This window comes from Neomonachus schauinslandi, chromosome 10 (genome assembly GCF_002201575.2).
Source record: "Neomonachus schauinslandi chromosome 10, ASM220157v2, whole genome shotgun sequence".
Lineage (NCBI taxonomy): Eukaryota > Metazoa > Chordata > Mammalia > Carnivora > Phocidae > Neomonachus > Neomonachus schauinslandi.
Window position 1 is genome coordinate 59797882 of NC_058412.1, and position 118983 is coordinate 59916864.

Sequence of the window (118983 nt, forward strand, 5' to 3'; positions counted from 1 at the left end):
AATATTTCATAATAAAACACTGGGGGGAAAGGTTGAATAAAATATCTTTTTTAAAAAAATCCCTAAGTGTGCTTGATTTAAACCTTGATTAGCAATTCATGGACAGTAGAGTTTAACTAAAACAAAACAAAAACAAAAAAAAAACCTGGTTAAAAAGAACTGTAATTTCAGGGCGCCTGGGTGGCTCAGTTGGTTGGGCGACTGCCTTCGGCTCAGGTCATGATCCTGGAGTCCCGGGATCGAGTCCCGCATCGGGCTCCCTGCTCGGCAGGGAGTCTGCTTCTCCCTCTGACCCTCCTCCCTCTCATGCTCTCTGTATCTCATTCTCTCTGTCTCAAATAAATAAATAAAATCTTTAAAAAAAATAAATAAATAAATAAATAAATAAATAAATAAAAAGAACTGTAATTTCATTCTAGTCCTACGCAATACTTGCTTTATTCTTCTGTGAGTGAATGTCCATGCTACAAACAATGAAGGCTGAGTATATTTAATTTTTACTAATGTAAACAAATGAAACTTAAAAACAAGTTAATCTGACATTATAGGATAACCATAATCATTGTCATTGAGTCATGTGATTATTAGTTATAAATGGTGGGACATTCTATCAACAATTATAATTAGTATTATTTCTATTTGTTTGAAGCAATTTTTTTGGATTGTTCTTTTCTTTTTCCTTGTCTTCAGAAAAAACATGACAATTGACCAATAAGATTTAATCCTTACACATCCAAACACACCCTGCCACTCAAATATAAAAAGCCAAAGCACCTACACACACACACACACACACACACACACTCACTCCTGCACAGTGGAGGCTCTTCTTGCTTTGTTACCTGGCTCCCCACCCACTACATCCTCCTCTAGTTCAATCCAGGAGCCCTTGAATAACATATCCAGCTACCAAGGGTGTCCAAGATGTTCAGGCAATAGAATCACCAAGAAAAAAAGGCTCTAGGGGTGCCTGAGTGGCTCAGTTGGTTGGGTCCAACTCTTGATTTCATCTCCGTTCATGATCTCAGTGAGGAGTCTGCTTCTCTCCTTCTCCCTCTGGGCCTATTCCCCGCCCCCCCACCATGCATACTCTCTCTAAAATACATAAATAAGGGGCACCGGGGTGGCTCAGTCGGTTAAGCATCTGCCCTTGGCTCAGGTCATGATCTTGGGGTCCTGGGACTGAGCCCTGCACGGAGCTTCCTGCTCAGCGGGGAGTCTGCTTCTCCCTCTCCCTCTACCCCCTGCCCACTTATACACACACTCTCTCTTAAATAAATAAATAAAATCTTAAAAAAAAAAAAAAAGGCTCTAGATGGCATCCCAAATAGATGTAGTTCTGATATGTGATGAGTCAATAAATATGGCATGGTCCCCATCCTCAAGGAATTTATGGTCTGGTGAGGGATACTAGCAGTCAAACAGATAACTTTAATATCACTTACTGAGAGCCAAAGCAGAGGGGAGCCATGGAGGGTCAGAGGAAGAAGACATAATAGCTGTTACTGTGTACAGTTGGCCATTGAACAGCACAGGTTTGAACTGTGCAAGTCCACTTATACCCAGACTTTTTTTGGTACAGTACTGTAAATATATTTGATCTTCCTTATGGTTTTCTTAGTAATATTTTCTTCTCTCTAGCTTACTTTATTGTAAAAATACAGTATATAATACATATACAAAATATGTGTTAATAGACTGTTTACGTGGGGCGCCTGGGTGGCTCAGTCGTTAAGCATCTGCCTTTGGCTCAGGTCATGATCCCAGGGTCCTGGAATGGAGCCCCACATCGGGCTCCCTGCTCCACAGGAAGCCTGCTTCTCCCTCTCCCACTCCCCCCACTTGTGTTCTCTCTCTCACTGTGTCTGTCTCTGTCAAATAAATAAATACAATCTTTAAAAAAAAAATAGACTGCTTACGTTATCAGTAAGGTTTGTGGTCAAGAGTAGACTATTAGTACTTAAGTTTTTGGGGAGTCGAAAGTTATACAAGTATTTTTGACTGTGGGGGATCAGTACCCTTAACCCTCACATTTTCAAGGGTCAATTTAATTTTAGTTTAATAAAATGCAGTTTAATAATTGTAAAACACTTCCTTGAGCCCAGCTGAAAATAGATTTTACAGGGGCGCCTGGGTGGCTCAGTCGTTGAGCGTCTGCCTTTGGCTCAGGTCGTGATCCCAGGGTCCTGGGATCGAGCCCCACGAAGGGCTCCCTGCTCCGCGGGAAGCCTGCTTCTCCCTCTCCCACTCCCCCTGCTTGTGTTCCCTCTCTCACTGTGTCTCTGTCAAATAAATAAATAAAATCTTAAAAATAAATAAATACATACATACATACATACAAACAAAAACTAACTGAAAAATATTTAAAAACCCATCTTGGGGCACCCAGGACTGTGTCCCACAGCTTTACTCGGTTCTGGTGCCCTCCGATTGGAGGTGGCTCAGGGCTTGGTCCCACTTGAGCCGGAAAAAAAAAAAAAAAGAAAAGAAAGAAAATAGATTTTACAGAGGTTTATTGTTCTCCACTTATATGCCCAGCACATCATCACTTTTCATACCACACAATTTGAGATGTATGTTAGGAATAGGGTATTTTATTACAATTTGTTTGGACCTCAGTAGAAAACAGTCTAAAAAACAGGCAAGGGTGCTGTTTTTTTCCTTCAATTCCAAAAAGATTCATTTAAAATTTCTAAAATATTTCTAAAATATTTATTGTGGGGGCACCTGGCTGGCTCAGTCGGTTAGGCGTCTGCCTCCAGCTCAGGTCTTGATCCCGGGATCCGGGATCATGCCCCCTGGGCTCCCCCAATCAATGGGGAGTCTGCTTCTCCCTCTCCCTCTGCACCCCCCCATGCTATCTCACTCACTCTCTCAAATAAATAAATAAAACCTTTAAAAATATTTAAAAATAATAAATAAATAAATAAAATATTTATTGTGGCCTGCAACATGCTGGCACCTGCTAGCTAATCAAAAATATTGTTCATATCAAATACTTAAAAATTTGTATGTATATTTCAAATGTGATACTCATTTATAATATACATGATATTCTTATAAATTCCCTTGGAATAGCTGTCAGAGTGCATTCCATTCCAGAAAAAAAGTAGACTCATCAAAAACTGTGGCAGTAAGAAAAAATTTGAAGCTCAAATTACACTACTACTAAATCTAATCCCATTCCTGATAAAATATTTTTTAATGTTAATGTTTAAGGTGAAACGTGTTATTTACCAGAAATAAAAATTCTATTTAATGCACCATGCTTTTTAAGAACACTCATGTGCTACCTCCACCCCATTCCCACAACCTTGGTTTACTTACATGTATTAATAAAACCAATCTAATTAATTAATTAAGACCAAAGGGAAGTCCACGACTGGCATATGACTTTTTTTCTTTTTTCAAATAGAAAAAGGCTTTTGTAGACAGAGTTTTTTCCTTCGGTAGAGGAAAAGGTGCGAAACGAAGGGGCCGGTATGACAGGTTAAAGGCCTTCGGCATAACAGAGGGTGGGAGATTATTAAATAGTCATCCTAGGAGAGAAGCCTTGGCCCAGGCTTCCTGACCACAATGAGAATCGAGGCAGTTGGCTTTCACCGTGAAGGAGAAAATAAAATCACACCTGAAGCCCAGGACGAATAGATCAAAGCCCTGCAAAATCTTCGGCGCAGAGGCTCACTTCGAGGGGGGTCCTCAGGGTTCCCCAGCCTGTGGTGTCCCCGCCTCCCCCATGGGGCAGAAACTCTCCAGGCGCGGAGCGGGTGGGGAGCGGACAAAGGCGCCGGGCAGCGGGACGAGGCGGAGGGAAGATGCGGGCAGAGACACCGGGCGCGGCCTGGCGGGCAGACGCCGGGGTTCCCTCAGCTGGTGCGTGGGCGGGACGGGCGGCGGGGACCTGGGGCTGGCAGGGCCTGAGAAGTGCAGGCTGCGCGCAGGGACGTTCGGGGGCGTTTGGGCTGGCGGGACCCCGGGCCCGCACCGGCGGGGAAGGAGGCCGCGGCGGGAAGCCGCTGCCTGCCAGCCGTACCGTCCCTTGCCGCACTTCCCGCCCCCCACCGGCACCCGAGGGCCCTCGGCGTCTCGCTCACCTGCCCAGGGCCACCGTGGCCCTCGCTGCGCCTCCGTCACCTGCAGCGGCCGGCACAGCCAGCGCTCGCGCCATGAAGCTCCGGCGACCCGTCCCGCAAGCCCTGCCACTGCGCCCACACACACCGCCCCACCCGCTCGCAGGGTAGCGCCGATCCCCACGCCGCCTCACCAATCACAGGCCAGCGCCGCAGCGGCGGAGCCAATGAGCAACGAGCTCCTGCAGGACTGGGACGGGTGGCCAGACAAGCCGCTGAGGCTAGCGGCCGCTGCGCCTTGCCTTTGCCTTCCCCTTCCCCCTCTCGCTTTCACTCCCAGGCTTGTCGCAGTGCAGTGTCCCCACCCTCCCAGCGTCTTGTCTCTTAGCAACCAGATCCTCCCGGCCGGATCTTGAGTGACCAACTTTGAATCCAGAAAAAATGGACACATGGGAGAGAAAAGAACTCGGATAAAGAATGAATGAAATAGTTGGCGCTGTAGATCACTTTAGTATACCTGTTTAGGTTAGGTAGAATGCGAACGTTGTATCATCTGAGGGACACCAAAAATATCTTGGTTGAGGCGTTGTCCTTATCAGGAAGCATCTCCTGAAAAATGTAAATAGCTCTGGGTTACAAAATCAGTTTTCATTGACATTAATAAGTTCCGCACGTGTGTTATTGTGGTGATTACTATCACTGGGAACCTAGTAAGATATATAAGGTTCAGTCTTGTATGGTAAATACTACGTGCCAATTACTTTTATTTCCACTTGCAATGTATCTGTTCTGAGAACCAAAACTCAATGTTAGAAAGGCCAGTAAAAGGGCGCCTGGGTGGCTCAGTTAGGCGTCCGACTCCTGGTTTCTGCTCAGATTGTAATCTCAGGGTCCTGAGATCAAGCCCCTCTGGAGCTCCTTGCTCAGCAGGGAGTCTGCTGGAGATTTTTTCCCTCTCTATCTGCTCCTTCCCCCGCTCTCTCTCTAAAATAAATCTTTTAAAAAAGAGAAAAGGACAGGGGTGCTTGAGGCACTCGGTTGAGCATCTAACTCTTGATTTTGGCTGGGGTAGTGATCTTAGAGTTGTGAGGTTGAGTCCTGGGGCTGGCTCCCTGCTAGGTGGGGAGGCTGCTTGAGATTCTCTCCCTCTCCCTTTGCTCCCCCAACCTCCCCCCCCTTGCTTCCTCTCTCTCAAATAATAAATAAATAAATAAAAATCTTTTTTTGAAAAGAGAAAGTAAAGCCCTATCAAATGAATAATTACTATAATGAGATCTGATGATTAAGTGGCTAACTATATGTCAGGAGTTTTTTCTAATTATATCACCTCTGACTTTCTACAAATCATTTACTATTTTTGTTCCACAGAGACATTGAAGTTGGGCAAGCTCTGTATTTAGGTAAATTCTTAAAGAGAAGCTACTTCCCCTCTACTTCTTTTCTTTCTTCTAGGGTTGAACTCAGTTGTGATGGTGGTGAGCCAGTTTAAACCATGAGGATTAGGACTCATGTGACTGCAGATCAAGAACATAGAAAGAACCTTGGCCCTGAATTACCCTGTGAAGTGAAGCAGCCTAACAGGCCCTAGATTGCTTGTCTATCTCTGGACTGTTATATGAGGAAAAAAAGTGTTTATTTTTCTTTAGCTACTGGTTTTTTTTTTTTTTTTTTTTTTGGTCTGTTACAGCTTAGTGTAGTCCCTAAAAGGGAAAACTTGACCCTGAAAGTGGTGTGCTACAATAACAAAGATCTAAGCTATGCATGCCATCGGCAGGTATAAGCATATTGCAGGCTAGAAGGCTGGTGACTCTTTCCACATGTATTGGGAAGTGTCACTTATGTTAACTTGGAAGGCAGATTATCAAGCTTGTAGCTCTGAGGAAAGGAGTTTAGAAAAGGTCAGAATGTGTTTGTGTTGGCTGACAGTCCTTGCTTTTAGCAAGGTTCAATAAAAAGAAGTCAGTTAATAATCAACCAGTTTGCAAGCAGAGCTAGAGAATAGAGCTCTACTACTGGACCCCATTCATTTGCTCTTGCTGTTGATCCACATACTATTATGCCATCTCTGAGGGATCAATTCAGGTACTTAATGTTTGAAGCTTTTCTTTATCACTTCTGTCTTTTCTAGAACAATATCCCTTTACAGAATGACAGAGCAAAAGAGAATCCTTGAAAGATGGACTTCTGCAGGGCACCTGGGTGGCTCAGTTGGTTAAGCGACTGCCTTTGGCTCAGGTCATGATCCTGGAGTCCCTGGATCGAGTCCCGCATCGGGCTCCCTGCTCGGCAGGGAGTCTGCTTCTCCCTCTGACCCTCCCCCCTCCCATGTGCTCTCTCTCAAATAAATAAATAAAATCTTAAAAAGAAAGATGGACTTCTTCAATCTTTTTATTCCAAAGTCAGAGAAAGTTTAAGTGACTTGTCCAAGGTCAAAGAGCCAATTCATTAGGTTCAGTGACCTTTGCCCAAGGAAGAATCTTTGGCATTGTACAGATGTTCCTTCCTGACGCCTTTTTATGCAGAATGGATAATTTTATCTAAGACTTCTATCTACTTCCCCCTGTTCACCAAGTCTAACCCTTTTATGTTCATAAGCTTATCTATCCCTCTATTAGTTTTAGTACAGACTAGGTTGCTTTAATAGAGACCCTAAATACATTGGTTTAAACACAGTTAAAGGGGGTGCCTGGGTGGCTCAGTCCTTAAGCATCTGCCTTGGGCTCAGGTCATGATCCGAGGGTCCTAGGATTGAGCCCCGCATTGGGCTCCCTGCTTAGTGGGAAGCCTGCTTCTCACTCCCCCTGCTTGTGTTCCCTCCTCGATATGTCTCTCTCTGTTAAATAAATAAATAAAATCTTTAAAAAAAACCCCACACAATTAAAGTTTACTTCTCTCTCAAATTACAGTAAAGGTGGGTGTTCCAGAGCCGGCATGGCTGCTTTGCCATTCTTGACACACAACTTCCATTTCTGAGTCTGAAATGGCTGCAGAGGAAATGTGGGACAGTAGGGTAAGGCAGTCAAATTCTCCATGGGGGGTAGGAAGGAGACAGGTTAAGACAACCTCTAAAATTGGTTGGGGCACCTGGGTGGCTCAGTCGTTAAGCATCTGCCTTCGGCTCAGGTCATGATCCTGGGGTCCTGGGATCGAGCCCCTCATCGGGCTCCCTCCTCTGCGGGAAGCCTGCTTCTCCCTCTCCCATTCCCCCTGCTTGTGTTCCCTCTCTCGCTGTGTCTGTCAAATAAATAAAAATCTTAAAAAAAAATTTTTTTTAAAAAGGACCACCTCTAAAATTGGTAAGAAATAGCAGGATGAGCACATTATTTAGAAATAAGGTAAAACAGGGGTGCCTGGGTGGCTCAGCTGGTTAAATGTCTGCCTTCAGCTCAGGTCATGATCTCGGGGTCCTAGGATCGAGCCCCATGTCCAGCTCCCTGCTCAGCGGGGAGTCTGCTTCTCCCTCTCCCTTTGCCCCTCCCCCCCCCACTTGTGCTCACTCTTTCTCAAATAAAACAAAAAAAGAAGGTAAAAACAGAGTAGCAAATAAGTTAAATGTGATTGCTTCTGGGATCAGGAGTTGGGAGGGACTACTTTATTCCCCCTCCTTTTTTTAAATTACAATTTGATATTTTAAAACCAAGAAATTTTACTATTTTTATAGTTAAAAATATAAATGAATGGATAGGACATATATAGTAAGTAAGGAAAAATAGTAACTTCGAACAAGTTATTTATTCAACTAGCCAAGTTATCAAATATAAAAAATTAACCATAACAATCTAGAATAAAAATTTCAAGTGATACCAACATTGGTGAAGGAAGAGGGGCAGGGGACCAATAGGGAGAAGTGTTTGGAGGAGAAAGCAGGGAGGATGACAGTGTGCCAACCATCCTGTGTTGTTGTAAGACTCCAATATTGATAACTTTAAACACTGGTAGAGAAAAATAAACATCATTAGGGGTTAGAAGTAACCACAACAAGAATAAAAACAGAATGTGTAGCTTTCAAACCTCAAGAAGAGGCAGTGTGCCTTCCCGTCCCAGATGTCTTTTGTGTCAACAGTGTTTGGACAGAACAGACCCAGGGACTCCCCTTCTACCAGCCTCCGACCCCCTTCCAACCTCTTTTCCAATGACAACCTTCGGAGCCATCTTCTCAGCCATCCTCTGCCTCCAGGACAAGCCAACACGCTATTTTGAGTTTAGCTCCTCATTACCGATCAACCGCGAGCTCCTAGATTCCTCAGAATTATTCCACTGAGGTGGAGGCCGCCGTCACCCGCGTGGTCAGCATGCATCTGCAGGTCTCCTACACCTGCTTCTCTCCAGGTTTCTATGTTGACCTCGACGATGTGGCTCTGGAGGGCGTGGGCCACTTCTTCTGCATGTTGGCTGAGGAGAAGCACAAGGGGGATGAGCGTCTCTTGAAGATGCAAAATCAGCGAGGAGGCTGTGCTTTCTCGCAGGATGTGCAGAAGCGGTCCCAAGAGGAGTGTTGGAAAACCCTGGACACCACGGACGCCGCCCCGGTTCTGGAGAGGAACCCGAACCAGGCAGGTCTGGATCTGCACACCCTGGGTTCTGCCCACACAGGCCCCCATCTCTGTGACTTGCTGGAGAACCACAATGAGAAAGTAATCAAGAAGATGTGCCGCCACCTAACTCACCTCCACAGCCCGGCTGGCCCCCAGGCTGGGCTGGGCAGGATCTCTTGGAGAGGCTCACCCTCGAACACGATGAGGGGCCCAGCAGCCTTTGAGGGGCCCCTCTGGCATCCCTCCCACCCAGGTGCCAGGGCTGGTACCAGCCTCTCCCTGAAGCCACGAGGCAGCTTTTTAGCCACACTGGAGCCCTCTCCCAAGCCTGGACCAAATGGAAACAATAAAGTTTTTGCAGCAAAAATAAAAATAAAAAACTGAAGAAGAAAATTTGATTATTAAAAAACAAAACCAAACCAAAAGCATGGTAAATACTAAACTTGTAGTAAGGTGGCAGAAATATATGAAATAAAAACATAAAACCATGAGAAGCTATCAAATGGAGATTTTAAATATGTTCCACCTAGAAACAGCAAAGAGACCAAAAAAAAAAAAAAAGCAACTATAAAGATGAATTTAAAATACAAGTGCAGGGGCACCTGGCTGGCTTAGTTGGTAAAGCATGCTACTCTTGATCTCTTGGTTTTAGGTTCTAGCCCCAGGTTGGGTGTAGAGATTACTTAAAAAATAGTAAGTTCAATCTAACACACTGTTCAATCTAACATAATTCCCTCTTCCATGTTTCCACATGGAAGTATTTCTCCAGAACGACACTCTGGTGCTTATTTTTTCCTACTTTCCCTCCCTCTCTAACTGCTTCTCAGGGGAGGAGTGTTAGCTGATTAGTGAGTTTGGAAGATTTGTACACATGTAGTTTTCTACCCCCTCTCCACTCTCACTAGATCACTTACTTACGGTGAAGGTGCTTTCTGATGTTTTCCTGAACATTCTGTAAGTTAGGTAGGTTACTCTGAGACTGGATGGACAGTTGAATTCAGGGAAATATTAACAAATCCTGTGCCAGGGCCTCCAAACTAGCTTTAAGATAAAGTTTGTAAACAACAAGTCTCACCTGCCTACTCAAGGTCTTCAATCAGCTGTTTAGTCTCTTATTTTTAGTAAGCTCTATGCCCAGCATGGGGCTTGAACTCATGACCCCAATTATCAAGAGTCACATACTCTACTACTAAGACATCCACGCACCCCCAGTCTCTTATTCTTAAACATAAGCAGGCAACCAAAGTTCAGCAGAAACCTGAGGAAAATATTCATCATGAAAGACAAAGATACACAATATGGGGGGGTGGGGGTGGGGGGGAAGACTATGTAGGAAAACGGAAACCTCGAAACAAAGAGAACCACCAGTTCAGACTCATGCAGAATGACTCAAGAGAAATGTAAAGTGATACCTTCTTTACAGCATATTTTAAATCTGATCAAGCCTGGGTGAACCTGGCCTAGATTATTAGCTGTACTTGGTTGGCTAAACCATGTGCTGACGAACTCCTTGCTCTTATACTTCAAGCCCTGTTCCCTGATCATTTGAGAACACACAAGTGTTCTGCTTTGATCTACCCCTGAGAGCTTAAGTAAAAGCAGGAAAAAAAAAAAAAAAAAAGCAGGGAACTTAAAAGCAGAAAAGCCTAAGCAGCCCACTCCCCCAGACTGTGTTACAGGCAGATAATTCAGTTCTAATAGCTAGTGCTTTTCAAAATACACTAACTGTGGATAACCCTAAGTTTCCCAAGATTTGCTCAGGACCTTGCCCAGTGACTTCTACAGAAAAGGTTCTTGTAATTCTCAGAGAAACTGGAGCCTATGATCCAGGGCCTCTTTTCAGCTTATTTTCTCCTGGGACACCTCATCAAACAGTAGCAATAGTGCCTTCTATATAGAGCTAGGTTTCTGCATGCTACTACCTCACTTTTATATTATCTTTCACATTCCTTTATATGTATATTTTTGATAAATTATTTCATACAAGCCCCCCCCCATATCAAGCAGGAATGCAAGAATGGTTTGGTATCAGAAAATCAATGTTCTTCATCATACTATTACTAAAGGTGAAAAATCAAGACAATCTAAACAAATGTAGATTTAAATTAGCATTAAAAGGGAACAAAAAAAGATTTTATTTATTTGAGAAAGAGAGAGCAGAGGGAGAGGGAGAAGCATGTTCCCTACTGAGCAGAGAGCCCGACATGGGGCTCCATCCCAGGACCCTCAGATCATGACCTGAGCCAAAGGCAGACACTTAACCGACTGAGCCACCCAGGCGTCCCAAAGGGAGCTTCTTTTGATAAAAGACTAGCATAAAACTCACAGGAAACACATTTAATAGAGCAACTTTAGACTCTGAAGTAGAAAAAATAGAAATGCCTGCTACCACAACCAGTGTCAAAGACAGACTGGCAACCTGGTCAAAACAAAGAGAATGAGAAGTACAAGGATTGAAAAGGAAGAGATAAGACTGTCATTATTTGCATTTACATAGAAAACCCAAGAGAATTGATATTAGAAATAATAAACCTTCATCAAAACTACAAATACAAGATCAACACACCAAGTTCAATATATTTCTTTGTACTAGAAATAAGAGGACACGATTTTCAATGGCAACAAAATTTACAAAGTCCCTAAGAACTAGCCAACACAAGAGACAAATTATCAACAAACACGCATACACATAATGTCCTGAATAAATGGAGAGTGAAATTTTGTTCACAAATGGGATGATCTGACCTTATGTCAATTCTCTCTAAATTAACCTATAAATTCAATGTAATTCTAATAAAAAGCTCAGTAGCTTTTTTAAAAAAGGGAATTTGATAAACTGATACTATCACTTAAACAGAGTAAGTAAAAATCCACAAATAGCTAAGGTAATTTTCACAAAGTAGGACAAAATAGATTCACCTACCAGATATTAGGACATATTACAAAGTAATGTTAATTAGGACTGTTGTACTGGGAAAGGAAATGATACATGTATCAATAGAACAGAGAGCCTCAAAATCTCGTTTATGGGAACTTGGTATGTAATGAAATGGGGAAAATATGAATTATTAGGGAGATGGTTAGAAAAATGGACTACATTCCTACTCTGCATGCCCAGCAGACATTCACACTTACAGGACCCAAAAGGATATAACTTGGTACCAAGGTCGCTTAGCTTGGCAGAAGTATATACCACAGTTAAACATACCATATAGAGGAAGGCATTCTCCTTAGGTAAGCCTCATGTGCCACAGGAACCACTATCTTGTAAAAATCCCTGACAGTAGGTTCCAGGTCTCTGCAATGAGGAACAAGCTCAGTTACCAGTACTACCTTACTCAGTGAAGTCTTAAAGTCTATACCTTTTCTTTGTACAATATAAAAATGTTGCCGAGTAAGCAGGGGACATTTCATATTTACTAACTCAATAGATTTCCAAGGAAATTGTGCTAAGGAGAAGGTAAAACCAAGATCATTTTCCCATACATAGAAAGAAGGGGTTTTGTTAACCCTTTTCCTTTAATGACTAGCTGGAAAAAGTTGGATCCATACCACATACTGTATCAAAAAGTAAATCCCAATTAAATTAAAGACCTAAATGTAAATGGTGATAAAAGAAGACCTAAAAAGCACAACTGGGAAAATTAAAGATTTCTATTCCATGAAGGACACCAAAGACAAGAATTAACAAATAACAAGACTAAATTATTTACAACACCTGAACCTGACAAGAGTATTGTTTAAAATGTATAAAAATTTTTTTTACTACATAATCAGCAGGAAAGATAAAAACCTAATAGAAAAAAAGGGCAAATTTTAAGTATTTTTCACAGAATGGAAAACCAGAATGACTAAAAGCATATGCCTAGCCTCATTAGTAATCAGACAATGCAGATTAAGACAAAACAGTTTCACCCATATCAGATTAACAAAAATCAGAAAATGTAGGTGCTGCTGAAGATGTAGATAAAATGAAACCTTCATGTCTTGCTGGTCCAAGTGTAAAGTGGTACAACCATTCCTGAGAAAAAATCAGCATTACTTACAGAAATTAAATATGCATATACCCCAAACTCAAGCCATTCTACTCTAGGACATATATCCCATAGAAACTACAGGGCAGGTTCCTAGGAAGACACGTACAAGTTTGTAGAAGGTGGAACAGCTGGGAACAACTTGAGTATCTATGACTAGAGGAAAAGATCAGCCATGGTATGTGAATGGAATAAAATAATATGTACCAGTCAGGAGCATGTTATATATGGTAACATGAATAGGTCTTAAAACTTAATATTTTATGAAAGTTAGGAGCAAAATAAGATTTATACCACAGTATCATTTATATAGAAAACATGTAAAATATATAGTTTTTCAAGGAAATATATCCAAAATTTGGAAAATGGCTTGGAAGGATAAACATTAAATACAGTAGGGAATAAGGAGTATGGATTTGCAGGCAGGAGAGGAATAAAAACTAGTAAGGTGAAATGAAACAGAACAAAAGTGTAGCCTTTCTAGACCAATGATATGGGTGTCATAAGTAAAGAGTATGACCAATGACTGACTCAATTCTGAACACCTGAGATCCTTACAAACCAAAACACTTATTTTAGATGAGCAGAAACACTGTTAATAATGTTTAGATTAAACATTATTTCTTTAAATGTGAAAAACTATTCATGGGGCATATGGTAAGTATTCCACAGAATTTATGCATTTGCTGAGTTTAAAAGAAACAGTTCATTCTCCCAAATAAGATAAGCTAAATAAAAAACTGATATGAAAGAACATTTCAAGGTAATGCTGAAAAAAAATTTCTTGTGTTGAATAAATATTCCAATGTGTTTTTCTATGTTAGGCCATTCTCTCGTATTCAGCAAAATAATTTTAAATTACATTTTGGGCAAAGTTATAAGTACAAGCAAATTTTGATTTTTAATTAAGTATATGTAATTCTGAAATTCTAGGTGGATATAAATCCTTTGTGATATTTCTACAGGATGTAAGGAGTTTCAATATACACACAAAAATTTACAAAACATATATACCTGCTGTAACATCATACTTTTGATTTTGCTTTACATTTTTTTTTAATAAAGATTTTTTAATAAAGAGAGGGAGAGCACAAGCAGGTGGAGTGGCAGGCAGAGGGAGAGGGAAAAGCAGGCTCCCCACTGAGGAAGGAGCCCAACGCAAGGCTGGATCCCAGGACCCTGGGATCATGACCTGAGCCAAAGGCAGTCGCTTAACTGACTGAGCCACCCAGGTGCCCCTCTGATTTTGCTTTACATTTTTTAAGAGCACTCTCTCATGAGGCAGATGTAGCAGCTATCCCCAATGCTGTCAATGAGGAAACGAAAAAATAATGTGAGTTAAATCTTATAGTAAGTTCATAGTGGTATTCAGACTAATATCTAGATTTCCCAAAACCTAGATTTGTGGTCTTGTTTTTATTTATAACCCTCTAGGTAATTTTTATGTAAATGTAAATCTGATATTTTTCTTTAAATCACAAGGAAATGGAACAAACTGGTTTGCAGTAGTTAATATACACGATGAGAAAAAGACACTTTTTATAATTCCAATCCTGCAAAAAGAGTTAACAGTTTATCTTCAAAAAAAGTCAGCCAAGTTTAATGTATTTTTATTTGTCCACTAAAAGTAACTTCACAACCTATTAAAAATGAAATTTTAACTGAAGAATAATTTCTTTTTTCCATTAAAGCATAAGATAAAGGACAGCTGTATTCAAGTAAATGTGTAATTATGACATAATGACAGACTAAATCAAGTACCCAAATAAATGTTAAAACATGAAAATTTATAGTCCTCTTACCTTTTCCTTTCTAAACTGATAAAATACAATCAGAAAAAAAATTTACGTGACACCTGTTTTCTTATTGTAACTTGTGATTTATTGTTCTATTTAACTGAAAATGTTTTGGTTTCAGTTAGTAATTTCTGTAAAGTAGTACTTAAATGAGTTCCTAAAAATAACAATGTTAGAGCTGTGAACATTATATTTAATCTCATCTAAAAAATTATACTAAAACTGCCATGATAAAAAAGGCTACAAAATTTCTCTTATTCTAAATTCCTTTTCCAGAATTCTAATAGAAAAGGAATTTTCAGACACAAATAGTTACCAGTCAGATAATGTATATTGCAATTTAGTATACTTAGCCGAAAAACAAACATCCTAAGAAAAGTGAAATTGTTTTTGTCATTCATTCTGTGCTATACTCTTCTTATGCACCTTTAATAGTAGTCACAAATTCTATCCTGGAGACTCACCTTTTCTAACCTAAATAGTGCTGACTCAACATTTCACCCCCACTTCACTTCTATCAATCAATTTGGATGTCTCAACATCAAATTTAATAATCTGTTTATCGAGAATTGTTTCAAGGACAAAATTTCCACAAATTACTCTAACACACAAAAAAGCAGAACTTCTAATTGTAGAACACAAATGTAAAATAATATACAAGAAACTTTATCTCAACTTGAAGACTAAATAATATCTGGGTGTTAAAAAAATAGGCCTAAGATAAATAAATTTTACTCTCATATAATTTTTTTTTCTGCATGGGGTCAATATTTGTATTCTAAATTATATGTTACTTATGCTGTCATTTCAAAAGAGAGGTTCCCAAAAAGCCCAAAATTCTATGCTGAATATATATTTGGTTCTTATATGTTTTTGTGTGAACTGTTCTAGAATTACTTATTTGATGAACATAAAGTCTACAAGAAGAAGAAAATAATCAAAATCTTTTATCAAATAATTCCAGGTTTTGAACAGTATCTGTAAATGTATTCTTGTATACCTGTAGTCCTAATATTATTTTGTAGTATGATCACAGCAAGTAGATGGATTTTCCAATTTTGTGGGGAAATATTCAGTGTACTAAAATTTAACTGCATTTAAAGTCATTTTTTAAACACAAAACAAGTCATATAGTATTATCATATCTTAAATGGCAATTCAGAATTTTATTTATAGTCTCAGTAGTAAAAACTAAACCTAAAAGAAGTGTGTATCCAATGTGACACATTTTCAATGTTTAAAGAACAGCCTGAATATGGAATTTAAAAAGAAATTATACTAGGGAAAAGCAGAGAATCCATGAAAAGATTTAAATCATTACCGCTAGAACTGATTATATTGTTATGTGCAAACTCAAAGGATTTGAGTCTTGGCTGGAGAAAAAAAAAGTAAATCTTTCATATATTCTGATTTATCCAGGTTGAAAACTAGTTATATTGTAAAGGGATAAAAAGTTCTATGATCCTCAGAAGAAATGGAAATAATCTGTAAGAAAGATAAATTTCAGCCTTTTTACTAGCAGGAAAAACTATAAGGGCTAAATATCACTCTAGAATAATCTCCTTCAGAATAGTTCTAGTGACCCTTCCAAGATAAATTTTAAAAAATACAATAAAAGGTAACAGTATCAGTTGTTGGTAGGTTAAAAACATATTACTGTCTAAAGCAAACCCAAGACTGGATATAACACAGATCAGAAAATTTTTATTATTCAGTTTAAAGTTGTAAAAAAAAAAAAAAAAGTGGCCTTCTGCCTGTTCTCATATTTATATCTTATCACTCAATTTCTGGGAGGATTCCAAATCAATTAAGCTCTAACTTTAAAAAGCATTAAAGACCCTTACTGTAGCAAACAGTGTATTCTACAGTTCATCAATCTTACTTTCAATAAAACATAGGATTTTAAATAAGATGAAAATGATAGCAGTCTCCATAATCTTAAAATTTAGGTGAAACAAATATCCTCATGGTCCAATAACTTGTAAAATGTAACCAGGTCACTAGATCAACACACTAGTGTACATTTAATAATTTCTAGCAGCAAAACACCTGGAATAGCCATTAACAGATGTGTTCATTGGACTGTAGATTAATTGCTTTGTAAGAAGTAATTTTTAAGAAGTATAGTTCAATTGCAGGCAAACATAAAAGATATCAAAGATCTTGTTTATCTCCACCTTTCCCAGTGGAATCAGGTGCAACTGGAACCTTATTAGTTTCAACAAAAACAGATTCAAAGGCAGCTTCCTGTTCATCCAAAGAATCAGCAGCCGTGGCTCCTTTAGTTAGTGTTGTGTTGGTAAAAGATTGTTGCTGCTTGGAAATTTTGCTGGATTCCACTGCTTTTCTACCTCTTCTTTTACCAAGAATTTTGACATAATTAGCAGGTATAAGTCCTGTTGTTTGACCATCAAGACTAGCCAGAAGCCAACCACGCACTTTGGGTTGCTGTTCTGATGGAAGAAAAGACAGCCTCGTAATTATAACACACTTTGGAGTCCAACAAAATATTGATAATAAAATATTAAGTAAAATCCGTTACACTTACATACTAAAATACATAAACAAATAGTATATATATTCAAAATCAAATGATGAGTAGGCTTAACAGTTCTAGGGTCCTTTCTTATATACTTTTTATTTTATACTTACTAAATATATTTTCAACCTTGAAGAACATGAAGTTTATATCAGTTGCTCTATATAGAGTAAGGAGATTCGGTTCTCCCAAAAGCTAAATTAACATCAGTGTTTTTCATATTTTAAATAGAAATTTAAGAAATGAATTTCTCATTCTCAGTAGAAGTTAGAAGCAAGCATAGAAAATATATACCTTTATACAAGCCAAATTTCTTTATATACTTTTGGCCAAAATATAAAATTCATTCTATGTGATTGTGATGAACAATCCTTTTTTTTGTTTTTTTTTAAGTAGGCTCCATGTTGACATAGAGCCCAATGTGGGGCTTGAACTCTGAGAACAATAGAGAAAAAAAATAAAACACTTAAAATCAACTATGTCTGTGACTGATTTTTGTTCTAAATGCTCAAACATACTTTATGTGAGCAATGGAGAAAAGCAAACAAGCAAAGCTAAAGTGTTTAAGAGGCATCAATAGTGGAAGAATAATTTGAGATATAAAATTTTCCTGAAATATTATAATGTAATTGAAAGAAACCACACTTGATCTTTTTTATACTTTATTTAGATAAATTAAAACTAATTATCTGAAAGTGCTATTTGCACTAGAAGAAAAATATGAATACTTAGAAGCCTAGGTTTTGTGTATGAGGGATGAGGCAGAGATTTAGCAAATTTGATCCAAATTTTTCAGTTACTTATACAATAAACAAATATTGTGAACATTGAAGGTATTTTTTCCCTATATAAAGAATGACTAAAACTAAAGGCTCAAGTTTCCATTAATCGATCACATGGAAAACAGCCAAAGTGGTTACAAGTACAGGTTTTGAAGTGGGACAAACCTAGGTTTATAGTCTAGCTCCATCATATCTTAGCTTTGTGATCCTGGACAATTTAGTCATTCTGAGTCTCAGTTTTCTCATAAGTAAAATAGGGACAGTATAATAAAAGTATCCACATCATACCATTATTATAAGGGTTAAAATGCAAGATGTAAACTGTAGTGCCCTGTACTATAAAGGACAGCTGTTATTGTCATTAGTATCTTTACCAACGAAATGTTACTTTTCCTAGGAAAGCTGAATCCCCACAAACACACAAAAATCTTTTTTCCCCCCAAATCCATTAAAAATTCTGATCATTACTGGGGAAAGCTAAAGGGAAAAGGCCATTTTGCCTGGGGCCATTAAAAACTATTAGTGACCTGGTCCAAAAATAAACCTGAGATGTGTATAAATTTTTTTGATGAGGTTCTTTAATACTTCATGACAGTAATTCCTAAAATATTCATGTTGGAGTTTCTGAAGTAAACACTATTCAAATAAAAAAGAAAGCAATCAAAGACTGAGAGAGATACTTACATGACACTGGATAATTTCTTTGGGTTGTCAGATTTATTACATATAGTGCTTACTTCATGTTTTTGTGTGGGGATTAACAGAGTTTGGAATTCAAGCTTTGAGTTTAGAAGAGACTTAGAAGAGATATAAACAAAATCTTTCCTCATCTCAGTGAAATATTATTAGAACAACCCTGTTGGGCATTTCTCTCCCACAGGCCCAGATTTGGAAGTTCTAGACTGACACGAAAGAGAAACCCTAGCAACTACTTCTGAGTTAACTAACAATGACCAAGATCCTTTGTTGCAGTTTTTAATACTCCATTTACAAATTCAAAAAATTCACGGAAAATTCCAATTTATTCATGTTTTATTACCTTTGAGAGCTAAGTTTAGCATATCACCAGCACGGAAAGAAATTTCTTCTTCAGATACAGCAGCAAAATCATATTCTGCTCTAGCAACTACATGGTCATCGTCACCACTTGCCCAGTTTGTATTGTCTATAAACCAAATTAAGAATTAAGATTAAGGATTAGGGTTTACAGTTCACTGGCTATGGTTTATAAACTGCATAAATTTATTTGCCAAGAGAAAAGTACCCCCCCAAAGTAAATTCTATAATTAACACGATATAAAATCTAACAATATGTCCACTAGGATATCTATTATGAACTTTCTCTTTTTCTTCAAGCTCAAAATTACAATTACCTGTGTATTGTTTTACCCACTTCCCTGACAATAAGTTTTAGAAAGATAAGGGAATTATGTCCTATGTATCTTTGTATCCTCTACAGCATCAAGTTTAGTATCTTGTAAACAGTAGTCAGGCAGTGTGTACTGTTATATTAAACAAACAATAAATAAATCAATAAGCCTATTTTTGCTACATATTCATTGTCCAGTTTTTAAGTTCTTAATTGAAAATATAACTGGATCAAAATATTAAATACAAATGAGTATGAAGAATGCTAATATAACAAATCTATGCTTGAAATTTGAGATTGTTATATGGTTTTTTAACCCATTCTCTTACTCTTACCTGTTACTTCATCATTATGGGTAGATAGCAGTTTCCAGATGAGGTAAGGACCACCAAGGATAACAGCAAAGAACAAGAATATTGGCCAAGATTTTGCTGAGTTAGCTGCTCTGTCCTCAGCACTAAGGCAAGAAACAGTTCCTTCACTTTCTGCCCATAGGTCCTCATTCTCAGAGCCTCTTCTTAAACCTATCATCCACTGCAATCGTCTGTAAAGATACCTTATAGTCCTAACTAATGCAAAAGCTGAAAAAACCTTTGTGAAATGTATTTTTAACCGGGAAAAGTGATTTGCTACATCCAATACAGCCCTGAAACTGTTATAGACAGCTGAAAAGGTAGCATCCATCATCATACTGACGGAGGCAAATGCATGCACAATACTTTCAATGGACTGAAATGCACCTCTGCTGCTTTCTTCAGCTTGCTGAACAAATCTACTAGGTGGCAGATCATCTACACGGAGGCGGTTATAGCCCAACCCATTATATCCATAACTATAAGGGCTATAGCTTCCATAAAACGAATTTCCATAGGCACCATATCCTGAAGAAAATGAACTGTAAGCAGGTCTGAAAGTATTCACACTGCTGCTTCCTGTCTGCTGTGATGGCCTTGGAAGAATGGGTGGGGGCACTCTGGTAAGCGTTGGTTGTCCAGGTCTTGTCAATAAAGTAGGACCCAAATCAGCAGACCTAAAACCAAATAAAGATTCAAAATAGTAACTTAAGCACATAAATTCAATTCAAATAACTATTAAACACCTCTTACATATCTAGTGTTAACAACAGATCTACTGACGATGTGGTAAGAATAAGGAATAGTCTCTAATATCCAGATGCTTAGAATCTCAGTCTTAAAACAAAATGAACAAGTAAAATAGCTGACTAAACTCTGCTATTTTCTTGTTTACTTACGCTGGCATTATTAGAAGTATCTTTAATCTATTTTCTCATAGGTACAACGATGTATCTGTCTATCCTTGCACCTAAATGGCACTACCTTAATTACTATAGTTTTATAATAGGTCTTAGTATCCAATAAAACAAGTCCTCCTACAATGTTCTTCAACTTCAGGAGTGTTTTGGCTATCTGACACTTTGAATTTCCACATACATTTTAGTATCAGAGCTTGAAGTTCCACACCCTCTCCCCCCAAAAATCCTACTGAGATTGTTTGGGATTACACTGAATCTGTAGGTTGAGATAAACTACAGCTTTATAAAAGTGAGAGTTTCAACTCACATTTATTAGGTTTCTTAAAGATTTTTCTCAATAATGGTTATTTTTATTTATTTTTTTAAAGATTTTATTTATTTATTTGCCAAACAGAGAGAGTGAGAGAGGGAACACAAGCAGGAGGAGTGGGAGAGGGAGAAGCAGGCTTCCCACAGAGCAGGGAGCCTGATGCGGGGCTCGATCCCAGGACCCTGGGATCATGACCTGAGCTGAAGGCAGATGCTTAACGACTGAGCCACCCAGGCACCCCTCAATAATGGTTTTTAAAAATAACTTTATTGAGAATCTATAATGTTTTATAGTTTCCATGTGGCAGGTTTTCTCTAAGTTTATTCATATATACTTGATATTTTTTGATGCTATTGTAAATGGTGTCTTCTAGAATTTCACTTTGATACTGTTATGTAGAAATGATAGATTTTTAAAAAAATATAGTGCTTGTATCCAGCAATCTTGTTTTTGATTCTATTGCATTTTCAAAAATCTTAAGGATTTGCAGTCATATTGTATGTGAATAATGGTAGGTTTATTTCTTCTTTTTTCAATTCTTACAGCTCTGATTATTAAGCTATTATACCTCAGACGTGCTGTACAATCTTGAATAGAAGTAACAGGCATCCTTGTCTCATTCCTGATCTCAAAGGGAAAGTTCTCAACATGTCACCATTATTATGTTTGCTGCAGGGTTGCTGTAAATTTAGTAGTTCCTTTTCCATTTCTATTTGCTAAGAGTTTTTAGCATGAATGAACACTGAATTTTATTCTCAGCATCAAGATTAAGATTTTAATTATGAATTCAATTTCTTTAGTATCATGCCACTTAAAACAAGGTCTGTGGACCAGTGCTAATCACAAGTCGTATGTACTGATCTAAAGTACAACAAATGATGTGCTCGCTTCGGCAGCACATATACTAAAGTACAACAAATGAGACTGTTAAGTAACATGACATTGCTATATTTTTACTGTATGTTATAAAAGTATTGGCTATCAGCACAAATATTTTGAGAAGGACTGCTATAGGACTATTTTTTTTTTTAAAGATTTTATTTATTTCAGAGAGAGAGTGTGAGAGAGAGCACGAGAGGGGGTGTGAGGGACTGAGGGAGAAACAGCCTCCCCGCTGACTAGGGAGCCCGATACGGGACTCGATCCAGGGACTCCAGGATCATGACCTGAGCCGAAGGCAGATGCTTAACCGACTCAGCCACCCAAGCGCCCCATCTTCTCTATTTGTAAATTACACCTTGCTTCATCCCCTAAATTTCTTCCATTCCTTTCTGTATTTTCTGTACTTCTGTCTCTTTGTGCAAAAATATGTTGGATATTTTCTTCCTATCCTTCAAGTCACTGCTATTCAAGGGCCAATCCATCACAAAATAAGTATCTTGTGCCATAATGTAAATCAATGAATTCTTAATGCTAATTAAACTAAATAGTGTGCTCAGTGTCAACGCTGCTTTACATCCCGGATGAAGTTTCCTTATCTTGTGGACTGTTATTACACAGTTTGAAACACAGCCAGTCTGTACTCTCGGTAGTTACAGGACACACTTAGAACACTGCTCTAAATCACTAGTTCTCTCTGTAGCAATGTCTAATCTGTGGTTAAACCCAATGAGTTCTTAATTTTGGTTATTGTAGTTTTTGTTCTAGATATTCCTTTTCCTTTTAATACTTTCCAAATATCTGCCAAAATTCCTTTGTTTTCTTCTATTGCCATCAACGTATTAAACAATATTAACTTAAAAGTCTCTTTGGTAACTCCATTTTCTGGAGTCCCTACGAATCTGTTTTCTCATCTGTTGTTTTACTTAGTTTCCATTTATGTTATCTAATGTCCTTCTGGGTCCTGCTGTTTGGTTTTGCTTATGCATCTGCATCAGACATACATGAAGAACTGTAGCAATAATTTGAGACCCTGGATGATGCTCTCTTCCTCCAGATGTATTTCATTCTGGATACTGGTTTCTTAACTATCCTCTAGCTTACTTCAGGCAGGCTGCTAAGGCTATTATCAATCCATGATATCCTTAATCTAATTTCAGGAACTGAGATGATTTGAAGCTGGGCTTATATTCCTGTTAAGGGCCTGTTTGCTTCTTTTATACCCTCATATCTAGGTGTATCTTTTCAGGGTCATAACACAAGTTGTAGGTAATTTATCAGCACCTCCAGACCACTAGACTCTAACCATCCTCCAAGGGTCTGTCAAAAGTGCTCTTCAACTGGCTTCTCATCATCCAAACTGCTTCTTTTGGAATCAGCAGCAGCTTCTATGGGAACCCACTCTCACCATTGTGGATTTCCACCTTTCTCTAGATCTGGGCTCCATAAATCTTTACCTTCTTAGCTGTTTGTATTTGCTTTCTTTCTCTCACTCTCTAGTCTTTTAAAAATTCTTGAACCCAGGGCTCCTGGGTGGCTCAGTCAGTTAAGTGTCTGCCTTCAGATTAGGTCATGAACCCAGGGTCCTGGGATAGGACCCCATATCGTAGGGCTCCCTGCTCAGTGGGGAGCATGCTTCTCCCTCTCCCCCTGCCCCTCCCCACAATCATGCTTACACACACATATGCTGTCTCTCTCTCTCAAATAAATAAAATCTTAAAAAAAAAATTCTTGAACCATTGAAAGTAACTTGTAGACTTGATACATTTTTAAAAAAGATTTTATTTATTTATTTGTCAGAGAAACAGAGAGAGCACAAGCACGGGGAGCAGCAGGGAGAGGGAGTAGCAGGCTCCCCGCTGAGCAGGGAGGCCCACATGGGACTTGATCCCAGGACCCTGGGATCATGACCTGAGCCGAAGGCAGATGCTTAACCGACTATGCTACCCAGGCGTCCCTAGACTTGATATATTACTACTAAATACAGTATCCTAAGAACAAAGATATTTCATACAAAACCATACCTTTTTCCCATCTCTAAAAATTAACAATTCCATCATTATCCAATTGATATTCAACAGATAAAAATTACCATCAAATGTCTTTAAATAGCTTTAATAAGATAAAATTCATATACCATGAACTCAGCTATTTAAAGAATAAAGAGCTATTTAAAGTATAAAAATCAATGGGTTTTTTGTATATTCATATAGGTGTACAACTATCAACCTATGTAATTCCAGAACATTTTCATCATCCCAGAAAGAAATCCCATATTCATTAGCAATCACTACCTATTTCCTGCTCTATTCCCAATCCTAGGCAACGACTAATCTAATTTCTATCTCTATGGGTTTGTCTATTCTAGATACCTCATGTATAGTCAACTCTTGTTATTTTCAATAGTCATCCTATAAAGTTGCTGTGAACATTGAATTAGCAAATATGGAATCACTGCTCCTAAGGGAACAAGGCACTTCAGCACTATGCTTAGGGGCCATTTTAAAACAGCAAAATCACCAACTAAAATATGAAAAATGTGGCATCCATTAAACAGTGAAAAGGACACCTGTTTATAACATAAAGCTGAAACAAAAAGCCAGAGTGTTGGGACGCTGGGGTGGCTCAGTCGGTTAAGCGTCTACCTTTGGCTCAGGTCATGATCCCAGGGTCCTGGGATCGAGTCCCGCATTGGGCTCCTTGCTCAGTGGGGAGCCTGCTTCTCCCTCTGCCTGCCGCTCCCCCTGCTTGTGCACTTTCACTTTCTCTCTCTCTCCCCCTCTCTCTGACAAATAAATAAAATCTTAAAAAAAAAAAGCCAGAGTGTTGCTTTGTTCAACCTCAGCTGAGAGAAGACTCAGATCTTTTGCCACTCTATGCATGTCCGTGAATGACCATGAAAGTGCCATGAGTATTGATTTTGGGGTTACAATAAATTTTAGTGAGTAGGAAAATTTGCAAATTCAGCATCTGCAAATAATGAGAATCTATTGTAAATGAATCATACAATATGCAGTATTTTGTGATTGGCTACTTTCACCTTATATGTTTTGAAGGTTCATCCATATTGTAGCATTTATCAGTATTTCATTCCTTTTTATTGCTGAATTATGTTTATCCATCCGTCAGTTGATGGACATTTGCATTGTGTCCACTTTTTGGCTATTATGACTAATGTTATTATCAACATTTATATACAAGTTTCTGTGTGGATATATTTCATATCTCTTGGGTATATATACCTAGGCATGGAGTTGCTGGATCATACAGTAACTATGCTTAACCTTCTGTGGAACTGCCAGATTGTTTTCCAAAGCAACTGTGCCATTTTATATTCCTAGCAGCAGTGCATGAATGTTCCAATTTCTCCACATCTTTGCCAGCACTTGTTATTATTTATTTTTTTCATTTTAGCCATCCTAGTGGGTATGAAGTAGTATCTCACTGTGGTATTGTTTTGCATTTCCCTGATAGTTGATGATGTTGAGTATCCTTTCATGCGCTTATTGGCCAGTTTTAGATCTTCTCTGGAGAAATGCCTATTTGAAAAATTAGGTTATTTGCTTTTTTATCATTGAGTTGTAAGAGTCAAATGTCTTTTAGGGGGCGCCTGGGTGGCTCAGTCGTTAAGCATCTGCCTTCGGCTCGGGTCATGATCCCGGAGTCCTGGGATTGAGTCCCACATCGGGCTCCCTGCTTGGTGGGGAGCCCGCTTCTCCCTCTCCCTCTGCTGCTCCCCCTGCTTGTGCTTTCTCTCACTCTCTCTCCCATTCTCTATCAAATAAATAAATAAAATCTTTTAAAAAAAAAGTCTTTTACAATGGACTCTGAAAAACAAACTGAGGGTTCTAGAGGGGAGGGGGGGAGGATGGGTTAGCCTGGTGATGGGTATTAAAAAGGGCACGTTCTGCATGGAGCACTGGGTGTTATGCACAAACAATGAATCATGGAACACTACATCTAAAACTAATGATGTAATGTACGGGGATTAACATAACAATAAAAAAATAAAAAAAAAAGTCTTTTAGGCTGTTGTGGTTTTTTTGAACAAAAATTCAATTAAGGTTCACACACTGCATTTGGTTGTTTCCTCATCTCTTCTAAATTAGAATTATCTGTTTCTTTTAAATGTCCTTGACTTTTTGTAGAGCCAGTTTTGTTTTATTTGCTTATTTATTTACTTATTTATTTTTAAAGATCATTTATTTATTTATTTGATGGGGAGAGAGAGAACGCACAAGCGGGGGAGCGGCAGGCAGAGGGAGAGGGAGAAGCAGGCTTCCCGCTGAGCAGGGAGCCCGATGCACGGCTCAATCTCAGGACCCTGGGATCATGACCTGAGCCGAAGGCAGATGCTTCACCGACTGAGTGACCCAGGCGCCTGAGCCAGTTTGTTTTAAAATGTCTTACATTCTGGATCTGTGTTTCTCCAAAATGTTGTTTGTTTTTTTTAGAGAAAGCACATGGCGTGGAGAGAGAAAGAGGTAAAGAATCTCAAGCAGACTCCCAGCTGAGCATGGAGTCCATCATGGAGCTCAATCTCACAACCCTGAGGTTATGACCTGAGCCGAAATCAAGAGCTGGATGCCTAACTGAGCCACCCAGGAGACCCCAAAATGTTGTTTAAATATCTCTCTCTATATATTTCCAGTTGAATTAAACATTGCATTTAAAGGTTTAATTAGAATCAGGTTAACATTTTTGGGAAGAATAATTCATGGGTTATATTTACTTCATATCCTATCACATCACAAAAAGTGGAACCAAACTTTAAAAAGGGTCAGTTGACTAACAAATAGTGTAGCATTTTCTGGTTTTCATAAAGTAGCTCTGCTCTAAAGTAGGAGCAATAATAGATAAAACAAAGAGAACAAACAGGCATATCTAGATTTATGGAACAGAAACTAAACAGAAAGAAAAAACTTATTATAAGGGTGAAGCTATGGGCCTACTCAATTCTGGATCTGAAATCAGGCTGTGACAGCCAGGACTTATGCTTCTAGGAAATAATAAGAACTAATAGTGCTCCACTCAAATGGAACTAGTTTCGGGCGCCTGGGTGGCTCAGTCCGTTACGTGTCTGCCTTCGGCTCAGGTCATGATCCCAGAGTCCTGGGATCGAGCCCCACATCAGGCTCCTTGCTCAGCAGGGAGCCTGTTTCTCCTCTCCCTCTGCCTGCCGTTCCCCCTGCCTGTGCTCTCTCTCTAATAAGTAAATAAAAATCTTAAAAAAAAAAAAAAAAACAACTCACTGGTTCTCTTAAAAACAAAACAAAACAAATGGAACTAGTTCATTGTTGAAGCTGTGGGTTGGAATGCAATACACTGACTTCTAAAAAGAGATTATAAAATTTACTGACAATAGTTTAAGATTTTTAGAAAGTTACAAAACTAAGAAGGGTAGGACACTGATTAACATCTCAAGTGCAGGAAATGAAACAAGTTAACAACTGACTCACTGACTTGGTGACTTAATCTTTGATATCCTTAATCTAAGCCACCATTTTTATACAGGTTCGTACATGGTAGGGTGGATACTGAAGGAGCAGGAAGAGGCAAGAGAAACCTACTAGACAGAGAGAGGTAAATGTAGAAGGGAAAGGAAACAACTCAAAAACTCAAAAAGGAAACAGAACCTATTCAAAACAAACATATCAAGAAGATACACAAGAAGAGGGGCGCCTGGGTAGCTCAGTCGTTAAGCGTCTGCCTTCGGCTCAGGTCATGATCCCAGGGTCCTGGGATCGAGCCCCATGTTGGGCTCCCTGTTCTGTGGGAAGCCTGCTTCTCCCTCTCGCACTCCTTCTGCTTGTGTTCCCTCTCTTGCTGTGTCTCCCTCTGTCAAATAAATAAGTAAAATCTTTAAAAAAAGAAGATACACAAGAAGAAATAAAAACACTAAGAAACCAAACTAACAAAAATCAACAATTAGAATGAAAATTCAGCTTCTTGGGAAGATGGTGGAGGAGCAGGGGATCCTAGTTTCATCTGGTCCATGGAATTCAGCTAGATAGCTATCAGATCATTCTGAATACCTGCAAACTCAACCAGAGATCTAAGAAAAGAATTGCTGTAATTCTACAAATAGAAAAGTGACCACTTTTTGCAAGGCAGGAGATGCAGAGAAGTGAATTAGGGTGATATATTGGAAGATAAACTGCAGGGGAAGGGAGCCTCCATAAGTCAGCTAAGGGAAAGTGATACAGCAGCAAAACATAAAATTGGAACTTTTAGAAATCTGCTCTGGCGGGGGGATGTCCCTGCCTTAAAAGGTGCTCAGGTGGTTAAGGTGGGTGGAATCCTAGGTGGGACAGTGTGGTCTCAGGATCCCCGGGGTCACAGAAAGAACAGGGGTGCCTGAGTGCAGCAGAGTTCCCAAGCGTCGGAGCAGGGAAGCCAGCTGCAAACAGCGAGCCCAGGAGAGGGCTTTCAGCTTGGTGTTGCCATAAACTTCGAACCATGGCAATGTCCAAGCAGGGGCCCAGAAAAAGGCAGAACCCCAGCGTGACCCCCATCCATGTCCTGGGAGGAGCGGTGTGGGTGCTCGCCGCAGGAGTCTGTAAAGTTTAGAGACTCTAAACAGGGTCGCGTGCCTGAGATAAAAACACTCGGTCACAGGCTGGGTGAACACAGTGCAGAAACAAGCCAGGGAGACAAGAGTGACTGACTGCTTTTCTGTGAGGAATCACTGAAGATTGGGGAGCATGAATTTTCAGATCCGGGGCTGGAGATCTGGGCGCAGCCATTTTCATCCTCTAAAGTGTTATGGAAAGCCTTCAGGGAAAAAAAGCCACATAGAACAATCCAAAGCTGCTTACACTGAGCCCTGGCCGCCTGGAAAGGGGGTGTGTGATTCTGCTGGGGCAAAGACACCTGAGAGTCAGTGCAACAGGCTCCTCCCCCAGAAGACCAGCAGGAACATTCACTAATACCAAGTCTACTGATCACACGGAACTGCAAAACTCCAGTGCTAGGGGAAAACAGCATATAGAATTGAGGATTTTTTTCTCATGATTCTTTAGTCTGGCAGTTTAAATTTTTTTCTTTTTTCTTTCTTCCCTTTTCTTTTTCTTTTTTTTTTTTTTAAATGTTTTATTTATTTATTCATGAGAGTCAGAGAGAGAGAGAGAGAGAGAGAGAGAGAGGCAGAGGCAGAGGGAGAAGCAGGCTCCCCGCCTAGCAGGGAGCCCGATGAGGGACTCAATCCCAGGACCCTGGGATCATGACCTGAGCCGAAGGCAGACACTTAACCATCTGAGCCACCCAGGCACCCCCTTTCTTCCCTTTTCAAGTAGTTTCTTATTTTATCAACTCTTTTTTTAAGTCTTTTAAAATTTTTTTTTACATTTACTATATATAGTATATTATATATACTATATACATAGTATATGTCTATTCTAATATAGAATATTAGAATAATTGGGGTTCCAGAGGAAAGGAGAGAGAGGGAGAGAGAGACAGAGAGAGAGAGAGAGAGAGAGGCAGAAGGTATATTTGAGCAGATTATAGCTGAAAACTTCCCTAATCTGGGGAAGGAAACAGGTATTTGAGTCCAGGAGGCACAGAGAACCCCCCTCAAAATCAATAAAAATAGGTCAACACCTCAACATATAATAGGGAAGCTTGCAAATTTCAGAGACAAAGAGAAAATCCTGAAAGCAGATTGGGACAAGAAGTCCTCAACCTACAGTGGTAGAAACATAAGGCTGGCAGCAGACCTATCCACAGAGACCTGGCAGGCCAGAAAGGACTGGCATGATATATTCAGGGTGCTAAATGAGAAAAATATGCAGCCAAGAATACATTACCCAGCAAAGCTGTCATTCAGAATAGAAGGAGAGATAAAGAGCTTACAGGACAAACAGAAACTAAAAGAATTTGTGATCACTAAACCAGCCTGCAAAAATTATTAAAGGGGATCCTTTAAGTGAAGAGAAAGCCTAAAAGCAACAAAGACCAGAAAGGAACAGAGACAATATACAGAAACAGTGACTTTACAGGTAATACAATGGCACTAAGTTCATATCTTACAATAGTTACTCTGAACGTAAATGGGCTAAATGCCCCAATCAAAAGATACAGGGTATCAGACAGGATAAAAAAAGCAAGAACCCTCGATATGGCTGTCTACAAGAGACTCAATTTAGACCCAAAGGCACCTCCAGAATGAAAGGGGGGGACGCCTGGGTAGGTCAGTTGGTTAAGTCGCTGCCTTTGGCTCAGGTCATGATCTCAGGGTTCTGGGATCAAGCCCCACGTCAGGGTCCCTGCGCAGTGGAGAGTCTGCTGGTCACTCTCCCTCTGCTGCTCCTCCACTTGTGCTCTCTTGCTCACATACTCTCTCAAATAAATAAAATCTTAAAAAAAAAAAAAAAGAAAGTGAGGGGGTGGAGAACCATTTATCATGCCAATGGACACCAAAAGGAAGCTGGGGTAGCCATCCTTATATCAAACAAAATAGATTTTAAACCAAAGACTGTAATAAGAGATGAAGAGGGACACTATATCATAATTAAAGGGTCTATCCAACAAGAAGTTCTAAAAATTATAAATATTTATGCCCCTAACACGGGAGCAGCCAATTATACAAACCAATTAATAACAAAATTAAAGAAAGACATTGATAATAATACACTAATAGTAGGGGGCTTTAACACCCCACTCATTGCAATGGACATATCATCTAAGCAGAAGATCAACAAGGAAACAAGGGCTTTGAATGACACACTGGACCAGATGGACTTCACAGATATTTCATCCTAAAGCAACAGAATACACATTCTTCTCGAGTGCATATGGAACATTCTTCAAAATAGATCTCATACAAGGTCACAAATCAGGTCTCAACTGGTACCAAAAGACTAGAATTATTCCCTGCATATTTTCATACCACAATGTTTTAAAACTTGAACTGAGTCACAAGAGAAAATTTGGAAGGAAAACAAATGCATGGAGGTTAAAGAGCATCCTACTAAAAACTGAATGGGTCAACCAGGAAATTAAGAATTTAAAAAATTCATGGAAACAAATGAAAACGAAAACACAACTGTTCAAAACCTTTGGGATGCAGCAAAGGCAGTCCTAAGAGGGAAGCATATAGCAATACAAGCCTTTCTTAAGAAACAAGAAAAGTCTCAGGGCGCCTGGGTGGCTCAGCCGTTAAGTGTCTGCCTTCGGCTCAGGTCATGATCCCAGGGTCCTGGGATTGAGCACCGCATCGGGCTCCCTGCTCGGTGGGAAGCCTGCTTCTCCCTCCCCCGCTCCCTCTGCTTGTATTCCCTCTCTTGCGGTGTCTCTCTCTGTCAAACAAATAAATAAAATCTTTAAAAAAAAAAAAAGAAACAAGAAAAGTCTCACATACATAACCTAATCTTATACCTAAAGGAGCTAGAGAAAGAACAGCAAATGAAGCCTAAATCCAACAGGAGAGGAAAAATAATAAAGATCAGAGCAGAAATCAATGATAGAGAGATTAAAAACAAAAACAGGGGAACAGATCAAGGAAACTAGGAACCAGTTCTTTGAATTAATAAGACTGATAAACCGTGGCCAGACTTATCAAAAAGAAAACAGAAAGGACCCAAATAAAATCATGAATGAAAGAGGAGAGAGCAAAACCAACATCAAAGAAATACAATTATAAGAACATATTATGAGCAACTATATGCCAACAAATAAGGCAATCTGGAAGAAATGGATGCATTCCTAAAAATGTATAAACTATAAAAACTGAAACAGGAAGAAATAGAAAACCTGAACAGACCCATATCCAGCAAGGAAACTGAAGCAGTAATCAAAAACCACCCACAAACAAGAGTCCATGGCTAGATGACTTCCCAGGGGATTTCTACCAAACATTTAAAGAAGAATTAATACCTATATTTCTGAAGCTGTTTCAAAAAATAGAAATGGAAGGAAAACTTCCAAACTGGTTCTATGAGGCCAGCATTACCTTGATCTCAAAACCTGACAAAGACCCCACCAAAAAGGAGAATTACAGACCAATATCCCTGATGAACATGGATGCAAAAATTCTCAACAAGATACTAGCCAATAGGACCCAACAGTACATTAAAAAAGGATTATTCACCACGACCAAGTGGGATTTATTCCTGGGCTGCAGGGGTGGTTCAACATCTGCAAATCAATCAAGGTGATACACTACGTTAATAAAAGAAAGGACAAGAACCATATGATCCTCTCAATAGATGCAGAAAAAGCATTTGACAAAATACAGCATCGTTTCTTGATTAAAACTCTCCACAGTGTAGGGATAGAGGGAACATACCCCAATATCATAAAAGCCATATATGAAAAGCCCACAGCGAATATCGTTTTCAATGAGGAAAAACTGAGAGCTTTTTCCCTAAGGTCAGGAACATGACAGGGAGGTCTACTCTCGCCACTGTTGTTCAACATAGTACTAGAAGTCCTAACCTCAGCAATCAGACAACAAAAAGAAATAAAAGGTGTCCAAATAAGCAAAGAAGTCAAACTCTCACTCTTCGCAGATGACATGATACTCTATGTGGAAAACCCAAAAGACTCCACCCCAAAATTGCTAGAACTCATACAGGAATTCAGCAAAGTGGCAGGATATAAATCAATGTACAGAAATCAGCTGCATTTCTATATGATAACGAGACAGAAGAAAGAAATTAAGGAATCGATCCCATTTATAACTGCACCAAAACCCAGAAAATACAGAAGAATAAACCTAACCAAAGAGGTAAAGGATCTGTACTCTGAAAACTATAACTCATGAAAGGAGTTGAGGAAGACACAAAGAAATGGAAAAACGTTCCATGCTCATGCACTGGGAGAACAAATATTGTGAAAATGTCTATGCTTCCCAGAGCAATCTACATATTCAATGCAATCCCCATCAAAATTCCATCAACTTTTTTCACAGAGCTGGAACAAATAATCCTAAAATTTGTATGGAATCAGAAAAGACCCTGAATAACCAAAGGAATGTTGTAAAAGAAAACCAAAGCTGGAGGTATCAAAATTTCAGACTTCAAACTCTATTACAAAGCTGTAATCATCAAGACAGTATGGTACTGGCACAAAAACAGACACATAGGTCAATGGAATAGAATAGAGAACCCAGATATGGACCCTCAACTCTGTGGTCAACTAATCTTCAACAAAGCAGGAAAGACTATCCAATGGAAAAAAGACAGTCTTCCACAAATGGTGCTGGGAAAATTGGGACAGCCATATGCAGAAGAATGAAACTGGACCATTTTCTTACACCATACACAAAAATAAATTCAAAATGGATGAAAGACCTAAATGTGAGATAGGAATCCATCAAAATACTAGAGGAGAACACAGGCAGAAAGCTCTGTGACCTTGGTCGCAGCAACTTTTTGCTAGACACATCTCCAAAGGCAAGGGAAACAAAGGCAAAAATGAACTATTGGGAATTCATCAAGATAAAAAGCTTTTGCACAGCAAAGGAATCAGTTGACAAAACCAAAGACATCCTACAGAATGGGGGAAGATATTTGCAAATGTTTTATCAGATAAAGGATTAGTATCCAAAATGTATAAAGAACTTATCAAACTCAACACCCAAAAAACAAATAATCCAGTCAAGAAATGGGCATTAGACATGAACAGATATTTCTCCAAAGAAGACATACAAATGGCTAACAGACACATGAAAAAAATGCTCAACATCACTCAGCATCAGGGAAATACAAATCAAAACCACAATGAGATACCACCCCACACCAGTCAGGACGGCTAAAATTAACAAGTCAGGAAACACAGATGTTGGTGAGGATGCGGAGAAAAGGGAACCCTCTCACAGTGCTGGTGGGAATGCAAGCTGGTACGGTCACTCTGGAAAACAGTATGGCGGTTCCTCAAAAAGTTGAAAATACTACGGTGAGCACTGTGAATTGTGTAAGACTGATGAATCACAGACCTGTACCTCTGAAACAAATAATACATCATATGTTAAAAAAAAAGATAGTAAGAAGGGAAAAATGAAGGGGGAGACGAACCATGAGAGACTATGGACTCTGAGAAACAAACTGAGGGTTTTGGGTGGGGGGGGGTGGGGGGATGGGTTAGCCCGGTGTTGGGTATTAAGGAGGGCATGTATTGCATGGAGCACTGGGTGTTATACGCAAACAATGAATCATGGAACACTACATCAAAAACTAATGATCTAATGTATGGTGACTAACATAAAAAAAAAAAAGAAAAAAAAAGTTGAAAATAGAGCTACCCTATGACCCAGCAATTGCACTACTAGGTATTCACCCCAAAGATACAAATGTAGTAATCCAAAGGGGCACCTGCACCCCAATGTTAATAGCAGCAATGTCCACAATAGCCAAACTATGGAAAGATCCTAGATGTCCACTGACAGATGAATGGATAACAAAGATGTAGTGTATGTGTACACACACACACACACACACACACACACACACACACACACACAAATGGAATATTACGCAGCCATCAAAAAATGAAATCTTGCCATTTGCAATGACATGGATGGAACTAGAGGGTATTATTCTAAGTGAAATAAGTCAATCAGAGAAAGCCAATTATCATATGATTTCACTTATATGTGGAATTTAAGAAACGAAGCAGAGGAGCATAGAGGAAAGGAGGGAAAAATAAGATGAAATCAGAGAGGGAGACAAGCCCTAAGAGACTCTTAACCACACGAAATAAACTGAGGATTGCTGGAGGGGAGGGGGTGGGGTATGGGGTAACTGGGTGATGGGATTAAGGAGGGCACGGGATGTAATGGGCACTGCGTGTCATATAAGACTGATGAATCACTGAACCCTACCCATATTAACTATATGTTAATTAACTGAATATCAATTTAAAAAAAGAATGAAAATTCATTCAAGGAAAAACAAATTTTATATAACAGCTAAGCATTAAAATAGTCAAAGAGCTCAATGAAGCAATATCATCTATGAAATAAAAACTGAAATGAAATAAAAACATGTAAATATGAAAAAATCCATTACAAATCTTAGACATGATTCTCCCAGCCACAGGGATTGTCTTGCAACTATAAGGGAAGAAAATTAGTTGTTGTACACTAAGGAACACAGTGGAAAATACAGAACTCGGGGAATTCCACTTCAAGTAATGGCATTCTAGGTCATCAGACTAATCCTCCCACTAAAAAAAAACCCTAGGCGCCTGGGTGACTCAGTCATTAAGCGTCTGCCTTAGGCTCAGGTCCTGATCCCAGGGTCCTGGGATCGAGTCCCGCGTCAGGCTCCCCGCTCGGCGAAGAGTCTGCTTCTCCCTCTCCCTCTGCGCCTACCCCCTGCTCATGCTCTCTGTCTCTGTCTCTCTCTCTCAAGTAAATAAATAAAATCTTTAAAAAAAAAAACCAAAAACTAGAAAGGCTAAAAAAATATAACACTACCTGTTTAAAACATGAGAGAACAAGGCATTGAGGAATTAAGAAGTTAATATCCAGGAGAAAGAGAAAACTCAGAGTCCATTTTGAGAAGTTTCTCAAGGGACAAGGGTCAGTCTGGAAGAGATGGCTGAAGGACAAGAAGCTGTGCAGAGCTTTCAATAGACTCACTGTACTAAGGAGACAAAAACTAGAGTTCAGAACCCCTAAAGAGGAGGGCCAACGTAAAACCCCACACTTCAGACTGGGACCTTAAGGGGCCATATACTAGGAATAAGGGTGAAATGGTATACAAGAAATAGGCTAGCCCTGGCAGGAACTAAAACCACAGCTTCAAACTGGCTCAATTCTTGACTGGATTAAAATGATCCTACACTGCTAGTGGCATAAGGTGCCTGTCAAAGGTAAAACTCTCAAGAGGAAGATAGCATCCTAGGCCTCAAACTGCCTTAAATTATCTATATACAATGTCCAGCTCTCATTAAAAAATAATTTGGCCTATATGAACACTAAACTATATGTCAAAAAAAAAAAAAATAGAACAACATCAGATAATACAAAGACATCCATAGGGGTCCAGATAATGGAGTTATTAGGAAGAGACTTTAAACAACTATGACTAAAATATTCAAGGAAAAAAGACAAGACTGAGATTTTTCAGCAGAGAATAGAAACTGTAAAGCAGGACCAAATGGATATTCTAAAACTAAAAAATTAAAATTACCAAAACTATGAATTTAATGACTGGTTCAATACCAGATTAGACACTCTGAAAGAAAAACATCAGTGAACCAGAAGAGAATTCAGAAGAAAATACCTAGAATGAAGCATGAATAACAAAAGAATACATGCAGAAAGGAGTTTAGGGTATGGGCTGTACAGTGAAATAAAGAGCATATATGCAGTTGGAGTCAAAGGGGTGAAAAGATGATGGGCATAAGCAGTATTTGAAGAGATAATGGCTGAGACTTTTCTGATGTAGTGTGTGTTAATTAATGAATGACATTAAGTCAGATGCAAGTATCTCTATGAATGCCACCGCAAATAACACAAACAAAGCCATTCACACTGAAGCCCAACAAAGTATAATCGCTGAAAACCAAAAACAAAGAGAAAAATCTTTAAAGCCACCAGAGGAAAAAAGAGATTTCTTTCAAAGAAGCAAGAATACAACAGAAACGGCCCAAACTCTCGGAAAGTTTACAGAAAATAAAAAGGAAGCCAGGAAAAATGTAGGTCCCTTAAAGACAACGTTGAGTTAGCAGATCCTTAGACTCTCTAGACTTCCTGTTAACAAGAAATGTCTTTATAGTCCAAAGTGTAGTAAGTCATACATTGTTACTTGTAGCAGAAACTACTCCTGATACAATGTTTAATAGGACTCCGGGAAGAAGAGATGGGAAAGAATAGTGTTTAAACAATAAAGATATACTTAGCGAAAATTTTCCTGAATTAAAGAAAGATTGACTCCTTAGAGTGAACATTATAGGTACTGAGCGTGAACACTGTAGCTACTGAGCAGGAGGAAAAAATATACATGTCTGTATATTCATACCTGAATAGAGCATAATAAAGTTGCAGGGGACCAAGGTATCAGGTAAAATCTTAAAGGCTACTAAGGAAAAAATAGTCTACCTATAGAGGAATGAAAATTAGACTCAACAGAAAAATTTCTGTAGTTATACAACCTGGATATAAAGCCAAAAAAGTATAGTACAAAGAAAGAAAATTACAGGCTAATTTCACCTAAAATATATATGCAAAGGTCTTAAAATATTAGAACAGAATTCAACATTATATTTTACAAAATAATCACAATTAAGCAGTTCACCCAGAAATTTACTCATGATTCAACATTAGAAAGTTAACTGATAAACCACATTTTCAAATTAATTATCTCAATAAATGCATAAAAGTCATTCATAAAATTTATACTCCTTCATAATAAAAATCTGAGCAAGGTAAGGAGATAGAAGTTCAAAAGGAAAGCTATTAAAAACAGAAAAGCAAACATCATACTTAATAGTGAGATTTGAGAAGCATTCTGATGAAAGTCATGAGCAATACAAGGATGTTGGTTATCTATGCTGGCTTATTTGTAAGTGATAGGACTGTCAGCATGGAACACAAGAGAAATTTCAACTAAACTACCAGAACAAATTAAGTCTAACTTATGCTAGATATAAAAGATGGAGAAGTACTTCATGGAGATAGTTATAAAACATTATTTAAGGCAAAAAAAGGTCCAAATTCTCATAAAGTTCCAATAAAAATCCCAGTCTTTTTTATAAAGGGTAAATATAACAAAGGCAATTTCGAAGAACAGCAATGTGTGGAGGCTGTTGACATACCAGGTATCAAAACTTATTAAAAAGACAGTGTGGGGGTGCCTAGGTGGCTCAGTCGGTCGAGTCCAACTCTTGATTTCAGCTCAGGTCATGATCTCAGGGTTGTAAGCAGGGGTCCCTCAGCAGGGATTCTGCTTGAGATTCTCTCCTTCCCCTTCTGCCTCTCCTCCTACTTGTTCTCTCTAAAATAAATAAATACAATCTTAAAAAAAAAAGACGAGTGGTGCTAGCATAAGAACAGAAAGACCAGTAGAACATATGGGAAAGTCCTCCAAACAGAACCACATATTTAAGAAAACTTAACAGGATGTAGATAGCATTATAAACTAGTACAGAATAGATAAATTAATGGTACTGGGATACTTATCCCCATGGGGGGAAAATATATATTCTCTATTTTGCATTGATTTTGTACAAGAGAGTCAGTTCCAGGTGGGTTAAAGGTATGAATGTGAAATGCCGAACATTTAAAAAAATAAGAGAGAGAAAAATTTTCTTGATCTGAGGCAGAAAGGGTTTCTTAACCAAGACCTAAAAAAACGAACAATAAAATATGAAAATTTTGGCTATATTTAAATTAAAAGTATCTGTACAACAAAAATGAACATGAATATAAATAAAGAAGACAAGCCACAGACTGAAAGAAATTGAAAACATACAAACAAAAATAGAATTAGTATGAATAAAGGACTCTTAACAAGTTAATAACCAAACCTAAAGCCAATAAAAAAGTGGGCAAAAGATATCAACAGAAAACATTCAAATGGCTAATTTAACATTCAAAAAGATGCTCAATCTTATTACTAACCAGAGAAGTGCAAATTAAAAATTAAATATCATTTCACATCCATTAGATTGGCAAATTCAGAACTAAAAAATAATATCATCAAGTGTTAGAAAGAATGTAGAGAAACAGAACACCTTGCCAGTGAAAATGTAAAAACTGGTATAAAAAACCACTTTGGGGAGCAACTTGGTAATAGTACTTAAAGCTAAGCCTACCCACCACCAAGCAATTCCACTTCCAACAACACATTATTAGAAAACCCCCTGGAGGGGCACCTGGGTGGCTCAGTCGTTAAGCGTCTGCCTTCGGCTCAGGTCATGGTCCCAGGGTCCTGGGATAGAGCCCCACATTGGGCTCCACACTCAGCAGAGAGCCTGCTTCTCCCTCTCCCACTCCCCCTACTTGTGTTCCCTCTCTCACTGTGTCTCTCTCTGTCAAATAAATAAATAAATAAAATCTTTTAAAAAAAAAAAAAGAAAGAAAGAAAAGAAAACCCCCTGGAAATGTGGACAAGGAGAAAGGCACAAGAACGGTCACTGCAGGGGTGCCTGGGTGGCTCAGGTCATGATCCTGGGGTCCTGGGATCAGGCCCAGAATTGGGCTCCCTGCTCTGCCAGGAGTCTGTTTCACCCTCTCCTTCCCTTCCTCTCCCCTGCTGCTGCTGCTGCTCTCTCTCTCTCTCAAATAATCTTAAAAAAAAAAAAAAGAGAATGGTCACTGCAGCAGTTTAATACATAATTAATACTTTAATACCTATAACAGAATAGTTTGTTTTTTTTTTTTAAAGATTTTATTTATTTATTTGAGAGAGAATGAGAGACAGAGAGCACGAGAGGGAAGAGGGCAGAGGGAGAAGCAGACCCCCCGCTGAGCAGGGAGCCCGATGCGGGACTCCATCCCAGGACTCCAGGATCATGACCTGAGCCGAGAGCCACCCAGGCGCCCGAATAGTTTTTTTTTTTTAATTCATTCAAGACACAGAGATAGAGAGAGAGAGAGCATGAGCAGGGGGAGAAGCAGACTCCCTGCTTAGCAGGGAGCCCGATGCGGGGCTCTATCCCAGGACCCTGGGATCATGACCTGAGCCGAAGGCAGACGCTTAACCATCTGAGCCACCCAGGCGCTCCAACAGAACAGTTTTTTATACAATAGAATATCCTACAGCAAATAAAATGAACTACAGCTATATGTATGAACAAGATAAACCTCAAAATCAATAATATGTAATGGAAAAACATTTTGCAAAATGATACATAGTTTGAACATATTTATATAAAATCTAAAAACACACTAAGCACTATATATACAGACATATATATATATATAACACACAAACCTAAGTACTAAGGTATAAAATAAAGTATAAAAACATAATTGGGTACACTGAACACCAAATAGGGACAGTAGTTATAGCAGGAAAGAAGAATGGGAGGCTTAACTGTTTCTGTAATTTTTATTTTTAAAAAAATCTGAAAAAAATGAGGCAAATCTGGAAAAAAATTTTTTTTTTAAAGATTTTATTTCTCTCTCTCTGAAAGAGCGCAGAGAGAGAGAGAGAGAGAGCACCAGTGGGGTGAGGGGCAGAGGGAGAAGCAGACTCCCCGTTGAGCAGGGAGCCCGATGCGGCTGGATCCCTGAACTCCGGGATCATTACTCGAGCGGAAGGCAGACGCTTAACTGACTGAGCCGCTCAGGGGCCCCTGGAAAAATTTTCTTAAAGTTAAGGGTGAACACACAAGTATTCATTGTCTTACACTCAACCAGTCTCTACGTGTTTAAAATTCACAATGAAAAAAAGTGGGAAAATGGTTACTTTTACATAAACAGAACTTTAAAAAGATGCCAGAGTAGGGGCGCCTGGGTGGCTCAGTTGGTTAAGCGACTGCCTTCGGCTCAGGTCATGATCCTGGAGTCCCGGAATCGAGTCCCGCATCGGGCTCCCTGCTCGGCAGGGAGTCTGCTTCTCCCTCTGACCCTCCTCCCTCTCATGCTCTCTGTCTCTCATTCTCTCTCTCTCAAATAAATAAATAAAATCTTTAAAAAAAAAAAAAAAGATGCCAGAGTATAAAACCTGTCTTCCAAATAGCTGTCAAAAAATTTTTTAAAAAGTCAAACCACTCGTAAAAAAGGTAGCAGGAAGTGTCGCCCAGCTTAACAGTATACTTAAAGCTTATTACTTGTTATGTATCTATCACTATTAAATTAAGTTGCTAATGTGTTCAAGCATCTTGACATTTAAATAAGGATTACAAGATTTTATAACATAGCAGAAATACATTCCAGTATATTGGAGACTTTTATGTATTAGGTAAACCTACTACGGTAGGTGATCTGCCATTCGAATCTCATCATCTAAATTCAGATGTCCAGATCCACCCAACATGAAACACACAAGGCTGTGAAACTCTTCTTTCATTGTATTTTAGCCTTTTCCCCATTAAACACTCATTAAAAACAAATAAAAAACCACACAGGCCTTAGAAAAGTGACACGCTATTTTGCACACAAAGGCCATCCATTGGCCTTGGACTTAGAACTCCCGCTTGGAAGTTGCTTCTCCAAATCCTTATCCAAAACATTGCTGAGTTATGCTGAAAAACAACGCAAAGTGTATAGGCTTGGGTTCCAGTTGTGTAAAAGCGACCTTTTGTGCTTTCACCAACTTCTCGAGAGGTTGTTAAAAGCTTTGGGGAGACTTTGCTCCCTGTCCAGCCGGGGCTGGGCAAGTGCCAGCTACTCTCATCTGCGAAAGACCGAAAGTCTAAGGCTTTTAAGAGGGTCAAGCAGTTCTGTCACGGTGTTCCGCTAACAGAAAGGAGCAGGAAGCCGCCCCCTTTCTCCAGGGGCTCCCTGGAGAGTATCCGTACCGAGAGCCGTAGAGTCAGAAACAGCTGTCTGACATCGAAATTCCCCACACTGGCGTCCTTCCCCTACCTTGAACCCCTCAACGTTGAGGGCTGGTTGAGAGGGGGAGGGGACACCTCAGCGCAACAACGGCCTCAACCGTCTCCCGCCAAGTCCCCACTCCGGCCCACCAAACCCGCGGCCAGAAGAATCCCACACTCACTGGAAAGTAGGGCCAGGTCCTGGTCCTGGCCCGGCCCCAGGAATTCGGCGGGTCTCCCACGGTTTCGGGGGAGGAGGTGGCTGGGAAGCCATCGCCTCCGCCTCCGCTCGGCTCTTCGTTGGCGCTGGGACTCCTCAGGCCCGGGTACACTAGCACCTCACGCGCCAGGCAGAATGGGCAGAACACCGAGTCCTCCACCCCGCCCACCCCTGCAGTTAGGACGTGCTTGTGGTACTTTGCCAGCTGGGACCTGAGGAAAGGAAGACGCCGCTAATCCACCGGGGTGGGGAATACTCTCTTTTTATTTGCCTTAGCAAGAATTTCCATTCTAAACCTGAGGGTGAGGGCTCATCGATATTTCTGGCAGCGGCTAGGACGCCCTAGACGTCGGAGTCCCACGGAGGCCTCTCTGGGACTAGTCGGGCTCTGGCCGGGAGTTCAATCCCACGCACTTGTATCCCAGCGTGGGTGGCGGTGGGATGAAGGGTTGTGGCGGCGCGACAGGCAGTTTTTTTGGTTTCTCCACAAACAAGAAGCGGAGAGAGTTCACTCAGCCCTTGCGAGAGGGCCTGGTACTTTCGTTCTAAAGCTTTCGTTTCCTCGGGGAACAGAATTGCTACACGCAGTAGGTGCGTTATCTTTAGTCTTCCCTGTTCCCTCTGGGGGGCTAGAAGGGGTTAAACCTCAGGCTCCGGCGTCGCGGTAGAAGGTGAGGCAGGAAGGTCTAAGGGGTGGGGGTGCGACTTGGGCGCAGGAGAGGTGTGGATGGAGGGGATAGTTTCCTTCCTGCTGGAGCGGCCTTGTTAGCAAGGAGGGGTAAGCGGGAAGTTTCTTGGACCTGACTGAAGGAGGGGAAGGGCTTTCTTGGCCAAAGACTGGAGGTTAGGCCTTGGATGAATTTCCAAGAGTCTAGATTCTACAATTGAGTATAACGGTAGCACAATAAAGTTGTGAGGGTCGCCTTTGAAAAATCCGCACACTCCCCCACCCCCGTGAGACAATGACACACGGCTGTATGGAAATGAGTGTTGAAAGATCACGGGATGTGAGACAGTCTGGCCATTTTGGTGTTTTTTCACATGCCCCGCTCCTTCTCTATTTGCAACGAATGGTTTCTCTAAGTCCAAGAGGTGAAAAGAAAGTCCATCGTCTCCTCCAGTTATCATTGGTTCGTGGAGAAGGGACTCAAACCCCGTAAAGATCCGACACGTGGGAAGGGATTCTGTTGCGATGACTAGTTCCAATTCTTTATGTAAAAGAAGCACTTAAACGAAAATCTTAACGAAGGCAACCGACAATGAAAACCTTACAGTATGGGATGCATTTCTCAGGGCTTGCTTTCAAGGATAATAAACCTCATATGGAACAACTGATTTCTGATGACTTCTGAAATCCTTTCAGTGCTGTACGTCAAGATGAAACAACCAAATTTGAGACAGAACGCGTTTCCTCCTTTTAATGTTAACTTGTTTGCGAAGTCTCTTGATTGTTGCTAAAGGAAAATAATCTCGAGGGTTTGGAAGACCATGCCGTTACTGACACATACACACTGAAGAGGGTTTTTGTTTTTTTAAGACCTCTTCAAATTACTCAGGACAGGAGGTTTCCTAATTCTCAACAGGTTTGGGAACTTCTCAGAGCCAAGAGATTGTGATATGTCATTTATTGACTTTGCATAATACCTTTATTCTTTGTGTACCTATTGGAGAAGTAAACATTCAGTCTTTGAACCAAAGGAAAGAAAGCATCCATTTTCTTCAATTAAAAAAAAATTTTTTTTTTATTTAAGTGTACTTACACAATGTTACATTACTTTCAGGTGTAAAACATGGTGATTCAACTTCTGTATATGATATTCTGTGCCCACCACAAATGTAGCTACCATCTGTTACCACCCTATAACCTATTACAAATCATTGCCCTTTATTCTGGTAACTTATTCCATAATTGGAACTGTATTTCTCACTCCTCTTCCCTCTGGCAACCATCAGTTTCTTCGTTTTTAAAATTCCACTTACGGGTGAAATCATATGGTATTCGTCTTTCTCAGTTTGACTTATTTCATTTAGAATAATAACCTGTTCAGTCCATCCATGTTGTTGCAAATGGAGGGATCTTATCCTTAGAAAGCATCCATTTTAATAATAGTATTTAACTTCATCCCCAGGGAAAGCTTTGATACGTGTTCTTTCAAGAACTTACTCGTGTACTTATTTACCCAGAGGGTTTGTTTCTCTTTCTGAGTTAAAGGTTAATTCTGAATTAAATGAAATCTTTGGTCTTAAGTAATGGAAAGGTGGAGAAAAGATAGAGTGAGACAGAAATAATTTCTCTGGGAGGGGATTGCAGTCAGGGATATACCTTAAATGCTGAGAATCAACCCCTCACTGAATCCCAACCCTTTCTCAGAATCAAACTAGCAGATTAATGGCCTGGCAGAAGGAATTCAGATCATTTGTATATAATGATGACCACACAGAGCTTCTCTATATACAAGGTGTTCTCCACATAATTCTGTGTCCTTTTGTGAAAATGCCCTTGAGCCCAAATTTACTTAGGTTACCCTAAATCAGAGCTTTAATCCTGTGTCTCAAAGTTCTCACTGGTGTATCCAGGCAAAGTCTTATTTTCTTCTTTCTCTTCCTGTTTGCCAGCTCCCATACTGTATTTACCTGAATTGAAACTCAGCAGGAGGCAATCTGTCTTTTGTAGTCCTAGCTGCTAAACTGATTTTTATGGTGAAGGGTTTTGTGGAAGTATATACCTGCCTTCCTCATTATTTTGTGTCAAGGAAATTCTCTCAATAAGTGGCCACAAACATTTAGAAATTTGCAAGTTAGGAGTGGGTTTTAAAGGGTTGGAAAGCACAAGCTAATTCTAAGAATCACATCTTCACAGTAAGGAGTTGGTAAGAGCTCCACCCTCCCACAAATTTTAAGCAAGTTCATTTGAATTGTGAAACTGCATGAATTAAAAAGCACCAGTTTTTTATCTGTATGACCACCATACCACAACATTGCCATGCAATCATTATTTTATAAAATATTGTTAGTTCCTCATTTTAAAGTAATGTGAGCTGATTTATTAATCAGAAGATCTGTTTTTGCAAAACAGAATAATTAGGTAATTTAATTTTCGTACACCTCCTTCCTGGCAACAGGAAAGTTATATCGGATTTTACTCCATTCTCTAATTTGTTTCTAAGGGCATTTATTCAAATTGTGAAAAGTAACAGCTTGTTTTAGATGATAATTACTCTAAATTATTTTGCATTTAATTTGTGGGGGTTTTTCTGGTGGGGGGAGGTTTTACTTGTGCATGAAAGGAGCAGATTCTTCTCATTTTGCTAATAGTTGGTTTCATTTAGTTATTTTGTCAAAGTATAATCGATGTCCTTAGATCTACTGATCAATTTGTTTTAAATACTTGACTGCTTAACTATCATTGAGGCTAGTAAAATATATAGACTGATCTGATTATTTTTTCCTGGCAAACTCATTTTTAATTTCTAATAGGAAAAGTTTATTGAATTTACTACTTTCTGTTCTCAAACAACACTGAATGGTACAAAATAACAAAACATCACTCTGTATTCTTTGTTTTTATTACCCTCCTCAGAGACAACCATTCTTGATTATTTTTATTTTTATTTATTTTTATTGATATACTTTCATCATAAGCCAGAATGCTACACTAAATTCCTTGATAATTAGAAACTTTTACCTGGCCCATCTAATAAATGTCTTTCAAGTTTATGTTTCAATATGCATATAATGAAAAGGATATTATTGGAGAGTACAAAATAATGTTTTCAAATAAAAGTTAGTTTTTATCCCTAAAGGTGATGACATATTTCTCTGTGAAAGTAAAACACAAAAGATGTTCATTACTTTTACTTTTTCTTTCTTTCTAGTTATAATTATTCAATATGTTTCCACTGACTGAGGAAAACAAGCATGTGGCCCAGTTGTTGCTCAGTACTGGTACCTGTCCAAGATGTATTTACAGATTCTGTGGTGTGGATTTTCATGCACCTTACAAACTTCCCTACAAGGTACTTTCATTTTGTTTCTAAAGAAAGTTCTCTATTCTAAAATGAATACCTGTACATTTGAGGGCAAGTATCTGTCCATAACTCTTCATTAAATTAAAAAAACTATAATAAAATAATTACTGATAATGGTAAATTTGGAATTTCGTTTTAGTACCATAAAACTGTAAGTTCCTTCTTAAGTGATTATATCTAACATTTAATGTAGTGGGATCTTTGTGGAGCAAATCCCTGGTGTATTTAATGTTTGTATATACCTCTCCTAAAGAGAACACAGATATCACAAAATAGTACTTCTAACCAGATATTAGTAAGATGTGACAGGAGGAGGATGACAGTCCTGAGATCTTCTATTAAGGGGAGGCATTGTGGATTTGGCTGCCTTTTTTCTTTTTCTGTTTTCTTTATTACGATTTGTACTTACAAATAGGTATTTGCAACCCTCCAGAAGTAAATGCTTATCATCATCATTATTTACTGCTATTAATAATAGCAAAAATAATATACAGGGATCTTTGACATTTATGGTAATATACAGAGAGCTTTGACTAACAGAATACTTTCACAAAAAATGTGTAACATATTTTGTGAAGTATACTTGATTCCAATAGTGACATTCTTTTTAGAGACAGTAATTATACATATGTAAATATATACCTATATAAACACTATGTATACACACATGCACACTCAGTTTCTTATAATTTTTAAAAATGCTCAGGAGTTAGCAGTATCAATCATTTTTCCTATGTATTATTTGTTTCTATTATTTTGGAAATAATTATATCTAATATTCATATAACATTTTTATATGTCAAGCTCTCATCTAATCCTAATAATAACCTATTAGGTAAGTACATACTATGATTGTCTCTATTTTCAGATGAAGAAACTGAGGCACAGAGAGGTTAAACAACCTGCCCAAAGTTACACAGCTATTAAGTGAGCAAGCTAGGATATGAACTGTCTGTCTGAATCCAAAGCCTAGAATTTGGAGCTAGAAGACATGGATTTGAATCCCAGTTCCAGCTTCAGTTTTCTCCTCTCTAAATGGGAATGATGATAACATCCACCTCACAGGATTTTAAGGGACAATTTCTAATAAAGTATGTGAAAACACTTTGAAAATGGTACATATGCTATGATGATTAATATATATGTGTATATTCATTTATACACACTATGACTATGAGGTAATCATACTGGTTTTGTGTAATTCTCCTTACACATTTTTCAGACACATTATATGATTCTATTATTCTGTGCATTTGTTTTCTATTTAAAATATGTTTTAAGATTTAAAATATATATTATATAAAGAGACTTAGTGTTGCCAAGTTTTATTTGTATCATTTTATGTAAAAACACATGAAAATATTTGAAGACAATTTTTTTTGTAAATGTACCTAAATTTTTATCTTTGTAGTCATCTAACTATGTATGTACACATACATATACATGTACTATGTTATACTGAAATTATAGAACTTAGGTAATAAACATATTTGTGTGTGTCATGATATACCTATATGTGTATGTGTGTATTAGTATTTCTGTTAAAGATGAAATAGAGTTGCTGTCCTAATAAAATGAATTATATTTGTTCGAGTGAAAGATTTTTTTCTTTAGAGTCAGTAAATTGTAATCTGAGTAGTAAATTTTAAAAGGATATCTATTCAGCAACTGAATAATAAAATCTATCTAATTTAGACAAAACAGAAAAAGTCCTCTGAGTATTTAGATGGGTGAAATGTCTGAAATATGAGAATGGTTTCAAAAGAATGCAACTTTTAACATTTTAGTACAAAGGGTGACAGAAATGAGGCAAACCAGAATGTAATAGAGGGCTTCTTTTTAATTAATGCATATAAATGGTTTTTGTAATTACTGTGCCAATTTTCAGGATTGCCAGCAACTGTTTACCTTTGTTTAGTAACTTGAAATTATTTTTACTTAATAGATGTATAATTTCTAATTTTTCAGATTTCATATTAATATTATACAGATGTTTTAGATTGTGAGATTATTAAATAACCTAGCAAGGATGGAAATTCAGTTTGTATTTCTATTTACTGATAATTAGAATTGAAGTTTGTTCTTACTAAAATTAGCAAGTGAATGACCCTCACAACATAACTACAAACCAAATTACAGGCATACCTCATTGATATTGTGGGTTTGGTTCCAGACCACCATAATAAAGCGAATACCATGATGAAGTGAGTCAAAGTAATTTTTTGGTTTCCCAGTGCAGATGAAACTTATATACTGTAGTCTATTTTATAATAGCATTGTGTCTAAAAAATGTGCATACTTAATTAAAAAATAATTTATTGCTAGAAAGTGCTAACCATCATCTGAGCTTTCAGTGAGTCATGATCCCTAATCACAGATCACTATCACAAGTATAATAATGAAAAAGTTTCAAAAATTGTGAGAATTACTAAAATGTGACACACAGACACAAAGTGAACAAATGCTATTGGAAAAATGGTGCTGATAGACTTGCTCGATATAAGGTTGCCGCAAACCTTCAATTTATAAAGATGCAGTATCTGCAAAGCACAATAAACTGAAGCACAGTAAAACGAGTTATGCCTGTAATAAATTTGTTAATGGAATCTTCTGCCTCAAATTTAGGACTTTAGCTTCACTAATATATGAAACTCTTTTGGAAAAATATTCACACATATATTGTGGGAGTTAGGTAATTCTCTTTCAAATTCCCCAGAAAGCCAATGCTGGCTAATAAAATTAATCAATTGCTCCAAAATTGATATAAATCAACATTGTATAAGTCTGCAATATATCATAATTTCACTCCTGTTTTCATCTTAACCTTAAGGGCATTATAAAAGGGTTATTACTTTTTTCAAATTAACTTTCCAGGAGTTGCTCAATGAACTACAGAAATTTCTGGAAACTGAAAAAGATGAATTAATTTTGGAAGTTCCAAACCCACCTCCTAAGAAAATTCGACTACAAGAACTAGAAGATGGGATTGATGGGATTGATAATTTGAGTCAAAATGGAGAGGGAAGGATCTCCGTTATTGAAGATGGTAGCATTGCTTCCAAGAACTCAAATTTAAATGTGTGCAATGTATGTCTAGGAATTCTTCAAGAATTCTGTGAAAAAGAGTTCATTAAAAAGGTAAATAATCTATTTTTTATTATATGTGCAATTATGTAGAAATTTTTGGTCTTAAAGCCTAGAATTCTTGTATCTAAAGTAACAGTACCATTCATTTCAACTTGTTTTACACCAGTGGATCATTAAAACATTTCTTAATTAAAAAATAAACAAGCCTACTATTCTCAAATTACTTTTTTATTAACAAGATAACTGAAAATTAATGAAGTAGGTGTCCATGTATTTCAGTTATGAATGCTACTCAAATGAAGAAAAATATAGTGGTTTTTCCCTCTGCTGTTTAACATAGCTAACTAGGGAGTTAGAGAAAAGCTCTTAGTCATACCTTTTAGTGTCTTGAAAAGACAAGTGTTACAGTTTTATGGAAGATACATGATTGAATGTGGGATTGCCTTTTGTTTCCAGCTGTCAAGAGTGCCAAATTTGGCTTTATTTTGTTTAAAAATCTTAACCTATGAGGTGATCTAAGAGAAAATTATTTTGACATTCAACAGATTGTTCTGCAAGTGAGTCCTGGCTGTGTTGGCATCTCGTGATATCAGTCTTCAGGGTCTTAGTTAGCAAATGCTTGCTTTTGGGATGCTTATGAGAATTCCCAGAGGTGAAAGTTTAGAAGTGTAGTGCCATCTCCTGGACCAAAAACCCATGTTATGAAGATTAGTGTGAAATTTTCAGGGGCGCCTGGGTGGCTCAGATGGTTAAGTGTCTGCCTTCAGCTCAGGTCATGATCCCAGGGTCCTGGGATCGAGCCGCATTGGGCTCCCTGCTCAGCGGAAAGCCTGCTTCTCCTTCTCTGACTCCCCCTGATTGTTTTCCATTTCTTGCTGTGTCTCTCTCTGTCAAGTAAATAAATAAAATAAATAAATTTAAAAATAAATAAATAAGTAAAATTTTCAGCAATGCAATGGAATTTATATATATAAATGCTGTTTTATGTAATAAAAAATGCTTTTATGTAATACTTTTTTAGGTGTGCCAAAAAGTTGAGGCCTCTGGGTTTGAATTTACCAACTTGGTATTTTCAGTCTCCTTTCCACCACAGCTATCTGTAAGAGAGGTAAGGTCATTTAAATGCATAAAACTATATGTGAAATGCATGCTAGAAATATCTCAAAAAATGGAGACTTAAAATTTTCTGTACCACATTGTATTTTCCATTTTTTTGTGTACTTATTGAATGATAGATGACTGAAAGCATGGCACTATTATAGCTGCTTAATAATGTTGAATGAATGGTGAGAAAAGGAATTATTTAGTTTATCATAGGACTGGGTTTTTTGTTTGTTTGTTTTAGTTTTTAATACTTGTTGTGTCAGCAGGATTGAGAATATCACATGGTTCATTCTTCTATGGGAAGTTATGTAATAAAAGCGTAGTGCCTTTGGGCATGAAAATCCCAAAGGTCAGGAGTCCTCTAAAGGAATTGAAAGGTAGAGATTTCAGAGAATTTCTCTTATTTTCAACATGTAAAGTGACTAGTTTAAGTCACTTTTTGAAGACTTAGTGAAGAAAACAGTGCTCCTTATGCCATTGAAAAGACTGTCTTTTTTTTTTTAAAGGTCCTCATTCTATAGCATATATTCATTAAGCTTTAGATCTGTATGAGGCATGTTGGTCAGAGAAAGAGATTGACCAGAACTTCAGAGATGTTTTGGGGTAGATGTATGCATGTTATAATGGTCCAGGTATAGGGTCATTTCAGTTATGATGAACATTCTTATTTTCTGGAGTGAAATACAAAAAGATGGCACCCCTTTTAGTCAACAGGAAAAGGGAAAGAAATAGCCTCATGTTTATTTGAACTTTTTTCCTTTGTTAAGTGAAAAAAATAATAGTAGTCATTACTGTAACATTCTTATGTGTCAAAACGGACATGAATACATAAAACTGTCCTATAGGGAAAATGACCTTTGTAATTTCAAATTACAACAATGAGTTCTAAACATATCCATTTATGTGTGTAAGGTGTCTTTTCCCTAAGGATCTGAAAGCATCACTAGAACATTATATCTCATACCATCACCTTCTTTGGGTGAGCAAAATATGTTGGAGCAAATAATAATGTTTATTAGCCCCCAAAAGGCTGAAGATTGATTTAAAGACCTTTTGAAGCTGGATGAATGATAGAAAAGAGCTGGGAAGTGAAAAAGAGTAGAATGGTTTTAAGTAATATCTCTGTCCATGGTAAGATGATGAAACAGATAGAAAAAAGGGATCATGATGATGTACGGTTTATAAACACATAAAGTCATTTTCTAGTCAATCATCAAAGCATTTCTCATTGATAGGTCATTTTCAGGGTCCGATTTTGGTAGCAAGAAACAGACTTCTGAAAGCTAAGTGGCTCAAAAAGTTGCAGTGTTTAGAAGAAATAAGAAGCATATTTTCTAAGTGTGGTTATTATCTTACCACCAAACTCTTCCTCTGAGTTTATATTTTGACATTAAAATTTCTGTTTTCCATTTTTATCACTTAAATGATGATTTTAACATATCCATTTAATATTTATTGAATACTTATGAAGTGTTTATATTCCATGTTAGAAATAGAAAATGCTATTTAAAAAAAAATAGAATTATAAACTCTACTTCTTGTAACTGATTTTAACCCCTAAACTATTTAACAGAAATATGTGACTATTCCAGTTATTGGGGAAGTAATACATTGCCACAGTATAGTGTGTTAAGTGACTCATTGTTTTCCTTTGTATTGAGTAATATATTTTTACTCATTCATTTCTTAAGTATAATAATTATTCAAAAAGTACACAATGTTACACACCGTATACAATTTTCAGAACCCAGATTTCTTTAGCAAATTGTGTTTATGGTTCACTTTGCAATTTTTTTCCATTATTATGTTTTATTACTTTGTTTTGGTTTTTTTAAGATTTTTTATTTATTTGATGGAGAGAGAGAGAATTTGTGTTTCTAACAAGCTCATGGTGAGGTTGGTACTGCTACAAAGGTGCACACTTTGAGAACCGCTGTCCTAAAGGATAATGGCAGAAGTAATCTAGTCTGATAATAAACTGATAACTTTTTAAAAATTTATACTCCTGATAGGAAGAGAGAAACAGGCATAATTAAATGTATCCTATACTTTTTTTTTAGAATAAAAATTCAGTTTATTCATCTGTTTATGACACAGTACACAAGAGGCGAAGTGTTTCATATCATAGATTTCACTTCCAACTCTTTGGTATGTTTCTTTGGCTAAAAGGAGATTAGACATGAGAGGCAGGCAATGCTTAGGCAACTGAAATAAGGATGGGGAGGGGCGATGCTAATCTCATCCTTGCAGGGCTATTTTCTAGAACTGTTAGCTGGAAACAAAGGAGCACCACTCCTGGATGCTCATGCTGTCATGGGCCTCAGTCATCCCCACCACACAGGTACAGCAGTGCTTTCTGGCAGTCACCCTCATGTCTTGCTGGATGCAGTAGTACAGGGACTTGCTGTACTTTCTCTTGAATTCAGACCTAATTTTCAACATGTCCTCTTCACTGCAAGAGATCATGATAGATCATGATTCTTTTTTTTTTTTAAGATTTTATTTATTTATTTGACAGAGAGAGGCACAGCGAGAGAGGGAACACAAGCAGGGGGAGTGGGAGAGGGAGAAGTAGGCTTCCCGCTGAGCAGGGAGCCCGACATGGGGCTCGATCCCAGGACCCTGGGATCATGACCTGAGCCGAAGGCAGATGCTTAACGACTGAGCCACCCAGGCGTCCCGATGGATCATGATTCTAAACAGGACTTTATTGCGAGTCCCCTTGCCTTTCATGGAGTCGTACAGTTGGTCAGCAAAATACAGGGGCTTGTTCTGAATGCTCTGGACCCGGTTCAGGAAAGCATTTCCTAGGTCTCCTTTGACCTCCTTGGTGCTCTCCAGTATGTCATAAGGGCTGTAGCTCTTGTACCTTTCAAATACTTTCTGGAGGTGACACACACTCTGCTTGGTCATGATGCTGATCCACTTGGGCACATCAGTTCCTTTCCTCTTCACTCCAGCATCATAGACATCCCAGGCATCTTAGTCAATCAGTTCATAATCAATGACAGAGCCATCCTCTGCTCTTCTGCCATTTGCAAGGGCAACCATCAGCTTGCGGAAGTCACCAGATGTGTCAGAAATGATGTCCTTCTCCAGATTAGTCTTGTACATTTCCTTGTAGACTCTGTTAATTTCCTGATGCTCTTGGTTGCTCCTTGAGCAGATGATCTCAGTGAGGGAGTCTTTATCAGTACTCAGCCCCTTCATGGAGGCTTTCAGCTCAGAAGCATCATACAGAGCAGGTCCCCTGTGACTGGGCCCCAAATCACATTCTTTAGGTGGCTGGACAAGGCTGACGTCAGTGCTGATACAAGTTCTTTTTAGATCCTTCTCTGGTAGGCGAAGGCAATATCCTGTCTCTGTTCATTGCTGTGGTTGGTCAAAATGTTGATAATGGTGACCTCATCCACCCCTTTGGTCATTTCAGTGATGGCCATTTCAATGTTCAGAGCATCATACTCAACATCAAAAATCATGTACGCTTTGACCAAACTGTATGCACTTGGCGTGGAGTGATCACCCTCCAAGGTGGGCCTGCAGAGAATTTCGTGAACAGTAAACAGTTTGAAGCTGGGCCAGGCACCAAGAGCTGCAAGCACCCCAGTTGTGGAGCCTTTATCCTTCATTTTTGATAGGTTGATGTCAAACAGTGCAAAGAAAAAGCAGTCAGAGAAAAATGGCAGAGGAATCTAGGCTGGAAGATAAATTAAAAGGGTTGGGAGGTTCAGAGAAAGTGCAATTCAGACTTTATTTAAAACCAAATTACCCCAACTGATAAAAGAAAGTTTAAGGATCAAAATACATCCCAATGAAGAAGAAATCGGGGCATCTCTTTCTCTCTGTGTTTACATAAACATTTGTATTTATATATTTATATGTGTTTATTTGACTTTTTATTTTGAAAAATTTAAAAAGTAGTAAGACTAGCCAAATGAGCCCCTGTGTATGTATCATCCAGCTCTAATTGTAATTTTTTTGCCAAACTGAAATCAGTTTCCAAAAAAAGATACACAAAAGTCAGAGTAATGCAAATGTAAGAAGGAGGCTTAGCTCTGTAATAGCAACTGGAAAATAAAATCTCAAATGAGTAGAGGCTTGTAAGAATTGCTAAGGAAGACGGGCATACTTCAAGTTATGCATATAGCAAAAGATGAAAAAGGGGATGTATTTGGAACTGATATTGTTGATGGATGATACAGAGAGAGTGGAAGTTAGAAAATCTTACTTTGCTTCTGTCCTTTCTGTCAAGGAAAATGATCCTCAACCTAAATGGGTAGACTGATCATTGATTGGTGAGGGAGAGTGAAAGCTCTGCATGGTGAAGCTTCTCTAAATGGGTTCAGGTATTCGGGACTGAATGAATGACATTCCAGGATGGATTCAGAAAGAACTTGCAGTTGTTGATGATCTTTGAGAGCTTTTAAAGGATAGCAGATTTTCCAAATGACTGGAGACAGAGAAGGCAGTTTCAATTTTCTAAAGGTGGTTTTGTTAACTACCAACTGGTGAGCTTGACCCTAAAACCCTGGCAAGGTTCTAGATCAGGAGCTAAAGAGTACATTGTAGGCACTGAGGAACACTTGGTCAACACACTGAACAGATTCATTAAGAACAAATTATTTCTGCATCATTTTTTCCTTTTATAGGCTAGCAGGACTGGTAGAGCAGGGAAGTAGGGTAAAGCACCAGTGTGACTGGAATTCAGCTAGTCATTTGAGCAGGTTTCTTTCGTATGATAACTTTCTGAAAGTGGCAAGAAACATGAGCAGAATGTGAAGACAATTGTGTGGGTTGTACCTGGCTGGCCATACCCAAACGGAACTGATTAATAACTGATTTCAAACTGGACAGTGTTTCTCCAAGTGTACTCTGCAGATCTGAAACTCACTTGGAGAAAAGTGTTGAAAGCAAATTGCTGAGCCTTGTCTTAAACCTCCTAAATCAGAATCTCTAGATATGGGGCACAGAGTTAAAGTACACATTGAAATTCAAGAATGATGGAACTTCAGAGAGATTTCTGATGTCCTGCAAGACTCTTCATACCTTGTCTTGTTCATGATTTCTATCAGTGATGATATAATGGGAACACTCACAACAGGTGTCATGACACAGAGTTAAGAATATAGCAGATAGATTGAGTATTAGAATTGAGATCCAAAAGATCTCACGAATAAGGAAAATCTAACAATGAAATTTAACAGGAGTAAACATAAGTTCTTATACCTAGGTTTAGAAAAACAACTTCCAAGTAAAGGATGAAGGAAGAATGGCTTAAAAGCTGTGTTTATAGACAAGGTTTGGGTGTTTTAGTTAATAGCCCAGTAAGAATTAGGGGAGTGATGTGGATAAGCACTTTGGACTTTAGTCCAGATAGTAGAAGTACAGTATCTAGAAAGATGAAGGTGATGGTCATCCTCTTTTGCCCAGTGTTGGCCATTCATGGAGTGCCATATTCAGCTGGAGCATACTACTTTAGGAGGAACAAGGACAAATGGAAAGGTGTTTTGTGGTAGTCCACATCCTAATCCTTGAAACTTGGGAATGTGTACCTTACGTGAAAAAAGGGGATTTTGTGGATGTAATTAAGATTAAGGATCCTGGGGCGCCTGGGTGGCTCAGTCGGTTAAGCAGCTGCCTTTGGCTCAGGTCATGATCCTGGGATCCTGGGATTGAGCCCCATGTCTGGCTTCCTGCTCAGCAGAGAGCCTGCTTCTCCCTCTCCCTCTGCCTGCCACTCTGCCTACTTGTGCTCTCTCTCTGTGTCAAATAAATAAATAAAATCTTAAAAAAAAAAATATTAAGGATGCTGAGATGGAGAAAGTATCCTGAATTATCTGAGTCAGCTCAGTCCAATTATATGAGTCCTTAAAAGCATCTTTCTTCTGAGGTCAAGGTCAGAGGAAGATGTGACTGTGAAAGAATGGTCAGATGCAATGTTGCTCACTTTGAAGACGGTAGAAGGGAACTAGGAATATGGGTGGCCTCTAGAAGCTAGAAAAGGCAAGGAAATGGAGTCTCCTAGCCTAGATGCTCCAGAAAGGAATGCACCCCTGTTGACACCTTGATATTAGCCCAATGAGACCCATGTTGGACTTCTGATCTAAAGTACTGTAAGACAATAAATTTGTGTGTGTGTGTTTTAAGGTTTTATTTGTTTATTTGAGAGAGAGAGAATGAGTGGGGCGGGGGCAGAGGGAGAAGCAGACTCCCTGTTGAGCAGGGAGCCAGATGCAGAGCTAGATCCCAGGACCCTAGGGATCATGACCTGAGCTGAAGGCAGATGCTTAACCGGCTGAGCCACCCAGGCGCCCCATGAATTTGCTCTTCTTAAATATTTGAGGGTTTTTCTGCTGCAGAGATGGAATCAGGAGGGAAATAATTTTCAGCTATAAGGAATTAATGCAGAACAGAATAGACTGTTTTCAGGGATGGTGTTTTCTATCACCAGAATATTTAAGCCAAAGCTGGGTAACTACCTGACAGAGATATATAGAAGGAAGGTGTGCACCATTTGGTTGGTTAGACTAGACTTTGTTCAGCCTTTTCAACTCTAAGATCCTATATAGTTTTAAGAAAAATATTTATTACATTTGTTATTTTTTGTTACCTTATATTCATAATTGAGTCTTCTAACCTTCTATACCACATTAAATTAGTGCCACACTAAAATTATTATAGAACGAATGACCCAGATTTATGCTAATATTAGGCTAAACTTACATTTATAGGAAAAAAAACATTCAGTTAAGTTCTATTAAAAGTAAACCCTTTAAAGTCCTGCTGTTTTTTTAGGTTTATCCTTACTAGTATGGTCCAGTAGAGGGCAATATTGTACTATCAGTTTCACTTTTTGGTAGTGTGTGGAAACAGTTTGCTCACTTTATTGACTTTAAATGGATATAGTGTCTCTTAAATGTTACTTTGGTTGTGTGAAACACCTACTTCTTAATATGCAACTTGATTCAGTTGGAGTTTTGTTTGTCAAATCAAAACTTTTCCCTTTCATTTTTATACTTGTAGCATCTCCATGCTTTGCCCTAAGTACTATAAATTATACACAGCCCTAGAAATCTAACCAAAAATAAAAGCAGTACCATTTCTGTGGTAGCAGTTTATATTTATAAAATTTTTTCTTAAATTCTGACAAATAGGTATTCAGAAGACTGGATTTTTCCTTAAATCTGTGGGTTCTTAACCAATTTGGGATCATCATCTCGTTAAGAATCTAAAGAAAGCAACTGAATCCCTTTTCTAAAAATGCATACGTTCATAATTTTGCTTGTACTTATAGAGCCTCTTAAACTCCCAGCCATTAATCTAAGATCTTTCTTAATTGGATTATGAACACCACCCCCTTCTATAATCCCTCACCCATAATTGATTGAATCACGTACTTTTTCTAAAGGGCAATGTTTTTTCTAATTATGTTGAAATCATAGAACAGAATTTGTTGAAATCACTTTGACTTCAAGTATAGAGACTACACTTTCAAGTTCATATTATATGTGCAGGCTCATTCATTAACCTGACTGACTTTAGCATGTGTATTTTTAGCTTTTTGTTCATTTTCTGTGACTTCTCAAATTCTTATTTTGTATGACAAGCACCTTGCCTAAATCACTTTTTGTTCTCTCTCAAAGCAACTCAAGGTTCACTTTGACCAACAAACTTTTTCTGAGCTTACTAAGGAGTTTTCAGAATTTGTAGTCCTGTTTTTCATTAGGTTAGTTGGTTAGACCTTGCTTCAATCTCTGTGTGGTCCACTAAATCATTCAGAACATGTTTTTATAAGGTTGCTGAATGAGGCACTGAAAAACATGCAAAATTATAGAGATCACTGTCTCTGCCCCTCAAGTATCTTTCAATGGACTCTTCATGGATGGGTTGGGGGGATAGTAACCTTGCTATGTTTTGGATATACAGGCTACAACTTTAAAAACCCTTCATAGGACATGAAGCAACTTAAACCTATCTTCCTTATAAAAAGTAACTCCCAAAGCATATCCCTGTGAGCACACCACCAGTGTATAAAGGTATGCATCATTAGATCTGTAGGAGAATCCTAGATTCTGTAGGAGACCTTGGTGATTTAGAACAGGGCCCTCAGCTTTTTAATGGTACTCACTGAAGAATGATGATAATGTATATGGCTGTGATTTGTCAGAGCTCTGAGCATGCCCCACCCTCAGTGTAAATCCATTCAGAATCTCTGATGGAGAATCCAGGAGTTCTCCACTTTGTGTATAAGGTGATCCCCTTTTAATCTCTGACAGTTCAATGAATCCCTTATATCTGTGATTTAGAAAGAAGATATGCCTGGATGATTTTTTTCAGCCTCAGATTGGAACTACTTCATTAATCATCTCACTCATCCTCATTTGAAGAGGAGAAAACCAAAGCTTGTGTAATGTGGCATGTCGGAATTTGGGTGTGCCTCCCTGATTTATGCTCTTTTTCTGTTTTTAGACCATACCATCTTTCTTTTCTTTCTTTTTTTTTTTAAGATTTTATTTATTTATTTGAGAGAGAGAGAAAGAACACAAGCAGGGAGGATGGGCAGAGGGCGAGGGAGAAGCAGACTCCCCACTGAGCAGGGAGCCTGACTCGGGACTCAATCCCAGGACCCCAGGATCATAACCCAAGTCGAAGGCAGAAGCTTACCTGACTGAGCCACCCAGGTGCCCCTAGACCATAACGTCTTTTCATCTTGTATACTCAAGATGCTGCATCAGGAGAAACATGGGACTAGACGTGGTAGTACGTTCTGGATTCTGTTACTCAATATATAGTTGGGACATGTGTTCAAGGGAGAAAGGAAGAGTGACAAAGGAAAAGTGACATAGTCAAAGTCTATACAGAACCCCAGTCCTGATTAGAATGGGTGAATCAGATGTCCAGCTGTCAAGGAGTCACAGCAGGTATTGAAGAGGCCTAATAACCCATTATTAGGAGTGCAGGCACAGGAGAGCCCAACATAAAAAACAGAACCTAATCCTGAGGTCATTGCAGCATGCAGCAAAGAGGAGTGAATCCTGTTCCTGGGAATGAGGTGCCATGGTGAAGCGGGACTACAAACAAGGCTAATTATAAAGCCCACCACAGAAATATAATGTAGGATTGAATTCAGGAACGCAGTTGGCGGGTATTCAGACTTATGTTTAAATACTTGAATATGCATATGTTTACTTCCTACCTTTGTTTTTTCCTTGGCCTGAACTAGCTAAGTATACATGGAGGAGGTAGCAAGAAAGAAGAGGTTGCTGGGGCTGATCAACCCATGTGGGTAGTTGAGAGGTAGCAAGGTACAGTAAGAACATGAGGCAGCCTTAAAATTTTAAGTTTATTGTTTTAATTTGTATGGTATCATTCTTGTGAATTGTCACACTTTTGCATCTTTAAAATTTACAATAAGAATACAAGGAATAAGAAATACAATAAAGAATAGAAGACAAAGCAATTCGTTTTTCTTTAAAACTCAGTTTCCCCATCAGATGCAATATATTATCCCATTGCTACTTATCAACTACTGAGTTCCTTATCAAAGTTTTTTCTCATTAATTTTAGGGCTTTGTGGCCTAGTAAACTAAGTTTCAGAAAAAGGGAACTTCTAATTTTAGGCTCTGCCTATTTCAGATTTGGGTTTCTCTTGTTAAATAGAGAAGTCACGTCAACTGTTCTTTTTTTCTGATATCACCACCATGTTTTAGACTTAGTAATTCTAACCTACTAAGTTATGATTATTTTTTATATAATTTGATATATATTTTTGATATATGTAATATATAATTTAATCATCATAACCCCTTGAAGTAGGTGGTATTATTATCCTATTATGCAGATGATGAAATTGCAACTCAAGGTCACATTGCTAATAACAGACCTAGGATTTGAACACTCATCTGCCCAACTCTAAGGTTTATGCTATTGATTATTACTATACCCTACTGCCTACATTGTGAATTGATAAGATTTCAAAAGTGGGTTGCTGTGTTTATAGGAGAGACTTAGCCTAGGTTTTGACCTTCACTGGTATTTTGTTTCTTCAGAGTGTGCAGTATCTTCAAATTTAGAGAAAGGATCCTTGGGGAAAAAAATATGGAACCAGAACTTAACATAAGAGTGAGAATAAATCACTAGTTGATTTGGTGATTCTCTAAAAATATGACTTTAAAAGTAAAATTACAGGGGTGCCTGCATGGCTTAGTCAGTTAAGCATCTGCCTTCAGCTCAGGTCATGATCTCAGGGTCCTGGGATCAAGGTCCCCCCTGCCCCCCCGCTCAACAGGGAGTCTGTTTCTCCCTCTCCCTCTGCCCTCCCCCTGCTTATGCTCTCTCTCTCTCAAATAAATAAAATCTTTAAAATAAAATAAAAATCACATTTTTAAAGACTTTCCCACCACACTTGTATTCTTTTTTTATTTTTTAAGATTTTTTATTTATTTATTTGACAGAGAGAGACACAGCGAGAGAGGGAACACAAGCAGGGGGAGTGGGAGAGGGAGAAGCAGGCTTCCCGCCGAGCAGGGAGCCGGATGCGGGGCTCAATCCCAGGACTTGGGATCATGACCTGAGCCGAAGGCAGACGCCCAACGACTGAGCCACCAGGCACCCCCCACACTTGTGTTCTAATTTTCTTATCAGATGACTAGAGTAGGTGCAGAAGAGGTTTTGCATCAAATATTTTATTATACCAGATATCTTAAAATAGAGGAATTTCCAGTCATCTTTGTGAGGATTTTCCTTTGATCTTGGGACGATAGGTCCATATGTGTGTGATATGATGAATTATGATGTTATAGTCCCTTAATAATTGGAGGTGGGAGTAACAGTGATGTTTTCAGCCAAGTCACAGATGTGTTCAAATGTCCAAGAAGAGGGACTGGTGGCAGGTGCCACTCTGAAGTCGGACTCATCCAACTTCATTATTGACTTGTCTGAAACCTCTTTCTTAAAAAAATAGTACCAGTACTTTCTTCCCTTTTAGAAAAAGGAAAGATCGGAGCGCCTGGGTGGCTCAGTCAGTTGGGCGTCTGCCTTCGGCTCGGGTCATGGTCCCAGGGTCCTGGGGTCGCGTCCCGTGTCGGGCTCCCTCCTCAGCCAGGAACCTGCTTCTCCCTCTCCCTCTGCTCCTGATTGTGCTCTCTCTCTCTCTCTCTAAGAAAAAAAAGAAAAGAAAAGAAAAAGGAAAGATCAACGAAATAGTTTTAGACTAGGTCAGTTAAAAGGTGTTGATTAATGGTAGTGCTGCAGCTGTTCCTGCTTCTTTTTTAAAAAATAGGCTGTACTGCTTAAAATATTGGAAGTTATCGTTACAAATCTTCCCTTTTAAATAAAACCTGCTCTGTTTTTCTTCACTGATATTAATACAGGATCAATACTAATGGAATCCATTTTTTAGAGTAGATACCATTCAAGGCCCACGTGGAAATATTTATCTGAAAAATTTTTTTCTGAGAAAAACTGTCTTTCTCCTTGCCATTATTTTTTTTTTTTAATTTTAATTCCAGGGGCACCTGGGTGCCTCAGTCATTAAGCGTCTGCCTTCAGCTCAGGTCATGATCCCAGCGTCCTGGGATCGAGCCCCGAGTGGTCAGGCTCCCTGCTCAGTGGGGAGTTGGCTTCTCCCTCTGCCCCCCTCCACCCAGCTCATGCTTTCTGTCTCTCAAATAAATAAATAAAATCTTTTAAATTTTTTTTTAATTCCAGTACGTTTAACATATAGTGTTATATTAGTTTCAGGTGTACAATATAGTGATTCAGCAGTTCCATACATCACCCAGTGCTCATCATGACGAGTCCCTCTTTAATCCCCATCACCTGTTTCACCCATCCCCCTACCTACCTCCCCTCTGGTAACCATCAGTTTGTTCTCTAAAGTTAAGAGTCTGTTTCTTGGTTTGTCTCTCTTTTTATCCTTTGCTTTTTTGTTTTGTTTCTTAAATTTCACATATGAATGAAATCTTTGTCATTATGTTTACTATGCATAGTTACCCAATTTTTTAAATGCTATAAATAATTTTCAACCAATTTGGATACTCTAATCATTTATAAAACTCTCATGTAAAAGACTTTAGTTGAACATTGGGCTGTCATTTCTCAGTGCTACTTCCTTTTTACTGCTTGTATCGTTTGGTGGGTCAGAGATCAGCTGGATGTATGGCAGTCTCTACAATCATGGCAAGAGTGCTCAGAGCAGGCACTAGCAGAAGGAAGAGGTCAAGTTTTTTATTTAAAAACAAATAACAAATATATGCCAAATTAAAGGGTCGAATATTGTTTTCATTACACCGTAATTTAAAAGCTATCCATGTAAGTGGCTGTTGATTGAAACTCTTGATGTTTTTTTCTGGTGGGATCTGTCTGTCTCTGAAGTGATTGCTAACATATTACTGTGAGTATCTGGGCAGAGATAATTTAAGGGGAACTAACGTGGTTGGGGAAAAAATGAAATGGATTTTATTTAAATGTAGTCATGAAGCATGCGAAAGGAAATGAAATAATGAAAGAGATGCAAAGGTGTCAACACAGGTAGCCCTTTTATGCTTCTATTAAGAATCATAATGTGGTTTCTTTTCAGAATTCAGTTCACATCTAGGGTTTAAGTTTTCTCTGAAACTAAGATGTTATGATGTGTAATGATTATATGATATTCATTTGGTATTATCACTGTAAATTCATGTTAGAAACCATGAGAAAGTGATTTTAATGAGACTTGGATCATATTTCTGAAAGCATCTCAGAAATCCTCACCCTATCAAGGAAGTGGGCATGTGGACTCAAGCCTTATTAAGTAAATCAGTAACTAGGCAGGAATGGTAAATTGGTATTCCAAAAGATTTTTAAATGCAGACATGTATTCAGAACACTTCTGTTGGATAGCATTTGTAATGATGTACCTAACCTGAGTTATTCTGCAAATAAGATTGAGATGTACCACATGTGTCTTCTGAAGAGCTTTTAGTCACACTCACTACAGGTATAGTGTAATGAATCCGTGTGTGTGTTTGTTCGGATAAACAACACAGACTTTTTTTTTCCCTGAGCTTGTGGTATAGTATGTCTATTGGTTAACATGGTGGATATCTTAGGTAAAGTCTTATTCCAGTTTGTTTAGTCTTTCATTTCTCATAGTTTAAGTAATGGCCTTATAGAAAACATGGATTACATGATGAGTCCTTGAGGTTGAAATATATCCCAGAATAGAAATATTTTCATTTTCTTTTTATTAAGTTTTTGTTTTTATATTCATCAGTGGTTAACTCCAATCTTCTCTTCACAGGTAACTATTGTCTTTGCCCCTAAAACTAGAGTTTAAATGGGCCTGATTTTGAACTTTATATAAAATGGAATCATAACATGATAAATCTTTTGTGTCTGGCTTCTTTTATTTGATATTATTTTTGAGAGATTCATTTGTATTGCTATGTGGAGCTATAATTTGTTCATTTTCATTGCTATACAGTATTCAGTTGCATGAATATACTGCAGTTTATTCATACTGTTATAAATGTATATTAAATTCATTTCTAGTTTTTGGCTACTTCCAACAGTAAAACCATAAGCATTCTTGTTGCTGTAGTCTACATATGCAGGCGTTTATCTAGGGTATATGCCTGTGAGTAGAATTGCTGAGTCATAAGGAATACATTTAAATATAATCTGAATTAACACTCTATAGCCTATTAATCAGCTTATTAGCTCATTCCTCCTAAATCAACTTAATGACAACAGTCTTAACTTTTCACATACTTTCTCCCTGTCAGTGCCCTTATTAACATTAAAGACATGACTTCTTCCACTAATACCCATAACCAATCAGTTTCATCTATTACTAGATGAAAGAATCACTAACCTTCCTTAAAAACTATATATATATATATATATATATAATTTTTTTTTTTTTTTTTTTTTTTGCGAGAGAGAGAATGAGAGAGAGCACGAGAGGGAGGAGGGCCAGAGGGAGAAGCAGACTCCCTGCTGAGCAGGGAGCCCGATGTGGGACTCGATCCCGGGACTCCAGGATCATGACCTGAGCCGAAGGCAGTCGCTTAACCAACTGAGCCACCCAGGCGCCCCCTTAAAAACTATATATTATAATACTAGTTATGCTACAAATTTCTTAATTATAATTTTTACTGCTACAGAATTAATCTTTTATTTTATATTTTATTTGCAGCAACATTAGTTCCAACCCTAATCATCATCACCCACTGAAGAAACCAAACAGAACGATTAAATGCAGGACTTTATTTTATATGCTAGTAGGATCACTCCCATTTCACATTGTCCTAATCTTTATCCAAAATCTTACAGGTTCATTGAACTTTCTAATAATTCAATACTGAACTGAAACAGTATCTAGTTCTTGATGTAATATTTTCTTATGACTAGTATACATAATAGCACTTGTAGTAGAACTACTTCTCTATGGCCTACATCTCTGATTACCAAAAGCATGTTTGAAACCCCCTGCTGCTGGGTCCAAAGTGCTTGTAGCCATACTACTCAAACTAAGCAGCTAATGGAATATTATGAGTTACAGTACTAAACCCCCTAACAAATTACATGCATATCCTTTTCTTACATTATCCTTATGAGGAATAATTATAACCAGCTCCATCTGTCTATGGAAAACAGAATTAAAATCACTCATTGCATATTCCTCTGTCGGCCACATAGCACTAGTAATTGTAGCCATTCTTATCGAAGCACCATGAAGTTATATAGGAGCTACAGCTCTAATAATTGCCCTCAGCCTTACATCATCAACACTGTTTTGCCTAGCAAATTCAAACTATGAACAAATTCCCAGCTGAACTATAATTCTAGCTCAGGGATTACAGACTCTCCTTTTACTAATAGCAGCATGATGACTTCTAGTGAGCCTTACCAATTTGGCCTTACACCCCAACAGTTAGCCTAATTGGAGAACTATTTGTAGTTACATCATCATTTTCATGATCCAACATTACCATTATCCTAAGGAATTAACATAGTTATTACTAGCCTATATTAACTATAACACAATGAGGCAAATATATGTACCACATCAAAAATTCTAACTATCATTCATATGAGAAAATGGTCTCATAGCCCTACATTTACTACCCTTCCTACTTTTATCACTTAACCCGCAAATTATTTTGACATCCTTCTATTGTAAATATAGTTTAATAAAAACATTAGATTATGAATCTAATAATAGAAACTCAAAACTTATTTACTGAGAAAGTATACAAGAACTAATTCATGCCTCCATGTATAATAATACGGTTTTTCAAACTTTTATTTATTTCTTAAAAGATTTACTTATTTGAGAGAAAGCGCACAAGTGGGGGGGGGCAGAGGGAAAGGGAGAAGCAGACTCCCCGCTGAGCAGGGAGCCCGACAGAAGACTCCATCCCAGTCCCTGAGATCCTGACCTGAGCTGAAGTCAGATACTTAGCCGACTGAACCACCCTGGCACCCTGTTTTCAAACTTTTAATCGTTAAAAGTAATAATCCATTGGTCTCAGGAACCAAAAAATTGGTGCAATTCCAAATAAAGGTAATAAATTTGTTCACCTCTTGTATTAATTTCACTATTTATATTAACTTTACCAATCATAAAAATCACTTCAAAGATCTACAAAAGCAATCCAAATCCATACTGTGTAAAAACTATCATCTCCTATGCTTTCATCCCACAATATTCATTTACTCAGGCCAAGAAAAAATTATTTCAAACTGACACTGAATAAACATTCAAACCCTAAAACTATTGATTGCTTAGCTTTAAACTAGATTATTTCTCGGGGCGCCTTGGTGGCTCAGTCGGTTAAGTGTCTGCCTTTGGCTGGGGTTGGGGTCCCAGGGTCCCGGGGTCCTGGGATGGAGCCTCACATCAAGCCCCACACTGAGCCCCACATTGGGCTCCCTGCTCAGCGGGGAGTCTGTTTTTCCTTCTCCCGCCCCACCCTGCCCTCGTGAACTCTTGCATGTGCTCTCTCTCTCTCTCTCTCAAATAAATAAAATCTTAAAAAAATAATAAACTAGATTATTTCTCAATAATATTTCTACTAGTAGCACATTTTGTTATAATAGTCAATTATAGAATTCTCTATATGATATATACATTCAGATCCCAATATTAACCAATTTTTCAAATACTTATATCCTTATTACTATTCTAATCTTAGTCACTGCCAACAACCTCTTCCAACATTTCATCAGATGAGAAGGAGTAGGAATTATGTCATTTCTACTAATCAGATAATAACACGGCTGAACAGATTAAAACACTGCCACCCTCCAAACTATTCTATATAACTGCATCAGAGATGTTGTGTTTATTATATCAATAGCATGATTCAACCTAAAGTCATGAGATTTTCAACAAATTTTTAAACTCAACTTTAACCATGTTAATCACATCGTTAATCACAATTGGACTTTTTTTTTTTAGTACAACTGGCAAATTTGCCCAAATTGGCCTTCACCCATGACTTCCCTCAGCCATTGACGGCCCTACACCCGTGTCAGCCCTACTTTATTCAAGTACAATATTTGCAGCAGGTGGAAACTAATCTGTTTCTACCCATTAATAGAAAACAACAAAGCCATTCAAACATTAACACTCTGCCTAGGAGCTATCATCACATTATTTATAGCAATCTGTGCTCTAACTCAAAATGATATTAAAAAGATTGTTGCTTTTTCCACCTCAAACCAATTAGACATAATGATATTAACTATATTAACAGCATTAATCAACCATATCTAGCATCCCTGCACATCCATGCATTACAGTGTTTGGCTATTATGAATAAAGCCGGTCTGTACAAACTTTTATGTGTAATTATTTGTGTGGATATATGTTTTCATTTTTCTTGAATAAATACCTTAGAATGTAATATCTAAGTCATACGGTAGGTATATGTTTAATCTTATGAGAAACTGCCATACAGTTTTCCTAAGTGGATTTACCAGTTTATATTCCACCAGTAGTTAGTTATGTCACTATTGTAGTTACTTCACATCCTTGGCAACCCTTAGTATTCTCACTTTCTTACATTTGAGCCATTCTAGTGAGTGTGTAGAGATTGTGTATTTATTTTCCTAATGACTAATAATGTTGAGTGTCTTTTCATGTGGTTAATTGCCATTCATATATCTTTGTGAAGTCTCTTCACATTTGACTTTGTCAAATCTTTTGCACATTTAAAAAAATTGGGTTGTCTTTTCATTGAGTTGTAACAGTTCTTAATATATTCTAGATCCAAATCCTTAAGATGTATATATGTTTTGCAAATATTATCTCCCATGTTGTGGCTTGTTCTTTAATTTTCTTAATGATATCTGTCAAAGAGGAGAAGTTTATACTTTTGATAAAGTCTAGTTCACCAGCTTTTTATTCTTATGGTTCATGTTATTTGTGTCCTAGCTAACAAATCTTTGTATGCTGCAGGTTTGCAAAGATTTTCTCCAATGTTTTATTCTAAAAGTTTTCTTCCTTATAGCTTTTATGTTTATATTTGTATCACCCATTCTGAGTTAATTTTTTAAAAAGATTTTATTTATTTATTTATTTGAGAAAGAGAGAACATGAGTGGGGTGGGTGGGAAGGCAGAGGAAGAGGGAGAAGCAGACTCCCCACTGTGCAGGGAGCCCGGTGATACGGGGCTTGATGCTAGGACCCTGGAATCATGACCTGAGCCAAAGGCAGACACCCAAGCAACTAAGCCACTCAGGCACCCCCTGAGTTAATTTTTTTTATATACTGTAAGGTAAAAGTTGATGTTTGTATTTCTTTTCTTGTCTGTACCATCTGATGAAAAAACCTTTTTTTCCCCATGATTTCTTTGCTACCTTTGTAGAAAATAAACTGACCATATGTATATATTTATATATGTATTTCTTTACTCCCTGTTCAATTCCAATGATATATTGGTGCATCCATATATCAATACTGTACTGTCTTTATGAAAATAGCATAAATCTTTGAGCTATATTCTCTTTAAAATTTACTTTGGTGATTCTAGGTCCTTTGCATTTCCATACAGATTTTAGAATCTGCTTGTCAATTTCTTTTTTTTAATTTGCTTAAATTTTGACTGGGATTGCATTGAATTTATAGATAAACCTGGTAAGAATTGATGTCTTGACATCTTTTGCATGAATGTGGTATATTTCTTCATTTATTTTGATCTTTAGTTTCTTTTAGCAATGGTTTATAGTTTTCGGTGTACAGATTTCACACATGTTTTGAAAATTTATCCCTAAGAATTTCATTGTTTTGGGTGCTATTACAAGTGGAATTGCATTTTTATTGCATTTTTCAATTTTTTCATTGCTGGTCTATAAAAATACATTTTTTAAAAGATTTTATTTATTTATTTGACAGAGAGATAGAAAGAGCCAGAGCTCTCTGGGGCGAATGGCAGAGGGAGAGAGGGAGAAGCGGGCTCCTTGCTGAGCAGGGAGCCCAATGCAGGGCCTGATCCCAGGCCCCTGGGATCATGACCCGAGCCAAAGACAGACGCTTAACTGACTGAGCCACCCAGGTGCCCCTACAGTTGGTTTTTATAACCTTGTAACCTGCAATTTTGCCTAACTTTTTTTTTAAATAGTTGTAATAGTTTTAGTGTAGATTTCTTGGGATATTTTACAACATGAACATGTTTTTTTTTTTAATTACAAACTCAGTTTTTTCAGTTGATACTGCTTTATTCAGGTTTCCTATTGTTTCTTGTGTCATTTTTGGTAATTCATATCTTTTAAGGAAATTGTTTCATCTAAGTTGTCAGATTTATTGACATAAAGTTTTTCATAATATTCCTTTATTATGGATTAATATCTTATTCCCTGACAATGGTAATTTGTGTCTTTTTTTTTCCCTGTGATCAGTCCTGCTAGAGATTTACCAGTATTATTGACCTTTTCAAAGAACCAGCATTTGGTTTCATTGATTTATTCTCTCTATATATTTATCTTGTATTTCATTGACTTCTGTTCTTTATTATTTCCTTCCTTCTACTTATTTTGGCTTTAATTTGCTCTTCTTTTTCTATCTTCCTAAAGTGGGAACATAGTTTATTTTAGGCTTTTCTTCTTTTGTACTGCAAGAACAGAGTTGAGTAGGTATGCTAGGACATTATGGCCAGCAAAGCCTCTAAGATACGTACTGTCTGGCCCTTTACAGAAAAATTTGGCCAACCTCTGCTCCAGGGACTATAATAAGCATCTTTATCTTAGTTTGATCAGGTAAAATATAGTAACATTACAACATTATATTTCTATTTACCATCCTTAGTGCAATTTTTGTATATCTGTTACATCTATACTCGTTTTAACCCAGCAATGCAGTGTTAACATTTGTCTTAAACAGTCATATATCTTTTAATAAAGGAAAGAAAACAATATTCATATCTATTATGTTTACCACAAATTTAGCATTCCTAGTGCTCTTCGTTACTTAAAAAAGATGCAATAATTTTTATTAAAAAAGTAGACAATAGACCGTCTGGTGTCATTTCCCTTCAACCTGAAGGGCTTAAGGTTTTTGTTTTTGTTTTTAATATAGATCTACTGGTGTTGAATTCTCTCAATTTTTGCTTATCTGAAATGTCTTTTTTTCTTCTTTAATTTTGTTAGTTTTACTGGATATAGAATATTTGGTTGACAAATTTTTTTCCTATCAGCACTTCAAATATGTTGTTCCAGTATCTTTTGTTCTTTGTTTTTTATGATGAGAAGCCTGTCGTAATTGTAGTGTTGTTCCTCTTTATGCAGATGCTTAACCAACTGAGCCACCCAGGTGCCCATGTTTCTAGAATTTTAATATTAAGTATATTATTAACTCTTTCCTGATAGATACCCTTTATTTAAGGAAGTTTGCTTCTATTCCAACTTTGGTAAGTTTTTTTAATCAGAAGTGGATATTTGTGATCATTATATTTTTCCCTTTTTAACTGTTATTGTAGTCAAGTAATTGAATATATTCTCTTGTGTTGAACTTTTGTTTTCCTGAAATAAACATTTTTTAGTTTTATTTTAATAAAAATTTAACTTAATATTTTATTAAGATTTTACATATATACATACATATGTGTATATGTAAGTGAGACTAGTCTGTTGTCTACTTTTTAAATAAAAATTTATTGCATCTTTTAAAAAAGATTTATTTATTTATTTGAGAGAGAGAGAGAGCGTACAAGCAGGGGGGAGGGGCAGAGGGAGAGGGACGAACAAACTCCCTGCTGAACAAGGAGCCTGATGTGGGGTTGATCCCAGGATCCTGAGATCATGACCTTAACTGAAGGCAGATGCTTAACTGACTGGGCCACCCAGGCACCCTGCATCTTTTTAATGTTATTTCAGTGGAAGTTGTGTTCGTCACACTATACATTTATTTCACTTTGTACAGATACATACATTAAATGTTTCTAAAAATGGAACTTTTACATGTGAAGTACAGTGTCATTCATTGTTTGAATATTATTGGCTATTTTTATGCTATCTTTGGTTTGGGTATTAATTATGCAATTAGATTATATATTAGATTATGTTTGTGTATTAGGTTATGTAAGCATTGTGGAATTGTCAGTCTTTTTCTTTTAAGATTTATTTGAGAGAGAGAGAGCAGGGATGGGGGGTCAGGGGAGAAGGAAAGAATTTTCAAGCAGACTTCCTGGTGAGTGCAGAGCCTGACATGGGGCTCGATCTCACGACCCTGAAATCGTGACCTGAGCTGAAAGCAAGAGTTGCCGCCCAACTGACTGAGGCACCCAGGTGCCCCAAATTGTCAGTCTATCTTTTGTGTTTGGAAAATTTTAATAACAGAGGAATAATCTGTTTTTGTTTCTTGAAGTTTTGGTAGACTTCACTTATAAAACCATTTGAGATGGTACTAAGGGTAGATCTTTATTACTTTTTCAGTTTCTTCTATTGAAAGTTATTTGGTTTTATTCCTCCTTCTTGAGTCAAATTTTAATTATTTGTATTTCCCTTAATTGTCCATTACATTCAAATAAGTAGTTCTCCAAGTGTGGTCCAGGGACCCTGAGGGGTCCTTGCAAGGGATCCATGAGGTCAAAGGTATTTTCATAATAATATATACCTACCTTTTCATTCTCATTCTCTCAGTAGTATGCAGTAGAGTTTTCCAGAGGCTATATGCTATGTACTGTTGCAGCAAATTGAATATAGAAGCAGATAGGAAAATACAACTATCTTTTATTAAGACGTATACTAAAGAGAATTGCAAAAATGTACCATAATGCAGCTGTTCTCACTAAATTGTTTTGTCTGAAAAATATAGTAGTTTTTAAATGCTTATGTTAACAGGTAATGGATTTATTACTTTTGTTATTAATTTTAAATGAGTTAATAAATATTTTTAAGCTCATTGTTTTAATTGCTAATATTATAATTATTATAGATATAACCAGCATAAACAAAGCTATTTTGGTACTCAAAAAATTTTAAGAAGGTAAAGAGTCCTGAAACTAAATTGTTTGAGAACCACTGATCTAGATTTAACAATTTCATTTTTTTGAAGATGCATGTGCTCTTCTATGATTCTTGAAATCTTTGAATAGAATATTCTACTGTATAGGTATATATATATGCATCTGTATGTACACATACATATGTGCATGCATTTTTGTTTTTACATATTTGTTGTGTCTCCTTGTGTGCTGATGAGCAGAGCCCCAACTTAGATGAAAGAACTGGCTTTGTTGGTGTTTTGGGTCTTCTTTATGGCTGATTTTGTCCACAGGCCAAGTTTACAGAAGTGATTTAGACTTGTGAGCTGGCAGACTTCAGATAGGAGGCCTGGATAAGGCATAGAGTTTCCTAGCCCCAGCAGGAAGGGTGGGAGGCTACCCCAGGGAAGTTTCTCTCATAGACCAATCTCATCCTCTGATGGTTATGCTGGATTTCTTGAAACCCATATTGTGCCCAAAGTAAGAATTCAGAAGTGTCCCTAGATTGAAGCTTGATGGTACAGAGTTTTGGCCACTATACCTCCCATGCCCAGTATGTTTTGGGGGCCTGCAGTCTATGCATAAGACCAGCCATCTGTCCTCAGTGCACTCCCTTCTCCAATTCCACTGAGCTGGACTATTTGATCTTCTTGTCTATAATGACTGTTCAAGAGCCTCTGGCTCTAAAGGCCCGTACCCATGGAGACTGCTGCAGGGCCCAATTCCCCAGGCCCAGTACCTCCTTCCTGCCACCTGTGCACCAGAAGCTCCTTCTTGGAAGGGTATCCAGCACAGTGTGAGGCATAGAGTTACTGCCAAGACCAGGACCAAGAACAGAGTTATAGCCTGGTAAAGCCTCTGGTTATTCTTTCAGGAAATGGGCCAAGGACTGTTGTGCAAAAGTTAGTTTGAAGGCAGTGAGATCCTAGACTAGAAAAGACCCCAATTCTCCTTGCTGTACCTTTCAAAATCATTTCCTTTATCCTGAAGTGGAGGGTGCATAGACAGGTTGAGCAAATACCCGGATTTTTACAATAGTCTCGTAGCAGCTGTCTCTGTTTCCATGCTTGTCCCCTAGTACTTTAAAAAGTAAGTCAGTTTAAGTCCTTCCTTTGCTTACCCTCCTATGCTCCCCATCTCCCTTGGAGTAAAATCAAAGTCCTTTAATTGCCTCCAAGAGCTCATACTGGTCCTATCCTAGCACTGCACCTCAGTTCTTTGACTCATCCCTTGTTTCTCTCTTCTTCCAAGGTTCAGCCACATTGGCCTCCTTGCTGTTTATTCATCGAACACACCAGGCAAACATCTGCCTCAGGGCCTTTGCTTGCTGTTCCTTCTGCCTAAAATGTTTCTTCCTCAGATATAGTCATGGCTTATTCCCTCATCGTCTTCATATCTTTTTTCAAATGTTGCCTTCTCAGTGAGGCTTTCCCCAACTACCCTATTTGAAATTGCAAATCATTTCTTCCATTCCCCATTCCTCTTTTAATTTCCTCCACTGCATTTATCACTTCACGTTGCATTTATTTCATAAAATAGTTATGTGACTTATTTATTTGTTTTGCTTGTTTTCTGATTCTTGGCTATCAGTTTTACAAGAGCAAGGACTTATGTCTGTTTTGTTTACTCATATATGCCTAACACACATGGGCATGCACAATTACTTGTCATTGGCTGTGGTCACTCAGAACCATATTCAGTGTGTCTTGCCCAAGTCCCCAGCAGTGATAGTGGTATTTTATATCTATCCAGTGGTTAGAGTAAAAGGAAGAAATGGTGAGTAGTAGGAAGGAGGTCCTACCTTCTCCCCTACCCCCCAGGGGCCCTCCCACTTCTTTTCTTTGCTGAAGAATCAGAAAACCTTTGAGGTTGAGATAATATACAGCGGGGAAAGAGACAGAGAAAATTATGTTCCAAAATAAATGACAGTATGTTTTGTACTTTCTAACATGTTATTTATTTTATTTTATTTTATTTTATTTTTTAAAGATTTTATTTATTTGACAGTGAGAGAGACAGTGAGAGAGGGAACACAAGCAGGGGGAGTGGGAGAGGGAGGGGAGAAGGTAGGACCTGAGCCGAAGGCAGACACTTAATGACTGAGCCACCCAGGCACCCCTCTAACATGTTATTTAAAAAGAATAAAAGAAAATGAGGGGGAAAACCCCAAACCTTCTCCAAATATGTGGTTCTAGTCCCTTTTTCATTTCTGATGGTGTTTGCTTATACTAAGATGCCATAAGTAACTTTTTAAATTTTTTTGCTTATATACCCTTCTCCTGCCCTAAAAGAATTTTGAAAAAATATTTTTAAATATTTTTATATTTTTTAAATTGACATCTAAAACATTTCAATTTTAAGTTGAATTGGTAGTAAAGAATATCACTTTTGGGATGGGTTAGCCTGGTAATGGGTATTAAAGAGGGCACGTACTGAATGGAGCACTGGGTGTTATATGCAAACAATGAATCATGGAACACTACATCAAAAACTAATGATGTGATTCAACAGTCTTATATTAAAAAAAAAAAAGATAGCAGGAGGGGAAGAATGAAGGGGGGGAATCGGAGGGGGAGACGAACCATGAGACTATGGACTCTGAAAAACAAACTGAGGGTTCTAGAGGGGAGGAGCGTGGGGGAATGGGTTAGCCTGGTGATGGGTATTAAAGAGGGCATGTTCTGCATAGAAAAAAAAAAACTAATGATGTATGGTGATTAACATAATAAAAATAAATGAATAAATAAAAAAGTAATAAGACATTATGAAATTAAGTTCAACTGAATTCATTTTTACTCATTTTTAATTTTGGTTTACTTGCATATGATGAAAAGATTTAGGGTTATTACCTACATTTTGGACAGACTTGTATTAGGCTTAATTTTATCAAGGGTGTCCCCTGCCACCCACTAAAAAGCCAGAAATGAAGAACATCAACAAATAAAATTTACAATTAGATCCGTCTGTGTCAAATAAAGACTTGCTCTGGGAAAACTGACTGCTACATGTCCTCCAGATTACAGTAATGGTTTAACTACAGTATTAAATCTGTCCTTTCATTTTTGGAAATAAAAGGTGCTATTAAATGAAAAAAAAGAATATCACTTTTAAAAATGTTTCCATTGGAAGGTATTCACAGGATTGGATTTTCTTTAAAAAACAAAACAAAACAAAACAAAAAAAACTTGGAGCCCATCTCTCTCTACAAAAAAAAAAAAGATAATAGAGATAAATAAAACAAGATTGGCAAAATGTTGATAACTTGAAGCTGCTCAAAGGTGAATGGGAATTCATGTATTATTTTTTCTACTTTCGTGTTTATTTTTTTGTTCTCTTCCTTTCAGCTTAAAGATTTTCTCTAAATGACTAGTGATCTTTGTCCACTCATTGTTAAGCATAGGGCATTTAAAAAGTGATTGAAAGTTACATCTATATAGATCAGGATAGTAGTGCTTGTTGACTGGGTTTTATTGGAGGAGAATAGGTAGTAACCCGACTTTTTACATGGAGAGACCCTATGTCATTTTCTGAAAGTTTTCTCTCAGAAACCATCCAGTTTATCCAAAGATGAATCCTCGAATCTTCTGTCCACAGAAGTAGAACTTTGGCTGCCTCAGTACCCAGCACAGGGTAGGACCTTGCAGGTCTCTGGGCAGACTGTAAACTCCGACTGAACCCCTGCAGGGCTTGCCAGGAGCTTCTGAGTATAGATCCCTCTAGTGTGGTCTCCAGAGTCAAAATTGCCTCTTGCTTGGTGTCAGAGAGAGGACCTGGGGTCTCTCGGTTCCCCCTCTGTTAGCCTGTTTCACCCCATGCTGTCTTGCACCTCCAGTCCTCAGTTTGGCTGGGTTGGCAGGGGGCAAGTACTTCCCTCTACCAACAGTGAAGGATCAGCTTCTTGGGCTCTGCCACTTTCCGCTCCTGCATTCCCTTTTTGTCTTCATGTATGGAGAGTTGGGGTGATGAGTAATTTTTTTGTTTTTCATTATAGATGGAGTTTCTTTTTCTGTTTGTCATTCTCCATCTTATTTTGAGATGATTTTCCAAAGGAGAAGCGGACAGAAAGTGCTTTATTCCACCACCTTGAAGTCACAAGTCTTTATTTTATAATTACAGATTACTTTTGCATATTTAAAAAGTAATACCTAAATTTTTTCTTATAAAATTCAGTTGTTATCCTAAGAATATATCTAGTGCAAATCAAGTTCAACACACAGAATGATTTCAGTCTTGTAATTTTCTTGTGATAACTTGGAATAATTTTTAAATAGTTATTTTCATAGTATTCTTGAGTTATTTACTGAAGAGACCCTTTTCAACAATTAATAGATTCTCAGCAATTAATTTGTCTCTTTGGTATTCTAAAATTTAACATTTACTGTTAAAAGCTGTTTTTCTTGATAGTAATTCTGAAGTAAAATTGTATTTATGACTTGAAATTGAGCTTTTGATACATCGAAGTCTCTTGAATCTGCAAGTTCACTTTACATTAACTGGTATTTCAGTGAGGATGCTAGTTCTCTAAAATCAGATTCTAGGAGGAAATATATTTTTATCCCCTCCGCCACACCCCGTTGCTAACAGATATTTGTTGAGATGTCTTTGTTTCACTGATATTAACTCCAGAGTTACCTGAAATTCAGTTGCCAAGTTATCCTCTCTGACACTAAAGAACAAGACAAACCATATCTTTTTTTTTTATTATTCAGTTTTTAAATTTGAGAATAGTTGACACATGTTACATTAGTTTTAGGTGTACAGTGTAGTGATTTGATGAGTTTATACATGATGCTATGTTCATCACTAGTGTAGCTACCTTCTGTTCTGATACATCACTCTTACAGTATAATGATATTATATATGACTGTGATATAAGACTCTATTCCTTATGCTGTACTCTTTATTCCTGTGACTTATTCATTCCGCAGCTGGAAGGCTGTATCTCCCACTCCCCTTCCCCTATTTTTCCATCCCTCACCCGCCTCCCGTCCGGCAACCATCAGTTTTCTCTGTATTTATAGGTCTCATTCTGCTTTTTGATTGTTCATTCATTTGGGGTTTTTTTAGACTTTAGATTCCACACATGAGTGATATCTCTCTTCATGTCTATCCCAGAGCCTTTCATTCATTGCAGCTGTTCTGTCTTTTCTGATCCCACTTCCCACCTCCATTCCTACCCCACCTTCCCATCCCCATAGAATTTCCTCTTGTGATTATTTCCGATTAAATCCTTCAGAGCTAGGTGAACATCAGCACCTAGAATATTAGAAAATACAATAGAAATTCTCTTCTTAAAATTCACAACTCACAACTCACAAATTTACAACTCAGAAATAGAATTCCCCTGTGAACTAGGTCAGTAGAGCTGTACAACCTAATTTGGCCCACAGATTCATTCTGTCTGTGCTGATTTGTCCTGCTTTTCCCCTCTTGCCATGTGAAAAATAAAAAGTTCAATCTTTTTAATGCTATCCAAAAGTTTGTATTACCAACAGTAGTAGGAACAGTTGGAGTGAGAAGGGTTTATGTCCCCCTCAACCCTGTAGGGAAGGATAATGTAGAGGATATGGGTGGGTTTTCAAACATAGATGATGTTTTATTCATCAAAAGAGATACCCAGACTCCGTCTGTTAGTCATTACATCATGGGTGTGACATTAGAGACTCGGGAAAAGAAGAGTGAGATTGAGGCAGGGAGGTGGTGGAGCTGAGGAGACGTGGGCAAGGAGTCTTTACCTCAGCTACGTGGTGGAGTCCAGCAATGGTTATAGGCATGCATTCTCCTCCCGCCTCTCTTACCTTCCTCTTTCTCCCACCACGCCTGACACCAAACCTGATACAAAGTGAGGAGCGGGCCCTGGTGAGGCAGATACTCATGGTTGTAGCAGGCTGGGGGAGAGGGAGGGGGAGAAGGAAAGGTTGGGCAGGCATGCTGGGTGGGAAGAGGAAAGAAGAGTGACTGTCGTTACTGACCTCATTGTTGAGCCTACTTCTCAGGTGCCGATTTGTGTGCAAGTAGAAGACATAAATGTGTGTGTGTGTGTGTGTGTGTGTGTGTGTTGGGAGAAGAGAGAGCAAGGGTCTCTACCACTAGCTGCCCACACAACTGTTGTCATTTTCCTGTTGGTACAAGTCTGTATTTGTATTATCTTTGTTGTTATAAATGAGTACAGGAGATGTGTAGGATTCAAAAGATTTTAGAGTTTTAAAAAGGGCATTAGTGGTGGGACGCCTGGGTGGCTCAGTTGGTTAAGCATCTGCCTTCCGCTCAAGTCATGATCCCCGGGTCCTGGGTCCTTGCTCAGCGGGGGGCCTGCTTCTCCCTCTGCCTGCTGCTCCCTCTGCTTGTGCTGTCTCTGTCAAATAAATAAATAAAAACTTAAAAAAAAAAGGGCAGTAGTGGTAATTTAGAAACCATAGTATCACTGCTGGTCACCAAGTCCTGGCAGTCTGTCTCTGTTATCTCTTAAAGCTCTGTACTCCTCTCTATCCCCACAGTATATTTTCCCATGTATGATAATGAAGTAATTTGGTATAAGAACTATTTTATTTTCTTCTTAAGCTACCATGTAAGAAAAATAGTGTGCAGATGATGGTTATATTGTGACTTGATGAATTATACAAGATCAAATGTCAAAAAATCAAATGGTGTCCATTCTTTGTGCTGCCATGGGACTTTGCATACATAAATGTGGCACTTGTTCTGTTATAGTTTCATTCTTTGGAGTCATGCCATAGCTCGGCACTTAAAACCTACTGACCTTTCCAGTTTCATCTCTAGTTGTTGAACCCCTACTCACATTTATGCACACATTATATATACCCTAAGCACCAGCTTTACTGAATTGTAGCTCCCCAACATGCCATTTTTAATGCCTCTCGTTCTCATCCTTCCTTCCTGCCACCTCTGCTTAAGTCAGCCTCAATTTCTGGCCCTACTGTTACACACACTCATTGTTTGGTGCTCAGAACTCTAAGCTCTAAAGCCATTCCCAAGCATAGACTTTCCATGGTGTGTGTGTGTGTGTGTGTGTGTGTGTGTGTGTGTGTTACCAGAGTACACAAGCACTTTAGCAAGCAGGTAATTCAACTGCTCTAATTAGCGCTTGCCTAGAATTCTCCAATAACGTGAAAGCAGAGTCCAGGATTAAGTTGTGTGGTTCCTGAATTTTCAGGAGGTGACATATTGCCTTTGGCGCCAAGTTTGATTAAACTTGATAACTTTAATGCCACTTGGTTCTGTTGGGGAGGAAGAATTAAATTGCTTACTCTAGAGAATGATTTTTTTCCCACTGAGGAATAGAACATTTATTAAAATTATCTTGGTGACCTGAAAGAGAGAAATGTACTTTTCTTCCTCAGCAGAAGCAGGTCCAGGACATTATTAGCATGTAGTAAAAATTGAATAATTGAGCAACACTGACTTCTTTGGGATTCAGCCTTCCAGCCCCTGCTATGTGATTAGTTCTGTCCAACCTGCTGGCATGCTTGAGCAGGAAGCCTGCAGAGGATTAGGAAGGAAAAACCCTTTAGCAAATCTCAGGTAGTGAAGACATTTGATTTAATTTTATATGTTACACATGGTAATCTGGTTTCCCTTGGCAACCTCCAGTTCTGCCCTACTTTATAATCAGAGGATGGCAGGACATTGCAGATTTGATGGCATCACCTGAAAGTGACTATAGAAAACAGAATTTGCTTCAAAAGAGGAGAGAAAAAGGTCACTAAAAAAGAATAGAAGAACCTGAGTCCCCTTAAAGAATGGACAGATAATTCTCTATAGCTTAGATACCCATGAGGATTTCATTGATGAGAAAAGTTCAGGACTATCTATAGGAGAGCAGTTTGGGAAGTGAGGGAAAGGAATCAAGTCTTGTAAATCTTTTAAGGGATAATAATTTGGGGCACCTGGGTGGCTCATTCGGTTAAGCGTCTGCATTCAGCTCAGGTCATGATCCCAGGGTCCTGGGATTGAGCCCCACGTTGGGCTCTCTGCTCAGCAAGGAGCCTTCTCTCTCTCCCTCTGCCTCTGCCTCCCCCCCAACTCATGTTCTCTCTCGCTCGCTTTGCTCCCTCTCTCAAATAAATAATCTTTAAGGGAAAAAAAGGGATAATAATTTTATCATTTGTGAATTGCAGTTAAGGTTTTAATTAAAAAATGACAATAGTAGTTGCTATTTGTTAAGTACATGCCAGGAATCTTACTTGGTTCTTTACATATACAACTTCATTGAATCCCCACAGTCTCCCTTCAAGGGGAGTATTAATATCCCTTTTTGGATGAGAAAACAAGTATTTATTGATCTCTTAAAGTATGGAGGCTGGAGGAAGGTGGGGCAATATGGACTACAAGGTTTCAGCTTTGGGAGATCATTTTTCACTTTTTTCTATGATCTTAAAGTCCTGCAAGCCTTAATAGCCTCTATTCCAAAATAGTATACTAATGCCCATTAATGATGACCTTTAGCCACCCAGAATAGTTTAAGTTACATTCATCTTAGTGTAACTCTTTCATTTTACCCATTAGGAAACTGAGTGCCAGAAATTTGGTAAAGCCTAAAACGAGGTCTCCTGACTCCTAGTAATTGGTGTATTTTACCATGCCCCTATACTTTTCCAAGAGGGCTTGCGTAAATGGGAGGAAAGAAAGATGGGGTCTTGTCGTGCTGTCAGTGGCATTAGGTTGAACTAGCAAAGTAAACAAACTACTGAATCAGAAGGCACTGATGAGATGTTTAGGCATTGGGAACAATTCTAGTTCTTACTTGGCCAGTAATTAATTTATTCTGCTTGCTCATGTCTGAACAATGTAATACACCTAAGATTTCCAAATAAGTCTTTAAAGGTAACTAGTGCCTCACTGGTCATTTGAAGTTTAAAAGGACAGGATTCTACATATGAACTGTAACATGTGTGTGTGGGGGGGGGGCAGGTCTTGAGGTAGATGTGAGCGATAATGAATGGCCACTTTTGTGACAGGCGGATGCAGAGACTACATATGGTATTTTATTGACTTACACATGTATGCTTCTGTCATGTTCACAAAATGCTATATAATGAGATAGGACATGTCATTAGCTTTCTGTAAAGTGACAGCTTTGGGAGCCTACTGGCAAACTGAGAAATCTTAGTATCACACACTTACTATGTAAAGCATTTTATATGAATTTAATTTAATCCTTATAACAACCATAATTGTGAATGTTATCTCCATTTTAGCAACTTTTTAAGTTTTTTATTAATTCTTCCCAGAACATTTTCTCTAACATTTTACTATGAGAATTTTTAAACATACAGTAGGGTTGAAAGAATTGTACAATGAACACCCGTATACCCACCTAGATTCTATAATTGTTACTATTTTTCTGTATTTCCTTTATTATGTATTTTGTCATCAGTTTATCCATCCACCCATCTTAGTTTTTGTTGTATTCCGAAGTGAGTTACGGATGTTGGTACATTTTACTTATAAACACTTACATGTGGACATCATTAATTAGAGTTAAAAATGTGGTAGCCCTATTAAAAAAATGAAAACAAAAAAACTGAGGCCTTCAGTTCTGTTTGGGGGACATAGTAGGTCTTCGTTCACTTTTGGCCTTCCTCTGTGAAATACTAAGAGACTTTAAGAAAAAAAGTGAGCTACTCATGTTAAACACTTATACCTCATTAATGAGATAGAAATCTGTTCCTAGGCCACAAGCAACCCAGCACTGCAAAGTGGCATCTTACCTCATTTCTGATTTTAAATGAGAATGAGGTCATTGCCACATTTCTGAACACTAACTCCTCCCCTAAAAAGGAGAGTTTGATTAGCAAATTAGTTAAGCACTTTAGTAATGATATTGGAACTTCATTTCAATGAACATTTTTCCCCTTTTCTCTTCTCTGGGTGTGACTAAATTGCCTACAGCATGCTGCATGGTTGCTGGTAAAACAGGAAATGGGGTAAGTAATTTACGTAGGGAATTTGTTCTACCATTTAAATATAAGCTACCTGATTCTTAAAGTGCTTTTACTACTACTATCTCTTTTTTTAGAGTGACTTCACTAGCTCCTAGAGAAATTGAAAGAAAGAGAAAAATTTTATTATATGAATTTGGGTGTCAACCTTGTTAAATTAGTTTATTGGCATGGCACATTATTAGTAGTCTATTAAAGTGGATTCATTTTTTTGTAGATTTAACATTGAATGTAAATACGTATTTTATATTTTTACATTAGGCACTTATATAATGTAGCTTGGCAAGCTATTATAAAAGAATAAATTTTATACTAGTCTTAGAAACTAAATTATAAACTATACTATAAAAGATACAAAGTAAAATCCTATTTAAAGCAGAACAACAGTGAGTTTATACATAGATAAAACGTGTAAAACATAGGTCCACAGTCCTTTATCTGAAACCCTTGGGGACCAAATGTGTTTTGGAATTTAGAATTTTTTTAGATTTTAGAAATGTAATATGGTGACAAATACCATATATCACATACCCCTCCCCTCCATGGTCTGAGGTGGTACTCTATAATCAAACACATTAATGTGTTTGATTTCTGCAGTGAAATTCTGCAGTGAAACATAAATATTCACATTAAGTTTGATACACAAAGTCTCTAAACAGCCTCACATGTTCAAGTCAGTGTTTGTTTGCCAACTGGTTTAAGAAAAAAAAAAAGTCTTTAATTTTCCAGACCTTTTTTGGATTTTGAAACTAAAAATTCTATACCAATATAAAAAGGGCCACATGACTACTTAAGTTTCCTGTGCACTCTGGAGAGAAAAGCACAAAGAGAAGTATAGATTTCTGTATTTGAATCTATATTTGGTTAAGTGATTTATAAAAAAAGTAATTGATTTGGCCTTTTTTTTTTTTTCACATCTGCTTTTCTGAAAGGGTAATAGCTGTATATCTAGCAAAGGTTTTGGGGTTTAGTTAGGTTATGTTAAATTAGTCTCAAATGCTTGTGATTCTGGCATAATAAAATTTGATCCTATGTTTGATAAATTTTTTAGCACAGTCAAGGCATGCTATTTTCTAAATGTTTCCAGTTTCCATCCACATTGGTTGTGAGTTGCTGTTGTTATTCTTTATTGAAGAATTTTAAACTAAGCTTAGCTCTTCCAAAAGATCCTGTTCAATATAGAGATATTGGCACAGAAGAAATACAGAATACTAATCTTTTCCCTCAGTATCCGTAGTTCATTCTACATTCAAAATATTGTGGAGGAATCATTAAAGAATTGATTCAAGGAATTTAGAAAAATTAATCGTGCTTGGATATTTTGGCTCATCTTTCCTCTGGAATGGTTGTCATATTGTATCTATAGCAAAAGTGGTTGCAGTTGACATCCTCATCAGTAGTTATCTGACACAGGAGAGAGGGAAATGCAGTTACTAAGTACTCAGTTGGGACTGAATTTACCTCAATGACAACTAATGCCTCTAAAGGACCATCAGGCATATGCTAAGAACCTCTGTGAAAACATTTACCCTAAATTATATTAGAAAAGTTACTAAGGCACATTGAATTTGCAGGATTAAAAATCTGGCATTTTAAGTGTTAAATTTTTGCCTTGTGTAGAAGGTTAAGATTTCCAAGATGTCTATTAACCCCTTTCTACTGTTCTTTAATCTGGAAAGAAAAAATACCTGTAGGTTTTTTTTTTTTAATTGGACTAAGATGTCTAAATCTATTTCAAAGACTATGAAGGATTTAAAATACCAGTAATGTCTTAACCCATATTTTGGATTGCTTTTTGCTGCAACTCTTGGTACTCTCTAGAATCTAAACAATGTTTAAATAGTTTTCTATTCTTGTGTTTTCCATTTCAACTTTTTATCCTTTAAAATGAGTTCTCAAACATTAATTACTTTTCAACTGTGATGTTATTTTATGCAAATATCATTAAACTGTTGGTACAATATCAAGATAGTCTTTTAAAATACTTAAAATGTTTCTGATATTCAGAGAATTAGGAACAGTTTAAGAAGTTCAAACAGTGTTTCAATAAGTTCTTGAATGTAGAGAGTAATTTGATTCTTTGTCAGATGTAGGGTTTATCTGAGTTTTTTTATTGTTAAACCACAATCCCAAAGCATATGAAAGCATTCTGTGTAACCAGTTATACTCTCAGCTGGATATAGAATGTGTACATCAACCATTTCATAATTTGTATTCTTAGAGGAAAGTTGTCTTTATATGTTTTTTAGATCAATTAAATTTAGCCATTAGCTAAATTATTTTTTATTTTCTACCTGCAGTTAGTAGTGTCTTTTTGTCTTTAAGAATTAAATTACAACGAATGTTTGATATAAGTAGTCATTTCTATCAGTGAAAATTGGACATAGAAGAAATGATTCACAAGTTGGTCCTAACATCTCTTGTTAAAAGCAGCCCTGTATATAGCCATAAAACTGATTTGTAGTTCATAAGACTGATTTGAATGGTGTGGACTTGTTAATTCATTAGTGATATCATAGTATTCTCAGCATAGCAAAGCAGTTTTAATAATATCATACCATACATGCTTTTCTTTCTTTTTATTTAAGTTCCTTTCTTTTTTAAAAATTTCTTAGTAGGCTCCATGCCCAACATGGGGCTTGAACTCATGACCCTGAGATCAAGAGTTGCATGTTCTACCAACTGAGCCAACTAGGCACCCCCTTCAGTTCCTTTCTATAACAATTTTAGGTTACAAACTAAAAGCCAGAGATCATAACTGGGACTTCCTGAAACCTATTTATTGGATCATGAGTAGATTTGGGGGGAATGTCAGATTTTTATTCAGACATTTTTCTGATATTAAAGTGACAAGCATTTCAGCACATCGATACTTTAGGATTTAATGTTTCTTCTTTAGCACTAAAGTATAGCTTTTACGTTGATTTCCCAAAAGTAAACCCCATTATTAGGAAGAGAGTAGATGTAAAAATTTTTAGTCTGGATGAGATTATTGTAATACACAGTTTTATTGTTCCTGAGCAATAAACAATCCCTTCTATTCCATCTTTCTGTCTTCTGACCTATAACCCTGGAATCTGGCAATGGTAGTTCAGAAAAACTTATTAGTATACTTTTGTCTTTGAAGCTTAAAAACTGTCTTATATACCATTTTAAAAAGCTGTTTTTTGATTCTACTAGACTATAAGGTCCATGAGCTGAGGAATTTTTGTCTGCTTATTCTCTGCTTTCTATCCAATGTGTAAAAAGTGCCTGGGACATAGTAGGCACTCAATAAATATTTTTAAATAATTGCATAAATTCTTTCCTTTAGCAGAAAAAGTAAAGTTTTCCATTTCAGTGAATTAATTTTTATGTTATTCAGAAAACAGAGTCTGTCGCTGGGAAGAAATGATATAGTTCAGCTAAAAGAAGCCTACAAATGGATAACTCACCCCCTGTTTTCAGAGGAACTGGGTGTTCCCATTGATGGAAAGGTATTGGGTCATCGTCAGCATTGTTAATTTCATTCTCTGGTTTTACCAGTTTTACTTCATTATATGGTAGAGTTTTGATTAGCCAAAATAATCTTCTCTTTAAATAACCCAATGGAGAATTTTTAAGCTTTTAAAATACTAATTTCTAACAGTCTTAAATTGAGAAAGATTTTATTTTTTTAAGACTTCTTTATGATCTAAGACATTTATGAGTGTAACAAATGTAGTATACCATAATTGACTTGAAAAGATTAGAAATGAATCTAAGCCTTTAATATGTCTATAGTTTAATTGGAGAGACACATGTACTGATACAAAGCAATATAGAAGTAACTGTGAATAAGTGTAGAGCCAACTCTAGACTATTTAAATTCAGTTATCTGTGGCTAATCTTGTTTTCAGGTACAATCAATCAACTATAGTGAGCATGGGTTCAACCTATCCCACCTTGTTAAATCTCAAGTCCCTCTATTTAATTTTAGGCAAAGACTGCCTTTGAAACCAGAACACCTAGCCATCTCCCCTGTTCCATAATGGACCTTGCCTCAGTCTCCAGAATGGACTAAATTTTAGGAAAGAGCTCAACAAGATATATTCCCAGCTCATCTTAAATTAGATTTTTATAGTATGACTTCATTGCTTCATGATTTTGCTTGAAGGAAATTCCCTGAATATCAGACACACCCCTATTCAAGTAAAATCACAAAACCATCTTTCAAAGCTAAATAGTTAAAAAAATTTTTTACCATTCAGAATTATATAGCTCTGTTTCCTTCTGTTAGTAAGAATAAACTCTCTCCTTTAAACTGAATACTGACAGAATAGAGAATAAAACCACTTCACACATATACCGAGGGGAAATGAGGTAATGAAAGTACTTTGGAAATTAGAGAAGTCATTGATGCAAAATATTTTTACCTCAAACTTCAGTTTTGAAGCATAAGTAATTTTACATGTTGAATTAATGAGAACAGAAAATAGAAAACAAAAGATGCAACAATGTTCTAATAGATTCAGAATGAGTGAAGTTTTCTTGAGTAAAAGCAATGTCTTGTAATTTTAATTTTACTGTGTAAATTAGAGAGCAAAAAGAATTTAGCTATTCAGTGTTGTGATTCTAGAGAAGCTAATATGCTGTTGACAATCCAAAGCAATCAGTAAATACAGAAATAGTAAAAAGGATAAAATTGTTACATGGTATGGCATTTATCATTTTTCTCAATGTGGAATTTTGTTCTCTGTGAAGATTAATGTACATAGAGTATGAAATTGTGCTTTTTTTTTGTATGCAAGGATGTTCATTATAGCATTTTTTAATAATGGAAAAGTTTACAACTTAAACATCCAACACTCCCTGGAGTTGAAGAGATGAAAAGATGTCCACAACATAATATTAATTAAATAAAGCAATTTTCTAAAAGTATGTTTAATATCCTAAGAAGTATATACATTTATGTTTATATTCATAAAAATGGCTAGAAGGAAACACACCTATTACTATGTTCTACCTCAGTGGTGTGGGATTAAAAATCCATTCTGTTTGATTATTTTATAATTTGTATGTATCATTTTTATAATAAAAATTAAGATCTCTTTTTTTAAATTTTTTTATTCTTATATTATCCCCATACATTACATCATTAGTTTTAGATGTAGTGTTCCATGATTCATTGTTTGTGCATAACACTCAGTGCTCCATGCAGCATGTGCCCTCCTCAATACCCATCACCAGGCTTTTAAAACTCAAATCCACTAAGAAGTTTGAGTAAAGTGCCACAAAATAAATAATAAAAAATAAAGGCTCCCACAGAGATTTTAAGCATGTGAATAAAACGCTTTTGCCTTGCTAATAATTGTAATCATACGAACAATTATCTCTTTCCAATTCCCTGAATTCTCTTTCATCTTCACATTGAATTTATATACATTGTACAAAAATCATACAAATTTATTTTAAAATTTGTTAAAAATTTTTTTTTGGTAGAATAACTAGTGATTGAGCTTTAGAAATAAAAAAAAAAGCCAAAAAACAAAACTATTTCCTTTCCAGCTGCCCCATGCACAAGCTGATTTGAGAACAGTAGTATTTTCAGTTTTCCTTGCCACTGTTTGTGAGCCAATCTTTGAGAATTAATTTCTATTTCCATTCATAAGTGGTTAGATGTTGGTTTCCTTTTGCTCATTTTTAAACTGTCTTTATAATTTTTAGAGCTTGTTTGAAGTGAGTGTGGTCTTTGCTCACCCAGAAACAGTTGAGGATTGCCACTTCCTGTAAGTTGCTACATAAACAACAATGTCAGTTGTGTAACATTGTTAATGCTTTTTTGGTTTTCATGAAACAGTGTTCCTCCTCTTTGTAATGAGCATATCAGAACTTGTCATGTCTGTTAGTAGGTTTAAAATGTGCTGTCTAATATAAGGGTGTAGGCATACCAGTACAGCTGGTATAGGGATTCATTTTGTCTGCTCTTGATATATTGAGTTTAGCAGCCATATATATTAAAATATATAAAATATATTTGAATTATATTCACCCCAAAATAAACTCATTAACTTTTTTTATTAACTTAAATTTTACTTAGACGTGCAATATGCCCAGATTGCTTCAAGCCAGCCAAAAACAAACAGGTAAGGATTCCTTCTTTTTATTCTTTATTGAGTTTTGTCTGCACTGAATATTCAGATTAACAGCAAAATGATATGTGTTAGAAATACTGGCAGTGTATTATACTAAGAATCATTCTTTAAATATTTCCATTTGCTACATTTATTTTAATTTTTTTTCAACTCTGAATACCTTTGCCTCTAGCTAGGAAGTCATAACACAAACATTCTCATATTTGTGTCGCTGTCTGGGTTGTTTCTCTGGTGTTGTTAAATTTAGAACCAGTGTTTCAGTGATGTTACTGTTACCCATTTGGGGGAAATTCAACTTTTAGGTTTTAATCCCCAAATTAACTCATTGAGGAAAATCCACGTTAATTATTAGCATTCCAAACTTTTGTCTAATATCCATTTTCTAGGAATTGGTATTTAAGAAATATAATCCAAAATAAATTATTTTACTTAGGACAATCGGAATTAATATGGCCTGTTTCAGGCTACATTTGCAAAAGGACATTTTATTTAAACTTCCCTTTATTTGATGTGAGCTGGTCTTCATATTAATGAGCAAATTAGTTAGCATATATTTTTAGTTTCTACTATGCCAGGAGGGAATGGCAAAGTAATGATATTGGCAAGATTTCATGCCACAGATACCTAGCTGGTTTTATGCAGAGACTCAGGCATTCTTAGTTTTACTAACATCTATTTTGCTGTTATGGTTGTTAAGAAGAATATAAGCATATTACCAAAGATACATCTATTGGTCTTTACTCTTGGCTTTGATTAATTGCCGAGCCTTTTGGAACTGGGTGCGGGGTGGGTGTTGGGGGAGAGTTTGTAACATTTGTCGAATGCCCTGTGCAGAAATAATTTACAAATGCAGGCAAAGCGTAAAGCACTGCTTCCCACCTTTCTCACATCGTGATACACCTAGAACATTACAATGTTTGTCCAGCACCCTGAGGTCAACAAATGAAGTTGCTCTAAGTTGGAGGCAATGGGCCGGGGAGTTCTCTCTGTCCAGGTCCTGCCCCTCTGCCCTTGTGAATTAGAGGGCTCAACATCTTAGGTACAATTATAGCTTATTGCTTTGCCATACCAGTTGGAAAGCTCTGTCCAAATAACCTGTAGCCATATTTATATTGAAGATCTTGTTTCAGTTTTTGTTATCTTTGAGGAAATATACAAGTACCAACACCAAATAATGGAATAAGGACATTTTTGTCAAAGCATCATCGACACCACATCATTTGGCCAGTAGTACAGTTGTATGTAGCTTTCCTGCCTTTTTGCTGGGAGCAAATTACATGACCTTTTGAGATTCTTTCAGGCTTAAGATTTCATATCTTAACAAATAGGCACTTATTTTTCAGTTTTAACCCTATACCTAGGGGTTCTCCAAAATATGGTTTAGAAAACCATTGATGATAAACCGTTGAGATGCCTACATGTGCCTCTTTAGAGTCAAGCATAATTTCTCCAAACAGAAGAGACAACTGTGATTGATCATAGTAAATCAAGGAACTTTTTTCAATTTAGTTGAAAAATTGAAAAAGAGGGTTGTGGGGAGAACTGACAGTATGAATGCTTAATGTTTTATTTTCTTAAGCTTTTAAGTATTTCTGTCCTGTAAGTATGATTTAAAATGATGTCATTTCTCCAACCATGTTCTGTGTTTCACCTTCGATGTTTTCTTGTTTTCTTGCCTGGGTGATAAAACGTCTTTTCTTTTCATTTTTACCTTATATAGTCAGTGTTCACTAGAATGGCAGTTATGAAAGCATTGAATAAGATAAAAGAAGAGGATTTCCGCAAGTAAGTAGAAGTATAGACACATGGGAGCATCATGGAATTTTCTAATAAAAGGAACGTTAGAGATAATATGGATTATCTCTAAAACAAAACTGGATGTATTTCAGGGATGATGATTGTGTCTTAGTCATTGTTATATCCCCACTCCCTGGCATAGTACCTGGCATGTAGTAGTGTTCAATAAATGTTTGTCAAACTGATATTTGAATTTATGAATCAAACCCAACTTCTTTATCTTTAGAAGAGCATATTGAGGGAGTTGACTTGCCTAAGATTTCAACTGGGTAATAGAGTGGACTTAGAGCCAGGGTTCCTGACTCTCCAGCCCAAAGCTGGTCCCATTACATCCCTCATTCTGCATTTCGAGTATTGTCCATCTCCAGAAGAGGGAGAAAAAGGCTCATGAGTTCTTCACTTGTTAAAATATGCTGAAATACAATAAAGCTTATATTTTAATTCTCATTGTGTTCATTTTATTTAATAAAATATTATCATAGTTATCCTTCCAGAATATCCTTGAATAAATTTCAAACAATGAAACTATGAAGAAGGTTTTATTTATTTTACTGACTAAAAGCAAGCCTCAGAAAATGGAAATATTTCTATTAAACTTTAGGAAGTAAAGTTAGCTACTCTCTACAAGCAATAGTTCCTGAGTTTCTAAGTAATTTTTTTGTTAAGACATCTTAGGAAACTGTGACATTTTCAAGCCAAGCATTTGGAGTAAGTCCATATCTAGTCATTTACAGGTAGACTCCAGTCCATGGCTTTGGAAGTTCCCAGATGGTAGACAGAAAATAAAGCCATATATTGCTCTTTCCTGTCTGTCTTCAGTTAGATTGAAGTTTCTTAGCTAAAAGGGCAGAGTCTGTCACATTCCACTTTTTCTGGCCCTGAGGTCATAGTTGGAATGAGAAAGAGAAAGAGAGAAAAATGGCAGAGACCCTCCCTACAGGTGGGACTTACTCCTGTGACTAGTCTGTCACTGCACACCAACTTTACCCGAATGATTAAGGGTTTTGTAAGCTGGCACTAAGTGTTCATGGATAGCAAAATGGCTAAAGAACCTGGAGAGGCTTCCACTTCATAAATATGGGTTTTTCTCTCAAATCTCAAGGTTGTTAGAAATTATCATCTGGGAACATGAGCCCTCCTAAGTGAAAGGTAGTAGCAGAGCCCTGATTTACTTAGTGCCACTCTTATGTATTAAAACGTACTTGAGGCCTAAAAGACTCTTATGATTCCGAAACTTAAAGTTAGGGAGTGGCTTAGTCCATGAGACTCGGGCTCTGTGTGTCTCAGACAATGCTGATTCATCCTAGTTATGTGGTTCGATATCATGTCTGGAAAATAGTAGCTGTAAAATTTATTTTGTTTTGCAGGCAGTTTCCTTGTCCTCCAAACTCACCAAAGGCTGTATGCACTGTTCTTGAAATTGAGTGTGCTCATGGTGCTGTTTTTGTGGCTGGTAAAATATTTAGTCTAGAATATACTTACACTGTCAACTTACTCTCCTTTCTGAAAAACTCAAATGGCTCCTCTGTTACCTTCTTATTTTTATTATTAGGTTCTGATTAGTTACCTCTTTGAGAATTAGGACTGATAGCCAAGCTTATTTTAAATAGGTTCTATAGGCATTTTTAAGGTCCACTTAGTTTTGTTATTTAAAATGCCATGCCAAAGGGAATGACACTTCTCAGGTTTTAATAGTTTCCATCAGAGATGGCCAGTACCCATAGAAATATGGGTAGATGCAGAGACCCGAAACCGATCAGGAGAAACTTAGCCACAGAGAGCATGAAAGTGAACTTGAAAAAATAATTTTATCATCTGCAAAATGACTGAAGACTGAGCTTCTGAAAAAAAAAATTGTTGCATTAACCTTCCCAAGAGGTAATCTAGCAGATAGTTTTTGTTTTGAAAGCTACATCTATTTCACAGTAATACCTGAAATGAAATTGCTCTCTAGTCTCAACTATAATACCCTGCCCCATGGTAATGAAAGCTACCTGCCATTAGTGCAGCTTTATTCTTAAAGCAGTGAGTCATGTTCTGTTAGGGTTGTGGGGTTTTTTAAAATTACAAAAACTTCAAAATTTCCTGTATTTGAACTCTTTGGAATATATTATCACCAATGAGTATTTCATTAAAAGTATTATTAATCAAGTGTAAAAGCAGTAGTTGCTGGTTTTCTTTTTTTTCTAATGATCCTTGGTGTGTTCCTTAATATTACTTGTTCAGTCAGCCAATCAGATTAATAAATATACTGAGCATTCCTTTAGAGTTCATTTGATGATTCATATGATGTCTTTATCCATCTCTTCTACTGTTACCTTAAATCTTTTAATTATTTATATATCTGTGCGGGCTCCCCAAATTAGGTTGTTAGTTGAAGGCTAAACATTGTTTTGTGTCATGGCACCTAGGATATTGGCACTCAATAAATAGTTGTTTTATCCTAATGTGTTAATGATACCATTCCATCCAGGCTACCTTATGTTTCTTTGGCAGGGAGATATAATAAATATTCCAGGAATTTACCACAGACTCCTTGGATAATTGATGGAGAAAGGAAGCTGGAATCTTCAGTGGAAGAATTAATTTCAGATCATCTTTTGGCAGTATTCAAGGCAGAGAGTAAGTGTTATAATATTCATATTTTAAATACATTGTCATTCATGAATAGGTTTCTTGGAGGTGGCAGGAAGGATTTCTAAATTTTGTAAATCACCACCAAATCTGGGCTCCTTGCCTGGCAGCTTCCCATGAACAGGGGTCACCATGTCCTGAGCACCTCTGACTTGGCCTGGATTTCTTTAAAGTATTTCTTTCCTTTCTCAAGATGACTCGGCAAATGCAAAACCACTGAAACTATTTTAAGTGAATGTACTTAAGCTCTGACCTTGGAACACCTCAGACTTGGCCTCTTTTTGGGGAATATGAGGAAATTAAAACACAACTTCCACATCCAGTGCTTGTTCAAGAATAATCACTGGCAAATGCCTAGCTCCCATCTTAACTGCTAAAATATCCTGGGATAAAGTTCAAGACTAGAGAAAATAGATCAACAGCTACCATTTTACAATGACCTAATGATAGTATGTTGTGTTTTAATTTTCCAGGTATTAATGAGCCCAGGTTTGTGGGATGAGTCAGATCCTGTCAGGTTTATGTTTTCTTTGTCTCAATAGGTTTGTCAGGTCACGGGCAGCATAGAGCCTTGTGATTTCACCTAGGATTAGACTAGAGGAAAGGGGCTAAGATTTCAATTGCAGAAAATAATGTTGTACATCAGGAAAAACTGTAGGCAGTAAATAATGATTTACTTTGAAGTGGGTCTCCTAGCATAATTAGAACACTTTTTTTTGAGGAACCAACTAGATATCCACCTTCTCTCTGAAAAGCCTTAAGACAGGCCTGCTTTAGGAATGGCAGGCAGGCAGATGATTGAGAAGAGATATGGCTGTCCCTTCCAGCTCTCTGGCTTGTCAAGAGGAAAGAGCACTTTAAACTATATCCTTCTTATAATTTGTTGAGTATTGGGTTGGTGGACCCTCTTTAAGGGTCTTTAAGAATTGTTTACTGAGGGGTCCCTGGGTGGCTCAGTCGGTTAAGCATCTGCCTTCAGCTCAGGTCATGATCCCAGGGTCCTGGGATCAAGCCCCTCATCGGGCTCCTTGCTTGGCGGGGAGCCTGCTTCTCCCTTTGCCTCTGCCTGTAGCTCCCCCTGCTTGTGCTTTTTCTTTCTCTCTGTCAAATAAATAAATAAAATCTTAAAAAAAAAAAAAAAAGAATTGTTTACTGAATAAAGAAGAAATTACCCTAGCAACCTAACATTTTCCAAAATCTTAGCAGTCAAGACTCTGGGATATTGGCATGAGTTTTTATCTACTTAATATTTACATACTGGTTATCTCATAAGAATTATCCAAGTTATGAAGAAGTGAAAATCAAGCTTTAGCACAAAAAGTCTCTTCCAAACTCTTTTTGGGGCCACCTTACTCTCTTTCTATAAGATGATTCAAGAAACTTTTCAGTTTTGATTATTTGGGTCCCAAGGAAGCTCCCATTACCAATAGGGCTGTTGGGAGGCTCTGAAACAGCTGTATGTTTCCCGCTTGCAATCTTTCATGACATTAGCTTGGTTTCATTTTCCATTTGAGGGGGAAAAAATTATACCCAAACTGAAAATGAAGCAAACTGTGTGTTTAGCATCTGTAATTGTATCCTGAGGAAATTTATTGAGAGCTGCTTGAGAAAAAGCAGACCTCTGGGCTTCTGTGCTAACTGGCTCCTTGTTGGGAATAAAACCTGTTGTTTGAAATGCCTGATTGGTAGCCTCAATTTGCTAACCCTGTGCATCTCATATATTGTTCTTTCTGTGGTTCACGTCTGACAGCTCTGGGAAGATGGTTCTGACTGTTGTACCTCTATGGTTTACAACTCTCTGAAAATAAGCAGTATTATATGAAGTAATCTAGCTACTTATATAAAGATTCCTTCCCCATGGGGTACCTGGGTGACTCAGTAGGTTGAGCGTCTGATTCTTAGTTTCGTTGGGCTCTGTGCTCAGTGCCCGGGTCTGCTTCAGATTCTCTCTCCCTCTCCCTCTCACCTACACTCTCTCTCTCTCAGATAAATAAATAAAATCTTTTAAAAATTAAATAAATAAAAATAAAAAATAAAGATTCCTTCTCCTAAATGGGAGATACAAACTTGTTGCTCAGCTACTTTAACCGGGCACATCATATTATCCCCTTGCTAGTCCCCTAGTTAATGAGTAGTAAACTTTGACACACTCTCAAAGTCAATGTGTCTAAGAAATTTTCCCCTAACCCATTTATTATTTCACTTATTGAATAAATATCTGTTATGTTATTTCCCTGCTGAAAACTTGTCAGTGACTACATACAGGATAAAAGTCCAAACTACTGAACTTGATCTTCTGAGGCCTTTATTATCTGGCCTCTGCCCATTTGTCAGTTGCATCTCTGCGCTGGGTATGAGGGCCACTGCAGACTAGCGAAACTGCTGAACTGCTGATCATTCTTGCACTTGGTTTGTTTTTGTTTTTGAAATATCTGTTTCTTTGAGCAAAAAGCTCAAAGAACTTGCAGAATTAGGGGGATAAGACAAGGCATAATGTGAATTTAGAAAACTCAACCAGGACACCTGGCTGGCTCAGTCGGTGGAGTATGTGACTCTTAGTCTCAGGGTTGTGAGTTCGAGCCCCACGTTGGGTGTAGAGATTACTTAAAAATAAAATCCTTAAAAAAAAAAAGAAAACTCAACCAAATTTTAAGCATGTATTTCCTAATACTTAAGATGGTAACTCCTTTTCCTTTTGTTGTCAGCTAATATCCATAATTGCACAGGAATAAAGGGTTAAAGGTTACCCCCAAAAATATCCTTAATGAAGTGTCCAAATTTGAAATACTTTTCTAAAAGATATAATAAATGTCCCTTCTTCCTTTGTCTAGATTTAATGTTTCTCTGGACTTCTCAAGAGCCTTGCTTTCTGCAACTCTTTCTTATTAATGGGCTAGAATTTGTGGAAGTTTTATGGGCTAGTTTATGAACTAGAGATTTCTCGTCTGATTTAGCTGTCATTGGTGGACTTATCTCTTTGTGTCCTGTTCATTCCCTTCACCCCTACCAGGGACAGGTTATGGCTCAGTCACTGTGGATCCCCTGGTGCCCTAATATTATGGCTGGTTTGGAGATGGAGGTGGGCAGGTGTAAGACAGATCACAGCCCCAGGGAGTCAGTATCTTTCAGCTTCCCAAATGCCACTCTGAACTCTCCATTTAGCTATCCACCCCTACTTAGTGCTACTCTTGAGTCTGTTGACTGCCTAGAAGCTACTGATGTTACTCTGGTTTTTATTAACAGCTTAAAAATGGACTTTAAACATGGAATGGAGGATTCTTTGGGACTTAATGGTTCACAGAATCCTACTCCTTGCCTGGCTTAGATTCTCTGCCTCGAGAAGAGCCTGACCTTGTAGCTTTCGTGGCTGCTTACCTGACCAGTTCTCAGGTGTTAATGCAACAGCTTAAATTCTAGGCCTACCTTGGATATCTAGCCCTTACCTAGCCAGCCCTGCGTTGCCACTTTTGGTGAGACCCATAGCTTTGATCCCTGGGGGCAGAAAGGAGCCTACTTGACCCTGGCAGTACATGACAGACAACAGCTCAGAGCCTATTTCCCCAAAGTGTTGACCTTGGCTTGCAAAAGGGATTTCTTAGAGGTGAAAGAAGAATGAAATCCTACTTTCTTCACAGCTAAACATCCTAGGAAAGAGGGCTAATCTTCAGTGTCATTTTCATAGGACTTTTCAAGCCTGTTAACCTTCCTTTTTCTAAAATCTACATGGGACCTTTACATACAGACTCTTTTCTTGGAAAAAAGTGGCTGTCAAAATGGTGTTCACCCTCCTTCCACCTTTCCCATTTATTCTTCCCAGCTATCCCATTCTTCCTCATCTTGTGCTCTCCAAAGTGGCTGGACCATTGAGGAATAAATACAAACCTCATAGCTCATGCTGTAACTGTGCTCTTAGTACAGGAATGTTCCTGTATGCTTGCTGTCCTAGCCCTAGCCACTATATTACAGTCCTTATCCCTCCACAAACAGTAAGCCCTGTGTCCATCTTGTTTGTCTCCCCAGGATCTAGCACAGCGACTTGCACATGCCCACTGTAGATATTTGTTCCTGAATGAATAAATTAGGGTGTGAGTCTGAGTTCTAGCCTCCAATATATGTGTTCAGAGATCTTACACTTTGCCAAATTCTAATGACTGACCAGAGTACTCCAAACATAGCAGCCTTTTCTAATCCCTGCTCTGAGAAGACTGGTCTTGCTTTCCCTGTGTGCATGAGTCTGGATCTTCAGCCTGTTTTTGTGGTGGTTAAGAGACTCTGGAGTCAGATTGTCTGGTTCAAATCCTGGCCTTATCACCTACCAGTGATGTGATCTTAGGCAAGTTACCTATCCTGTCTGTCTCATTTTCCTTGTAAGTAAAATGAGGATAATGATAGTACCTACCTCACAATGTTAACATATATGAAACATTTATAATATGCCTGCCTATGGTAATGTTTCCTATGGTGATGATGGTGCAATCTTCAGTTTTGTATCTAAGGAAGTTGTCATATAACCCCTGCCCCTTTTTTTTACACCATTTTCCATTCTAATATTTGCAGCTTTTTAGTGTAGGATGATCCATCTATCTTAGAATGAACACTAGTTTTGTTGTGATCCCAGCTTAGGTTTGTTTAACATAAAGCATTTGCTTTAAAACCCTTTTTTCCCCCTCTTCTTCTTTTCATAGAGTTTAATTTTCAAATAAATGTTTTTGCTTTGTTTTATTTTAAGGAAAAAAGGAAAGATGATAGATTTTTTCACCATAAGCTTGTGGCCAGGCTTGTAGTGGAGCCTTCCTCCAAACAGTGCTCTCTCCCTTTGCCTTTCCCGTTAAGGTCTAGCTTTGACATCAGGAACAGCTCTGCCATTTAATCATGTGGTCTTGGGAAAAAATAGTTATCCTTTTAGAAGCTTGGTGTTCCGGGCGCCTGGGTGGCTCAGTTGGTTAAGCGACTGCCTTCAGCTCAGGTCATGATCCTGGAGTCCCGCATCGGGCTCCCTGCTCGGCAGGGAGTCTGCTTCTCCCTCTGACCCTCCTCCCTCTCATGCTCTCTGTCTCTCATTCTCTCTCTCTCAAATAAATAAATAAAATCTTTGAAAAAAAAAAAAAAGAAGCTTGGTGTTCCTTTGTTTAATATCTACATCATAAGGTTATAATAAAGATTAAATGAAATAATGTATGCAGAATTTTAGCTCAATGCCCAGCATATGACAGGTGCTCAATAAATGGTGTTTTTTATTATCATTGCTATTTTTATTAGAGATTGGGATTAGAGGTGGGATGACTATCCCTTGGAATTCTCCTGTAGGTTGTTTAAGACAAATGAAGTTTTTACCAAAGGGTGGGAATGAAAATCTTAGGGTTATTATGTTACTGATTATTTTTCTTTATCTGCTTTGCAAAGGTTTTAATTTTTCCTCCTCTGGAAGAGAAGATGTAGATGTGAGAACATTAGGAAATGGTAAGATTGCAATAGCATCACTTGACTAGAGCTAACTTTCAGACTATCACCCTTCTCAGACAGCAGGTTCACTGTAGTCGCTTAGTTAAAACCAAAGTGGGCAGAGCCCAGAGCTTCTCCCAGTGAGGAAGCTTTGTGGATTATGGAGCTACCTTTATAAATTATATGATTATGTCTTAACAGGATTCATTTCTTAAGAGGCCATCCTTATTGCATACCTGTAGGTTCTAAGGGACTTTTATGTGCATTAACAAGACAATGCCTGAGTTTTTCCAAAAGTTTGCTTATTAATTGTTCCATTTGATAACATTTCAGCAGTACCAGTATAGTTTTCAAAATGCACATCTTCATTTAAAAAGCGATTCTGCTCTCTTAGCCTCCATTTCTCTCATTTTACATTGTTGCATTACAAAAAAGATGATGAGAGTTAATCCTGAGCTTGAGCTTTATAGTCCCTTCCCTTTATGGAATCCTAGCTTTTCCGTTTCACTAGTGGATTTGGCTTAGGAGAATGGATTTCAGCCTGGTATACCTGGGCATTGCCATGTGTGATAACGTTACCTTAGTGTAATCAGGTCAATTAGCGGTTGTTGGATTTTATTTTGTAATTAACACAGTCTTGTTCATGGACCTTTGGGAAAACAGTCATTTTCACATATTGCCTGTACTGGGGTTTAGCAGCCCCCAAAAAGCCCCTTGATTCTTTCACACGTCCTTCCCTCTCCCAGATGTAGTCATGTCACTAAACTTTCAGTCCTCTAGAGCTCAACTCATTTTTTCACACCTCCTAACCCTCTTGCATTAGCCCAAATGTTAACTCCATCAACACGTTTCTGTTTCATGACGGATGTGTGCTGCCAGGAAGGCCCTTTGCAATTGAGCTGGTGAATCCTCATAGAGTACATTTCACTTCACAAGAAATTAAGGAACTTCAGCAGGTAAACCACTTCATGACATGGAAATTGTCATGTTTCTGCAGCTCTATAACCGAACTAGAATTGCTAATTGTTTTTCCTTTTCTGCTACTACAGAAAATTAATAATTCATCTAACAAAATCCAAGTCCGTGACTTGCAGCTTGTCACAAGGTGAGGGTGGACTCCCTGGAGCTGATCTCAAAAGGGAAGTTTTGGTTGTAGATCATTTATCTGTTAAGGGAATTGTATCCAGAATATATAAAGAACTCTTACAACTCAATAATAAGAAAACAACCCAATTAAAAATGAAGGAGATGATTAAGTGGACATTTCTCCGAAGAGGACATACAATTAATGAATGAATACATGAAAAAAATGCTCAGTATCATTTGCCATTGGGGAAGGACAAATCAAAACCTCAGTGATAGCTCACGGTACCCTCACTAGGATGGCTATAATCAAAAAGACAGAAAAAAACAAATGTTGGCAAAGATGTGGAGAAATCGGAACCCTCATATATTGCTGTGGGATTGTAAGCGTGACCACTTTGAAAGACAGTTCAGCAGTTTCTCAGAAGGTTAAACATAGAGTTACCATTATGACCCAGCAATACCACTTCTAGATATATACCCAAGAGAAATGAAGGTGTACATCCACACAAAGACTTCTACATGAATGTTCAAAGTAGCTTTATTCATAATACCAAAAAAGTAGAAACAACCCAAATGTCCACGGATAATATCTGGTATCTCCATACAATGGAATATTATTCAGTAATAAAAAGGAAAAAAGTACTGACTGATATATGCTCCAACATGGATGAACCTTGAAAACATGAAGTGAAAGAAGCCAGAGACCACACACCACATATTGTATGATTCTATTTTATATGAAATATTCAGAGTACGGAAATCTGTAGAGATAGAAAGTCAATTAATGGTGCCAAAGGCTGGGGGAAACAGGGCATGGGAAGTGACTGCAAATAGGTATGGAGTTTCTTTTTTGGGATGATGAAGTATTCTAAAATTAGATTGTGGTCATAGCCACACAACTCTGTAAACATGCTAGAAATCACTGAATCGTACAATTAAAATGGGAATTGTATATAAATTTTATCTGAATAAAGCTATTTTTAAAGAAAGGGAAGTTTGGGGCAAGGCTTGTGTGTATTCTGTGTATTTAGATAAACTTGCTTTTATTGTTTTTGTTTAGAGAGGCAATAGGACATATGAAAGAAGGCGAAGAAGAAAAGACCAAGTCCTATAGTGCCTTAATATGGACAAATAAAGCCATACAGAAGAAAGACATTGAATTCCTAAATGGCATAAAGGTAGCTAAGTGCTCTCACTCTTTCTATTTTATTTTTCGATTGCCTATAAAAGAGTCCTTTCACTTTTAGTTTATTACTAGCAACTCATAGAGCATGGGCTTTGGGGAATGTGAGACCTGCTTTCAAATCCTGGCTTTGCCATTTGCTGGTTGAATGACTGGGCATTTCATCGAGCCTGTTTGAGAGACAGCATTGCTAGTGATGAAGAGCCTGCCTCTGGGCACAGATTTCTTGGATGCAAATCCTGGATCTGCCTTTCATAGTTGTGTGACTTTGGACAAGTTGCTTATCCTCTTTATGCTTCAGTTTTTTCATCTATAAAATTAGTTAGAATAATGAAATGAGTTTAGTCATATCAAGCACTTAGAACAGTATCTGGCACATAGAAAACCTCAGCAATGCTATTATTACATTTGGCCATATGTAGAAAGGAAATACAAAATAGAATTGACCTAATAGGACTGATGCTAAGATTAAGTGCATAAATAAAACATATTATAAATTTTTAAGGGGCGCCTGGGTGGCTCAGTTGGTTAAGCGACTGCCTTCGGCTCAGGTCATGATCCTGGAGTCCCAGGATCGAGTCCCGCATCGGGCTCCCTGCTCGGCAGGGAGTCTGCTTCTCCCTCTGACCCTCCCCCCTCTCCTGCTCTCTCATTCTCTCTCTCAAATAAATAAATAAAATCTTTAAAAAAAAAAAATTTTTTTTAAGAAGGATAGTATATGTACAGCACAAATATTTTGGCACGTGCTGGATTTTCCTTCACATGAGCACATCACTGTAGAGGGTCTGCCTATTCATTTGCATATTTCTTCCCACCTGTCCCTGACTCTTCCTGTAACGATAATTTACTCTCAGATGTAAGGAATGAGCATAAATGGGCACAGAGATGTGTACAGTCATCACAACATCATTTAAATGGGCAATATTTTGTAATAATTTAGATGACCTACAAGAGGAGAATGGCTTAATCTTACCGTTTATCTGTATAATGAGCTATTGCTAGCCAGTTGTTAGAAATTATGTAGTAGGTGACTATTTATTAACAAAGGAAAATGTTCCTGATAGATGCTAAGGGGGAAGAAAACAAGCTATAAAGAGTATATAGAGGGCGCCTGGGTGGCTCAGTTGGTTAAGCGACTGCCTTCGGCTCAGGTCATGATCCTGGAGTCCCGGGATCAAGTCCCACATCGGGCTCCCTGCTCGGCAGGGAGTCTGCTTCTCCCTCTGACCCTCCTCCCTCTCATGCTCTCTGTCTCTCATTCTCTCTCTCAAAATAAATAAATAAATAAAATCTTAAAAAAAAAAAAAAAAAGAGTATATAGAGGCGGATACATTGTGATTTAAACACACACACACAAGTGTGTGTGTATACACATATATATGACTATGTAGAAAACAAATTGTATGGCAAAAGATACCACAAATAGGATTTATACTTATGAAAAATAGACAAAGGATATGAATAAGCTGAAAACGAGCAACTCCAAATCGCCAAGAATCATCTGAATAGATGTTCCACTTCTGGATTGAAGTAACAATAAGACCTCACTTTAGTCCTCTGAGACTAGTAACACCTACTGGGTGGCATGGAGGAGAAAGCTAGTTGCATACTTTGTCAGTAGAAATATAAAGTATTTAGCCTTTTTGGAAAACAACGTAATGGTGACTGTAAAAATTAAAAATATACTGGTCTTCTACCCAACACTTTTACTACTGGTAATCTATCCGGAAGAAATAAAACTCCATTGCATAAGTATATGTGCACAAAGATGTTTACTTTATTCAAAGCGGCAAAATCAACAGCACAACTAGGAACAAAGTGAATTTCCTTCAAAAAGGAAAGGGAAGAACAAGCTGGTATCTTATAAAGCTATTTTAAAAAAAAAACTAGAACAGCATGTGATCCCATTTAATTTATGTTATTGTATGTATATATACCTAAAATTGTTGGAAAAAAGGATAGAGGTAGGCCTACAGCTATGACTTACAGAAACACCCATGACGTTATGAGAAAGAAAGTGAAGTGCAGAATCATGTTATAGTATAAGTGTCTTGGTGAAAGCATAGGAGTAATTCACCGGCTTAGACAAGTTCATCTCTAACCCTGGGGGTGGACTAGATCACCCCCAGAGGGCCTCCAGGTTTCAGGTTCTGTGATTTTGTATCAAAAGCTATTGGCTTTTGGCCCATTATCTGGGGCTTTTAGGATGATAGTTTAACTCTAGACAGATATCTTTAAGATTACAAAACAAAATTTTTTTTAAAAGACTTTATTTATTTGACAGAGAGAGACACAGCAAGAGAGGGAACAGAAGCAGGGGGAGTGGGAGAGGGAGAAGCAGGCTTCCCGCCGAGCAGGGGGCCTGATGTGGGGCTCAATCCCAGGACCCTGAGATCATGACCTGAGCTGAAGGCAGACGCTTGACGACTGAGCCACCCAGGCGCCCCGCAAAACAAATTTCTAAACCTCTTTTCCATCAGGTGTACAAGTCATTCAGAATGCTGGGGGGAAAATTAAGTCATTTTAAAAATAGATTCAGGGGCACCTGGATGGCTCAGTTGGTAGAGCATGTGACTCTTGATCTTGGGGTCATGAGGTCAAGCCCCACATTGGGTGTGGAGCCTACTTAAAAAAAAAATAGATTTATCATCTGGAGGTAGCTATATTCAGAGCTAATTCAGAAATAATGCTGAATAATGCTGAAAGATGATTTTTGGAGGTACAGAGTAAGCAGTGAAAGGGTCTCTTTTAATGGTTCACAGCCCAAATAGACTGATGGGACTAGCTGACTTCTAATAATTTTTTGTGTTAGGTTAAGACAATTTTCAAATATTCCTATTGTCATCAAAAATACAAAAACTGAGTTACTGTCCCATTTTGAGAAACAGTCACTTCAAATTTACTACGTGTCTCTTCTTTTTTAAGGGCAACCTACTTCTAAGGAAAAAAAAACCTTTTGTGTATATGTATATGTGTTTCTGAAAATTCAGCAGAATGGGGCCAGCAGAGTGCGTTGTTAGAGTAAATGGTTTCCTTTTGTCTACTGAAAGCAAGCAGACGCAAAACACACACAGGAGTGTGTGGTGATCAAGCGTTATGTTGGAAGTCCAGTGGTGGGTCTACCAGCTCAGTTAGTACTTCCATTGACTAGTTCATGGTTTGCAGTCCTGGGAGTGAGTAGCAAGAAAGGAAACAGGGAGAAGAGCACTCCTTGGTCATTCATTTGAAGCCAGCTATTTCTGTATTCTACAGTGGAGGCCATATCTGTACAGATTCCTTAACAGTTCAGCGTTGTCCTTTTTTTGTCTTTTTGGCCGGAGAAATGTCAAACCTTATGGAGACAGCCTATCTCAGCAGAACAAAGTGCTTCTAAAATCAAAGCATTAGAGAATCATAAAACCCATGAATTAGGAGGGGCCATTGACTCACTGCTATGATCAAAACAGTCACACCATTTCCAGTACAGTCTTTGTCAGAACTTGCTCTTTCTTTCTTGGTGGAGAACTTGATAGAGGGGAGACCAGACAGAAATCCTTCTCTTCTTAGCATGGCTTCAGGCACTCCCAAATCATGTAAATTAGGAAGGAGTTGTTCCAACAAGAAATGGCAGAAGATTCAAAGTTCTTATGAACCTACATTTCTCGTTATGCCCAATATCTATTTTTAAAACTTGGAATTAGTTGACCTTCTACAATATTAATCTCTATTTCTTGATTTATATCTTGTGACAAAAGGAAATCTCTAATTATAAGAAAAACAAGCCCGTGCCCCTAAAAAAAATCTGAATTGTAAAAAAGGCATGCAGTATTATTATTCTCAAGTAATTTGAACTGGGCTTACAAATACTGAGAGGTCCTGGTTTATTGCACACACTTCTTTGTAATTATTATATTGAAACACTACCCTGAACAGTGATGCAACTGTTAATTTTCCAGATATATCTTTTCATACAACAACAACAAAATAACCTTGTATGTAGGTGTTTGGTTGTCCTTAAAACATGCACACTGCCCGTACACACCAGTGATGCTGAGGTCTCACCCTCTACAAATAGCCATTTTTCACCTCAGCTCTGTTAGGTCATCTGTTGGGTTGCCGGGGGGTGGGGGTGGGTGGGTAAGAATAGGTCTTCTAGAAGAGCTCTGTTAAAGTAAAGAACAGACTAGAACTCCAGGGTCCTGCTCAATTCAATTAATTGATTAAATATTAGAGCAAAAGAGACCTTGGGGATCATTTACTTCAAAGCCTTTTTTAAAAATGGCATACTGGGGCCCAGTAAGTGAGTAACTGTGGATGAGGTTATGAAAAGTTCCACAGAGCCTGAACCTTAGGGAATACAATTTATTATAGTATTAGTATCTACCCTGACAGTGATAGATGAGTCCTCCGAAGAAAACATCTGTGGTGGGCCATGGATGACAGAGGAGGTGTTGAGACAGGCTTGCTGGGCAGCAAAGCTGACTCCATGGTTGTGTAACACATCCTCCTCTAGGACTTAAAGATCGACCAGAAAACACCTCTGCGGGTCCTTCACCGGAGGCCCCTGGCTGTGAGAACTCGCATCATTCACTCCATGGAGACATGCTATGTGGATGAACATCATTTCCACCTCTATCTGAAGACTCAAGCTGGAACGTATCCTTTCGCCTTCCGCATAGCAATCCTCTAACCCTGTCGGAAGAGTTCACGCTGCCCTAGAAAATAGGTGCAACTTGATCCAGGAACAATTAGGGTAAGGATTAGGTTGGGGAAGAGTCCTTTTTTTGGCGGGGGGGGGGGGGGGGGGGGGGGGGGTTCCCATCTAATTTGTATCTTTCAAAATGACACTTTAAACCGCGAGGCAGCAGCCGGTAGAGCATGAACTTTCAAACAGTGTGTCACACAATTCTGCCTACTTAGTAAGTACTCAGGAAACAGTTCTGATTGATTCATTTATTGATTTGTGTCTTTATACATTCTGCAAGTCACATTTTCATAACCACACTTGGGTTCTTTCAGCATTTTGAGCATTTGCCCCAAATCACTAAATACTGATAGTAGATGGGAGTGGCCCTACTTTCATACTGGTCTTCACTTTTTTTGGCCACTGGCCCAAAACAAGAGAATAGTCCAAAAATGATCACTTGTTCATATAGTACCCTGTTTTGTGTGGTTTTGTATCTGTTCTGAGTTGTTAGTTAAAATACATCAGGGAGTTGCCAGAGTCCTAGCTCTAGTTTATTTTTCAAAAGTGCTCCTAATATTTGTTTGTTTCTTGGTTTTATATTATTTAGTGATCCAATAGCATGAAGTGGTAAGATACCTAATATAAAACTAATGATATATTTATGGGTATAAGGCAAAAAATGTCATTTTAATCCCCAAGTAGCATTCCCACCATGTTGCTGTAGTCTGTTTCTCCTTTTCCATCAACCTCCTCTCTCTTCCTCCCCAACCCCACACCACTCCACCCCATCCTATCCCAGAAGTGACCAGCATTTGCTAAGCTGAAATAGGTAGATGTTATTTACTCTTAAAATCTCTTATATTTTTAGTTCGGATCAAGGGATGACCTGTTTAGACCACAGTGGGCAGACCTTTATAGCTTTGTTGTTTGGAATATATGTGCCTACTATAGATGGAATGTGGATGGAATTTCAAAGAAATCACAGATTTTTAAAAAATCTTTTTATCTAATTCCAGCTTTTATTTTAGAGTGCTAAGGTGAAATGCAGTGGTCTTTTGAAGAAACTAATCTTTTCAATCTTATTAAAACATTCTTAGGACCAGGCATGTATATGTTACTTACGGGCTTAGCCAAGAAAAACCGTCTGCTAAAACTTTAGATACCATGTGGTTATACACAGAAGTATGCGAATTTTTCACATATATTGCTCGGTATGCTGAACTAGTTCATTTGATGTACACCTCATCCTTCTGGATATGAATAAGAATTCTGGGCCTTTTAACTGGTTGTTCTGGGGCTTTTTGGTCATCTCCCCTCATCGTTGCTACTCAGAAGTAGCATTCTCGAAAGAAAAAGACAATTGTTGAGTAAGTATGAGTTCAGCAAAGAAGGCAGTTGCTAGATACATGTCTTAAGCTTGAGTCAAAACATTTGGTGAAAGTAGAGTGAATACACTTTCAGAAAGTGAGGAGGACATAATATCAGCATATTCATGGTGTAAGTTTTTTATTTATCATCTGAGAATAAACTTATTTTTCCTATTCAAATTATATTAAATTTTTATACTAAGTGCCAGTTTATAGAACACAGCATAATGCTGAATGAGTTTTTACTGAATGCTAGCAAAATTATGTCTCTCAGATAACTATTTTCAAGGCTGTAGTAGAGTCCTGTGTAAGGAAAGTTAATGTAATCTTAGTAAGTAATTCTAGGATTGGCCATTGACATCAAAATTTGAAGACCTTATGAAGGAAACATGAAATCGCCCCTTTCAAAAGACTTAATTCTCTTGCTAACCATGTAAAAGTTGCAAACAGCTAAAACTTGGGTCCTTTGATAATCCTTCTGAAGAGCCTTTATCAGCGACTAAATTAATATATTTTTTTAAAGATTTTATGTATTTATTTGACAGAGAGAGAGAGAGGCAGCGAGAGAGGGAACACAAACAGGGGGAGTGGGGGAGGGAGAAGCAGACTCCCCGCCAAACAGGGAGCCCGACGTGGGGCTCGACCCCAGGACCCTGGGATCATGACCTGAGCTGAAGGCAGACGCTTAACGACTGAGCCACCCAGGTGCCCCTAAATTAATATTTTCATTGTCCCTCCCATCCTACTGCTATTGTGTCACTGGGTCACATTACCAGGAAAGCCATCATCGTGTGACCCTGTGGAAACCTATCTTCTGGCAGATGTTAGTTGCCATCATTGAAAAATGGGACGAAAAAGATGACAAAATGGAATTTGTGGCAAAGAAAAAATAGCGAAGGTTGTTTTGTTTTGTTTTGGTTAGCACTGAAGTACAGTTCATTTTAAAAATCCATACCCAGGGTCGCCTGGTTGGTTCAGGCAGTGGAGCGTGGGACTTTTGATCTCGGGTTGTGGGTTTGAGCCCCACGTTGGATGTAGAGATTACTTAAAAATTTTAAAAAAGATCTTTTTTATTTCAATTTTTTATTTAAATTCTAGTTAGTTAAAAATCTTAAAAAAAAAAAAATTTAAAAAAAAAATCCATATCCAAACCTTGGCACTTGGAGATGAGCTAGAGAAAAAAGAAAGTCATGACTTTTGGGAAGTTTGATGTAAACACAGGTGCCAAGTCCTGCTGTTAGCTGCCAGGCTGGTAGGAACCAGTTTGCCAAAGCTTATTTTCTAAGATACACATCATGGGTCACAGCTCAGAAATAACCTCTCCCTTGTAACATTTCTGCTTTTGTCTGTCATTTCCCTTTCACCTATCAAATCTCACCAAACAGTGCTGCATAGCTATCTCCATTGTTTCCTTAAACAAACCCCAGCTACATTAAAGAGTTTGTGCATGGAGACTTTGGGAGAACCAAGCCAAACATTGGCTCTCTAATGAATGTGACTGCAGACATTCTTGAGCTGGATGTTGAGGTAAACCATTTTATTGTGGAAGTACCCATTTGTACATTGAATTCAGCCAAGGTTATGCTTTTGGCGGGGGGGGAGGGGGTGGTGGGTGGGTGGGCATTAAGCCAAATAGGTATCTATCTCTACTCACCTTAACAGGTATTTGAAAATGGTCAAAATCTCACAGTAGCATTGTATTGCAGGGAGGGATTGTCTTTGGAATTTTTATCTTCTTAAAAAAATACAAGATCTCATTTATGATCCTTGCAAATATATAGCTAATTTACATGGGGCATGAGGTCTTAAACCCTTAAATGGAGCAAGGAAATGAAACTTAAGAGCCCTTCATATGTCCTTTGGACTCTACAGAGTTCATTCCCATACCTATTTTGTTTTATAAAAAATTTAAGGCAGACTACTCAGAAACATACATTCAGGACAGGTATAGAAAATGGGATGAGCCAGTGGTTATTAATAAAAGCAGTTGTATAAGGGACCCCTATGATGTGGTACAAATTTTCTGCTCTTAGAGTCTGAATTGAAACAAGGTTAAATTCTTAAGTATTTATAAGAGTGGATTGAATAGGTCCTTCGGCAGTTCTCCATAAATATATTTTCTCATTTGAGCATCAAAAAGGTACTGAGTCACAACTGTGCTCCTTGACAAATACCTGATGAAGGATGGGGTCCCTCTCCCGTACCTCCCTACCAGCCAAAAACAATATTAGGAGACTAGCATTTTGCACTTGGGATTAATATCAGTTATCAAAAGAAGTGCGTAATAGTTGCCTCGTGTGCAGACAGCTATGGTAATCACATATCACTGGAGCATTATCAGCTTACCGGCGATTCTCTTGAGTGCTTCCAGCGAGATTTTATAGAGCTCCTGCAGTACGGCCACCGACAGCACTTTCAAGGTTGCAGGGAGCCTTCTCAGAGGGACTGTTATTTTGAGGAAGACAACCTTGTGTTAAAGAAAATCTCACCTGCATTCATCTTCTTTGATCTTAATTCTCAGAATAACTTAGGAATGTCAAGAGTCACGGGCCAATGTTCCTCATCCCTGTTTGTCCATCGGGAATCACCTGTAGGGCTTTTTAAACCTCCCCTGCTTTCAACACATACAAGACTATGTGACCTGCAATGTTTAGTTTTCAGGCATGAGAAACAACCCATTAGCTTATATATGGGTGTTCAGTATGTGGCCATGTTCTGAAATAGAACCAAAATATCTTCTTGGGATTTCTAAAAGATACACACGTACACACACAATAGTTATTTGGGCTTTTCTAATAAAATTTTTCTGATTCTGGCAGTGACTCATAGATTAATTTAAAAAATCACTTGTGGTAAAGCATTTTGGGTTTTAAAATTTAAGTCACAAAAAAACCCGTAACAAGACATGGGCACAGTGGACTTTTTTAAACTTCTCAAATTAGGCCCTCGAGGGTAGTTAAACTACTTCTAAAGCCTAGGACATGATTGTTTTATATGGAGAAAAAAAATAGTCTGCTACTGTAATTTCATTATGACTTAAATCAAGGTTTTGTTCTAGAAGAGCCAAACCAAGTGAATAGAGATAAACTGATTTTAAAAGAAACAAAAATTCTGAAATGATACACAATGATCATTTATCCTTTTCTAGTTCTTTCATACTCATTTCTCATTTGGTTGCTAAGCTACAAATAACACCGTAAGTGAATAGACTACTTGAGTGCTTGTTAAATGCAAGATGGGAAAATGAAAATGATCTGAAGAATAAAAGTTGCTGAGACTTCTGAGGGAAAGTTGGTGTTGCTCCCTGAGCAACTTTACCCATAAAGTTCTTTCTTTCCCCATAAATAACATTTACAAAATTTAGAGGTACTCTAGTCTCTTATTGGCCAAAGGTACAATTAATTTAACCAGCTGAGTAACCAAATACTCTGTGAATTCAGAAACAGACCTTGGGCCCAAGAATCTCAAAAACCTAGTTATGGATTTTAGAGTGTTGAATTGTGGTATTCAATGACTTTTCTTCAAATGAAGCTTCTTCTGCTGCCTTATATTAAAACTATTAAGTTTATACAGCATTACCAGCAAATGCTTACTGGAACAGTAATATGTTTTCATGTCTTGTTTTCTTCCTTCTAGTCTGTAGATGTTGACTGGCCCCCTGCTCTGGATGACTAGCTTTCAAATTTGGACACACAGAGTAGGGTTTTCGTGGCATGATGTGGACCTCCATTCAGCATACACTGTATAATGGCTGTTAACTCACCATTACAGTGTCTTGGAAACCATTTGGATCATGTTGATCTATGTATTTTAAAATTTGTTGTAACATCTCAGGATCTATGTATGTGTATATTTTGTGTTAAATGTTCTAAGGATGTCTTACGATTTTTCTTGTTCCCTCTCCAACCCCTACATGCCAGACTATGAATAATGAAAACATTCTCTTAATTCTTTCATTTAGAGAAGTACACAAACAGGATACGTTCTCTGATAATCTGAGAAGCTATAATTTCTTTTAGCAAAATTTCCCTCCACAAGACATACCACCTTCAAAATCATGTTCTAAATTTTAAAAATGATCTTGATAAAAGTTATATCTAGATTTATACAGCACAGTATCCTATAATATTCTAAGATATCAAATGCAAATCTAACATCATTAATTTTTTTTTTTTAAGATTTTATTTATTTATTTGACAGAGAGAGAGACATAGCGAGAGTAGGAACACAAGCAGGGGGAGTGGGAGAGGGAGAAGCAGGCTTTCCGCAGAGCAGGGAGCCCGATGTGGGGCTCGATCCCAGGACCCTGGGATCATGACCTGAGCCGAAGGCAGACGCTTAACGACTGAGCCACCCAGGCGCCCCTAACATCATTAATATTTTTCCCAGTAAGCTTACTCAAGCTATTACCCACAGAAGTACTTTTTGTATAATCTGTCACAAATCTTAATGACTTCAAGTTACTATTTTGACGACTTAAAAATATCACTATGTTTCCTGGGGAGGGAAAGTGAAACCTTAGGAATTGAGGCATACCCTGTTAAGAGACTTCCATAAATCTTTTAAATAAGGAGACACAAGTGCCTTCAGTACTTCAAACCCAGGGATAAGATTTTGAAAAATTAAGATTGCTAAACAATCTGCTATTATACCAGAGTGCTTCAATATATTATCCAATTTCAAACATCTTCATCAAGTGGATAGGGTATTATCATTTCCATTTTATAAATATGAAACCAAAGAATGAAAGTTAAATGATTTATCTAAAATTTTACTTCCATATCAGGGGCTAAAACTGAAGTTTCCTGGTCTCTAGGGTCCTTTCTTAATAACTCTTGTTATTGAGCACCCACTGTGTGAAGGAGGCACCTGAGAATGTCATTTAAATGCACTAACCCAAAAATAATAATAATTAAAATAAACAAATGCACTAACCATCAGAAATGACTCTTGGAATTTAGAAACCAAATCAAGGAGCTTGCCAAAAAAAAACCCAAGTATATTTCATATGATCTTACATGATTACCACTTGTTAATAAATTAATCATCAGTTGGTACTATGAAGAAGGAAAAATGAAATAAGCTAAACCTAAAGAAAATAGATGGGTCATTAAGAGAAACGTTTCAGCAATCTCATTAAAATTTCAGATTTAAGTAGTAATTTCTATCACCCTGATTCAACTATCTGAGAGCTTATTTTAGAACACATGTGACTTGGATAGTATTGGATGATTGTTTCCCATCTCTTCATTAAGCATACTTCATAGATACCAAGATGTATTATTCATTTTAGAAATCAGGAAAATTATTTAATTAACATGAAGTTTCATATGTGAATACTAGGCAAATAATTGTTTCACTATTTTCAATGCCAGAAAATAAGAAAGGGATAATAGAAATACACTTCTGATAAACAGGTAAGAACTTTTGTGTGAATGTTTCTCTGTTTCTGGGGAAGTTTTGCTACTTATTCCATATGTTCATATATTATGAGACACAGGTTGTTAAAAATCAGTGTAGGTCTGTTTCATGTAAGAACTGGGAACATTAAGTAATGTAATATAGTGTAATATTGGTTTCAGGAGTAGAATTTAGTGATTCATCACTTAACAAAAAACACCCAGTGCTCATCATAACAATTGCCCTCCTTAATATCCATTCATAGCTTTTTTTTTCAAAATTTTATTTAAATTCTAGTTAAATCTTTAATAACACTTAGAGAAAGGGCCCTTTTTTACTTCTTAGTATTTCTTTGTCCCAAATATAGTCTGTTATTTAGTTTAGGAAAAACATCAACTCAACTCTGAATACCTGGAAAAGTTAGAAATAAGGAAAGGATGGAGAGGAAGGAAGGAAGGGAAGAATTTACCAAGTAAGCAAGTAAGATAACTGGTTACATTAACAAGTTATATGAAATAAACTTAGAAGTTAAATTTCCATTTCTAAAGAGAAAAACATCTTACTTAGGCTGATCTTTTCTTTTGAAGCTTTATTATTGATTTTTAAGCCCATATAAAAGAATGAACTTTGATGCAAAGTTTTCTGATTTTTAAAACTGGTGCCCTTTTGGTGACTGGGTGGCTTAGGTAAATGTCTGACTTTTGATCTCAGCTCAGGTCTTGATCTCAGGGTAGAGTTCAAGCCCCATTTTTTTTTTTAATGGTACTTTTTTTATTATGGAAAATACTGTTTTTATGATATTCATTTAATTTTTTTCATCTTGAAATAATTTCAAACTGGGCGCCTGGGTGGCTCAGTTGGTTAAGCGACTGCCTTCGGCTCAGGTCATGATCCTGGAGTCCCGGGATCGAGTCCCACGTCGGGCTCCCTGCTCATCAGGGAGTCTGCCTCTCTCTGACCCTCCCCCCTCTCATGCTCTATCTCATTCTCTCTCTCAAATAAATAAATAAAATCTTTAAAAAAAAAAAAAAGAAAAAGAAATAATTTCAAACTTACAGGAAAGTTGCAAGAAGTACAAAGGACCTCCACTCCCCCAAACCATTGAGCCGGTGATGTTCCATCACCCTGAATACTTTAGCGTATAATTTCTACAAACAAGGACAGTCTTCCACTTCGCCACAATAGAACTATCAATTCAGGAAGTTAACATGGATATTACAACCATGTAATCCACAGAGCCCACTCAAGTCTCACCAGCTGTCCCAACAGGGACTTCCACAGGCAGGGGATCACCCTTTGCACATAACTGTTATGTCTCTTTAGTCTCCACCAATCTGAAACAGTTCATCTTTCCTTGGCTTTCATTATTTTAACATTTTTGAAGGTTTCAGGTCAGTTATTTAGTAGATTGCTCTTCAATTTGGGTTTGCCTGGTATTTCCTTATTATTAGATTCAGGCTGTACCTTTCTAGCAAGAATACCACGTAAGAGATACTAACTTCTTGCATCTTATCGGGTGTCATACAATTTTGATTTGTGCAGTTACTGATGACTGGATTTTAATCAGTTAATGAAGGTTGTGTCTGCCAAGCTCCTCTACTTTTATTCTTTTTCCCTTTAATTAATACGTATCTTGTAAGGAGACCATCAAACATTCATCCACTAGTTTTAGCATTTACTGAAGATTTGTCAAAAACTGATCTAATTCCACCATTTCTTTTACATTTGTCGGTTAGCATTCCACTGAAAGGTAGAACTTTCCCTTCTTGTGGATTTGTGGGTTCCTATTTTGTTCGATAGGTTATAATTTGTTACTAACAAATGCAAACGCACACACACACACGCACACACACACACACAGTATGTTTCTTTACATATATTGAAAATTGGGAGTTGTATACCAGTACTTCCAATTCCAACCTTATTCTGGTTTTCTCCCTTTTTTATTTGTAATACCTTTCTCTGACAAAATCTGGCTCCCATTAGCCTTAATATATTTACTTGTAGATCAGTCCCCCTCATAAAAACCTCTTGCTGCATCCTTATTCCAGATCCCTGAGAGTCCCCTCCATACTACTACCCCCAAATGTTCTCCTCAGGCTTCACCCTGTATCCCACACTGGACCCCACCTTCGCCCCTGTGGCAGTACCTACCTCAGAATAAGCTCAGAATAAGCGAATGACATTTGTCCTGAATTATACAGGAAGGGAGACAGGCAGGAAATAAATCAGGAAGGCAGAAAATGAAAATCTTTTAAAAATGCATTTTAGTACTCTACAAAAATTATAATTTCAAAGGACAGTTACATATTCAGGTATATTCAGCTATAGCTTTCCATAAAAATGCATGTTTCTAAGCAACCAAACTACCTTTCCCAAGGAGGATGCTATAAATAACAAAATCTCACCAATATTTTTAAAGTCAAATCACAACAAAATTTTAAGAATTTTAGTTTTTCCATTTATTATATTACCACACAAAAAAAATCACTGTATACAAAGATATTACAAAGGTAATAAAATATTATGTACAACAAAAAGGATTTTGACACTTTACAAATGATTGCATCCTTTTAACACATTTAACATTAAATAATTTGAGAACTTTAAAAAAACTTCTTTCAGTACCTCTAAATTTGTTACAGTTACTAAGAAGCATATAAAAATACGTAGCACAGTAAAAAACAGGATAGTGCCATTCTGTAGGGTTCTGAATTCATCAGTTATCAGTATTTTTCAGTACATTCTTTTAAAACGTAAGTCATCTCTGAAGGGTTCATCTGGTCTGAACCATGACCCCAGTGAAGCCTCCTGAGAGACTTCTAGACACAGATCCCCAAATACTCCATCTTACCTATTTCTTACTACATTTTAAGCAAAGCTATACTGTTTTGATTAGATAATAAAGAAGAAAAATAGGTAAGATGTTTACTTTTATCAAAAACTTTTATTTACTCTGCTGATATCCCTGAAAACTCGATTTACTGAAGCACCAACATTATTTACTAATTATTGTGTATTACTACTCACACATAGGTGTTTAATGAAAATTTTAAAATTCTTTACATTTTTGAAAAGTCCAGTAGTAAACTGAAGTTTTGGAAACAAGTGATAAGTGACAAATGATAAATTCTACCCTCTTTAAATAGGTCATTACTAGCAGGTGGTATTTTTTCCTAAAGCCATAGACATTTAAAATAGAAAAATACTTAGAAAATCTTTAGAAGAAATAATTGTTTAAACATTTCGTCTGTGTTTTGTTTATTAGTGATGGCAGTGGGGACACAATGGGGGCTTTTTGATCTCTACTTTTGTATGCATGAGAAAAGTTATAATTACTTTTGAGATTCAGTCTTATTCACCGATTTTAAGTTTGTGCTTTAAATTCTAAGATGTATTAGTTAAACTATTAATTTGACTGAGTCTTAGACAAAGGCATAAAATTGGATATAGACAAACCATACATTTATCTCTGATTAGTTGCCCACTCCTGGCTTTACAATGTTAAATAGCATGATATTTTTTATTCTATGTGATACGAAAAGCATCCTAATTTTGCCCCTTTCATACTCAACCCCTGAAAACTAAACAGATCAGAAATCCTTCAGTGGCAACTTCATTAGCTATGATGAGGTTCCCTTTTAGGAAGACAGTCTTACTACCAATTCATAATCAACTTTGGCAAAGAAATTAAGGGTCCTAGGACTTCAGAACTGAAGTCATTAAATGACCTTACCTTTGCTATATAATAGAAACTGGTTCTGAAAAGAGTAAGGCCAAAAGAAGGGCCTTCAGATCTGGGCAAAACAGACAGCCACTCTAAAGAGAAACCCATCTCAGGGTTCTTACTAAAGAATCTAATCCATAGCGATTTTTCTCACTCTGCCATGTATCAGAAGGAGTTTCTGGGCTTAGAGATTAATCAGGGCCACAGAATTACACACATATTTATTAATATTTGATTAGCACTATACTATTTACAGTTTCTTATGCATCATTTTATTTAATACAACACATCTTGTGAGGTAGGTAAGCAGGGTATTATCTGCATTTTGTATCTGAAGAGAGGCCCACAAAAGGCATGGTTTGTTAGATATTACATAACGAGTATGTGGCAGAGCTGAAGATTCAACCCAGATGTCCTGACAAAAAAAAATCCCTATTCTTGGGCGCCTGAGTGGCTCAGTCAGTTAAGCGTCTGCCTTTGGCTCAGGTCATGATCTCAGGGTTCTGAGATTGAGCCCCGCATCGGACTCCCTGCTCAGCGGGAAGCCTCCTTATCCCTCTCCCTTCCTGCCGCTCCCCCAGCTTGTGCTCTCTCTCTCTGCCAAATAAGTAAATAAAAATCTTAAAAAAAAAAAAAACTCTATTCTTTCCATTTCTCCATGCTATTTAACATCACATGGCAATTTCTTTAATCCCCTAGTATATCAATGTATGATACAACAAATTATTTGGTGGTACTGGGCAGCCTGGATCACCAATTCCAAGCCTCTCTTAACATGGACAGTCTCATTTTTTTTTCCTGAAACATTAGGTTAAAAACTGACAGCCCAGCTGTTAGAGAAACCCAGTTACCAATTTAAAAGACCATTACGATAGCAGGTTCTGATGACAGAAATCAGAATAGTAGTTTTGAGGAGTAAGTAGACTGGCAAGGGCATAAAGAACAGAGGCAGAGTGGACAACGTGGTAAAGGCATGAAGGCCTGGCAGCCTGAGAGAGATTTCAAGGAATGCCAGCTTGTTACAGGGTTTAAGGATAATGTGGTATTATTTCTAACCAGAGCATATTGAAGATTCTTGTGGGGGAAAAGGAATGAAGGCCTATACTAAGGAAGCACTAGGAATGAAGGAGGGACTAATGCAAGACATTTTTATGAGGCAGAATTTAAAAGACTTGATAACTAAGGACAGTAAAGGAGAAAAGGAATAAAACATGATTCAACGTTCCAATTAATATCTTATATGGCAGGGTAAATGGTAATGCCATTAATGAAAGTAGAGAATGCAAAAGGGGGAGGCAGTTTATAAAGGCATTTGGGTAGCGTGAGAGAAAGCTGAAACTGGGCACTGATGAGGTTACCCAGGGAAAAAAAAATAGCACCAAATGAGGGCTGGGGTTGAGATTCTAGAAAAAAGTCAACCTCAGAGAGGAATCTTATCTACCACAGAAAGCTTGGAGGAGTATCCAAGAAGGGAGTAGCCAATAGGAAAGAAGGTTATGGATAGGTCAGGCAGAGTAAGGACTGATAAAAAGACACTAGATTTGACAAGTCTCTGGTCACTTTTCCCGGAATATCATAAGAAAACAGAGGGAGCACCTGGGTGGCTCAGTCAGTTAAATGTCTGACTCTTGATTTCGGCTCAGGTCATGATCTCGGGGTCGTGAGATGAACCCTGGGTCGGGCTCTGCACTGGGCATTATTATTACCATTAATATTCTCTCTCTCCCTCTCTCTCTCCGCTCTTCCTCCCACCCTCGAGAGTACACATGCCTACCACCCCCCCCCCATGCCTCTCCCTCTCAAAAAAAAGAAAAAAGAAAAAGAAAACAGTAGGAGGTGAAAGATTAATAAGCCAAAGAATGACTGGGAGCTGAGGAAATTGAAGCTGAAAGCATTTCCTGAGTCTGGATGTGAAGGAAGGAACATGAAGGTAGTAGGAAAGATTGTTGTTTCCCTTTTTTTAAGGCTAGAGAAGACGTTTATCACAGTTATACAAAGAAAACCACCACTAAATGGTGATGTGAGGATACAGAAACAAGATGGGAGAGAGAGCAGGGCCCAGGGTGTGAGTAGAGTGTAGAAAGGCAGAGGGGCACTTTTTCCTTGGAAACTGTGAAAACGTAAATATATTTAGAGATAGATGAGAAATAGGTTGCCATATTCTTTTTATGTTATAAAATAAATTCTATGATCAGTAAGTAGTACCTGAAAAATGAAAAAATCCATTGGAAATACTCTAAACACAGATGTAGCAGTACCTTAATTCAGCTTACATGGGGAAGGGCTGGACAAAACAACCCTGGAAGACAAGTCAGTTGCTTATTTAATGAACAAAAATCCAGTTAGATATTCTAACAGTCTGTGTTTAAGCTGGCCAGTGCTAATTAATACAAAATTATAGGATTCTGTATTTTTTTAAAAAAAGCTCACCACCTATCAACCACTATCTGGAGATATCCTGGGTTCATTCATATTTTGAACAGAAAAGAAATGATGCCTTCCACGTTTTTTATTCTCCCTGGTAAGTTCTTCTAAAGTACGTTATATGCTTATGGTGTTTTTTTGTTTTTGTTTTTTAAAGATTTTATTTAACAGAGAGAGACACAGCGAGAGAGGGAACACAAGCAGGGGAAGTGGGAGAGGGAGAAGCAGGCTTTCCACTGAGCAGGGAGCCCAATGTGGGGCTCGATCCCAGGACCTTGAGATCATGACCTGAGCCGAAGGCAGACGCTTAACGACTGAGCCACCCAGGCGCCCTATGCTTACGGTTTTTAAAATTATATAACAAATGTTTCATTTTTAAATCATAATTTCTGAGAAATATTAATGGTACTTAGGTGTTTTTAATCTTTTTCTTCTTCTGCTTCCTAGACTATCCTAACCCCAAGTCTTATCTTGCTCTCCTTCCCATTTCCCAGTATCATTCAACTCAGAATTTTTATTTACATGATATTCATACATTTCCCATTTTGATTGTTCCAGTAAACTTACTGGTTTGGTTGGACACTGTGTAAATGAAATGACACACTGTTTCTAGCTCAGAACATGCTTAACATTTATGGCAGGTTCTATGTGTAAAATAGAGTAAGTCTTCAGTAAGTCAGTTACTTAGCATCATGACAATTCCATCACAACTAAGATTACTGCCTAAATTCTACCATCATTTTGCCGCTGGGATTACTTTGCTTTCAGATGGTTTGGATTACCATTATTAATCCTTTGACCTGAAGGTGCATGATTCTGACATAAACCCAATGTCACATTATAAAAATCATAAACATCTAATTAAAGCTGTTCTTTCTTTCAAAAAAAACAAAGTTCTACTAGTAGTACTTTGAACATTCAATAAATATTTACCGAATGCTTAATAATGAGGCAGACCCTCTTCTACAAACTGAGGATTCAACAAACAAAACACAGAAATTTTTACCTTTGTGAAGCTTATATTCCAGTATAGGGGAAAAAATAAAAGTAAAAAATAAATGCTTAGTAAAGGTCAGATCCTGGTAAGTGCTATGGACCAACAGAAAGGAAAGAGGACATGGAGTGCTGATGTGTATAGACTCGAGGAAGGCCTTGATCAGTGACAGTTGAGTGAATCTGAAGGATGTTAAGAAGTGAGCTATGCATGTATCTGAGAGAAAAATCGTCAAGGCAGAGGACACCAAGTACAAAGAGTCTGAGGCATGGATATACTTGGTGTTTTGAAGAGAGACTATGAGGGCAGAGTGCCTGGAGCTGAATGAGGAGAAGAAAACAGTAAGAGATGAAATAGGAGATGAAGTATGAGCCTGCCAATTTTAAGGACTTTGGTCTTTACTCTGAGTAGGAATGGGGAGCCACTGGATGGTTTTGAGCAGATGAATGATACAATTTGACTTGTTTTAAAAATAATCATTCTGGCTACTTTGGAGAGAAGAGACTATAGGGCACAAGGAGGAAGATCAAGAACTCAGTTTTGGATATGTTGAGTCTGAGCTGGATTTTTGTTCATTAATTAGGTTTCTAAGTAGAGATGTCAAATAAGTAGTTTTACATACATGCGTAAGCTCCAAGTATGGAGGTCAGAGGATAGGTCTAAGCTAGGGATAAAATTTACGAACAAAGAGCACAAAATTGGACGAAATCATAGTGAGTGAGGAAACACAAGAAAGAAGACAGGCCTAAGGAAACTTCTTCACCTTAAAGACATGGGTGTAAAGCTAAACTCACAAGCGATTTAAAGGTAGCTATTTAAAATGGTCCAGGGCGCCTGGGTGGCTCAGTTGGTTAAGCGACTGCCTTCGGCTCAGGTCATGATCCTGGAGTCCCGGGATCGAGTCCCACGTCGGGCTCCCTGCTCAGCAGGGAGTCTGCCTCTCTCTCTGACCCTTCCCCCTCTCATGCTCTCTATCTCATTCTCTCTCTCAAATAAATAAATAAAATCTTTAAAAAAAAAAAAAATTTAAAATGGTCCAAAATGTAGAGAACTTCCCCTTCCTTGAAAGCTCACTTCACTCTCTTCTGTCCAAGTTAGATTTTTTTTTTAAGACTTTATTTATTTGAGAGAGAGAGCATGCAGGTGCACACGAGTAGGGGTGGGGAAGGGAGAGGGAGAGGCAGACTCCCTGCTGGGCAGGGAGCCTGATGCAGCTGGATCCCAGGGTCCCTGGGATCATGACCTGAGCCGAAGGCAG

The 118983-nt window shown here is 37.7% G+C and overlaps 2 protein-coding genes and 1 pseudogene across 2 annotated transcripts; 1 reads left to right on the forward strand and 2 right to left on the reverse strand.

The window, feature by feature from the left end:
* Nucleotides 1-14266: 14266 nt before the first annotated feature.
* PEX13 (peroxisomal biogenesis factor 13) lies at nt 14267-41346 on the reverse strand. The gene is made up of 4 exons (XM_021699134.1): nt 41204-41346; nt 19461-20155; nt 18796-18921; nt 14267-16888 (listed from the first exon to the last, which is right to left on the reverse strand). The coding sequence occupies exons 1-4, from the start codon at nt 41293-41295 to the stop codon at nt 16590-16592; spliced, it is 1212 nt and encodes a 403-aa protein (XP_021554809.1). The 5' UTR covers nt 41296-41346; the 3' UTR covers nt 14267-16589.
* Nucleotides 41347-41971: 625 nt separating this feature from the next.
* Nucleotides 41972-108855, forward strand: PUS10 (pseudouridine synthase 10). Its single transcript, XM_044918570.1, has 18 exons — nt 41972-42019; nt 45117-45257; nt 48144-48407; nt 49378-49464; nt 80843-80877; nt 84257-84368; nt 86578-86639; nt 86951-86996; nt 88726-88790; nt 90170-90255; nt 91299-91424; nt 96840-96896; nt 97758-97834; nt 97928-97983; nt 99025-99142; nt 103640-103782; nt 106608-106707; nt 108817-108855. Exons 2-18 carry the CDS (start codon nt 45132-45134, stop codon nt 108853-108855), a joined length of 1599 nt encoding a protein of 532 aa, XP_044774505.1. The 5' UTR covers nt 41972-42019; nt 45117-45131.
* Nucleotides 51781-53089, reverse strand: LOC110588868 (annotated as a pseudogene).
* Nucleotides 108856-118983: the final 10128 nt, after the last annotated feature.

What these genes read in the sequence shown, in the direction of transcription:
- PEX13 (XM_021699134.1), bottom strand. Translation starts at nt 41,295, where the DNA reads ATGGCTTCCCAGCCACCTCCTCCCCCGAAACCGTGGGAGACCCGCCGA. An exon ending in CCATAATGATGAAGTAACAG is followed by an intron (nt 18,922 to 19,460) that starts GTAAGAGTAAGA and finishes TTTGGTTTATAG; the next exon opens with ACAATACAAACTGGGCAAGT. An exon ending in GCTAAACTTAGCTCTCAAAG is followed by an intron (nt 16,889 to 18,795) that starts GTAATAAAACAT and finishes TTCTTCCATCAG; the next exon opens with AACAGCAACCCAAAGTGCGT.
- PUS10 (XM_044918570.1), top strand. Translation starts at nt 45,132, where the DNA reads ATGTTTCCACTGACTGAGGAAAACAAGCATGTGGCCCAGTTGTTGCTC. An exon ending in GACTTGCAGCTTGTCACAAG is followed by an intron (nt 97,984 to 99,024) that starts GTGAGGGTGGAC and finishes GTTTTTGTTTAG; the next exon opens with AGAGGCAATAGGACATATGA. An exon ending in AATTCCTAAATGGCATAAAG is followed by an intron (nt 99,143 to 103,639) that starts GTAGCTAAGTGC and finishes ATCCTCCTCTAG; the next exon opens with GACTTAAAGATCGACCAGAA.